At 31.1% G+C, this 137890-nt stretch overlaps 2 protein-coding genes across 14 annotated transcripts in view; one reads left to right on the plus strand and one right to left on the minus strand.

Annotated features, from left to right (window-relative positions):
- Positions 1 to 24421, plus strand: part of LOC107437420 (protein NipSnap) — a 24467-nt gene extending 46 nt beyond the window's left edge. The window contains exons 1-9 of one of the 2 annotated variants that reach the window (XM_043048691.3): positions 1 to 120; positions 3017 to 3156; positions 7000 to 7045; positions 13970 to 14061; positions 15186 to 15397; positions 15482 to 15513; positions 17902 to 17990; positions 20697 to 20780; positions 22772 to 24421. The exon at positions 1 to 120 is cut by the window's left edge and continues 46 nt beyond it. In XM_043048691.3, the coding sequence (XP_042904625.2) occupies positions 59 to 120; positions 3017 to 3156; positions 7000 to 7045; positions 13970 to 14061; positions 15186 to 15397; positions 15482 to 15513; positions 17902 to 17990; positions 20697 to 20780; positions 22772 to 22836 (822 nt within the window). In that variant the 5' untranslated portion in view covers positions 1 to 58 and the 3' untranslated portion in view covers positions 22837 to 24421. Of the gene's footprint in view, positions 157 to 3016; positions 3157 to 6999; positions 7046 to 13969; positions 14062 to 15185; positions 15398 to 15481; positions 15514 to 17901; positions 17991 to 20696; positions 20781 to 22771 lie in introns of both variants that reach the window. The other variant, XM_043048690.3, reaches the window with a different exon arrangement.
- Positions 24422 to 30323: 5902 nt separating this feature from the next.
- LOC107437419 (uncharacterized) lies at positions 30324 to 117447 on the minus strand. Of its 12 annotated transcripts, XM_043048679.3 has the most exons (32): positions 117316 to 117447; positions 108084 to 108134; positions 104474 to 104533; positions 97179 to 97220; positions 95473 to 95550; positions 92887 to 92973; positions 91227 to 91292; positions 90166 to 90225; positions 89559 to 89618; positions 88878 to 88943; positions 87701 to 87760; positions 86995 to 87060; positions 85849 to 85908; positions 84804 to 84869; positions 83347 to 83412; positions 80434 to 80490; positions 77977 to 78000; positions 76929 to 77021; positions 76349 to 76468; positions 70410 to 70691; positions 66679 to 66975; positions 52198 to 52452; positions 50622 to 50636; positions 50508 to 50528; positions 48086 to 48136; positions 44241 to 44291; positions 42832 to 42858; positions 38301 to 38351; positions 36915 to 36965; positions 36780 to 36827; positions 34300 to 34358; positions 30324 to 30504 (listed from the first exon to the last, which is right to left on the minus strand). In XM_043048679.3, the coding sequence occupies exons 1-31, from the start codon at positions 117365 to 117367 to the stop codon at positions 34336 to 34338; spliced, it is 2406 nt and encodes an 801-aa protein (XP_042904613.2). In that variant the 5' UTR covers positions 117368 to 117447; the 3' UTR covers positions 30324 to 30504; positions 34300 to 34335. The 12 variants fall into 12 exon arrangements, with proteins under 12 accessions (XP_042904613.2, XP_071038950.2, XP_071038953.2 ...); XM_071182849.2 differs by lacking the exon at positions 89559 to 89618; XM_071182852.2 differs by lacking the exon at positions 88878 to 88943.
- Between the last annotated feature and the right edge of the window lie 20443 nt (positions 117448 to 137890).

Here is a 137890-nt window from a genome sequence, read left to right on the forward strand (position 1 = left end):
CGTCTGTATATAAACAATCAACTCTCTATATCCGTCTATTTTTAATTTAATAATTAAAATGTCCTCACTTGTTCGTAAAATTCTGTTAATGAAATTGCCTGCTTCACTCACCTTTCAAAGGTTAAGATTTGCTTTATGTTTTGGTTTTGTGTAACGGTAAAAATTTATATCATTATTTTGCAGGAGGTCGAGCTAAAGGTCGAATGACATTAAACTATTATATGTTTATTTAGTTATTATTTTATTACGTTTATTTACTCGTGAAATATTTATTTTATCGAAATATTTAATTCTTTTTATTATTTTCGTCGGAAACTTGATTACTTTTATAATCTCCATCCAGTATAGCTTTCTGTTTATTTCTCATTTGTTTTATTGATTAATTATTTAATTGTTTGTAGTTTTAATTCAATAATATTCATGTTGTACATGTTATAAAAATTGTCGACATTTCTGCATCAGCTGTCTTATCATTTATCAGGGTGCGTAGCGTTTTTAAAAAGTGCTTAAAAGTGTTTATTTTCGTTTTTTAAAAGCTCTTAAAGGTGCTTTTTTTCATTGAGTGTATTTAAAAAGTAGTTAATTTTCCTTTTTCGAAAATGATATTTTTTTCTTTACCATGTCGATTTTCGCCATATTATGCAAAAGCATGCTTTTAACATTGTTTTTTTTTTTTCAACATTTATTCAACCACAAGCTATTTTGGCGTATAGTGGGTCCATAGCGTATGGAAGCGCCAATATGTTTGATGAGATACTTGGGAGTCCACTTGTGCTCAAAAACTCTCTAGCAGCTGAGATTATTGCACTCTCATTTGCAAACTCTGTGGCATTTTGCAAGTAGATATTCACAATTTCAGGCTTCATTTTCCACCCTCTGATATCAAACCGAAAAATCTGGATCATTTTATAATGGCCTACGTAATCAAGAAAAGAGTTTTTTGTCAGAAACTAGTTAATTTATCATGACTACGTGAAGTCTTTGAAAATTATTTTGCATTTTGTTAATGTATATAGTGCTTAAAAACAGGGTTGAGGTTTTGACTTTTGGACGTCCTAAACTGGTTTTGGACAGTATGCGTGGGTTTTACTGTCTTAAACTGGATAAAGCTTTCCAAAACCTTGAACTTTGGTAAAAGGTAAAAATTCTATATGTGTAACAATTGTACACATAATAATTACATGTATCAATAAATATTTCATATTTTTTATACAATTTACAATTTTATGCAATTTATTTTTTTATACAGTTACAAACTCATTAAAAAGGAAAATAATGTTTATTTTACCTTTTAAATATTTAGACAGTTTTGGACAAAGGGGTTTTGGACAGGATAGTTTAAACCAGGGTTTAAGCCGTGGATTAATCCATTCTGTCCTAAACCTTGCCAACCCAGCTTAAAAATATTTTTTGAGTGCTCAAAAAGTACTCTAAAAGTGCTTATTTTTTACTGAAAGATTTGGGTACCACCCAGTTTATTAAACAACATTTTGAAAGCTGCTAATTTAGTAAGTGTCAGACTTTCCGTTTATAAACAAACTCTGATTGTTATCATTTTTCGTTGGTGTATTCATCTCACACTGAAATGTATAACTTAATTAGTACCTATGTGTTGTAATATGTATTTGTATCTTTCAGAGGGTCACCTTTAACTAGGGAGGGAGTATATTTTTTAAGTTGCAAAATTGTTTTGAGAAAGTTTGAAGATGTTTTACAAAATATAAATGAACATGAGGTTTGAATTGTGTTTATAAAAAGAACTGTTTTCAGCTCTTAACTTAAACAGAATTTTAGAGGTGGTGTACCCATCAATTTTTGGAAGACTCTTTTTTACAAAATATATAAGGGTTGCTTTGGGGTGAAAGAATTATGTGTGTTGAATCCTATGTTTATTTTCATTATATTATTAATCTAATATTTATTTTTTTACAATTATTGAAGATGCCTGTCTTATAATTCTAATTAGATAACCTTATTCTCTGTGGCAGAATTTTTTCTGGCTTTCGGCAACATGCAAGATAATTTTAAAATAACAAATATACATCTTGCTAATTTATAGTAAGGGAAGCGTTATCTTCAAAAAATAAAGAAATTAAAAAATTGGATCAGATAAAATAATTTTTTTAATTGAATGTGTAATATTTTTCTTTGTCTAATATTATGGACGATATTCTAACATTTTGTAAGAAAATAGCACACTAATTATTTCCCTTTTCGCGTTTTGTAATTCATCATCACATTAAAAAAATCATGAAATCTGTAGCGGTAACTACCGATAAAAGAGATTAACTGCAAAATCACGCAAATTGGACTCTTCAAAAGGGGTTACTAAATGCGTGTTTTCATTTCGAGATTCAGTTGTTATAATATAGTATTAAAAATATCTGTCATAATACTAGTCATAATATATTATTATAAATATCGGGTTTTGAAAGTTATGTGGAAATTATCAGTAATAACTGCATGAAAAAATAGAATGACAATTTCTGTAGAACGGAAAACCAAATTTTTTTCTTCATTATTCTTTTTTTTTTTCCATTATTCTCAAATGAGAATAGAAAAATCATAAGCATTTTTTAAAAAATCTTTCTGCAAGAATTCGGTAATGTTCTGCGACAATGTCACTGTGTCGCCATGATTCTGCCACGGGGGCCTTATTTTGTATTAGTTTTGAATTTCAAATGAGTAATTCCCTCAAATTTTGAGATCATTGGTATGCTAAATTAAAAAAATTAATTCTTCATAGAATCTGAAAATCTTATGATTTATTGAAATTGTTATGAAATAAATTCATTTTGAAATTGTTATAAATTAATGAAATTCTTATGAAATAACTTAATAATGAAATTCTTATTAATGATTGAACTTCTTATGATATAATTTCATATTTTTGGAATTATAAATTACTATTGAGATTCTTATGAATTATTGAAATTTTTATAAATTATTTAAATTCTTATGAAACATTGAAATTTCTTATAAAATTAATTCAGATTGGTAATAAATGCACTTTCAGATCTTTATGGTTGGGATGCGTTAACAACTCGAATAATGATGGTTGGTTTAGTAAATTGTTGATGGTAAGAAAAATTGATCCTGGCCATGACTCTCATTCAAGACTTTTATCTGCCTCTGAAGTCATCTATGAAATGCAAAGTAAATTAATTTTAGATTGCTTTTTCCTAGTGTTTCTGTAGTTCTCCTTATATTATATTAAATTAAAGGAAAAAAAATAGAATCAATCTGGATAAGCATTATCAAGTAATTAATAATAATTATAATGTTCAGGAAAGAACATGTCAAACGACTATTCAGTAGCCAGGGTGCATAGCATTTTTAAAAAGTGCTTAAAGGTGCTTATTTTTGATTTACATTTTTTAAAAGCCCTTAAAGATGTTTTTTTTATTCAGGGTTTGCAAAAAGTGCTTAATTTTCTATCTTTTTAAAAGAGGTTTTTTCTTTGCCATGTCGATTGCTGTTCTAAATGACAAAAAATGCATGATTTTCACAATTTTCTCTGCAATACATATCTAAAACTAGTTATTTTATAATGATTATATGAAGTTTTTGAAAATATATTTGAATTTTATTGATTTTATGTTTTCAAATTAAGAACTTTAAACAATAGAAAAAAATAATTTTTATTACTGCACAGTTCCTAATTATGATTTTCTTTCGGAAAATTATTAAAAATATTTTTGAGTGCTTAAAACTACTTATAAGGTGCTTATTTTTTGTTGAAAAATCTGGCTACACATCCTGGTAGTTTGAGAAAAAAATCTTCATTGTGTTTGAAATTATCAGAAAAGATTTTTTTTAAAACATATTGTTCTCCTTAATGAAAAAATCAGCATATTTAATGACATTTATCAGTGAATTTAAGAAAATCATCTTCAAAATGTGTAAAAGCAAAAGGGGTTGTTTAAAAATAATTTTTTTCGAAAGTTAAAAGCTTAGCAAAGAACATGTTAAATGACATTCCACTGAATATGAAAAAATTGTTATTAAAATCCTTGTAATCACAATGAAGCTATCTTCCTATACATTTAAAGGCTTAAGAAAGAGCCTGTTAAGTGATATTTTTTTCCAACAACTTTTGGCAACATATTGCCTCATGGTATAAACTTTTTTGTAGACTCCATATCGGTAGATCCATGCCACCTGTAGATGTAAAATATTTTTAAAACTTGGAATAAGTACCCTGAGTAATTACCTGGGTAAATACCCAGAATTCATAAATATCTGGGTATTTATCAATGGTTATGTTTTTCTTTATACAAAATTATATTATTATTACGCAATTTAGTATGTTTATTACACAATTTAGTATTGCTTACAATGTCAATAGTAAGGACATATTCATTATAATGAAAAATTCATTTGATTAAATATATAAATTATTAAAATCATAAATTTTTTAATTTTCTTTATTTGAGAGCAGTTATGGTTTAATCCTCTTTAAATTCATATTTCTAATCATAATTCGAAGTATTTGGGGCTTTAAAAGTAACATCTAAACAAGGAAAGTTAGGTAAAAATATGATTTTGATATGCAAATATTTTTTCTAATTTTTTATAATTTATTTTAAAAAGTTTATCATACAATCCTGCTGAAGAATAGCACATAATATTCCTTATTTGATTCATTGTGATGTGATCTTTCAGAATAATAATAATGTCCTATGTGTTAAATTCTTTGAGTTTTTATTGCATTATTACTTATGACTTAAGAAATATATTATCTTAACATTAGTATGATTTTCAAAGGGGTATAAAATCGATGCCAGATTGAATGTTTCAATATTTTTGTATGCTAAGTTTAAAGGGGATTGGGAAGCTTCATTCCCTATGGTCTGGGGGAAAAAGGAAAACTTTTTTTATAATATATTTAAAATTATATGCTTAACTTATTGAACCACTCTAAGCAAGAGTTTATATATTTTATTTCTTAAATTAAATATATATATATATATATATATATATATATTTAATTTAAGCCGTTGGCCTCACGGTCGGATTCTCCGACCGTGAGGCCAACTCCTTGATTACCATATTCTTTGATTTTTTTTTGAGATTAAGGAAATCTTTTTTACTGAATTGTGAAAGTATGTTTCCTCCATCCCCTCACAAATTACCTTATTCACTGACTTTGCAGAATAGTATTTCTGAAGGCTATAGTATTGCATATTTTTACAAAACAAAATAACCGTATCACTCCAAACGATTGTTTCCCCCTTTGCGTTAATTTTGTCTTTTTAAAGTGAAGTTTTGCAAAATATTACAAGCTATTAAATATATAGAGATTTTTGTCAAAAATAACTAGGGTAAACTAACCAGGGAAGAAACACTTAAGCTTCGCTTGCCTTTTAAAAAATCATATTAGTTTCAAAATTCGAAATTTTAGTTAAATGACAGTGTCAACATATTTGTTACTAATTGCAAATTATGTAAAAATATTGTACAGAACTTACATAATATTATTTTAAAGTTTTGAAGGTTCAAATAACAAGTAGTAAGAAGACCAAGTAGAGGAACAGCTCTTAACAGTGAATAAACAGACAGTAAAGGAACACTTAGTTTTGGTTATTTTATAATGCTCTATATGAATTTATAAGCCATACAAATATTTAAAGACAAGCCTATTCTTGAAATTATAACATATAAATACTTGGAAAATGTTAACTTTTTTTTGTAATCATGAATTGAAAGATAAAGTGTCAATATATTAACACATACTGTTCATTCACTGGGAAATTTATGCCCAGTAAAGGAACATGCCTGTTCCCTCACTGGTTAGAAGTTGTTTTTCGTACTTTTAACATACTTTTGATGTGGAACATCACTAAAGGTACAAGAAAATTAAAGTTTATCTTTTATTTTCATTAACTTAGAAAAAAACCCAGCTAAGGAAAACTTGTTCCTTCACTGGTTTTTCATCGTTTGGGGATCCAGTGAATAAACACCCCCTTATCTCAGTACTTTATTATGCTATGATGCTTAAAAAAAAAAAAAAAAAAAAAAAACTTAACTTCAATAACTGTATTTTAAATTCTTTTTTACACAGTGAGAAAAATAAAACCATTATGTGCAATAAATTCCACTTCAAACATATAAATGCAAACACTCACCTTATAATTTTTTCAAAGAAACAAGGTGTTGCAGAGATAATAACAAATTAAATTTTTTTTTAGAGAAGTCTATTTGACCAGGTAATCCAAAACATTGCTAGATGACTTCCTATTGTTTGGCAGTAAGCTATTAAGTTACCAATCAATCTAAAGAAAAATGTTCAAATTCTTATTTTTAATCAATATATATGAAATGTTCCTTCACTGGGTAGTGTTCCTTCACTAGTTGGTTTACCCTACAGAACATTCTTATTTTAATAAAAATCAAAATTATATTTTAATTGTGTATTTTCTTACATGCTAAATCTGTTTCTGTTGCTGACTACTGTTGTTTTGTATTAATTATATCATGAAACACCTCACCCTGTGTGTAATTTTTTTTCTTTAGACTTAGTTTACTTTCTTTAGATTAGTAATCACTAATGAAAGCAGTGATTACTTGAAACTATGTTTTGCTTTATACACAGTGGGCCAAAAATGTTTGTTAGAAAACATAAATTTGGACATTTGAATTGGGAAATTTTTTTAAAAGTTGAATATTTCAAAAAGGTTTTAAATCAATTGTTAAATGTCATCAAGTGCCACCGCCAAAAAATCTGTTTCCAAAAAATATGGGGTCAAACTGTTAATTTTTAAAAATTTTTTTTAGGGCAGTGGCACTTGCTAACATTTGATTTTAAACCTTTTTGAAGCATTCAAGTTTCAATAAAATTTCCAATTCATGTTTTTTAGCACTTATAAATGTTCGGAAACAGTTTTGACCCACTGTAAACACTACTTTCAGTTCAGATAAAGTTCCATTCATAGTATTATGATTAAGAAAAAAATTTTTTAATTATGCTAGCTAATAATTTTTAATTGTCATTTTCAGCTCATGATGTCAAACCAGATAGTATAGAGCCATATTTAGATAATTAGTAAGTATTTTCTTTTTTTTTTTTTACATAAACTTTATGTTAATTAAAGAGGAAATTTAAATGTCCTGCATATAATAATAAATTTTTTTTAATTGTATTATTAATTATAGGCTGCCAAGTAATGCATAAAAACTTTCTGCTTCATAAGGTTCAAAATAACATTTATATAAAGTAAATATTTGAACTCATGCTAATAGTTTTTAGTAAAGTTTTTTGATAAAGGTTCTTAGTTTCATTAAATTCATTAGATTTTGTAACAAAAGATCTCAGTTGTTCAAATCCGATTAGAGTTTTAACTTTTGGATGATTTTCAGTTCATCTTGATTTTAGTTCATTTTAAAATGCTATAACAGTTAATGATTTGTGCTAATATTATAAAGGTTAAAATGAAAATTATATAATATCTGAATTAGTATATTTATCAGAACTCGTTCTTGTTTTTACTATACATTTTCTCCTTGTTTATTGTATGTACAGTGGTACCTACAGGTACTGACCACTTTCTGTACCACAGTAAAATGGTCATTCTTAAGGGTTGACTTCAAAATGTTATTGAAAATGCATGATTTATTGCAAGCTATTTTAATACTTCTCTGTGTCGGTGTGAAAATGCCACTTGTTTCGGCAACGTGAATCGATGAATAAAATTTAGGTGCAATAAAAATCCCTGCGGCAGAATTGTTGCGATGAGGTGACATTGTCATAGAACGTTACAGAAATCTCGCAGAAAGATTTTTCCTTTGAAAAGTAAAGTAAAATTACTTTTTTGTACAGAAATTTACACGTAATATTTGTATCATGCATCTAGATAATCACTTTTGGAGGCGCTCATTTTAACCCGATAGTATCTTAAATCGATGTAATGTTTCGATTATATTTTCGGCAGTTATTGATATTAATTTTCATGTGGATTTTAAATATCATGATGCATATCAAACAGCATGGAAAATTCGAATCGTGCATTTGAGTATTTGCTTTTTAACGCAGTAATTCTATCAATTATATTTTCGGCAGTTATTGATATTGATTTTTCCATGGATTTTAAATATTATGATACATTTCAAACAGTGTGGAAAATTCGAATTATGCATTTGAGTAGAGTATTTACTTTTTAACGCAGAAATTCTATCGAATTTTTGGTAGTTGATTGATTTCGCCATGGTTTTTTAATTTGAAATATTTATACGCTATTAAATAGAATAATTTAATCTCGAAACGAAACGCGCATTTGAGAAGTCCGATTCGCGTGATTCCGTCGTTAAATTTTTTTTAGCAATCACTACTACGGATTTTATGATTTTTTAATTATTTTTTTTATTGTGATGATTATTTACAAAATGCGAAGAAGGAAATAATTGTGCGTCCCCCCTCCCCAAACAAATGTGAGAACATCACAAATAATATTATAATAAAAGAATTATCACATGTTCAATTGAAAAAAATTGTACAGTTTTTTTTAGTAAACACAGCACTTTTACTGTTTTAAATTACTAACATATATATTTTATTAATAAAAGTATCTTGCAGAAAGATATTAGTGTTAGTGAGTTTTGTCGCTGTGTCGTTTGCATTTAATTTTACATTTTAAAAATTTGTTTACCCTAAAAAATTTGAAGTTTGTTTGAGATGTTTTTTCGGCAGTATCTTTTTTTTATAGTTCAACTTATAACTCTAAACTAAATCATTGATCTTTCATGCACTCTAACTGTAATATGCGGTTTACCAGTCTCTTTCAGAGATCCTCAAAAAGAGCTCTTAAAATAAGAGCCATTCACAAATACATTTAAATCTATTTATTTGTTTTGATATTTTTTCGTGGTTCCTTATTTGACCTTTTCGTCATTTTGTGCGGAGGATTGCCCGGTGGCTGGGAGAGGTTTTGATAGTTTCTCTTAAATGTTTCTTTCAACACAAAGTATGTGGAAAAAATTCCATACCTCTTCAAGTGGTCGTAAATGGAGGAGGTCGCAACACAGAGGTTGTCTTTCTAGGAGATTTCACTGTATATGTACACTGTGACGTAGTTTTAATGTATGCTCAATGGGGTTATTGGTTACCTCCTTCTAATATATGCATATATGATATATATTTGTATGTATGTGTGTATGTATATATATATATATAGTGTAACATCCCATATCCGGTCATCCCTTTCCCGGAAGGGTCGATTTCCCGGACACTTTTTAACAATCAAAATAAACAAACATCTCTCCATCTTCCCCTTTCCTAAAAATTTTTTTTGAAAAAAAAAGGTCTTTTGACACATTTTCTCTTTTTCTAGCTTGCACCGTACCTCTGATTTATGCCTCGAACCCATAAATCACCAGAAAAGGGTAGTGAAGATCTACCAAGACCATTGAGTGACCGTTAGTGGTGCTCCTCCCTTGGAATGTAGGAAAAAGAGGGAGATGTGTTTTCAAATACCGCAACTGAGTCCCCCCCCTCTGTTCCCTTGCAGGTGGTTACTAAAAGAGGCATTTCCTGGAACCTTTTTATTGAAAGAAGAAATACTGTGGAAGAGGGTAAACGGGACAAACGTTAAGGTGGAGGGGGAGTCAAAATGGAAAATTTGAATAAGTCTAAAAGGATACACGTCCTTGAGAAACAAAACATTCGTTCTTCCCCATACCATGTAATATTTAGGAGGCGGGGGGAAGGGGGTAATATTCTTTCTTAAGCAGATTCTTTCAGTCGTAGAAGAAAAAATGAAGAGAACCCGATCAGCATGCCCTGCCTTTATGCTTGATTGATAGCCAATGATTGGAGAGAAAATAATAATTTGTTACTTCCCCACCCTCAACTTAAATAACCTCCTCTTTACACTTATTTTCTTTCACAAATAAGGAGGAAATGAATTTTTTCCTCCACCTACCCACCTTAATGAATGACGGGAATTTCCCTTTCTTGCTTGAATCATTCTAGTTAAAAATGGCGGATTATTATTTTCATATGTCAATTTTTTTTCGTTTTCTGTATTTTAAGCAATAATATTTTTTTTCTAATATTTCATATTTTATTTATTAGATATTCTAACACTAAAACATTATTCCCCTTAATAATGTTTATTTATTTTTTGCTTCTTAGATTTAGATCATTTTAAGCTTTGTTCTAGAATGACATGAATTTCCCCTTCTTGCTTGAATCGTTCTAGTTCAAAATGGCGGATTAATATTTTCATAACTGTTAAATTTTTTTCGTTTTCCATATTTTCAGCAATAATATTTTTTTCTAATATTTCATATTTGATTGATTAGATATTCTAATGCTAAAACGTTATTCCCCTTAAAAATAACGTTTATTTATTTTTTGCTTCTTAGATTCAGATCGTTTATTAAATCATTTTAAGCTTTGTTTACCTTGGGGGTCAACACGGAAAAATCTATTATACGAACTTCTGAAAGTTCCACCGATTCCGGATACACGGCTTTAAACTGTATATATATATATGTGCGTGTATGTATATATATATGTATATGGGTGATTCTCACGAAGCATGAAATTCACTGTCCCTTGCTCCAAAATCTAATACTAAAATACCTTTTTTTTTAAAAAAAAATTAATAAATAGCATTGCTGTTAGTATTTTAAAATGACTTTGCTCTAGCGTTGACTGTTTTGTATACTTAAAAAATTTAATTGAATATCAAAATGTCATTTTCCTGGCATGTCCCAAACAATATTTCCAATAATAACTAGCTTCAAAACTTCCCATACATTTTTCAAAATCTAATTTTTTTATCTTATCCTATGTAAGCATTTCTGGAGTATACGCAGAGGGTATTGTTTACTAAAACTTCATTTAAAATAATTTTTCTGTCAGTAATTTGTTTGTCCCATGAAAATCTGTCATTTTCCTGGCTACTTTTATTTAGTGATTTATAACCAAAATAGTTAGCGTCAGGAATCAATATCTTATGTTAGTAGATTGATTAGATACCCTCCTATCTGAACATGTCTTGTTGCTTGTTGCATGAATAAAGAACCAATTTTCAGGCTCAAAATCTTTTTCAAAAATTTTTTCAAGGAGAGTAGGTTTTTATGCTGTCATTTTCCTGGCTTCTTGAAATCATTAATAACAAAAACCACATAGATTTATCTGAGTTATTTCAAGAAATACTGTTGTTTTCTGCTGAATATAAACGTCTTCGGCCAAAATATTAAATTAAAGTAACGTTATATGCTATAAAATAGCGAATTTGTCATTATCCTGGCTGTCATTTTCCTGGCTTATGAATGCCTGGACATTGAAGTGTTACCAGAAATTCTTTTTAACTGCTAATACTGTAAAGAAAGAAAGCAAATATTAACCTAATACCAAGTTTATGTATCATTGTAATATGCTTGGATGTAATCAAAGTTATTTATTTATTTAATGATAGATTATTATACACAATTTTATTCTGTATATATCAGCAACAAAATTTTTTTTGTTTCTTTCTACAGTGGATAAAAAGAATTAAATTAAGCAATTTATGTTCGATCTAATGTAAAGGCTTAAGTTGAGTTACTTACTATTAACTTAAAATGACTGTTTTTTAAACTTCTAAGGTATTATGTCATTTTCCTGGTATTCAAGATTTGATGAATTTCTATTTTATTTTTTTTCTCGAGCAAATGTCAATAAACTACACTGCTGTCTATAAGATATTAATAAGTGTAGCTAAAGAAGTATACAAAAAAAATTTTAGATTATTTTGAAGACTTCAAATTTGAAGAAATTTTTTGGTCCGAATTGACATGTTTCGTGAGAATCACCCATATATATGTGTGTATATATATATATATATATATATATATATATATATATATATATATATATATATATATATATATATATATATATATATATATATATATATTATAGATATACATACATATACATACATATATATATATGTGTGTGTGTGTGTATTCTGATATATATACTATACGTTTAAATTACAAAAAATAAATAATAAAAACTTTTATATATATGTACATTCTACGTACTATACAATAGTTCATTATTCAAGTAATGTTTAATTTCGGAGGGAATTTTGTCTCCCTAACCACCCCCAAAACTATGCCACTCTATGTACACACACACGGGGTGCAGTGAAATAGCTCAGACAAAGTTATTACATCATAGTATAAAACTAACTTGGATATTCATTTATTTTTCTCTATTACTTTATAAAAAGATATTTTAAAGTGCATCTTTTAGTTTATGTATTGTTTTTTGTCTCTTTTTACAACATCAAGCAAAATATCTGCTATTTTAAAGTTGTTTAAGCTAGAAAAATGACAGTGTGAAATTGTTTGTTTTCTTGGTACATAATTATTGTACACATACGCTTGGAATCCCTAAAATAATTGATTTGGCCGGAATGGGATAGATTTAAAGTAGAAAACTTGTGTCCCAGTGATGAAAATTTCAATAAGTATTTGCACCTTTGAATCGCTGCAAAACATGTCCCACTTTGAAACCAATTAAAATTATTTATTATATTATGTTAATTTATTCATTTTTAGGGCCAGCACTTAGCCTTTGTCACCTTGCCAAATGCAATTCTTCCAGAATGCTGATGCTTGTATATCTTGTTTTTAAATGTGTTCTAAAATGTATTAAAATAATACTTCCTGAGAAAATTGAATTTCAGAATTACAACTTTTTTAAAATTATGATTTCTCCAGAACCATTCGACCGATTTCTCTTAACTTTTGTATTTTGCCATGTTAAATTATATACTTTAAAATGAAGTAAAAAAATGGTGTACCTTAAAGTTTAAAATTTTTCCGACTATTATTAAATAAAATGCTAAAAATAATAAATATATACTAAAACATTATTTCGTGCTTGAAATTATCTTTGGATTAACAAATTTTTTAACTATGAGCAAATGTTCTTGCGATTTGGTGGAATATTCAAAAAGTAAAATTACCATTATGGAATTCAAACTTTGGAGCACTCTCTTGACCAAACTATTGGGACTATATTTCCTAGATTGGGGTTACCCCCAACATTTTGGGAATCAGAAATCTGAACCAGTCAAAATTAAATAATCTTTGTTTAATGAAAGTATGTTTTTACGTTTGATTTCGTCATTTAAAAATATCGTCTGCATTACATTTTACATTATAATTTGAATTTTTAATGTTTCTACAACTGTGGCAGAATTGAGGTGACATTGTCGCAGAACGTTACAGAGTTCTTAATCCGTTTTGATTTGCATTTTCGGCAGTTACTGACATTGATTTTCAAGTGGCTTTTAGATATCCCGATATATTTCAAGCGATATGGGAAATTCGAATTGTGCATTCGATGATTTACTTTTTGAGGCAATGATTATATCATTTTTAGGCAGTATTTGCTTTGGATTTGCAACCCAATATTTTTTATATGATATTATTTATTACAACAATAAAATCTGGAAACAAAACATGCATTTGAGTAACTCTTTAAAAAGAGTCCAATTAGCGTGATTTCGTCATCGATCTGTTTATCAACAACTACTGCTACAATTTCATGTAATTTAATTATTTTTTTAATTGAATGATGATTTTGAAGATGCGACAATAGAAATAATTAGTGCGTCCCCCCCAACCAAATTCATGAATATCACCCATAATATTCGAATCAAGAAATACTACATATTCAATGAAAAAAATTACACTGTTTTTTTGTTTTTGTTACCTTAAATTAGTAACATACATATTTGTTGTTATTGAAAGTATCCCGCAGAAAGATATTAGTGCTAGATAGTTTTGTTGCAGAAAGCCAGAAAAAATTCTGCCTCTTGGGTTTCTACAAATTGTTTTCAAAAATTCTATTACATTTTTTAAACTTATCTTTTAGTTAAAATATGAACTTGTTTACTTTTAATAAATTTTAAAAATAGTTGTTGTTGATAATAAATTGGTAAAGTATGTTTTTGTTATGTTTTAGTGAAAGATATGCCAAAATTGCAGCTAATAAATCTGATGGAGCAGAATTAGTTGGAAGCTGGAGTGTAGAAATAGGTTCTCAAGATCAATTCAGTATGTTTTGCATTGAAAGGTTTCATTACAATTCACAATAATAATTTTTGTTTGGAGAATTTGTTTAGACCTACACAAATTATTCTCTAGATGTGTTGGATTTTACAATGTATGTACAGTGACTTTAATGTTTTCTTTTTTGAACCACTTTTATTATTATAATAATTTTTTTTGAACTAACCTCTATATTCTTCTGTTAAATAAGCTTTTATATCCAAAGGTTTAATCAACCTTGAATATAAATGATGAAACTTTATACAAGTATCTTTGGGGTGATTTGATCCAAGTATTTAATGGGAAGATATTATGAATGGGGTTAAAACTGTAAATTTTGTTGAATTTCTTTTTGACAGGACAAAATTGATTTATTGTTCAAAAGTGTCTTAAACATGGTGCATAGTGTTTTTAAAAAGTGCTTAAAGGTGCTTTTTTCATGGGGTGTTTTTAAAAAGTGCTTCATTTTCCCTTTTCGAAACTGAAAGTTTTTTCTTTACCATGTTGATTTTCACCACACATAATGCAAAAGCATGATTTTCACATTGTTCTACCTGACATTTTAACTATTCATTCGACCACAATCTATTTTGGCGTACCATTGGTCCATAGCGTTTAAAAGCTGTAATCATTTTACATGATTAATTAAATACTTGATGAGTCCCAATGTGCATCTACTGAGCAAAGTTCAGTGAGATTATTGCACTCTCATGTGCAACTCTGCTACATTTTGCAAGTAGATATTCTCTTTCAGGCTTCATTTTCCACCCTCTGATATCAAACCGAAAAATTTCTTAACCATTATAATGACTGATATAATCAAGAAAAGAGTTCTTTGTCAGAAACTAGTTATTTTATTGTGATCATGTAAAATCTTTGAAAATTATTTTGCATTTTTGTTAATTTCTATAGAGAGTGTTTAAAAGTATTTTTGAGTGCTTAAAAAGTTCTTAAAAGGTGCTTATTTTTTGTTGAAAGATTTAGTTATGCACACTGAGGACGGTAAAAAAATTTTTTGTGCTGTATTTTATCATTGTGTCCAAAACCAGGCCGTCTTTTATTTTGATTTATTTGAAACAAAACATTTTTTCCCTTTTTTAATTGCTTAATGTTGGTTATTTTTTTTCCAGTTCACGTGTGGCGCTATAAACACGGTTATAACCATGCCCATGAATTTTTGGAGTTACGTCACACGGATAATGATTTAAAGAGTCTGATAAAGGATCGTATACCCTTTATAAGGCACAGAGAGAATCAATTCATGTTATCTTTTAGTTTCTGGGGACACCCTCAGCCTAAAGAAGGTTCTAATATGTATGAAATGAGATCTTATGTTCTTAAGGTATTTTTTTTCCTTTGTTATTTAGATTTTTTTTATCGCAAGGCATTTTACTGATGCTAATTGTTATTTATTTTTATTTTAAAGCCTGGCACCATGATAGAATGGGGAAATAATTGGTATGTTCTTACACAAACAAATTTTTCCTTATGCTTATTCAATGTTATTTTTTCCCATGCTCTAATAATCTTTTTTTTATCACATTATTTTCATTATCGTCATTCACATTTTTTGCACGAGCATGAATTAATAATACTTATGATATGAACTGGATTCTTCTAAGAATCAGTGATTTAATAAATGTATTAAAGGAGATACAGTGAGTGTTCTTAGTTTTTTTTTTTGCCAGAACTTCAGAACAACGCTCAATTTATGTCGATAGAATTGGTAATGGATGTAATGTTTCAATTGCATTTTTGGCAGTTATTGATTTTCACTTGGATTTTAAACATCCCGATATATATTTTCAACAATATGGAAAATTCGAATCGTGCATTTGAGTATTTACTTTATAAGGCTTTTTTTCTATCAAATTTTTGGCAGTTATTGCTATTGATTTCTCCATAGTTTTTAGATCTGATATTTTTATACAATAGTATTTATTACAACAGCCAAATCTTGAAAGGAAACACGCATTTGAGGAGCCTGTTTCGTGTGATTTCGTCTTGTATCTTTTTTCCTAGCAATTACTACTGTGAATTTCATGATTTTTAATTATATTTTTTATTGTGATAATTATTTACAAAATGTGAAGAAGGAAATAATTTGTGTCCGCCCCCCCCCCACAAACATGCGAGAATATCACCCATAATATCAGGACAAAAAATTATTACATGTTTTATTAAAAAATATCTATATATAGTTTTTTCTTTGTAAACATCAGCACTTTTGTTATTTTAAATTTGTAGCATCTATGTTTGTTATTATTAAAAGTATCGTGCCGAAAGATATTAGTGATAGAGAGTTTGTCACAGATAGCTCAAATAAATTCTGCTACAGGGATTTTATATATTTTACATAGAGAGTTCTTTTCTTTTCTTTAAAATCATGTAACGGGTAGAAATCTGCATACTTTCCCAATCGGAGAGCATTCGGCCAAAATTGTTTTGATGTATTTGGGGTAGGAAGAGGAAAGATGTTAGTTACAGTTAAATCTCTAATTTTTAATAATTTCTTTTTACAAAATACTGAGCACATATTCCCAGTCGTTGCTACAGCTGTTTGTAGTGTGTCTACCAATACAAAAATACAATTAAAATTCACTAGTATAATATGAGACATGTTAACTCGATTCTATGTTGGCCCACTTTGATCTGTATGCGGCTTTCTCGATGGATCGTCCGCATTGAACAGTTCACTTGCTACTTTTGACTGCGACTTTGTACTCCTCACAATATCGCTACTTAGTCTCAATTACACAGAACGTATACACCTGACTGCTAAAGGCAGCACAGGAACGACCACGACCGTGAACTTAATACAACTCTCACGATCAGCACTCAAAAGTAGGGTGATCTAAATACAGCTCTCCCGGCTTCTCACAAAACACCAATGACTCAACTAGTGATATCCTTTCATTGAATTCTACCACAGCTATTATTCTAGTGGGGGGAGTACTGTAGTGTATCTACCATTACAAAAATACAATTCACTAGTGTATAATACATGTTAACTTGATTGTGTGTTGGGATACCTTTTCATAGATGAAGGATGACATTGCCGATTTCTACATTTTGCCGCATGTTCATGCTTTAAAACTTTTCACTTCAGCTGCTCAAGAAAAAATTAAATGCTTTAAAATTATTTCTCCCTCCTTTTAAATAGAATTTATGGCTGTAAAATTATTGAAAAGTAATAAACAAAGTGAAGTTCTGCTAAATAACTGTTGCTGATCAGGAAATTCAGGGAGTCATAATTAGGTAGTCTTTTTAGATTTAGGTAGTCTTTTTTAGATCGCCACGTATTATGCAAAAGCGAGCTTTTCACATTGTTCTATTCAACATTTTCTCAATTAATTCAACCACAATCTATTTTGGCGTCCATAGCTATGGAAGCACCAATCATTTTACATGTTTGATGAAATACTCGCAAGTCTACTAAGCTGGATGCAGTGAGATTCATGCACTCTCATCTGCAAAACTCTGCTGCATTTTGCGAGATATTCTCAATTTCAGGCTTCATTTTTCACCGCTTGTACTGAAGAACCTCTTGATCTTTTTATAATGTCTAAAATATAATAAAGAAAATAATTATTTGTCGGAAACGAATTATTTTATCATAATCATGTAAATTTATGTAATCATGTCTTTAAATCTTAAATTATTTTGCATTTCATTAATGATAATGGTACTTAAAAATATTTTTTGAGTGCTTAAAAATACTTAAAGGTGCTTATTTTTCTTTCAAAAATTTGGCTATGCATGTTGTTTGTAATGCTTATGATAACTAAAACATTTTTTTAAATGAATGCTTTAATATTTTTCTTTTAACAATATTTCATGTTACAGGGCTAGAGGAGTAACTTATAGAAAAGAGAGTGCAGTTGCTGGCTTTTTCTCACAGATAGGACAATTGTATATGGTTCATCATATATGGAGTAAGTATATCTGTTTCTCCATCGGAATAAGAAAGAGCACTTTTGAGTTTTGAAAATGCACTCACTTAAAGCCGTAAAAATGTATCGAAATGTGTAATATTATGTAATAGCTGAATTTTATCTTCCAATTTTTTAAATTACCCTCATATACTATTTTACATGTAATGTTTAAAAGTAATTCTTTGTCATTATCAAAGTAAGTGAAAAATTTGTAGTGTGTAAAAATAGTTTTAAAAATAATATCTGTGCATAATTTAAAAAAAATAAATAAATGAATAATCTAAAAAAAAGATTAATTGATAAACAACTTGAAAGCTTCTTTCTATAATTTTAACTGAAAATTATAAGGAAATTGACATTAAAAGGCAAATTTTTTTTTAAAAGAAAGGTTTTTATTTTGAAAAGAATTTTGAAATTTAAAATTACTTATGAAAATTTTCAATATCCTTTGCCGAAAAAAAAAGATACTTGTAAACATTTTCCCGAGATGAGAATAACCCTAACAAAGTAAATGTTTTTTATAGTAATCAAAATTAAACGTATAAACACAGATATTTTTACCTCAGTGTAATTATTATTTTAACAATAAAATTATCTCTTTTAAAATGAAACATAAATAAGAAGGCAGTGTTTTTAAGTGATGACAGCTTGTTTTTTGGAGACACTCTGTCCATTTTTTTGTGCTTACCCTTTTGTCTTTATAAGAGCTACAAAGCACTATAAAAGCTAAAAAATAACAAATTTAATCAGTTAAAAAAAACATAGAATAATTATTTGAGTGGTTTTCATGAAAAATTTATGTCACTCAAAGTGTCTTTTATTTCTGATACTCAAATATATATTTTTCATGTTTCTATTGTGTTTATAAAATATAGTTATCGAACTTGTGAAGAAAATTAATCAAAATGAAGCATTTATCTATCAATTTTGATATGGCAAACTTCACAACATATGTATCAATTGCTTAAATGCTTATTTTTGCTTTAATACGTAGCATGCGGGCAACTTTTCCAAAAAATATGGTATGCGTGATTTCATAAAAGTTGGAGCACACTTGTCACTTTAGCTACAACTTCAATTAAAAAAATAAATTAGGATAAATGATTGCAATACTGATTACATTGAATCATTTATATTTTGGTAATGACGAATGGATAATTTCTTTGAGAAACAAAACGGAAACAAAGTAATTATTCTACCACTTTTTAAATATTTGTATGGATTGCAGACATTTAAAAAACTTATTTTTACGTGACTCACTCACGATTTGTTAAGGAGACAGTTGCATTCAAAATTCCTAAAATCATCTGAACTGACTGTCTTCTGGACTGGATCAAGTGGAATAATAATAAGGAAATAAATGTCATATGAATTCTTAAAATGTACTATTTATAGATTCTAGTAGACTTCTGCACTGAAATTAAAAGTACTTGTTAAACTATGTTATTTTGATCTTAATTGAAAGCTTAATTTATCTATAATACTTTTTTCTTATTGTATAAGTAATAAAGAATCATTTGAATTTTACATTAAAAAACATAAATTCTCTAATAGTATTCATGTCTTTGCTATATTATTTTACACTGTTATAAATTTACTATATATATCATATCTGCTTATCTGATCTAGCATATCTGATCTTGTTGTATATTAAAAAATTTTCAGTCGTGCAATTACATTATTTTAAAATTAATAGAACCTAAGTAAAATTCAATAAAAAATTTTTTTTTTAGTTTTAATGCTTTTTTTCATGTTTTTTTTTATGTTATTGTTCACCATTATTAATTTACTGCCATTATTTATTTCTATTTCTGTTGGATTATTTTATAGACTTGTTTAAACAGTAGATTTTTTTTAATTGACTGGAAGTTATATTTGAATGGTTGGTTACATTTGGTTAGAATGTCCCAAACAGAATTAATGTATTTTTAAAAAAAAAATTTTTTTTTAGAATTAATTGTGATATAGGGTAAAATTAACAGTTGCTAACTGCCACGGTTCGACTAAGTACAACAAGTTTCTATTAAAAAATCGTCTAGCCACCCTACTGCTCCTTTTCTTTGAAGATAATGCACCTAATGTGTATTTTATAAACTTTTTTCAAAAAATGTTAGATTATGTTAGTTGTTAAATGACATTGTGAAAATGATACATTTTGTTTCTTAAAATGTTTCTTCACTTTAGAAATAAACCTTGCAATGTTAGCCATATTTTAGAAAATGATTCTGAATTAATCTATCAATATGAACAGTTTTTTTATCGTGAAAAATTTTCAATTTTTGAAAAGTTTAAAAATAAAAAGTTAAATTTAAGTCTGTTAAAAATGATGCAAATGGACAGTAGAAAAATTCTCTAATTTTGCCCTATACCCTGGTATAGTCAATAAGATATTTTTGTAGGGGACATTTAGTGAAACAGTGCTCTTAAATGTGACGGAGCAATGAGAAAAAGACACGATACCTAACAAATACAAGAAGAGTTTTTGCTCCGATTGGGGTTCCTCGATGTAAAAGAAACAAAGCACTATCGTGCCACTTTGTGTTTCTCGAAATAAAATAAAACTAGCCGCTGCTTGGTCCTCTTTTAGAGAAAGTGTGGTTGCGCTGTTTGGGATTCTTCGACAGTTGTGATTCAAACGGTCAAACATTGTAACTAAGTTTTATATGTGATTAATAAATTTCTGAAAAAAATGTATTGCATATTTAGGTTATAAGAATCTACAAATGCGAAAGGATGTAAGAGATGCTGCATGGAGAAAACCTGGCTGGGATGAATGTGTTGCTCATACTGGTTAGTCTTATCTTGTTTTTTAATATTTTGATTTTCCGACACCATTTTTAATTAATATTTCTCAGCATTAATCAGAGTTACTTCTCTGCTCGAAATGTACAGTTGAAATTTAATTTTCTGAATTACTCAGTAAAATGCTGACCACAGTTGTGTCATTTGACACACATCTAAACCTCCATGATTCCCCTATCCCATAGCAGGTCATGGTGCGTTGCGATTTTTAAAAAATGCTTAAAGGTGCTTATTTTCATTTTTTAAAGCCCTAAAAGGTGCTTTTTTCATGGGGTGTTTTTAAAAAATGCTTAATTTTCCTTTTTGGAAAAAGGGAATGTCAATTTTCACCATGTATTATGTAAAAACGTGCTTTTCACATTTTGCGATTCATTATGCTGTTTTAAAAAGTGCTTAAAGGTACTTATTTTCATTTTTTAAAGCCCTAAAAGGTGCTTATTTCATGGGATGTTTTTAAAAAATGCTTAATTTTCCTTTTTGGAAAAAGAGATTTTTAAAAAGGGAATGTCAATTTTCACCATGTATTACAGGGTGCGTAGCGTTTGTAAAAAGTACTTAAAGGTGCTTTTTTGGGGATTTCGTTTTTAAAAGCTTTTAAAGGTGCATTTTTCAACTGGCGTTTTTAAAAAGTGCTTTTTTTTCCCGAATAAATTTTTTTCTCCCTTCAGTGATATCTGGTGGATCCCATGCATTTCACGAAAAATGGGGTGTTTGCTACGTAATTATTCACGCGGACTTCATGTCGTACCCACGTTATGAGTTGCGCATGCACGCACACTTGAAACTGAAACCCGAGTGCTCCAATTTGGATGAAGAATATCAGATCCTTATGAAATGTTTTTCTTTTTAATTTTATTATTGTTTATTTAATTTTACTTCTAACACTAGGGGGTACGGGTACTTTTGTTCTGAGTTCAGGGTCAAGTTGAATTCACTCGATGATGTGGGAAAGTACTGATTGTTTCGATTTACATCTGTTTCTTTTTGGGTTTTTTTAACGCTAAAACTGTTTATAAAAAGTTTTTGTTTTTCAATGATATCACTGATTGAATATGAATTTTTGAGTGCTTGAAAATTTTTGTGAAGTGCTTGAAAAGTTTTTAAAAAGTGCTTATTTTTGATTCAAAGATTTGGCTACGCAAAGATTGTATTATGTAAAAACGTGCTTTTCACATTTTGCTATTCAATATTCAATTCACGACTCATTCAAACTTAATGCCTTTCGGTGTACCGTCGGTCGTTAGGGTTTGAAAGCACCAATCATTTTACATGTTTGATTAAATACTTCTGAGTCCACATGTGGGTCTGCTGAGCTGGGTTCGGTGAGATTATTGCACTATCGTGTGCAACTCTGTTGCATTTTGCAAGATATTCTCAATTTCAGGCCTCATTTTCCACCCTCTGATATCGAATTTAAAAATCTCTTGATCTTTTTATAATCACTAATATAATCAAGAAAAGAGTTTCTTATCAGAAACGAGTTATTTTATCATGATCAAGTAAAGTTTAAAAATTATTTTAAATTTTGTTAATATATAAATAATATACTTAAAAATATTTTTGAGTGCTTAAAAAACAGTGCTTATTTTTTGTTGAAAGGTTTAGCTAAGCACCCTGTAAGTTTGTGCAAGAATGCTTAACTTTACTTTTATTTAGGATCAAATTAGAACGTTATATTTTAGTGAGGCGGTAATAAAGTTTGATTTTATAGTAAAACCTCTGAAATTGATCATTATTATAGAACACCAAATGTAATTTTGTAAAAGTTTTTTTAAAAAAATGCACTTGTAAAGTTTTGAATTACGTGAAAATTGAAATGAATCAATTTTACAAACATTTCACTGCAGTGAAGAAAATTATGGAAAAATAATAAAGAAAGAAATATATAATAAATAAATAAATAAAAATACTATTTTAAATGTATACACATTATATGCAGGTTTAGAGATCTCTGCATTAAACAACTTATGTTCTTTCAGTTCCTTTGATTCGAAAAATGGAAAGTCGATGGATGAAACCGACGAAATTCTCCCCCATCCAGTAATATTATTTTTATTAATATTGTTTACACATTTCTTCTGTTCCTGAAAATCTTGTAAGAAAAATCCCTGAATAGTAAGATATTTCAAACAGGACATCAAAAGGAAGCACTCAAGTAGTTTTTACAATCTGATGTCAAACTATTCAGGCTCAATATAGTTTAGTTGAAGTAACCTGAGTGGATGGCTTTATATACCCCATCAGTGATTGCTTTCCCTTTTTATCTCTTTCTTTATCTTTTTGAAGGTGTAGTAAATTAAGTTATTATATTTCAGTTATTTGTTTGAATTTAAATAATTCACTTTCCCAGAAAAGAAATTGGACAGCTCTTTATTTACTTCAAATTCCACCAGCTTGTTTAATTAAAAATATTTTAAGACATCTCAAAATAAAAGATAAAAATATTTATCAATGTATCAGATAATTCCCATAAATGAACTAGAAGAAGTAATTCATTTAAATGTCAAAATTATTTTGTTGAAGTTGCAAGTGTTATTATACTATTTTGAAAGAGTTTATATTAGCATAATTGCCTTTTCAGATCTGATTTATATATAATTTTTATTAGAAAAGTTCATTTATTTATTTTTTTGCGTAAACAAATTAGACTTTTTTTCTTCTTTGTTCTGTTAAGTTTTGTAGAAACTTGTATGTTTTGTGTAATATTTTACAAAAATTATTGAAATATATATATGCTCATTTTGTGTGCTCAACACCTTATATTTCTGGCAATTTTTACAATTTAAGCAATCAAATTATATTGTTTAATTTTAGTATTTTAATCACAATCTTCTTTCATTGGTTATTAAGAAAGCTAATTTATTATTTATCTTTAATAAATTAGTTTTTTTTGTTTAGTTAAACTTTGTATAATCCTTTATATTTCTTATAATATTTTAAAAGGCTTATTGAGTAACACATATGCTCATTTTGTGTGCTCAACAACTTTTATTTTTGGAATTTCAAAAATTAAATTATTATGTTTAATCTTATTATTTTAATTTCGGAATATTTGCCTTGTTTGATTAGGTATTAAATTTATCTAATTTTATTAATGCAATAGTTTCGTGAAATCTCAATATTTGTGTTTATTGCTCACCAGACATTTTCTTCTCAATATTTTACTTTTTTTTTAAGTTTAATTTATATGATTTATATGCATATCTCAATGTGTTCATTATTTTAATTCTAAATTGACAAAAAATTGTTTAATACCTTAGATTTATTCTAAGATTATGCTAAACATGAAGGTTTGTGTAGTTTTTCCTTAAACTTAGTATTATTTTTAAGTTTAGTATTTCTTCCAAATATTGTATATTTTTTCTGTTTAGTGTTTGTGTTTTATTTATTATTTAGTCATTTAATTTATAGATTAAAGTAATGCAAAAATATCCTAAATCAGAATTTTTTGTTAAAAATAGCTTGTTGAAAAACACTTTTTATTTAAAGAGGTCTTACAGGAGTAAAACTTAAAAAAAAAAAAACTACCTTTCTATATTTTTTCTTATTTTAAACAACGCATTTGAGGGTGAACAAAATATCCACTTCATTTTTCCCCGGTCGCTATGGCGTAAAAATGTTACCAAAAATCAAAATGTTTTTCTCTTGTTCAAGTATTATCTTTATAATTTTAAAAAAGTTAGAAATTTAACCATTTTTTAAAAATTGTTTAAAGAAAGAATGCTTTGTTCTAACTGTTAATGGTAAAGATTCTTTTCTTAAGCTGTCATCATTTTGTCATTTTTCAATATCTTTTTAGTATACGCAATAACTAAAATTCTGCATATTTATAATTTCTATCAGTTTTGAATATTAGGTGGAAGTTATTGTAACGGTTTTTTAAGAAGAGTTTTAAGGTTGATAAAAATTTGGCTAATATTTAAACGCAATTCCCTAGTCAGCGAATCAACGAGTAAAAATTGCTTGTATATCATGAACAGTTTGTTATAAAAAATTCTGCTCATGTCTTATTTTTCATGTTATTAAGATCCTTTAAGCTTAAGGTTATATTAAACAGCATTTAGTCTACTTAGTGGCATGTTTTATGTGATATTTATTTATCACTTTGCTTTTAAAACTAGTCATTTTTTTCTTTTTAGTGTCTCAATTAGTCTTTTACTCATTTGTTTGAATTTAATTATAAACAAACTTATGTATTAATTAATGTATCTATTCAGGGTTGCCACTCCACAGGGAAAACCTGGAAAACACAGGGAATTTTAAAATCACCCAAAATAACAGGAGAAATGCAGGGAATTTTGATTTTTTTTTCTTTGCAAACTGGGAAAATACAGGGAATTTTGTTTCTTATTTTTGTGATTTAAAAAATTGTGACCACTCAAAGCGTCATCTAGAGGATATTGAACCATGATATTTTAGCTATACTAAACTATTTAATTTACTATAGCATTAAAGTATGTTCAGCTGTTTTACCAGCAATTAAAACTAATAAATATAGTTAGCCCAATATAGCTCACACAAGAGCACAGTAATTGTTGTTTCCTCTTAATATATTGTGTATTATATGTACAGGGATTTTTTTTTCCAGATTTGAGGAGCAACCCTGATATTTTTGTAAAAAAAGCAAGATCTTTTTACTTGTATGCATAATTTGCATACATTTAATTGCATATGCATGTGGGGTGTGTGGGAGCTAATGGTTCAAAGAACCAGCTACTAAAATATTTTACTGGTCTATATACTTTTAGTGGTCCTTTCCTATGCCTGTATTTTATTTGAAAAAAAAAAGTTGACGTCTGGGTACAAAATAATATTAACAAATGCAATATTAAAAGTTTGTAAAGTAATAATAAATTGAATTGAAGTTTTATACAGTCAAAATGGACCTTCGAGGGACTGAAATTTCGGTTCACTATAGATAAGTATCCGTTCTTCACAGTATCCGTTCCGCAAACAATTTTAACTAATAGTTCCAAACTCCCTCTTTTTTATTACACGTTATTTAAATAAATGACCCATAAAAAGAAATACAAAAATTATTGAAAAATAATGCTTGGCAACAAAAATGTGTTAACTTTTATTTTTTATTACTCTTCGTCTTGAGTACAAAAAAAAATCTTTAGCTAATGATCAATCCTCAACATCAGATATGAAAACATTTTCGACTCTCTGATAATTTTTCCTGAATTTATATTATTCCGCTTTTTAAACTTGTCTACCCAGGCATTCAAGCACATAAAAGTAGTCACACGAAATCACTCAGCAAATTCATCTGCTTTGACTTGAAGCATTTGTCTAGATTCCGGTTTTTTCGAATGCTGAACCAATTCAATAATGCTATTCAATAATGAAGCAAATAAGAAAAAATGCTTATTGCTACATTCCATGCTACAAATGGTTTTAAAAATTGGTATATGTATTTTTTATTATTTTTTTAAGTGGACATTTCAAGTTTATTACATAAAAAATGAAGAAAATAAATCAGTCAAAGACAGAAAACGTATGTAATATCCAACTTCCCCTCTTTTTTTAGTTCACTATATCTACAAAGAATTACACGATACATGTGTAGCAAGCCATGGGAGCAAACATTTCGTTCACTATATCTGGGAGTTCAAATCGCGGGGTTTGACTGTATATGTTTTCATAAACACTTTAAATATAATGTAGATAATTTTTTTAATATTAAGTTCATCAAGGGGAAATAACGGGAAAAATTACAGAAAATGTGCAATTATGAACAAGTAATATTTTATTGTCAGCACCGAAACAAATCAGTTGATGTTTCTTTTACTCTCAGTTGACTGTAATCAGTTCAAAAGACCACTGATAATTATTTTATGGGAGACAGATTGTTAATTTCAAGCCCCGTTTGTTTTTTATTGCAAGTTGATAATATTTTGTTGTTATTGACATTGAAAGAAATAGGTTTTAGTAAAATACACAGTTATATATGCACCTATGTATTTATTAAATTTAAGTTCTTTTTTATGATGTACCAGTCTTTCATATAAAGATAGTTGTTTTACTCAAATTGGATTTGATGATTTCTGCATTATGTTCGCTTCTGTGAAATATCGAAACATCGACTTTCACCAGGGAATTTCAACAATCACATAATCGCATAGATGATTATTCCAAATAATTGTTATATCCAATTTTATATTTATGTGTCCATAGATATTTTAATATTTGTCTGATTTTTTTTCATATCGGATTAAGATAGATTGGATAAAACACCCATTTTAAGGAATACCAGGCAATGGCATTTAACTTTGAAGAAGTGGTATAAAAAATGTTTTTTTCCTACTTAGGTCAACAGAAATTCCTATTTTTTTTTTGAAATTTTGTTCAGAAAAATTTTATTTTAGTTACTTTTTGTAAAAAAATTAAAATTTTTTCTCCCATATGAAATTGAAATTAGTGAATTAAATTTAATGAATGAATTAATATTTGGAAAAAAAACTGTTAACATCAAGTGTTATCCTCTAAAGTTGGTCTTTGAATTTGAGTGGTTGAATAAAAAGTATTTTATTAATGATTGAAAATTTGAACAAGATATAGGGAGAATGTGAACTAATAGTAGGAATTGGAAAAAACATCACTGTAGGAAATATCAGACAATGGCACTTAATTTAAGATTAATTAATTTAAAAAAATCAATGTATTGAAAACTGAGCAAAGATTTTTGCTCTCAAAAATACATTAGGGTGGAGAATATTGGTTAATTTCTCTATGTCTGTCCAGTATCCAATAATTTTTCTGATCTTTTCTAGACAGATAAGTAAATATTGAGAATAAATTAATTTGAAATCAGACCTAACATTTATTTTGGAGATATACCGAAGCAACTATGTGATTGTTGACATTTACCGACGAAAGTCGGCAATTTCAGTCTTTCACAGAAACATTTTAAAAGTCTTTGTGAATTTGAAATGCAAATATATTTCCATAAGCAATTATTTTTTGTAATGAAATGCATTGATCATGCATCATTGCATGTCTCGTGATATTCTTGTAATCGGTTAATAATAGAAGTGGACTGTTTCTTGATTCAAACCTATTTTCAGTGTAGAGATACCAACTAGTAACACTGTACAACCACCTCAATTCCAGTTATTTTTAACTTTTTCCTAATAAAAATGTGTTTTTGTCTAAAAATGTGTTTTGTTACTTACTTTAATATTAGTTTGATGTTATATGCAGTTGTTGTAATATTCCTCAACCAGAGCTATAGTATATTCAGTGAAAAGCTACACTAGATGTAAATACGTCACTTGGTGGTATCACACGTTTATCAGTTAATTGATAATGTAAAACTTAGTGCCGGGATTTTACACTTATTAATTTTTTGTATCATAGGAGTATTATTAGCAAGTCAAAATAATATAAAGTTAATCAGTTTGCAAGTAACTGGTCTATAACTGCTTGAATATGTAGTTTCATTGTATTCTGAATAAGTCGTGCATTTAAAATAAACAGAATAACCTCTCTGCTATTCATTTTTACCATAATTGTATAAAAATGTGTAATGAGAGAAAAATCCCCAAAAGTGACAAACCTTAACAACATTATACATGATGCGTAGCATTTTTAAAAAATGTATTAAGGTGCTTATTTTCGTTTTTTAAAAGCCCTTAAATGTGCTTTTTTCATTGGGTGTTTTTTAAAAGGTGCTTAATTTTCCATTTTGGAAAATGAGCTTTTTTTTCTTTAGCCTGTCGATTTTTGCCACATATTATGCAAAAAGCGTGCTTTTCACATTGTTCTGCTCAACGTTTTCACAATTCATTCAACCACAATCCATTTCGGTTTACCGTCGGTCCATAGCAGATGAAAGCTCCAATAATTTTATATGTTTGGTTAAATACTTGCGAGTCTGTATGTGTAACTGTGCTGGGTTTGGCGAGATTATTGCACCCTCCTGTGAAACTCTGCTGCATTTTGCAGAATATTCTCAATTTCAGATTCTGATATTGAACAGAAAAATCTCTTGATCATTTTATAATGGCTAATACAATCAAGAAAAGTGTTCTTAGTCAGAAACTAGTTATTTTATCATGATCATTTAAATTCTTTGAAAAATAGTTTGCATATTATTATTGTATATAGAGTTTCAAATATTTTTTGAGTGCTTAAAAAGTACTTAAAAGGTGCTTATTTTTTGTTCAAAGATTTGACTATGCACTCTGTTATAGCCACCTATTTGTTTACTTTTGGTCTATCTTTTCTGTTAACACACTATAGAGTGTCCCTCCATTTGAACATATAGTTTAAAAAGCCCTGCAGGTCTGTGGTTGGCTGAGAACACAACAGAAACAAAAATTTCCTTCCTGGAGTTAACCTAGACCGTATCTTTATTTGACAGAATCTCAGTATGTATTTTTCTTTTAAAATTAATCTTAATTGTTCTAAGTATGTATTAAGTGCTAAACATCCTTACATTTTGTGAATTTATTGGTTTCAAGAACTCATAGGCAAAAAAACAAATCATCAAAGTAAATTGGATCAATAGAATTGGTTCACTTCGGTTATTCGAATTGGCGAGTGGTTCGATAATGAATTTGATAAAAATGATTGATCTATTATAAAATTGATAGATCTATTAGTTAACAGAAGTAATTAGACTTAAAGATGCTGATCGTTAAATTCTTAATCATTTATCATATCTTCTCTTCAATTGTAATTTGTAACAGTATATTAATGTTATTTGAACAAAAATAATAATTGTAAAACGGTTAATAAGATTAGACCACCTTTCTAAATAACTTTATCTTAATATGTAGCGCAGAATTACATTATAATAATAAAACAAACAAACAATTCTCTTAGTTTTAAACTCTTGAATTAAAAGCAGTACCAGAAAATAACTTTAAATTAGGGATAAAAAAATATTTATAGAATACCTTTATGACTTTTTTAAATTTTATTTTCTGATGACAACCGAAACTATATGAGAATCCTACCACGTGATTTTCCAGCCAATAAAAACTGCACGGACAACAATGGAAAACTGCAACAGCATCATTAGAGATATAGTAAAATACTGGCTTATTAAAATTAAAATGTTTGTCTTTAATATTATGAAAACAGCAGTTTATGCTGACAGTCAATAAATATTTACCAAAGTGATTCATACCGTCATAAGCATATCTGCTATATACGTATATCTTTTTCATATTATATATTTGTTTAGTTTATTCTTGTAATACTTTTTAAATATCTATTCTCATCTTTAATAACGAGCAAAAGTGTTTTATAATATGTTTCACGTACAAAGGAAGTTAAAATTAACTATAAACTTCAGTTACAAAAGTCATGGAAATTTGATAAAAATCAGTCTGGAAAAGTTCTTTTTTGAGTGTTTGTGATCAACCCTGGAAAATATTGTATAACTATTTTCGAACTTTTTGTATAAAATTCCTACAGCTTCCACTATCATTATACCAAATATTTTATTGTTTTGTTTTGTAATGAGGTATTCTTTGGCTAGTAAAAGATTAAGTTACGTAAGAAGTAAAGAGTGTGCAATGATACCAAATAAATTTTAATGCATGGATACGACACTCATTCACAGTACAATACAAGGAATATTTACTTGATACATTAGAGAAAATGGTGATTGCAAGTTTTCTATTTTCTTTGAACGTAAAATCCAGTTACCCTGTATCTTCTAATGGAGGAGTGAACAATGAACTAATGCGAAATTCTCCTGAAATGTTTGAGTCTTTTTTATTCATTATATGCATAGGTTGAATATTGCTAGTACTAATAATTTCCTTTATTTATGTAATAGTATGTATAGTTTTTCTACGGTAAGAACTCCCCCCCCCATACCCCTACTTGAAATAGTTAATCCTCGTTACCATAGTTACCGCCACGGGTTCCGACTAATGAGTAGGGGAGTTCTTACTTAGACAAACTATAACTTTTCGTCTCCCAAACTCGACGCGCAAGGTAACTTTTTTTCATAACTTACTACTAAGAACAGTTACTCATACGATTGAACTAGTTTTCTTGGATGTCCAGGTTTGTTCAATTTTTAAACTTAAATGTACAGAATTTTATGTCTAAATTGTGGAGATCATTCACAGAATGCCATTTATTTTAGGTCAAAGTAATCAATAAATAACCTGTTTTGAAGAATTTATCTTTGAATTGAATCTATATTTCACAAAGGATGTTGTTTGTTTCTAGTTGCCATGGATAGGATTGCAGGACAGCTGCGCAAATTGCTCTAAAACGTCCGCTCTAAATGTTTTTTTAAAACCCAAAAATGCAAAGCTGCTCCAAAACTCTAGTAGTATTCTTTAAGCGAGAAATCCAACTTTGGCCCAATTTGGTTCAAAATTGTTGTCGCATCGTACTAGAAATATCGGAATTGGAAAAAACAAACTATTAAAAAACGTCGCATATAGAGCATGTCAAAAAGTAGTACCTAAAATTCGAAAGTTGCATCGAAATAACATTGTGCGTAAAATATCGGAATTATAAAAAACAATTGAATCTCATTGAAATCAATACACCAGAAAGTGATTTTCGAATAAATGATTACCTTAAACCTATATTCTTGTGTTGTAATAACCAGGAGCGGGCTTTTGCTTTTATTGGCCCTAAGCTAAGCATTGAGTCGTTTTATCATGATTAACACAAGTCATGTTTTGTTCAATAAAGTATATACTAAATATTTCAATTTTAACAATTTTTTTAAATTTAAAACTGAATTTTTTTAAAGATTGTTTTCTTCTTTAACAATAAAAACTCAGTCAAAATGTATAAATAATGCTTTATATTAATAATACTGCAACGAAAATTCATAGTAATTCTAATAATAAAAAGATTAATATTATTTTATTATTGCAAACTAATTAATGAAGCCAGTTATTACTTTTTTTATCAAACTAAACACAATAATGAAATGCAAAGGCCAACTTGCCGATTGAAAAGTGAATTAATTTCAATTAAAAAAACATTTTTAAAAATAAATAATTCTTGGCAGAACGAATCGATACTCTAACTATATTTTTAATAAATTTAAAATTACTGTATGGAAATGAATAATAGAAATTAAAAGTTTATCTACATCTGAGCACTTAAAAAAATTATTTTGTTTTTTAATTTATTATCTTTTTCCTTAATTCTATTATATGAGTAAAACATTTACTAATTACAGTCAATTCGCTATAACTCGAAGTTCGATAACTCGAATATTACTATAACTCGATTTTTTTATGAGGGCCCGACCCTTTTATCTTCAATTTCATGTTAATTATTCTCGATTACTCGAATTTTACTCCCTTTAACTCGATTTTTTTGGATCTTTTAAAGCAAGAAAAAAAACCTAAGAGCTGATATCTTGCCCCTTCCTTTGCAACAAACACACACAATGTCTTTCGCACTCTTCATGGAGAAGCTAAAGCTGTCCCTCTTGAAGTATGTGAACAGTGGTTAAATGAAACGTTACCAAATTTACTTCAAGCATACAGTTAAAATGATGCTTTCAATATTGATGAAATGGGTTTATTTTTTAAATGTCTTTCCAATAAGACTATGATGTTTAAGGATAAAAACTGCTCAGGGGGTAAAATGAGCATGAAACATTTGACTGTCCTAGTTGAAGGAAATGCGTCTCGGACAGAGAAATTGCCCTTAGTTGTTATCGGAAAATACCGAAATCCCCGATGTTTCAAGAATGTAAAAACGTATCCTTTGGATTACAAGTCTAACAAAAAGTTTTGGCTGACATCAGTTTTATTTGAAGACTATGTAAGAAAATTGGATCGGAAATTCTTCGCTAAAAAAAGAAAAGTGATACTCTTTATGGATAAATGCACAACGCATAGTGATCTACCTAATTTATTAACCAGGGTATCATAAAGTGCTTCAAACAGTCTTATCGTAAAGGGCTTGTCAGAAAAATGATCTTAAATATTGTAAGCATTTAGAAGATTTGTAATTAATAAATAAGCATTACTTGAATAATCCGACAATATTTTGAAAGTCCAAAACCGAAACTAACGGTAAGTCGAACTTCCGATATGTCGAAGTGTTTCGTCAGTCCTATCAGATTCGAGTTATCGCGAATTCACTGTATAAAATTTTATATCAATGGTGTATTATTACATCCTTATGTATAATACATTATGTAATGCAGTACTGTATAAGTGGTATTTTTTAGATAAATTTATGATTTAAAAAAAATTGTGCCAACAATGCTTTTTTATTTTACATTCCCCACTGCAGCTCTTAGGGATTGCCCTCCACATACACGCTCATAAATCGGCATTGGTTGAAATTTTTTATTTAATTAATTTCTATCGCATTAAAGTTGACAAAAAATTCCATACTCTTATATTGAATATTACACTCCTGGTATAAAGGCACATCTGGAAACATAAATTATACAAACTCGTATGAATTACCAATCGAAGGAATAATTAGAATTTATCCACGATTGTAAAATGATTGATAAAAGAAAAACTTGTAATATAACTCATAAACATACCTGAATATTTGGTGACCCTAAATTTTTGCGGGCTGCTACCCAATTCGCCCCACGGTGCTGGTAATAACATATTATTAATTCAAAATATCGGAACTAGAAAAACCAAATGGTGGGATCGTCACGAATTGAAGATGTTAAAATGTAATTCAAAATTTGCGTGTCTTAGTAATATTTTATTAAAAATGTCGCGATTTGAAAAAACACGTGGAAATGGCCCCTTCTGAAAAACTGCAAGTAACAGCCGAAAAAAATAATGATCGTCAAACGGCGTGGATTTACGATGCAATGGCCACAAATCGAGTGTTTCGAAGAATGAAATTCTAAAATTCGAAATTAGCTTGTCGTAATGGCATCGTATTTGAAATATCGGAATTTAATACACCATATAGAAACCCCTCCAAAAAAACGATCTATAATTGGAGAAAACTCTAGCGGAAAACAATGTGGATTTACAAGAAAATCGGCTAGAATTGGCAGTTTTTTCTTTCTTTTTTTAAAATATATTATTTAAAATGTATATTTAAATACTATTTAAGACTTTTTTTTTTCTTTAGATTTTATTACGGCAGGAAACCCGTTTGAGTAAATTTTTTCAGTTATATATTTGTTTAGATAATTCTTTGTTCCTCTTAGGTCCTTTCTATTTAATAACACATTTTCATGATATGAAATGCGCAATTACAAGAACGTTTTTGTTCCAAATATGAAAATTATCCCCTCCAATTTTGCACCACATACCATATTTGCTTGCTATGAATTATATTTTTCGGCTCTTGAATGGTTATGCTACTAATGCATTCATGGATTGATTTAAAATTTAGCTTTAGATTCCGATAGAGGGTTTAATGTGTTTTTGGTTTTCGACACTAAATGACTAATACATTTTTTGGCAATGGTTAAAACCCTCTGGGCATTAAACATTAATTTGTGCAGCAGTTTTATTTATTTTGTTTTTTTTACTTACCACACGCTCTAAAAAATGACTTCTGAAAAATTAATTACCTTCGTTTTTGCAGTTGGTGAAGCTATGTTCTTGTCTTATCGGAAAGCAAAGTACCCCACTAAAATAAGAAAAGAATTATATTTTAGTAGAAAGATGATTTACAATGGGTTAGACTATGATTGAGGGTGCCTCTTGATTCTCCCCAAGTTGTGATCGCTTTGCGATGTTTTATTTCTGGGAACGTCTATAGTTTTTTTTTTTTTTTTTTTTGGAAACCCAATCGTGATTCTGATTGATTTAGATTTTAGCGTTATTTTTCAATGTTTAACGGTATAGCCGATCGCAACGCTCGAATACACCATCTGGGGAGAAGACCGGTTCCAGACCCTTCTCCCTTTCCTCTCCTCTTTTCAGTTGTATAGCGATGTATTACGATATTTTTCGTTTTCAATTAATAAAAATATTTTTGTCAAAGTTTTCCACGATGCTTTCTTTTAGAACTATGTTTAATGTAGTTTTCAGTTCCGTATAGTTTCCCTACTTCAAAGATTTTAATCCATATGACAATCAAGACAGAAACTAACGTACTTCCTTCTTCTATGAGTCTCCACACGCTAATGGTGAAAGCATGTGAAATGTTGCCATAGGTAGAGAGTTCTGCTCTACGCCACCTGTACCCTATTTCGATCAGCTAATATGTTATTTCAGAGGTCAGTTAGTTCTACGTTGGATGTCGGCTGGTAACGTTAATTTTGCTTCTGGTCTTGAAAATGACTTCGGTAAGTAAGATAAATCTTAAGTTTCTGTACCAGGCCCGTAGCCACCCCGAAATTCTGGGATTCAAACTTTTTAGTCTTCTTTTGAGCCTCTCAGTAAAAAGAAAGACAAAAACTGTCGAATCAAACTTTTGCCCAGTGCATCAACTTCACTTGACCTTGTGGCTCATCTTTCCTTCGGTTAGACTCCTCCCCCGAAATCAATTGTTTCTCAGCATATTAATTTATGCAATATCTGAATCTACGCAGATTTCATTGACATCGAAAACCTCATGGGAGAAATGGAAGTATGGGCATCAATGTGGAACCTGCGTGAACCCCTTAGTAGACCAGATACGGCACTTTCAGCAATGGAAGAATGTGACAGTATCTTTTTCCCAAACATTTATTGCTTGTTATCAATATTGGCTACGTTGCCAATCGCCACAGCAACTGCAGAAAGAACTTTTTCTACTCTTAAAAGCGTAAAATTGCAACTAGAAATGCTACTAAAGAAGAAAGGCTAACAGGGCTAACTTTATTAAGCATATTTCGGGATATTCCGATTTGTCCTAAAAAAGTAACAGAAAAATTTTCTTCAATTCCCCGTCTCATATCTTTGTAAACTTTGTTTACAAATTGATTATAATTATTATGCAATATTAATTGAAAAATAATTATTATGTAATATTTTTTAATTAATAGTTTTGCTTTAACTTTTGCAAACAACAGAATAAACAATATTTTTTACAATGTTTTCCCCCTACTTTGCATGTCTGAAACTGTCCTTGCTTCTTAGCATATCCTCCTCCCCCCCCCCCCGAAAAAATATCCTGGCTACAGCCTTGTTCTGTACGATTTGAATAGCAATGGAAAGAAAGCAGTCACCGCCAGACCGGCACCACATACGCCATTTTCAATTCGTATTTCGCCAAATTTATGTGGCGATGGAGGTACACGAGATTCATGATAAGTACATGATAAATTTAAACTGCTATTAGAGAATTCTGTGTACCTAAAAGTGAGGATATTCAAGCTAAATAAAGTGAGTTCTTTTTTTTTCTGTGCTCACTCCATTAGTTTTTGTCTCGATTCAAAATGCATTTTAGTGGGTTTATTAATTTTGCTTATATTGCAATTTAATTAAGTTTTGGCCGATGTTTTATTTTATAACCGTCGTTGAACAGCCGACCCAATATTGGATTTGCGACAATTATTGTTCAACTCCGTAGCCTTGCAATTTTGAACCAATCCAGTATACAGGGAAACTTCTTGATCAGTAACCCCAGAGGTATTGATTTGTTATGGGAACATGGAGGACTTTAAGACTCGACAGATTTAACTTGCATCAGTCACCATTTACTACACGGGGAGTCTTCGGCCGGCGAGGATCGAACCCACGACCTCTTGGACATGGCCCTGCACCCTACCGACCAGGCTATCCCGGCCCTTGCCGATTTTTAATTGAATTTTTTCCCCAATGTTTTATTGAAATTTTATTATGTTTTGGCAGCCATTCCTGTTTGCACGGTGTTCCGTGTGAACAGGAACGGCGCCCAACAGAAATTGCCAATTTCGCCAAGGGGGCACCCTCAAGTATATTCTTACCGATGTTTTACAATGGTTAATAGGAATTGATTTATATTTAATAAATAGCAATAGTTGAAATAATATTATTTATCAAACGTTTCAGTTATTTCATATCTCAAGTTATTCTGTTCATTTTTGAGTCATGCAGTAAATGGGAAGTCCAAAATTAAAGTTATTTTCATGTAAGTATTTACCTTCGTTATTGCCATCAGTCTTATATTCAGATGCGGGTACGATTATCGCTAAATTAAAAAAAAAGGAATAAGAAAAGAGGCAATTATTAAAAGTTGAGTTTATGAATTTAAATTGAGAAAACGAATTAATCTTACATGTAACTCCTCCATTGCCATCATCTTGATAGATGACGTAATACTCATCAACTGAAATGAAAAAATTGTTCTTTGAAGACAAAAGCGTTAAACGGAAGATTAAATAAGCGCATGATTGTGGCAATAATGATCATAATCCGAAATCGTATTTTCAGAGATTCTTTTATTTATCTAAGAACATAATTTTTAAAAGTGAAAACTAGAAAACGATTTTAAAAAATCCATCATCTTTAAATCGTTTGTTCAATTTATTGAGCAAACGATTTCCTTTATTCAAAGTGCTTTTAATAAAATAAAATGTATGAGAACGGATTTTAGGAGAAAAAAAAATATTTGTGCAATTGTATGTAAGCTACGCAGACTTTTAAATCTAATTTTAACGTACTTATTACAAAAAATAAGTATCTATAGTTACGTTTTTCTGATTAACAATCTTAGGTTGATTCAATAAAAATTGTTTTTGTATCTACCTATTCGCATTAATCGTCATTCCTATCATCTATATTATTCTGAAAAATTTAAAATAATAAAACGGCCTTTCGATTTATTCCAATAAGCGAATTCATTTTAATCTGACCGTCAATAAGTGATTTTAACATTGAATTCTAATATTTCATGAACATTTTTCTTTCTTTTTAATTAATATGAAATTTTTTAAATGTAGGTTACGAGAATTCTAAACATTGATAATGAAGGCAATCCGCAATAATAAATTCCAATGAATCATCGAACTCAATAGATTTGAAGTCATTATTTTTATGATGAGATCAAATCTATTGATGCTTTTTTTTAAAAATTACGGAACAATCAATTTGAATGAAGCTGTTGTTAAGATTCATTTAACTTTGAAACGGATTCAGTTTTGAAAAAAGTTGGATTTTTTTTAAAAATACGTACAGGTGTTCGACACTATTTAAACTATTTGTAACTATAAAATGATAATTTTCACATGATCTGTGCGGTTAATTCATACTAGATTTATTAATTTCACGTTTTTTATCCCTATATGTAATTTTGGTCGAAAAGATCTTCATTGTCTTGAGTTTATTGTTTTTGCATTTCTTATTCTTAATTGAATTGATGTGATAAAAATCATTGAAATTCCATAGATTGTTTATTACTTTTTAATTTATAGTCCTTAAATGAGTTGACGAAATATAATATTCGTAATTATTTCGTACGGTGTTCATTGCTTTTTTATTTCTTGTTACGAAATGAATTGCTGGAACAAAAATCTTGGTGATTAATTTACAGGAAGACTGTCATTTTGCTCTTCTTGCCTATAAATAAATTGATAACCAAAAATCTTTTTTGATTGTTTTATGCGTGGCTCTTACTTTCCTTCCCCCGAAATGAATTGATCTATAAGTTATTAGTTACACTTACCAACACCGTTATTGCCTTCAGCTGCTTCGTATTTTGCTCTAATACCTGCCGCTGTAACAAAAACATTTTTTTTTTTTAAATGTTAAATTTTGATATGAACTTGAAATGATGAATTTTGGCATGTATGAACACAATGAAGTTTTATACATTTATTATTTAAAAATTTAACAGAAGAAGTTGCCAAGTGACATTTCAGGAAATTTCAGAGCTTAAGCTGCTGTATGATGCACAATTTTAAACACTGACTCCCATGAACAAGAAACAGCGTTTATTGTATTGATGATATAATCGATTTTGCCAATTGCAATTAAAAAAAAGTCACAGACGATTGCCTTATACTCGAAACAAAGCTTTAATTTTAAGCTAAACATACACTTTCGTTGAAATGTAATCTTTGGACTGACAAATAGATTGTAGATATTTTTCCACTTAGAGAAAAAAATAAAAATCGACGAATAATTCTTATTTTTGCATATTTAATTAACCAAATGTTATAAGCGCGTTAAAAATCTTATGTGCAGCGGAAACTTCATTAATCATATAAGTGCTGTTAAATTTTTAAGTAAATTGAGTGAGAATTGAAAAAGTTATCTCGTGTCATCTTGCAGGATTGAAAAAAAAAAAGATTTTTTGTTCTCCAACAAAACTTTAAAAAACCAGTTCTTTCTGATGCTTTTCCCTCTTTTTTGTCTATTTCAAACAAGAGGTTAAATAACGTGTTAAGCCCCACATTAAAAATAATTAAACGACACAGAAATTTTTTTAACTATTGATTAATATTTTGTTAAAGAATGTAAATAAAAATATTCACTTTCACTTCATAAATATGTGAACCTGATTAAAACAAGATACAATAACGAATATTTATTACAACTCCACTTAAAAAGAAAATAAACGTTCAACAGCTAACTGCTTTTTTTTAAAATTTATTTTTAAAACTAGTGGGGTGCTCCCCCTGCTCGCTAACGCTCGCCAACCCCAGTAAATTGCTGTTTTATAGGGTCTCCTAAAACTTTTAAAAAAATAGAAATTACTCATTGGCGATTCTTAACATAACAAAATTTTTCTGTTTTTGTTAACGTTAATTGCGTAAATAATTCGTGATTTTTCAAAAAGTTAAATAACAAAATATTCAGTTATTTATCCACTTTAAAGTCAAGATATTTTTTATACTAGTGGGCTGCGCCCATTGCTCGCTAACGCTCGCCAAGCCCCGAAAATTACTACGCAATCTTATATGGTTTGCTTCTCAAACCAATCTCGCTTCACTCGCTACTAACTTAGGTACATTGCAAATGCACAAAATTCTAAGAATTCAAAACAATCATTCAAATCCATAGAAAAACTCTTTTTTTTTTTTAAATTACATCTTTTTAGTAAATACTAAGTCATTAAAATAAATTTGAATTCAAATAAATGACATGTAATTCGTTAAACCTATTAGAAATGTGCTATAGTATAATTCGTGATATAAATCAAAAATCGTCAAATAAATTCGTAATATATAAATTCGAGAAAAAAAGCGCTTTCGACAAAATACTAAAATAGAGATCTATCGACAAAGACTACTCACTTCTGCCTAGCTTAATAGTATGAGATTGCCGCAGCTGATGCTCTCTGGTTATTTAAGTTTCCGTTTTTAAAAGCGCTATATGTTGAGCCACCTCAGCTAGATTTGGCATGTGACTTTTTAGCGGCAATCATTGGTCGATTCGCCGTGTAAGAGAAATAGTAACGTAAACAAAACAAAGCAAACGTTGTCACCGGCGGAAAAGAAATACAGCTAAAATTTGGGAGCCACGTAAGAGAATTATATATATAAGATGTTTTTTTTTTTTTAAGAAATGAATGAGTGTAAAAGTTAGTTCGATTGTTAGTATATAAAGAAACGGTAATTTAGAACTATTTAAATTAATATCTTAATTTAACAATATGCAATTCGTGGCATTAATTATTTAAATAAATTAAGAAATAATATAATAAAAATATAAATAAATTAATTATTCTAAAGTTTATATTTGTTTTTTATTCTTTGATTCAATACAAATTTTAGTATAAATGATCGTGAGATATTCGAGGCAATATACTTTTTCAATTAAAGAAAATATAAAATTCGTAGAATGATAAAAAAAATTGGAATGAATTAAAATTGACTGCATAAATATAAACATATGAAATTGTAAAGGCATGTTTTCGTACTAATAGTTTGAAAAATAAAAAAATAAATGTCTTTTTAAAATTTATTTTAATATGACGGAGCTTTGAATTTAACAATATTCTTATTAACGTATTCTAGTATTAAATAAATAAGAAATAAAATACTTTAGAATAATTTTTAGTGAATTTAAAAATTTTTCTTTAACAGTTTTTTTAAAACCATAATATAATTTGAAAATTACAACAATAATTATAAACATACTACATATACACAATGCAAATTTATCTACATTGGTGACGGAAAATAATTCTAAAATTAAAATGGGAAAAACATTAGTAAATTAGTCTTTCACATGCACACTTTTGACTGTAGTAAAAATAATATATTTAACACATAGTGTATAGCGTTTTCAAAAAGTGCTTATTTTTGATTTTCGTTTTTTAAAAGCCCTTAAATGTGCTTTTTTTTATTGCGTGTTTTTAACACTGGAAAGACTGAAACTTAGTATATACCTACATTGCCCAAAAGCAGTCAAAATGTGAAAGAATAATTAATGTGTAAAGAAATGTGCTTAGTTAATTTTTAATATTTTTTATATTATTTACAGTTATATTAGTAAAAATATTAACAATAAAAAAATTTACTTCACTTATTGGAAGGAAAATATTAATTTATGCATTATTATTTGTACATTTTTTGCAAATAAAAAAACAGTCAAAATGACTTCCTTTAGGCAATCTAGTGTTAAAAAGTGCTTAATTTTTCCTTTTCGAAAATAATATTTTTTTTTCTTTACCATGTCGATTTTCGCCACGTATTTAGTAAATTGTATTTAGTATTTATGTAAAAGTGTGCATTTCAATGTTCTATTCAGCGTTTTCACAATTCATTTCACCACAATCTATTTCGGCATCTGTTAATAGAGTATGAAAGCACCAATCATTTTGCCTTTATTCAGCTGCATTCCTGCACTTTCATGTGCTTTTTTTTAATGAATTTTTAAAAAAAAAATCAAATAATTAGTTTTTTAAAATTTTATTTTAAAGAGTATTGTAAAACTTAATTATATGAAGATCTATTAAAATAACATAATCGAATTTCATAACTAAATTCCCCACTAAATTAACAAATCGCATGCTAAGCATCGATACTTAAAAAAACACATATTGAATTCTCATTTAATAGTATGCTAATTTTTAAATTTTCTAAGTTTGAAACAAACCGACTCTTAAATAATATGATAAATTGATTTTAAAATTCTAATAAACTCCATAAAACTAATAAATAGATTTCATAAAATAGCCGGAGACAGGAATAGCATGAAACGAGAGCGTAATTACTATCCGCTGCATATCGATTGTAAAAAGAATAAAAGTTGTTCTTAGTTCTGAAAAGTAATAAATTTAAAATGAGCGAAAAAATAATAAAGTTTTAAAAGAAGCGAAAAAAAATCCCCCTCTCCAAGAAAGTATAATTTTTAATGATTATTACAATGTTTATCAATGAAATCTGCTTCTGTTTGTTGCCTCCTCTATAAGTAAGATTATATACTTTATTAATGTGTGGACGTGGCAGAATCAGAACCTTACTAAGGCAGTTGCCCCGCGATCCCAAATTGAATAGAAAATTTATTTTACATTTCCTATTTCAATGAACTTTTTTTTAAACAAAATATCAGTACAGAGAGTACAGTCAGAATATATCCGTCAGTTTTTCGTTAGCTTCTTCATTAATCTATCATATAAACACAATCTATATTTCGTAAATCCATGGCTTTCTAGGAAGGAATTCAGCTACATTTTCGCAATGACGATGGACAAATTTAGCCAATGAAATGCCTGTCTTTTTACGTATCTCAAAATGCGTTATGTTTACAAAAATACAAGCTTCTGATTGGCTTAATTGAGCCACTGTAATTGCAAAATGTTAGCTTATTTCCGTCCTAATAGGATATGAATTTTTTGCAGCTAGATGACAAAGTTAACCATCACAAAACTACATGCGGCAAGATGGACATAGAATTGTCAGAAAATCAATAAAATGGACAGAACGATATTTCATCTGATCATTGGAGGAGGTGGGGATATTAAAAGATTGTAAGATTTTAGTCAATTTTCTTGCTATATGTGTATAATGAGGTGAAAAATTTGAATTCCTCCATGAAATTCGGTTTTTCATTAGTAGTGTAGCAAAAGGGAGCCCCCAAGGAAGTTTTTGCCTCGGGGCCCCAATAAGGCTAAGTCGTGCCCTGGGCAGAACATTACATATAAGCAATTCTTAAAAGTTAGGTTTGCTGCTAGAATGGAAACAGTGAGAGCAGAAATATAAAATAAACTTACCCGACAAACTAACAGAACAAGATAAAATACTTACACAGAGCATCAGCAGGAATTGTAACTGCTGTTATTCGTAGGAAGAAAAAAAATGGAGAATGGTTAGAATCAAGGCAATTATTTATGGTTGATGGCTACTTGAAAAATCTGGCTTTTTGAAAACATCGCCTATCAAATTTTAAGAGTTCTCAGTACATTCTATCAGCCTGATATTTTTTGACTTATTACAAGCGGCCTATCCGTCTTAAGCTAATTAGAAAAATATGCGAAAAATTCCTCTCACTGAATTTCCTTAAACTTATTGCAGTAAATGTATGAGCCTTAACTGCTCTGGGCTTAGTTCAAATTGAAATAAATCAAACTGATTAAGTTGTGAATGGCTTATTTTAGAATTAGCCTAATGGTATGTTGGTGATCTCAAATAAGCTTAAAAAGTGCCAGAAGGGTGACTAAAAAATACTTTAATCTTTTTGGTGCTTTTCAAAATGATGAAAGCCATATTTGCAAAGAGCAAGATTTTCCAATAAGCTTACAATATATATATATATATATATATATATATATATATATATATATATATATATATATATATATATATATATATATATATATATATATATATATATATATATATATATATATATATATATATATATATATATATATATATATATATATATATATATATATATATATATATATATATATATATATATATATATATATATATATATGATACACAATGTATCAGTAGTTACTAGGATTACAAATACTAGGATTGTTGCATTATACAGTAATAAAAGGAATACTAGGTTACTAATAGGAACCCAGTATTTCTTTTATAAAATAATTTATTTCTTTTTTGAAATAATTTAAATGACAAAGGTCAAGTTATCTGGAATGTCAATTTATCCGAGGGTACTGTGTTTTTTTAAATGAATCAAATACGACGTTTGCCAGTTCCACAATCAAACTAATGATTTACTGAGGTTTCTGCACAGAAATCTGAAAGGGGTTTTCCATTTAGGTAGATGCTCATAATTGCGTTTAACGCTTCGCCGCTTCTTGTTTAAGTCCAGTACGTAATGTGTTTTTTTTTTTGTAAGTTCATTGCTGAAAAGCTCCTTTTAACCGCTGCATTACTCCCAGACAGAGAAAACATCAATTCTAATAACAAAAATGGAAAATGCGTCACGAACATTAAGGGGAAAATCGCTGTCCGCACGGACGTCGGTTTCGAGATATTCGTTGTCCGCGGGGAATTTTTGACCGCCGAGGATGGGCGGTTTTGCGAGCCCTGATATATATATATATATATATATATATATATATATATATATATATATATATATATATATATATATATATATATATATATATATATATATATATATATATATATATATATATATAATTTATTTTTTTGTTTATTTACAGAATTTGTCTTACTTTTAGTTTCTCCATCTGGCTCATATATGTATTCTATAAAGTAGTATCCATCTAAAGAAATAAAAAGTATTTAAAGTACTTTGAGTCATATTATCTTCTACTAAAAGTTTATCTTTTTGATTTTCATACTGCGTTGTGGCTACGAAAGCAACGTGCCTCCAATTATTGCTATTTACTGCTAGATTAGATTCCTACTACATCTAATGTTTAAAACACTTAATGTTTATACAAAATACCTAATTATAATAAAAAAGTATTAGAAACCTATTAAATCGAAAAATTAGGAAGACTGCTTTTTTTATGCTCATGTCAGTTTAGTAGTAGGCTAATAGACATGAAATTAAATGAGAATTAAGTATGTTTTAATATTGTCTCTCTCATAATAATTTTATTTTGGAATAATTTTTTTAAACTCAATTAATTGATGCCTATCTAAATAATATTTTTTTGGTTAATAGTTTGGATAAATGATTATTAAATGATAGGGGAAAGAATCAACCATGGGTATCTTTTGATTTAATGAATGGATCTTTCGCACATTAAAATGCATTCTTGATTGTTGAAAGGGTTGCATAACGTGTGTTAACCGATTGGTGCAGAAACTGTTTACCATTCATAAAATTGAGAAAGAAGACCTGAAAACATACTTTTCCTGAATAGCAATAATTCTTTTCCTTCATCTTTGGGCTCTTAACTAGCACCTGTATTGATTTGACAACTAAGTTCTTACTGTTTTTATGAAAAGTTTAAAGCCTGGGAGCATTTTATTTACTTTGCCAGTTTTCTTGTCGTTTGACTCGATTTTTCGGGCAAAAGTTTGTTTGATAACTTTACATCGAACTTAACTGGATGACTCAAACAAGGTAATTTTTTTTAAACTTGGCTCATTAGCCAGGAGTGGTTCTTTCAGCTCTAACACCTGGAGGGATCCAGACTGAAGAAGAGCTCGGGCTCACTTTAGGAGGTCTGAGCCCGAGATATACGTTGGATAAAGGCCGAATTTTGCGATCTCGTCACTCGGTCTTTCATGTCCAAACAAGAAAATTAGACAATTTAAAAAAAAAAAATCTACCACCAACCTATGAAAGAAAAAGCGAAGAGAAAAACTGAACCAACTGAAACTCTAAGATGACTAAAACAAAAATTGAAAAAAACAAACAGAAATATTAAGTTAAATAAAAGTCATTAGACAATTAGAGCCAGTCTCACAAAGCAAAAGCACCTAACAAAAGATGCAGACCACTGAAATTTTGATACCTTATACAATTTTTATACTTAATAACGGAGCTAACCGTTTCTTTAAAAGTTACAAAAATTTTGATAAACATTGTGTCATGAATCTGAGTTTGCCTGAAACCTTTTTCAGTAAACGAGATCGTGTCGGGTGCGGATTCGGGCTGGGCCCGACTCTACTCCATACGCAGCACTGATGTATCGAGGCCATAGAACCTAGATTTAATGCAAAAGGGAAGAAGGTATCGACAATACTCGTTTTTCTTCATTTAAATGGCCTGACCATTTACATATATTAAATCGAACTATGAAGCAAAACGGATAGAAATTTACATCGGTAGATTCCAGTCCATCTTTGGAATGATTAAAAACATTAAATGACATGTTGAATATTGAAAAAAAAAATGGCTGGGACTTAGTTGTTTACTAAAATAAGATTTGAAAAAAAAACGATTAAAATTTTTTATTTTTTTGTTTGCTTTTTAAGAATATTTCGACTGCCAATTAAAATATATTTCCTCAACATTTATATTATTACCTTTACATAAAATATATTTTCCTTAACATTTATATTATTACCTTTACATAAAATAGATTTTCTTTAACATTTATAATATTACCTTTACCTAAAAATTTTTTATTTATTCTTTTTAATTTCTAAAGAGTCAAAATATTTTTAAATTGGGCTGTTTAAATGTTAAATCTGAAAACTGTACTTTTAAATATAAGAATGCATTTATTATTTCAAGTTTTTTCATATTAACTTGAGTATGAATAAAATCAAATTTTCATTACAATGTCTTACTAGAAGATTTATTGACATGGCTTACAATACAGCTTGTTTACACAATTACAAGAAATTAAAGTTTACTAGGAGGCTTCGCCCCCTGCTCGCTGGCTCTCGCCAACCCCCGGAACTGCTTGCGCAGCTCCTTTCGGATTGCTTCACAATCCGATGCTCGCTTTGCCCTCTCATTGGATACGTTCTTAACGTCTAGCTTTTGTATACTTTTTTGAACACTGAAGTTCCAAAAACTTTTCGCTGTAGAAAATTCTAAACCTGTGCATTTCAATATAATTTGAGATTGCAAACAGTTCACATATTTTTCTTTATCACACTATTCTAAATTTCAGTTGTTGAGGAAAGTAACTATTGTAAGTTTTGTTTTAAAGTCTTTCCCACTAGAGGGCTAAAACCATCTGTTGTAAAACAGTATGAAATAGTACTGAACGCCGGATGTAAAGCATCGACTTCGATAAAGATAATTTTGTAAGAATTTTTTTGATAATTCGGTGAGAATTCACCCGATTAGCCATATGATGCTCACTACGTGCTGTTGCACTAAGAGCCTCACTTTCAGTGGACAAATTAAACTTTTTCCATCTTGTAAAAAGTGCAACTCCAGCGAGGCTACTCCTCACCATCTACTTGATTGCCTGAGTTTCAACAAGGAAGACGTTCTTGAGAGACCTCTCCTTTTCCTCGATTTTTTGAAGACTCACGGCCTCATTGAGCTGATATAGCTCCGCTATCCCAACTGGGATTTGAAACAACAACAACATGCTCTTGCGCGCCGGAACCTATCAATTAAAACGTATTAGTGTTTTATATAATGTAGATTAGCCATATGATGCTCACTACGTGCTCTTGCTCGCCGAAGCCTATCAATTAAAAATGAAAACTGTTGCCAGCGCGAGAAAAGAAATATCATCGGTTTTATTGATACATACATACGTACGTATTAGCGTTTTATATAATAAGATAGAAGATACTTTGGTGTTAAACTGTGTACTTTTTTAAATGTAAATTCGAAATAAATCTAGTGATAAATACAGGATGCTTAGAGTTTTTAAAAAGTACTTAAAGGTGTTTATTTTTGATTTACGTTTTTTAAAAGTCCTTAAAGGTGCTTTTTTTATTTGGGGTTTGTAAAAAGTTCATTTATCTTTTAAAATTAGATTTTTTCTTAAGGCGTGTCGATTGTTGTTCTAAATTACAAAAAAAAAATCATGATTTTCATAATTTTCTCTGGAATATTTATCAAAAACTAGTAATTTAGTGAAGTCTTTGAAAATGTTTTTGAATTTATTGATTTTATGTTTAGAAATTAAGCACTTTAAACGGTAGAAAAAATAATTTTTATTACTGCACAGATCCTAATTATTATTTTTGTTAGGGAAGAGATTAAAACTATTTTTTGAGTGCTTAAAGAGTACTTAAAAGGTACTTATTTTTTGTTAAAAAATCTGACTACGCACTCTGAAATAGTTCTAATAATTGGTATAGACATGTCTAAACTGACGTCACATCACTTATCTGCCTACTCAAAATTTATGAATGATCAATTAGTTATTAGTAGCAATCAACTGGAATATGTTTAGCTTCAACGTAAATAAACGTAAACGACTGGTTGCCATTACGATAATAATAAGACAATTGATGAAATGATTAAAGTCAAATGATATAGTTTAGCCTCTTGCTTTTGGACATCTCTATAACAAATTCCTATAAAAATAAAATAATTTTTTTTCATTGCCCTTATCATTTCCTTTCCTTTATCATTTACCTTTATCATTTCTTTTATCATTACCTTTATTTTTTTTTTCATTACCTTTAGCATTTCCTTGTTTTCCTCTCTTACCGTCTCTACTTTTTCTAACTTCTGAAAATAATAGACAATAGATATTTTTAACTGAAACAATTAAAAATTCGTGTTCACAATTTGATCTATTTATTTATTTTGAACGGAAATTTTATTATTAGTGAATAGCAATTTTATACTGACATTGAAGAGGCATCATGTGTGTCGGAAAAAACAATTTAATACAAATAAAACTTTTTGTGTAGTACCTAAGGTCATATTTGTCGTCAGGGCAACTGAAACTATTCTTTTAGAAAATCGCTCATACATTTTTCCTTAATAACGCGACGTGTTAAATTTGCAGACTATTTCACATTTTGAATCTTTGAAAGCAATTATATTAAATAACATTTGTTTATTTTTCAGACATCAAATAATAGGGTAAACCAACCAGGGAAGGAACATTTCATATATATTGATTAAAAATAGGAATTTGAAAGTTCTTCTTTAGATTGATTGGTAACAATAGCTTACTGCCAAACAATAGGAAGTCATCTAGCAATGTTTTGGATTACCTGGTCAAATAGACTTCTCTGGAAAATTTTTGATTTTGTTATTATCTCTGCAACAGCTTGTTTCTTTGAAAAAATTTCAAGGTGAGTGATTGTATTTATATGTTTGAAGTGGAATTAATTGTATGTAATAGTTTTATTTTTCTCACTGTCAAAAAGAGAATTCAAAATATAGTTATTGAAGTTACGTTTTATTTTTTTAAGCATCATAGCACAATAAAGTACTGAGATAAGGGGATGTTTATTCACTGTATCACCAAACGATGAAAAACCCGTGAAGGAACAAGTGTTCCTTTACTGGGTTTTTTTCTAAATTAATTAAAATAAGAGATAAACTTTGATTTTCTTGTACCTTTAGTGATGTTCCGCATCAAAAGTATGTTAAAAATACGAAACATAACTTATAACCAGTGAGGGAACAGACATGTTCCTTTACTTATTTTATTTCCCAGTGAATGAACAGTATGTGTTAATATATTGACACTTTAATTTTCAATTTATGATTACAAAAAAAAAGTTAACATTATCCAAATATTTATATGTTATAATTTCAAGAATAGGCTTGTCTTTAAATATTTGTATGGCTTATAAATTCATATAGAGCATTAAGAAATAACCAAAATTAAGTGTTCCTTTACTGGGTGTTCATTCACTGGTAAGAGCTGTTCCTCTACTTGGTCTTCTTACTACTTGCTATTTGAACCTCCAAAACTTTAAAATAATATTATGTAAGTTCTCTACAATTTTTTTTACATAATTTGCAATTAGTAACAAATATGTTGACACTGTCATTTAACTAAAATTACGCATTTTGAAATTAATATGATTTTTTAAATGGCAAGCGAAACTTAAGTGTTCTTTCACTGGTTAGTTTACCCTACATAAGTTTCAAAATAAATGTTTCAATTTATTGTTCCTAAAAGTTTTACTAAAAGTAAAGCATTACTAAAAGTTTTTTTTTAAAGTTGCGTTGCACTTTAAGCAAATTGGAAAATATGTAATGTTGGGCCAAAGAGCGTAAACGGGAATACCTTAAGCGTTATACACAAACGGAAAAAACGAAAGGATTCCGTTCGCAAACGCAGGCATGAATCCCGTCCATCAGAGAAATATCAAAGTGGTTGAGAGAATTGAACGCTACCGAAGAGTGAATGGTGACTCTCCGAACCCCTTTCATGCAAATACGAGAACTGGGTGTTGATCACCAGTTAGGGATAAAAGGATCCATTGTCAACGGTTCAATGACTTGTACGAGACCGTAGACTGTCTTCCACGCACTATAAATGATTCATTCCCTATTCGTGTAAAATTGGAGGGAAAAAAAACCTAGCTTTCAAATCATATTTCATGAATGAACGTGTGAATCCGAAACGGGTGTATGATGCAGCTTACGATCTCCGTCAAACACCATTGTACGCATCCGAAAATGTTAATATTGATCTCGAGTGGCTGTTCAATGTCTATTCAGTCAGCAAAAGAATTTACCCTGAATGTGTCTGAGCTGCATGTCTGCAAAATTGTGTACCGAGCAGTTCAGGATTAACAGTTAAAGATGTCCAAGATGAAAACACAATTTTCTTTTCCAATAAAAAAAAAATTAAAAAAAAAAAACAAATTAGACAACAACCACTTTGCCAATGCTTGCGGCGATCACAATTTTCTTCATTTTGTAGTGAATCGTATATGTTTTTTACCTTTTTTTTTAAATGCTTGTTTTTTAATGCAATTAATTTACAACCATTGCCACCGATAAGAAACAAATTCTAACTATTTCCTAGTCTTACGTCAGCCTTTTTGTATGCATAGATTTTAATTATTATTGCTGTTTGAATTATGTTTAATTAGATGGTAATATTAAAGTAAATCAGAAAAAATCTTACTATTGTTCCTATTGTAGTAACCTGTAAGTCACAAAAAAACACAAAATTAATAAAAAAGTTACACATTTTTTAACATTATAAACAAGAGATCTTAAAGTTAAAACTTTATCTTACCATTTGCACTACGTCCTAAAAAAAAAATTTGTTTTTCCTTTTTATGTATTTGATTTATAATTCAAACATACAGAGTGTCCGAAAAATATTGAAACGATAAAATGATTTTAAAAATACATTACGGATCAAAATTTTGTGGATATTGGTCGAAACAATTTGTAACACATTTCAATTTCTGATTACAGCGCCATCTCTATACCGAAATGCGAACACAAAGTCAAATTAGGTTACTTTTTTTTGTAAAATACAAATATGCTATATATATTTTATTACAGTCATTGAATAGCCGACCTAATTTTGGGTTTACAACTACCAATGTTCAACTTCGTAGCTTTGTAATTTTGAACCCAATCCAGAAGACAAGGGAACTCCTGGATCACAAGTATTAAGAGATATTTACCTTCATGGAGGACTTTCTGAGGGAACGAAGCTACATTTGAGTTACATGGAGAGAGAAACCTCCCACGGTTAGCCTAACTGCAAGGGGACTCTGACTCGTCTACCATTGAAGATATTTTTCATCAGCACTGTGGTCGTTGCGAGCGATACGTATCGATCAATCATTGCTGGGATTCGAACTCGGTTCTCCTCATTGGAAGGCAAACTCCCTATCCTCTGAATCACCTCGGCTCATGCAATGCATATTTTTTTTATAACCGTCGTTGAGCAGTCGACCCCGTTTTGGGTTTACGACCGCCAGTGTTCAACTCCGTAGCTCTGTAATTTTGAACCCAAATCAGAAGACAGGAGAACTTCTGGGAATAACTTTTGTTCAAATCATTCCTGGATCAAGTAATGTCAGAAATTTGTCTTCGTGAAGGACTTTTAGATGGAATTAACCCGCATTTGCGTTACATAAAGAGGAAAACCTCCAACGGTTTGCCAAAAGGCAAGGGGTATCGAACCCATGATCCGTCTACCACCGAGGATATTTCACGACAGTCCTTCGGTCGGTGCTATATTTGTATCGACCAGCCGTCACTGGGATTCGAACCCGGGTCACCTTACTGGAAGGCGAGCGCTGATTCCCCCCCCCCCCAGTCACCACGGACAAGCACTGAACCCGTCTTATTTTTTTGTTCTAAATTGGCAGTACACTTGTCATAAAATGTTTTTCCATATGACCGTTTACAAAAAAGTAAAAAAGACATGCTTTCAATAATTGATTGGACACAGTAAAAACTTAAAATTGCAATGAATTTTCAATTTTAAATAAATAATTTTGACTTTCTTAAAGAGTTATAAAATGTGAAATAGGGTTTTTCAATGTTCTCAGGTCGAAAAAAATAATATCCTAGCACCTTAGAAAGGATAAGAGCTGAAATTGGGCAAAACAAATCAACAAAGTGATTCGAATCAATATAATCAGTTTGGTTGGTTGAACCAAATCATCTTCAAATAAATTCGATCTCGATTCCGTGAGTAATTTGAATGTATTTGATTTAGAATCAGTGAAGAGTTTGAAGTAATAAGTACAATTTTTAATCAGTACAATTTTTTACAACTCTAATAAGTACAATTTTTAATTATCATTGATGTGTTTTTATTTATTTTATTGATGTTCGAATCATCTTACTCATGCCACCTCCCTGTCCTCCTCCACCACCATATTTTCCATAAAAACCACCTGCTGCTCCTCCACCGCCTGCTGCTGCTGCTGCTCCTCCACCGCCTGCTGCTGCTGCTGCTGCTCCTCCACCACCTGCTGCTGCTGCTGCTCCTCCTCCACCTCCTCCTCCTGCTGCTGCTCCACCACCTGCACCTCCATCTCCATTGCCTCCTGATCCACCTCCACTGCCACCCGTCCCTCCATTTCCATTGCCACCTGAACCTTTGAAATAAATAAATAAAATTATGGAAAAGAATTATTAAACTATCGATTTTTTTTTCTGGTGATAAAAAAAGTAATTATTTTATTTAAAGGTTAACTTCGCGTTATATTGACTTCTATGTTAAGGACAGGTAAACTGCATAGTTCTGGCAAAAATATGCTATAATTGTACAATATAATTACAGGGTAACAAAAAAATACAGGGATCATTTTTGAATGTTTTTATTTCCAAAATTTATAGCATAAATTCAGCGATGCTTCTCACTATGTGTACCTCCGGCATAATAGATTTGTCTACAACGCTTCGGCCATGATTTTAAAGCCCGCGAAATGATTTCCTGGGGGATTTTCTTCACCTCTTCTCTAATAGCTCTTTGAAGGCCTCTCAATGTAGAAATTCTTCGCTTATTCAGTTTGTTTTTCAGATGTCCCCATAGGAAATAGTCTCATGGTGCAGCATCAGGACTGTTTGGAATCCACTGTTCTGGTCTCAGGAATTGCACTTGCTTATCTGTTAGGAATTTCTGGGTGACCTTAGATGCATGCGATTGAGCAGAGTCCTGATGGAACACAGAATCACCATTAGGGTACAATCTGCAGTAATCATCCTTAAGAAAGGGCTTTAATATCTTCTGTATGTAATACTCAGAATTTATTTTGACCCCAGGTTTTACAAACCGTGGTTTGGTCACACCATGGGCGGATATGCCCATCCAAAACATTACGCCTTTGGAATGAGGCGCCGTGGTTGATGGTGTCAAGTCTCGCCTGTTCTGCCCACTGCTAAAATATTGAACTTTAGATTTAGCATTGGTATCATATAGATAGATCCAAGCTTCATCAATTGTAATGAACTTTCGCCATCTGTTCTTACGGAGAAGCTTGTAGAGGGGCCATGAACGTTGCCTCCTAATCTGCACCGATCTCTCACTTGAATTATGACATTTAGGTTTTTTATGGCATTTTTTCTTCAACTTTTGTTTTAGTTGATAGCTTGCAACTTGCTGACTCACGTTAAGAGCTTTAGCAATGCTTGCCTGTGTTGGTGGATCCGGTTTCGATGTCATCTTATCAAGCTTCTGCAAATCTGATTTCTTCAATTTGCTTGGTCGTCCACTTCTTTTCAGTTTTGCATTATTTTGCATCAATCCTAGTTCTGAATTCTTGATGCGACTGATATGGCTGAGTGAAATCGCAATACCTTTCTTTTTAAAATGGGTTTGTATAATCCTGTGGCTCCATCGAATTTCTAAAAATGCTTGTACTTGACCAATTAGCTTTTTGTCAAACTTCTTCAAAGGCATTTTTGTGATTTTATGAAATAGTATTGCAACTGAAAGTCTAATAGCAGAGCTTTAGATCAGTATGCTATATATGTAAAAAAGTTTTGAAACTTTAGTGGTAGATAACCTCAAAAGTGATCCCTATAATTTTTTGTTACCCTGTATACAGTAAGTAATGAACTATATTTATAATAGATATATGCCCAAGTTGTACATCAAATATTTATACAACTTGCACACCATTTCTCTATAGAGTTCCTGATATCTAACTCTTAATAAGAGAGTTAAGACAATGACTTCAAAATTGTCCTGGGTTGCGAAAGAGAAAGATTATGGAATGGTTATCACACTTAGTGATGCTTCTTTTTGTTCCGAAGCCGTGGGAACTTTTAGCTTTTACAGTGATTTTTATTGGTATTTTAATTTCTTTTTTTTCTAGTATCATATAATGCTTAAGTCGAAGATATGTTAAAAATGGAGCTAAAATGAAAAGCATTTTAATTAAGAGAGTAAATTATTCAATAATTTACAAAAATTGAATTGGTGACAGTTTTTTTTTAAAATTATTTTTGTTAATATATTTTTATCTTAATTTAAATAACCTTATTATTATTATTTTGCGATGGAATATCGACAGATGATTTCTGTTGATTGAATACATTGGTCATTTCCGACTAGCTAAGGCACTCAAGACAGCACTAAATCTACGTAACCGGTGTCAATGCTAGGTTCAATCATTTTTTAACCACTGCCAACAGAATTTATCTCAATATTACTGCATACCTGCCAACTTTTACGCATTTGGCGTAAAATTTTATTTCTATATTTAAAGTGGTAGTAAAATGTTTGCTTTCTATATATTCCTTGCATTTATAAACTTAATTTATAATCTTATTGACCAACCACTATTTTTAAAAAAAATTAATCATATATATTAATATGTAATACTGCTTTGTTAGTCCACGTAAGCTAATCCAAAATTCAGTGTATGTTACTGCCTAAAATTGCAATTTGAATTCCAATTTACTACCACTGTGAAAAATCATCCTCGAAACAATTAAAAGTTGGCAGGTATGTTACCGTCAAAGAGAATTTTTCGATCAATCGAAATTTTCCGATACTTTAAGACTGGCTGCAGCACTCAAATTTAAACTGAATATTTTTTGCAGTCATTTCACTACCGTTACCAGCAGAATTTATCATAAAATTATTGTCTAAGGAGGATCATCGCCTGTTGAATTTCCGACAACTTTCTGAGTAACTAGAGTGCTCACGTTTTGAGTGCCCCTCCGCGATTGACGATTATGTAAGTTTCAATCCTTTTCAAAACAATCATAATTAATCATCATATCATCAAAGTTAGCTGATTGCTGATAACATTTACGTCCAATTTCGAAGAACTGGAGTGCTAAAATTTGGAGACAAATTAAATGATAATTATTTTCCGGTAATTTTTTTCACAAGCGAAATTTATAGCATTATTATTTGTACAATAAATTTATAGTTAATTGAAATTCAAACTACTGTCCGATTAGCTATAGGTCTTACATTTTAAATGGAGGTCTGTACTGAAAGATTTTTCAAATTTTTATTGTTTCCTGATCACTGCATATTTTAGAATCATATCGCCGAAAGGCATCTGATCTTCGATTACAAGTTAAAGTTTTCTTAATTGAAATAAACACAGTTTAATGGAAAAGGTTGTTTCAATTAGTTCTTGAACTATCTAAGCATAATTCAGATTGTAAAATTTATCAGCAATTTCGAACACTTTAGGACTAGTCTCTTTGTCTGATGACAATCAGCAATAATTTTTTTCAATAGTAATTTATGAACAAACGAAAAATTTACATTCCAATACATTCCGACTTTATTTAAAAGGCACAAAATTCAAAAATGGAAAATAATAAAATAAAGTAAAAGCTTTTTTTTCCTTGTGATTTATGAAAAATAAAATTTTCGCATTTTTTTCATCCTGGAAACGTTTTCTTTTATTTTCTTATATTCCAATTTTAATTTCAAATTGTGACCAATTTTTATAGAAATAAATATTTTTTTGTACTTTTAATTAAGTAATTGTGTCATGTAAGAGAAAATGATTAGTAACAATTTTTTATTTTTTGCTTAACAATAATGAAAAATTAAAAAATAATATCCTTTGCAAGAAATTCTAAAAACATTTAATGAAATGCAAAGTTGTTTAAAGGATCGTCTTTACTTCATGAAATATATACTTACTAAACATAGATATTTATTTTCAATATAAACTCAAAGTAATATAGCCCACTTTTTTAATAAAATATTCAAGAGTAACTTATGAAAAAACGATTATTATTTATTTTTAAACATAGAAACAAATAGGCATTGAAATCAGGTATTGTATATAACCATTAAAAAACAAACTTACATTTCTATAAAAATGTAGAATAACCAGTAAAAATTAATTTTTTAATGATAAGAAAAATTCGTTTTAAAGAACATAATAAGACATTCATGAATAAAAATAATAAAAAACAATAACAAATTGCCATAATTAATTATTATTGTAAAATTAATAAACAGCTGCCATTTCAAAATTCTTGTTATGGTATCCATATTTAGTTATGTTACAATTTGTTTTTATTTTCCCTGTAGAGAGACGAGAAGCTACTCCAAAGTACAGAAAATTGTTGATACACAGTACTCCAAAAAAAAAATTGACCATCTTGTATAACTTTTGATCTAACGATCCGATCTTCACGTTCTGGGACTCGATCATAATGGCTCGAGAGTGTGACCTGAATTATGCTGATTACGAGGCTCTTATTAATCAGCAATCAGACACTAAAACGTACTTTCTCTCTTTTTTCGACGGATTCAGATATTTGACTCCCAAAATATAGCCGCAATCTGGTTCCGATAGTTTGGTGAGGAGAGTGTTCCATAGTTGAGACCACTTAATGTTAATTTTACTTTTTGCGTATATTTCGCTATAACTCCTGAACTTTTTTTAAGGGAATTGAAAAATGTTTGCACACAACTATAAAAGTCGTTTATCCAAAGATAATTCCATGCAAAAAACAACTTTTAGTTAATATTTTTTATTATTTTATTTAATAATAGTTCAAAAATTTTTTAATTGTAAGGCATGTAATTTTTGCATCATTTTTTAAAGATTACAATTTCAAAAGGCAAAGTACAAAGTTTGAACGGAATCATCGATCGAATTGTTCCCGATAAATAAAATTTCACAAAAGTAAAATATTTAAAATTCGATTTCTGAGGAACTATTCGACCGATTATGCTCAAATTTTGTATTTTGCCTTGTAAAACTATATTCTTTATAACGATGCGACAAATTGTATAACTTACAGTACCGCTCAAAAGTATCAGTACACCTAGAAACTTATAAAAAAATGGCAAAATACAAAGTGCCACAACTTCTTTAAAAATGATCAAAAATGCTTCTGCTTTAGCTCATTTTGAAGCTTAAAATCTCTACTTTTATGTACTCTAATTGTTTTTAATTAATATATTTTGCAACTATGCACAATTACACTCTAAACAATCATAGAAAATTGTATTAATTTTTTGTGAAGTTTGACGCGATGTACGGGCACAAAGGGGTTAGATATTGTTAATTTTTATTATACCATTGAAAAATTTGGACTTTTAGCTTTCATTTAAAAAAAAAATTCCAAAAAAACATGTTTTTTGACGAAGTTATTGTCAAATAAAAAAAAAAAGGTTTTTTTCAGAATTTAATGATTTTTCTGCAATTATAATGAATTCCGCACAGGAACTATTTAGGTTCGTCCGCCTACCTTCGGTCTTCGATCCAATCCTCGATCCTTCTACCTCGGATTTTCATGCTATCTCAGCTGTCGCAACCAACAGCCTCTACAATAACAATTTTAACTTTTTTTTTTTGGAAAATATAATAATGAAATAAGAATCAACGTTTACAATTTAATATTTTGAAATTTATTTTTTCGTATTTTTCTCAGAAAAAATTTGAAAACAAAAATGTAATTATGATAAAAATTCTCTTGTTTTAAAACTTTAAACAGTATTTTTCGAGCAATAAATGAGTTGACATTGAATATACAACTGTCTAATTACAATGGCTCCAGGAGGAAAGGAAATACCGTATCGAAAACGATCAGCTATTATAAGTCTAAGAAACGCAGGACATTTATTACATTATGGTGTGCAATATACTTTTCAAAGGTATAAAAAATCAGGAGAAATTAACACCATTTTGCGATCTGGTAGACCTCCAGTGACAACGAAACAAGAAGATAAATTTATTCGTGTTACTAGTAAACTGAACCGATTTAAAACAGCACCAGATATTAGACGGGAAATGAACGCAACAAGAGATTCAGAAGTATCGGTTGCAACAGTGAAACGACGTCTAAATAATGCTAATTTGATAGGACGTATAGCTGCAAAAAAACCTCTTTTAAGGCCAATCAATCGAAAGAAAAGATTTGCTTGGGCAAGAAAACATCAAAAATGGACTCCCTTTCAATGGAAAAAAGTCTTGTTTACCGACGAGTCGAAATTCGAGCTCTTTGGATCAAAACGAAGATTTTACGTTCGACGTTTGCCTGGTGAATGAATGCTTGAACAGTGTTTTCAGCCGACTGTCAAACATGGTGGTGGATCTGTCATGGTATGGGGATGTTTTGGAGGCAGTTCTGTGGGAGATATTGTAAGAATTGAAGGGATATTAAACAAAGAAAGATATCACAGCATCTTTCAACATCATACTATTCCATCAGGCATTCGAATTTGTGGAAAAAAAATTTGTGTTACAGCATGACAATGATCCAAAACACACATCGAAACTGCGCAAAACTTATTTGGAAAATAAACAAAAAGATAATGTGCTTCAGAATATGGTGTGGCCCCCACAAAGCCCAGACTGTAATCCTATTGAACTACTGTGGGATCAATTGGATCGCCAAATTCGAGACGTGCGATTAACCAGCATATATCATACGTGGAAAGTCCTTCAAGAGCAGTGGCGAAAAATAGACAAGATAACATTAAAAAAGCTGATTGATCGGATGCCTCGAGTGTGTTCTGCAGTTATGAAAGCTCGGGGAGGATATTTTGAAGAAAGCAAAATATGATGTAAAATATATTTTCATTATTACATTTTTGTTTTCAAATTTTTTCTGAAAAAAATACGAAAAAATAAATTTCAAAATATTAAATTGTAAAGTTGAGTCTTATTTCATTATTATATTTTCCAAAAAAAAAATTAAAATTGTTATAATAAATTACGAAATAATATTATCGAGAAATATTAAATTTTAATTTATTTTAATTAAAAAATTTTCATATCATATTATAATCACACTAAAATTCATTATAATTGCTGAAAAATCATTAAATTCTGAAAAAGAACCTTTTTTTTATTTGACAATAACTTCGTCAAAAAGCATGTTTTTTTGGAATTTCTTTTTTTAAATGAAAGCTGAAAGTCCAAATTTTTCAAAGGTATAATAAAAATTAACAATATCTAACCCCTTTGTGCCCGTACATCGCGCCAAACTTCACAAAAAATTAATACAATTTTCTATGATTGTTTAGAGTGTAATTGTACATAGTTGCAAAATATATTAATTAAAAACACTTAGAGTACATAAAAGTAGAGATTTTAAGCTTCAAAATAAAGCAGAAGCATTTTTTATCATTTTTAAAGAAGTTATGAAGCTTTGAATTTTGCCATTTTTTCATGAGCATATTTGAGGTCACTCCCCCTAACCATTAAGATTGAGTTCTTGAACGTGATCAGTAGATCAAAAGTTATTCAGAGAGGTCCATTTTTTGTTCAGCACACTGTGCAAATTAAGCTCTTTAAATATAAAAATATCATTTAGTTTGTTAGTAAAATTTTTTCCTTAAAATTATTTCTTATCGAGAACATTTTCTTAAAAAATTCACAATTTATTCCGCACATAAATAACTTGACATAATAAGTGACATAATTTTTAAAATCTAATTTTTTCACAAAATAAATGATTTTTCAACATTCGGAAAATATACTTTAAATAGTTAATTTTAAAAGCAAAGGAAAAGAATATGTATCCAAAATAATTAGAGTTTTTTTCTCGACCGATCAGGGAACGTTACACATGTGTCGTAACTCTCTAACGAAGTTAGATGGAAGTAACTCTATAGTGATTTCAAATCAAAAACCGGTTTTATTTACTTCTTATAAATTTATTATTTTTTGAACCTGTAAAAAACTAAATTTTTGGTTGTTTCAGAAACAAGTTCATTAACCTAATGTCCATGATTCAAAGACACCCATTTAATTAGCGTAAACTATTAATTAAACAGCGAAATAAAGCACACAATCTTTAAAAGACAGATTTGATTTTAGAGTAACAATTGTTAGGCTATAATCTTAATTAGGTGTTCCAAACTTTCTTTATTTATACGAAGCACCTGTAACAATCAGGGATAAAAAGTCCACTTTGTTCCATAACGCCTTCCAAGGACTGCATGAGATAGGTAGGTACTTTAATGGCGTAGCACTAGATCTACACAATTGGCTATTGGCGACAGTCTGGAAAACATCCCCGAGGATGATACAAAGACATGCCATCGCAATTTAGATCCTCTGCAGAGGGGATGGCTCCCCCTTAGGAAAATTTACCATAGAGAAACCTATGGTTACCATAGACCTATGGTAGCCATAGAGATCTGTATGGTATTTATATGGCATGACACCATAGGCCTATGGCAACGGTAGAAATTTGTATGTCAGTATACCATAGGCCTATGGTTACCATAGAGATCTGTATGGCTTTTATATGGCACGACACAATAGGCTTATGGGAACCATAGATATCTGTGTGGTATTTATATGGCAGGACAATCCCTTATGGAAATGTACCATACATATATGGCAGATGTATTGGAACTACAGCTTACTTTTAGGATGATCTTATGGTAAAATGCCTAACAATTATGGGAAAGTAACATATACGCATGGCAAACTTATGGAAACCCACCCTATATACTTATTTATATGGTAAATGTACTATACATGTATGGTAATCCCATTGTAATGTATCATAAATTAGCATATTTTAACTGGTTTACAACAAACATCATTTACAATTTTTTCTTCCTGATAAATCAATTTATAAACCATAAGAGAAAGCTTCACTTTAAATAATTAAATTCAAGTGTAAGAAAAAAATTATATCCCCTGTTTATTTAAAATAATAAAATTTTAAAGAATTCATATAGCACTGTTTTTTTCTTTTTGAACTCTGTAACCTTCTATGTTTTGTTTTTTTACACATTTCAATATCTTCAATGAGGTATCGTTCATAATTTTATATTTTTTACCAACTGATGAGAAAGAGAAATAAACAATGATTTAAAATGCACATCAGCTAAATATAAAAGTGGGAAAGTGTGTTCAAATTTCTGCTTATGCACACGCCTAAATATCGCGGCAATCAGTTTTGAAAGCTGTTTTTATAGCAATAAAAGTACTCTTTCTGCCACAACTCTTCTTGTTATGTTTTGGTCTTGTTCTGTAGCATTTCACGTATGTGATACATATTTTAAAAAATGTCTATGAGTGTTAAGGCTGGTCTTTTTTATTTTTTCGAAGAAGGAAAATATGAGGAAGTAAGTTATTTACTTTAAAATAATGCTTAGCTAAAAATACATAGAATTAAATAAGCCTACTAATGTTTATATATTTTTGTATTTATAGGCTTTGGACACACTGAGTCCTCAAGATATTGGGAAGCAAGAGAACTTTTAAGGCAATGACTTCGTTCTTCTTTCTTTGTTATCTTACGTACATTTGTATTCGTTATTTATTTCATCTTTCTATTTGTACCTTTTGCCTTGCCATTAGAAATAAATTAAAAAAAAAAGTATTTATAGGTTTTGCAGACATGTGCGACAGACAGAAATTGTGTTGAAGTATCAGCAGCCTACAACTGAACTCTATAATAGTTGCATATTTTGATTTAGATATGTTGTAATTCAAATTCTCATTAGGCTTCCAAAATTATTGTAAATATCGTAATTAAAGCGTTTTCCTTTTATAAAATTCCATAGTATTTTTTAACCTTATTGAAATATGGCACGACCCACCCTTTCAAAGATGATCGTCGATATATTTGTAAACTAAATAGGGTCGAGCTTGGAAAGCGAACCAACAAATTGAAGAAGTAAGTAAAAAAGCAATATTCTCTTTTTAAAAAACAATTGTCAATATCATAATATTGAGGTATTTGTTAGTATCTCAATATTGAAATATTTTAAAATTTGCAGAAAACAATTGCTTTATTGTCATACAATTAATGAAAGTATTAGTTTTTCCCTTTGCTTTTATTATGTTTGTTAGTTATTGTCTTCGGGGACACTTATGCATTGTGACCTGTCACGCCAACTACAATCGCCAAGGTGCCAAATAGATTTTGAACTAACTTAGATCTAAAGCAAAAAAAATTTTCTACTGGGAAGGCAATAAACCAGAGAGAGTTTCAGTGACATTTTTATATAAAATTATATATTTATAAAAGAAATATCAACCTGTTTTTATTTTTGTAAATTTTTTTTTTTTAAATAGAATGCAATTTTTAGGTTTGACAAAGCTAATTATTTCGATTTTCGTTAAAAAATGTGAGAATTATTATTACACTATCTAGCCATTAATGACCGGACACTGTGAAGTTCGGATGTGGGGGAATTATGGTGAGGTCCTGTTTCTCATGGTTTGGCCTTGGACCCTTGGTGTTAGTGCGTGGAACCCTGAACGCAGAAGGGTATAGAGACATCCTGGACAATTCGGCGCCTCCCACCCTGTGGCAATAGTTCGGTAATGGCCCGTTTGTGTTTCAACACGATAACGCTGCCATTCATAAAGCACATGCCATCACGGACTGGTTTGATGAAATGGGAGTGCAAGAGCTTGACAGGCCATCCCAAAGTCCCGACATCAATCCAATTGAGCATCTCTGGGATGAGTTGGAGCGCCGGTTGAGGGCCAGACCACAACGCCCCAAAGCCACCACTCAACTCTTCGCCATGTTACAGGAGGAATGGCGGGCAATACCTGCCGCTGTGTACCAACACCTAGTGGATATCCTTCCTAAAAGGGTTAAAGCTGTGATTCGGGCGCGTGGCGGCCCTACGCCACACTGACTTAATGCTAGCACCTCATGTATCCGAAATGAGGGGTGTCCGGTCATTAATGGCCAGATAGTGTATTTTTTTAATGTTTATTACTATTTGGCTCATAACCCATTTATCTCAGGAATTTGCAATTTCTAAGATTGAAAAACCTGCCTCATGTAAAACTTTTATCCTATGCATATTGCCCCCCCCCGAAGACCATTTAAAAATGTTTTTGAAAGCATTTTCGCTAATGAAAATAAAATAGCCACAATTAAAGTAACTTATATCACTTGAGGTAAAATATGTAATTTTAAACTCTGTATCATACCATGTTGTCATGGAAAGTAAATCTAATATATATAATTCTCTTACGTGGCTCCCAAGTTTTGGCTGTATTTCTTTTCCGCCGGTGGCAACGTTTGCTTTGTTTTGTTTACGTTACAATTTCTCTTACACGGCAGTCCGTGGTTTATGGTGGAAGCATGTTGAATTTGAAGAAGAGCCTCGGAGCTCAAACAAATCTTATTAGGCTAAATTAAGCTTTACCAATTGAAACGCAGAGAGCACGCCACACTTTACTATATTCAATACTCTTACACGGTGAATCGACCAATGATTGCCACTAAAAATTTCGCATGCTAAATCTAGCTGAGGTGGCCCAACATATAGCTCTTTTAAAAACGGAAACTGAAATAACCAGAGAGCATCAACTGCGGCAATTCCATACTATTATGCTAGGCAGAAGTGAGTAGTCTTTGTCGATAGATCTCTATTTTAGTATTTTGTCGAAAGCGCTTTTTTTCACGAAAACAAAATCTTTAGATATTGTTGAATAAAAGTTTTATAATGTTTTTATTTTAGCCTAAATTATTATATTTTTTTAGGCTATTTTTATTCTCTAGACAATTAAACAATGCATTTTAGCATTTTACAATTTTTTTTTTCTGGATTGATAACTAGTATTAAGGAAAAGGAAATATTTTGAATTTTATGCCTGGAAATTTCTTCACCGGATAATCAGCAAATAAATTTTGTATAATATATGCTTGGTGAGAAGGATCTGTCTAAGGCCTAAACTACTAACAAAAAATTTATCTGAAGAACGGTATTCAAAAGGAATTCTGCGAGTATTTACTCCTATGAAAATAGGGGAGGTTTAGCAATACCAAAAAAAAAAAAACATATAAAGCTTTGCTTGGCTGAAGTTTTCAAGCAAAGCTGGGATGTTCTACTGTCACATATACACTTAATATAATGTGACAATTTATTTTCTAATTTTGCATAAGCCTTTAATTTTTCTTTAAACGTTATTCCTTTTTTCAATTTGGCAATTTTATTTTTTAACTTTCTTGTTGACCTTTCTCATGGTCGTTGCGGTCATCGCACTTCCTGTGGGGAAAGTCAACCAACCCCTCTATTCACGCCTTTCTTTTTCTTCTTTTAATTTTAGGGGGGCTAACTAACCAATCTCTTTCCTTTAAATTTCAAACTCTCCGCCTCTTTAAATTTTAATTGGTCGTAGTTTTTCTGGTCTACCCCAGTTAAGGAATTTTTAAGTCTTTTTAAATTACATTCTCTTTTTATCGAGCCTTCGGGCAGGTCACCCTTTTTCTCCGCGATGCGGACTTCGGTCCGTATCGAGGGATTTCTTTTTACATTTTTTTTTCTTAACCTTTATTTTAAATTAAATCCGTAACTGTAATAAATTTCTGTAAAATTTAAAATCCACATTTTATACCTTTAATTTTCTTTAACATTAAAAGCCCTCTCAAATTTAAGCCTTCTTCTCATATTTATTTTAACGGTTAAATTACTCGTTCTTTTATATTTAACTTTATGCATGACGCCTTTGGTTTCTTTAAATTCTCTTGTCACCCATTTCCTTTTAAAAGATATATTTTTTCTGTGCCACAAAATGTGTTGCAATCATATTGTTTGTTTGTTACGAAAAGTAGTTTTACAAAAATAAATGTTTAGTTGAACAGAAAGTTTGGTGTAATTGTTTTTTTAGCTTTACCTTTATAGCTATTAGTTATCACCTTTTTTCCTTCTGTATGTGGTGAGTACTTTTTTTTATTGTTATGGGCATGCATAAATGTGAATTTATTAGTTTTTCTTATTGGAAACATCAGCTTACTGTATTAAATCATATATATATTTTGGATATAGCATGACCTTATCCTTATTTATCTTTAATTTTCTTAGTTTTCACCCTTATTCTAAATTTGGTGATACCAATTTATCCAATTTGTTCAAACCTCACACTTTGTGACCCTTTGAACCTATTGGGTTATTGTTATCCCACATTAGCATTGTACTACCACTTTCCTTAACGATCACATCCCCCTTAACTTAATTTAATTATTATATCAATCATTTACCTATTTTTTTATCATGACTATATCCAAATACAAATACCTTACCAATGATTTCAACCCATCTATCAATAACAATACATAAATAACTTTACGTTACTTTTATACGCACCAAAATATATTTTTATTTAACTCTCACATCTACAATCATCATAAGTTTTTATTTTTAATAACCATAGAGCTGCAAAAGATTCGTGTAATTAAATGGTAATTACTTTTCGATGTATAACTCCATAGTAAAATACCAATGGAGAAATGTTGCCATAGCTGTATGGTAAAAGTGTACCATAGCATATGGAAAGTTTTCTTCATAAGCTGCAGCACACCTTAGTTTTTTGGCCAAAATTTGCCATACAACAAAATGCCATAGAATATTCCTATGGGTGTCTGCCTATGGTAAAATTTTGCCATATACGTATGGCAAAATTTTACAGTACGCAAAACTCCATAGGAATATCCTATGGCATTTTGTTGTATGGTAAACCTTTGAGAAATTTTCCTAAGGAACGGAGCTCAACTACCTACTTACGAAGTCGAGTAGTTTACGGTAGGACAGTTTAGCGAGGACCGATACTGCGTACCCTTGGTCCCTACGCAGACTGATCAAAGTGGTCACCACCCTCTTACTGACCGCAGCCAGTGATGTTTGACTTCGGTATTCTACTGGGAACTGTGTCTTAATGATCAGTTCACTGCGGGACCGAGGACTGCTTGAAAACTCGTTCATAAAAAAATCTGTGCTTATAGACTATCAATGTATACTGATTCATAGACTTATCTGAATCAAGCGTCATAAAATGCGAAATATTTTGAATGGAACAAATCAAAGGTAAAATGTGATCCCCGAGATGAGGTGATTATAGAGGACGTGCCAACACAAATCACCGAACCTCTATACTTTTTTGCTGTTGATAGAGTGAACTTATGCCTGTTTTTTTGTGATGAAATTCACTCTGCTAATTGCGTAGATGACATAGTGATAATATTAATGAAAATAATTCTCGTACTTACATTAAAATTAATAATTATAATCTGTTGTGTGAAAGGCATTGCTATTTTTAGATAATATGTTTAAACTCTATCTTTATTAGACTGGATGTAGGATTTCGGTCTTCAGTTTAAATCCTAAATTGTTTAGATATCAGTTTATTGTTGCGTTTCTTATATTACTTTAAAGCATACAGTGTGAGTGGTTCGCTCCGTAAATGTAAAATCAGTAGCCATTCGTAAAAAAGTTGAAAAAGTATACAATCTGGTACAAAATAAAGCGATTAAATTCTAAACTGTAAAAGCTTTATTATCTTTTTAAAATTGCTGCTCAAGAGCTAAAGTACAAAAAAAAACTGTCAAAAATTTAAAGCTGGCTTAATCGCTTTCGGTTATTAACCTACTGGTTGTGGTGGCGCCTGTCGGTGTTTTACCTGTTCCAGGAGTTCCTGTTCCAGTAGTAGCAGTTCCTGTTCCAGTAGTACCAGTGCCTGTTGTAGCAGTTCCAGTAGTACCAGTACCAGTTGTTCCAGTTTCAGTAGTTCCAGTTGTATCAGTACCGGTTGTAGCCGTTCCAGTAGTGCCAGTGCTTGTTGTAGCAGTTCCAGTAGTGCCAGTGCCTGTTGTAGCAGTTCCTGTCCCTGTTGTATCAACTTGTGAGGCTGTGGTGGCCGTAACTCCACTACCAGTTGTTTCTTCTGGGCCAGTTGTCATGGGAATCGGGGTGAAATCTGTTGACATTTGCAAAAGATCAAGCCGCTTCCAAAGTTCTATACATAATAACACCTGAGAACAATTATTATTTTTTCTGTTGCATGCGATTTTTTAGCAGATTTTAGATCTGATTTCAAACTGTAATCAGTTTCTCTCAACAAGCTACAGCTTTTATGCAATTTAATAACGTAGTTCTAACCAGGGTTTTTTTTTGTCTTAAGTGTTATTTTTGAAGATCAGACAAGTTTATATAGGTATGATTATAAACCAGTACGTCTTAAACGGTCTTAAAATTTGGATTGCTGTGTGAGGGATAATTTTAGCCTCCAATCCTAAAAATTGTTCAAAATTTCTAACGAGCCCGTATGGAAGAGATATTCAAAAAATTAATTCTTCTCTCGTTGTTATAATTGCACAAACGATTCTAATTTTCAATTCCTACTATTAGTTTACACTCTCCGTTTATCTTGTTCAAAATTTGAATCGTTCATAAAATACTTTCTATTCACTCAAGTTCAAATGCATTTTTTTAAACTTGATCTTAATACAGTTTTTTCAAATATTAATACATTAATCAGATTTAAGTAATTAATTTTAGTTTAATATGAGAGAAAAAATTATAATCTAATATATATAATTCTCTTACGTGGCTCCCAAATTTTGGCTGTATTTCTTTTCCGCCAGTGGCAACGTTTGCTTTGTTTTGTTTACGTTTTGAAAACACCAAAGCATTCTGCCTTTTAATGATGTGTTTCTGATCTAATATATATAATTCTCTTACGTGGCTCCCAAATTTTGGCTGAAGTACTTTGTACAACTAAATAAGATTCTTTTCACAACACTTAAATGTTTACTTTATTTTCTTCACTTATAGAGAAAACAGTCGGCAAAGAATTCTGTTAGGTTAAAAAACATTTCGCTAAAAAGAGAACGAATTCTAAAAGAAATAAAAATAAACAACTTAAAAAATATAAATGCTGGTGCCAGCCACAGAAATTTTTGAAAGTTAACTTAGCAACACAAATCAAAATGACATAGAAGCGCAACTAGATCAAAATTAAGATACCTGAGCGCTTGACGTAACAAATCCTTCAATTCTATAAATGTTGTATCGCCAAATGCCCAAATTAACAATTGTGTTTTTAAAGAAATTCTCTCTCTACTATTCAGACTACTATTTCATATTGTTTTACAACACATGGCTTTAACACTCTGGTGGGAAAGACTTTAAAACAAAACTTACAACAGTTACTTTTCTCAACAACTGAAATTAAGAATAGTGTGATTAAGAAAAATATGTGAGCTGTTTGCAATTTCAAATTAATATTGAAATGTACAGGTTTAGAATTTTCGACAGTGAAAAGTTTTCGGAATTTCAGAGTTCAAAAAAATATACAAAAGCTAGACGTTAAGAACGTATCTAATGAGCGAGCCGAAATGAACTGCGAAAGCAGTTCCGGGGGTGGTGAGCGCCAGCGAGCAGGGGGCGAAGCCTCCTAGTTATTTAATAAAAAGTAACTAAAATAAAAAATTTCTGACCTTTTTTTTATATTACTTGTTTAATAACTAATTAATTTTATTCGTTATGTCACGTTAAGGCTGAACATGAATGCAACCATTCATATAAAGGCTCTGCTCATTACCTACATTTAACTTGAAACATTTCAAATCGAGTGTAACAAAAGAGTAAGAGAAATCATAATTAGGAATTCAACTCAACTGCATGTTGTGGAAAGCTTTGTTTTTATAGTATATTTGGGATTTATGAGGGAAAAATATTTGTCATTTGTTTTGCACATTCAATGTGCTAAATCACATTAGAATCAAACATGAAGCATCCAATGCGTGGTTGAAATTACAATTTGATCTTGTAAAGAACGTTATTGTGCATTTGAAGTTGTTTAATAAAATGCAACAATTTTTGTTGTTGTATTATCTTGTATTTTTTCATTATTATTTATTTTATTTCTTTTGTCACGTTTATCCATTTTATCATATTGGCAATTCGAATATTCTATTATCACTCTTAGCTTGCGTTTCAGTTTTCAATACTCCTTGCGTTCCAAAAAATATAAAATAAAATCGAATACAAAACCAGCGATTATGTGGTAAGATAAACAACCGTATTGAAGGCGGAAACAGTCACGTCAATTAGCTGTCGCAACGTGTCAGACAAGAGATATACGCTATCCAATTTCGCCGTTTACTTTCAATGTTGAAAATAGCCCCTCCATTACTTGCTGCCTGCCAGCTTTCCATCCTATGGGGAGGTTATTAGCAGTGTATTTATATGGTTATAGTAGAGTGCCTGCATTGAAAAGAGTGATGACAATATCCAAGAGCGCGTGCGCTGCCGTCATATTTTTGTGAAAGGGGGTTGCCAGATGATACACCAAAATTGGCGGCACTCGCTCATTTGGTGTTATTCTGAAGGTTCTGTTATTCTAAGAGTATATACTAAAGTATCAATAATATAAGCTTTAAGATTGGAAAGCACATGATATTACAGATTTTTTAAGAAACATTGTCTAGCATCTGAAATTTTTAAAAATTAACGTCAATGAAAAAAAAAAGACTTATGAAAAGACTTCAGTTTTTAATAAATGCCTTAAATAAAATATAAAAATTAATAATGATTATGCCATTTATTTCAGAAATAATAATTAATAAAACAAATTATATAATTTGCTATTATTTATTACTTTTTCAGGAAAGAAATTATCGCATATTCACCTGAAAAGGTATTGTTTATTTCAACAAATTGTAAACAAAAATTTCCATAATTAGTTGAAATTTAAAACAAACTAGCATTTTATACAGTTGGTAACGAAAAGTAAACAAATGCTACTTTGTAACGCGCATTGTAAAATTGTAACGCGAACATAAAGAAGAAGAGCATAAAAAAGATGCTCAAATCTTAAAATTTATAAGTAATTTAGATAGAAATTATGTGTATTAAAAGTAAATACTTTTATTCTTATCTAACCATTAGTTTATTCATCACCTTGTTCTCTTTACAATGAGATAAACATAACTTTATATGCACGCAAGTAAGTGATAATAAAGATAAATTCGAATAGCTAACAACTATGGAAATTTTCAGCCATAATTTTAACATTTACTGTAACTGTGAAGTTTCTTATTGAAAAAAAGTAAGTAATGAACTTATTACATGCATTTATTAATACAGAACATAAATTTTTTGAGTCAGATAATTTTCACTCCGTGTAATTCCAATGGCGAATTTTCCACTATCGCCGCCGGCGGTAAAGTTTTTCTTTCCACCTATCAGGAATCGTTTCTCCCTTGTCCACACTCTTTTACTCTAGGCACTCTAGGTTATAGCAGTGTAGGGTACGTTTTTATATGTTTTTTTTTCTTCTTAATGTTGCATACAATTTTTTTTATTATCAAAACCTGCATATTTTGAAATTTACAGTTAAATAAATACCTGGTGGAAATGGCGGGAAAGGAAATGGTCCAGGATATGCTCCGGGTGGTATAGGATATGCTCCGGGCGGTCCAGGATATGGTAGTGGCACTGGATATGCTCCGGGTGGTCCAGGATACGGCATTGGCACAGGATATGGTACAGGCACAGGATATGGTTCAGGTCCAGGAGGAGGTCCTGGGTACTGTGGTGGTAAATAATAATAGTTGTAAGTTTCTCCTCCTGCATTTTGATTGCTACTCGGTTGTTGAAAGTTATAAAAAGCTGCTCCGTCTCCGTTACCTAAAAGAAAAATATTAAAATTTTCATGTCTAGGTACATAGTCGAGAAATAATGGTATTTCTCGATATATCATGATATTTCCACGATTAGCCAATTTACATTATTTTTGCATTGGTCAATATATTTGAAACCCAAATGGTATTTATAAACCATATACAGTCCCTGGTCAAATTACACTGGCCTGCGATGAAAAAAATACAAGAGGTCTGACAGCTGAACTTAATGTATTTTTTGGTGCTGAAATGGAAAATAATAATGAAAAATTTCCATCACGTCACGTTTTTTTGAAAAATTCAATTTTACTGGAGGTTTAATGAACATTTACCATAAAAAAGTTTTCGTTTTTGAATTTCTTCCCTTCTTGACTGACCAGCATTCTAATTTGGTCAAATCTATAAAAGTACCCCTCTATCACTACTTCCTGTCACTGTCCCTCTCTCTGTAACAATGTCTTCCTACCAATAGCGCCGTGAGAATCCTTATCTAGGTCCGCTGACCTCTCAGAAACCCTAGCAAGCGTGATAGGGAGTCATTTTAAAGTTAGCTTTTTCTGTGCGTTTCGTGAAACATGGCTTTGAGTTCAAAACATTGTGAAAATTTCCCAGATGACTTTTGTGATACATGCGGCGAATATAATGCTGTTAAAAATCGCATGAGGAGCATTATAGACTATGTAAGACAACTTTATCTCGCATATTTTGGCATGAAACTCGGAGATCAGGACAAATCTTGGGCACCTCATAAAATTTGTGTGCAGTGTCTCAATGATCTACTCTTATTGCATCAAGGAAAGAAGACTGCTTTACGATTTGGAATTCCTATGACGTAGAGGGAGCCCCAAAACCACTTTGATGATTGTTATTTTTGTTCCAGCCATGTTCGTGGGTATAACCGGAAAAATCAAAGACTAATATCTTATTCTGATAGCATTCCATCGGCCATACGCCCCGTTCCTCATGGACCCGATGTGCCTCTGCCTCCAGCTGAATTACCAATCATCTCTCAAGAGTCTTCAGACTCGGAACATCCAGAAGTTCAAGGCTCCGATATCGAATATAAACCATCTCTAGCCGGTTTACCTCAGCCCTCCTCTCAGGTTGATCTTAATGATCTGACTAGAGATCTTGGCCTTTTGAAAGAGGCAGCTGAATTGTTAGGCTCCAGACTGAAAGGAAAAACTTATTGGCCAAAGGAACATCATTTTATTGGTACAGGAATCGTGAAAAGGAATTTATTAAGTACTTTGATGAAGAGGAGAACTAGGTCTATTGTTCTGATGTTCCTGGATCAGCAAATTTAATGTCATCTAAAGATGAGTGGAGGCTGTTTATAGATTCATCTGAAAGAAGCCTCAAAGCTGTTCTTCTTTATCATAGGAGCCAGTATGCATCAGTACCAGTTGGACACTCAGTATATTTAAAAGAATGCTACGAAAACCTGGCTCTCGTCCTGAACAAAATAAAATATATCAACCACAGTTGAACCATTTGCGCTGATTTGAAAATTATCTCCATGCTTCTTGGTCAACAAGGGAGATTTATAAAGTACCCGTGTTTCATTTGTGAGTGGGACAGCCGTGACAAGACTCAACATTGTGTCAAAAAAGAATGGCCGAAAAGACAACGTTTTGACCCAGGTACCAAGAACGTTATTCTAAACAGCTTAGTTGATCCGAGAAAAGTACTGTTACCTCCGCTACATATGAAATTAGGTGTAATGAAGCAGTTTGTCAAGGCTGTTCCAAAAGATAGTAATTGTTTCTAATACCTGTGCAAGAAGTTTCTCGGTTTATCCCAAGCTAAGTTGAAAGAAGGAATATTTGTTGATCCAGAGATATTTGTTGATATCTGCAAACTCATGAAGGATAAAAAATTTGAGACTAACATGACAGAAGCGGAAAAAGAAACTTGGGCTGCTTTCAAAGATGTCGTCAGTAAATTTCTGGGTTATTACAAGGATCATGATTATAAGGAAATTGTAATGAAAATGCTGGACAAATTTAAAACGTTGGGTTGCTCCATGAGTGCAAAAATGCATTTCCTTCACTCACGCGGACTTTTTTCTTGAAAATTTAGGAGTAGTCAGCGAAGAACGAGGGGAAAGGCTCCATCAATATATCAGAGATATGGAGCGTAAATATCAAGGAAGATGGGACAAGAACAAGTTCGCTGTCTACTTTTGGATTATAGCTCGGAATAAACCTGAGATTAAGCATTAAAGAAGATCATCAAAAATAAGTTTCAGAGGACAACGAGTATATACTTAAATAGAGAATTTTCTCTTTTGTTTTTTGCTTGCTTTGTTTGTTTTTTGTTTCAAACTTTCATATACACATACACAATATTTGTTATTCTTGGTCTTGAATAAAAACCCATTACACGTATGTTTAAATATATAAGTATTGCATATAAAACTCGTGCAAAATGTGTCATTAAAAAACTGTAGTGCGTCTAAGAATTTGATCTAATTATTACAATTTACTAATATAATACCTGATATAATAAATATACTAAATTTGTATAATATATCGTCTAATTTCTCCAATCGTCACATTTATATGATATATCGCCTAATTTTATCAATTGACTCCCGAACGTAAACAAGTGCAAACAGGTTTCAGTCGCGTAAAAACAATAAAGCTGTAAAGTATCACCTGAGTAATTAAGATTTTACACAGAATTTTACGGTCTAATAATTTAGCCAGAGACTGTATATGCTAATATTATATTCAATAATTATTGTTATAAATTATACTCCACTTAAAATAATTGTAATAAATTATGCTCCACATTATTTATCGTTGTTGGTAATGATAACGATATCATATTCAGTAATTATCGGTATCCATAATATTTGCCACATTATCGTATTTCATAATGGTTGTTAGAAATAATGCTCATGATATTATCATACTCGATAAGCATCGTTGTTGGTGATAATCATGGTATTATATCGATTTGAAAATTATCAACTGAACACACATCATTATCGTAATCGGTTATTATCATCAGAAAAATACTCACGATATAGTCGTATTTAGTATACATCGTTGTATATGTAGATAATGATTACGATATTATTGCATTCCATAAATAGTCAAATAATACTTGAAGTCAAGTAATAAAATAATATCAAATAACAGTCAAATAATACTCGTGACGCTATCGTGTTCGATGATTATTGTTAGCGATAATACTCGTGATATTTTATTTTTTTATTTCATAACCGTCGTTGAACAGCAGAGACAATCTTACGGGTTTGCGACAACTAATGCTCAATTACAGTTGCCTTGTAATTTTGAACCCAATTCAGAAGACAAGGGAGCTCCTGGATCGAGTATTGGGAGAAATTTGCCATCGTGGAGGACTTTTTGATGGAGCTAACCCGCATTCCTCTAACCCATGATCTGTCTACCACTGAGGATATTTCACGTCAGCAGTGTGGTCGGTGCAAGCCGGATGCGGAATTCGTATCGAGCAGCCATAGTTGGGATTTGAACTCAATTCACCACATTCCAAGGTGAACGTTCTGTCCCTTGAGCCATCGCGGCTGTTTCTCCCTATATTTTAACATCTAAATCATGAGGAAAAAAAGTTTCTCCAGAGAAAGTTGTGGTTGATTCTGTAATTTAGCACTAATTAGTTTGAGGTCACGCCTATGAGCCACCATGATCGATTAGTGGATAAGGAGACAAAAAATTTTCTGGTGGGGCAGTATTGTGGCGTTACAACCATTACGACTATTAAACTTGGTATATAAGACATACTAACTCGACTCAATCTTGGAGTACCGTTTGATAGATGAAGGTTGGCATAGTCTTCCTCACAAAGACTCTAAGAAGTGAATGTGTAAATAGAGTATTTAATGGAGTTCTTATCTCACGACAGGGAAGGATATAATTTTATTACTGCCAACTTTGAACTGAAATATCCAGAACTCTAACTTACAGTGGCTTGTGTGTTGTTTACGCCTGCCCGAACAGATTTTAAATTATTACTAAATCGCATAATTTCTTGAAAATACACCGGTGTGAGAAATTTGCAGCTTTGGTGGATTATCTCCAGAACTACACGATCGATTTTAGTGACATTTGGTATGTGCATATATATTGATACACTACGAAATAAATTTACCATTCAACAATTGTAATACGCATGCATGATCGTGCGCAACACTCGTTGGAGTCGGAAGGCATGAAATGGCCACAGGACAATTCAGGCCGATTTCCACGGGAAACTGTAAACTGCCTTATTTCAGGTAGGAAGTCAAGCGGCAAGGCCTGTATAATCTGTAAGAGGGAACCCTATACCCCCGATAAACCCATTTTTTTTGTTGTTGTTTATTCTGCAACCGCTGTTTCATACCACGATCATGCGTGTATATTACATTTGTTGAATACTTTGTATTGTATCAACGTATGTACACAGTCCAGTAGTTCTAGTAGATAATCTGCATATTTTCTTACACCCGTGTAGTTGAAATTGAAATCAGAATACGCGGGCAACTGCTGAACGGTGAAAAAACTTGATTGATACCTTCAAGGAGCCGAAATTTCAGTTCACCATAATCGGGAGTTCACTATATCCATACTGCAAACAATTATAACTCATTTTTCCGAATTGCTCTCTTTTACGACACATTATTTAAATAAATCACCCATAAAAAGAAGTTAAAAAAATTATTAAAAAAACAATATATAGTAACTCAAAATGTGTTAACTTTTAGATCTTATGACTCTTCGTCTTGCTTAGAAAAAATTTAGAGATGGGAAACTGAGACAGAAGAGGCAAACAAGAAAAAAATGCTTATGCCTACATTCCAGTCAATAATTGGTTTTAAGAATCGGTGTATGTATTTTATGTATAATTCTGGATTTGTATCTGGATTTGTAATGTATGTATTTTATGTGGCTGGGTGGCGCAGTTGGTTTGTCGTTGGCCTTCTGAGCCCAAGTCTGCGGGTTCGATCCCCGGCCCAGACACCGGATTTTCGGGATGCAGAAAATCCTCAGCGGCCATGTCGTATGATTATGCGGCATGTAAAAGAAACCTGGAGTGCTTTATTGGCTCTTGGCATTTCCGGCAAAATTAAATTCCTAATGCACTTTAGCATCCAAATAGAGTCTCGGTGCTGCCATCTAGTGTGGCAGAAACTAGACGTCCAAATTAACATGACCAACGGTATCTCACCCATTGTGGTGGTCCTGAAAGAGTGGATACCACCTCTGGAGAACGCACTAGGTCTGCTCATCGGCAAGACCGATTGTGCGGCTCATTGGAAATAAAAATTTTATGTATAAACTTTAAAATTAAAAAAAAAATAAGGAAAAAAATCAGTCGAAGACAGGAAAAAGTTCATACTATCCTCTCTTCCTTTGGTTCACTCTATGTACACTAAATAACATTATACGTGAATAGTAACGCACGGGAACGAACATTTTGTTCGATATATCCGGGAGTTCACTATAAACCATGTTCACTATAACGGGGCTTGACTGTATAATTGTTTAAAACTAAAAAAGTATAAGGATCGGTGGAGGAGTTGAGGAAATAAAATATTTAAATGCAGTTGTGCTGTACATTCAGCTGAGATACAATTAAAGTTTATATGTTTTACAAGATAATTTTGAAAGATAATCATTAAATATTATATCTTACCATTAACATCAATGTTGAAATTGGCCATAGCTCCATTTCCTTTATAGTCAGGAAGATTAATTGTTTTGTCAACTTTCGTCAGCCCTCCTTTATCCACTTCTAGATGAAACTGGTCTCCACCTTTATTTTTGGTTCGGTTAAAAAAACAAGAATTAACAACGGAAAGTTAATTTTAATTTTAAAATTTTTAAGGAAAAAATATCGATTGCAGACTTGACAAAGCATGAAAAATTGAACGACGTTTGATTAAGTTAAGGATATTCTTCCAACCAATTCCCTTTCAGGATCCTTGTTAAAGTAGCAGGAGATATCGAAAATTCGTGGCTGTCTTATATTTTCATGGCTAGATAAACCTGTACCAATTCTCAACATTCCTGTAATGAGGGCCCATCATTGTCATGCATGGAAAAATCCAACGCAAACTGTTAAACAAACTTAATATAAATTAATAAACTGATTATTATTTGAAAATAGAAAAAATCTCTCTCTGTATATGTATATATATTGAAAAATATGTCTCCAATACCTACAAAAGAAGATTGATCAGTAATTATAAAAATTGTAGAAGACATTCTCTTACCTGTATAGTATCTGTATTGCATATTATTTGGCGGATAATTATTGTAATATCCCTGATAGTTATTGTAGTAATTTACGTTAGCATTAAATTCATCTAAAAGATGAAAAGAAAAAGTATTAGAAGGAAATTTTAGTGAATTGTAGGCAATTAATAACAAATAACCCGAGAATAATGTAATAACCAAGAATATAACCCAATAAATAATAGAACAAATAACCCAAAGATAGCAATTTAACTCTGAGTTTTTGTTTTTTGCGTTTTGTTCTATAGATGGCGCTGCAATTAAGAGAAATTAAAACCTGGTACAAAATTTTTAAATTGGTGATATTTTGAAAAACACATGTAAAAAAGAACGTATACATGAAATTTTGATAATGAAACATCTTTAAACTTGTTCGCACCCATGTCACCACAACAAGAAAACAAATTTGATAGAAAAAAAGACAAGGTTTAAATTTTTCTCTTAGAATTCTTTTAGACCGTAATTTTTTTTATTAGATGGGTTTGCGATTAGCAAACCGTTAAATCAAAGAAAATTCAACGCAAATCACATTTTTTTCAAAATCTTTTAATCAATGAATGATAGCGTTGTTAATCAGTCTTAATGAAATTTTTATACATAAAAACATAATGTATAAAAAAATGATTGAAAGAATTTATAGCGTCAGCCGTAGAAAAATTTTTGAAAAAAAAAAAAAATCTAAAAAAAGACAGGGGTTTAGGAAAGAATTTTTTTTTTCTCTAAGTCCATTATAAAAATTGGCCAACTGTATCTCATTTTAATACTGAATCATAACATTCAAAGTGGACCACGAATTATATTACCAGGTACCAGAGAACTACTTTACTTCAAAGTACTTCATTTTAATCTTAACTGTTTTGATGTTTATAAATTTTAGAAAAACTAATCGTCTAATTCGGGACATTCTGAGTACAACGCAAAGTGATTTATGGAACTGAAGTTAATGGGTTAACTGCATGCGTTAAAAATAACTCAATAGGTTTTTTTTTTTTATAGTGAGAGAAAATAAAGATTTAGTAAACTCACTGTTATTTGGAGGAGAGTTTTCAGCTGTATGAAGAAAAAGAACACATTAGTTAGTTAAAACAATAGACTAAATAATAATTTAGCATTTCAGGACAAAAAAAAAATTCGATGTGTAATTAGAAACAAATGTCAACAAGAAGAGATTAAAGAACTGATTAGAGTGATGTTTTGGGCAAAACTGAACTTGATTGTGTATTTGCCCATTACTCAAATTAAATCTGACGAAACATCTCGATTCTAGTTGTTCCAGGAGGCGCTAAGAACTAGTGAAGAAATCTACCTCCCTTTGCGAGCGATCCCACCATTTCGTCAGAAGTTCTGTAGCATGGGCGTAGCGCTTTCGAATAAAGCTCTAACCATTGATAGTTGTAGTTGAAGTTCATTTATGTCGCACTAGAGCTGCACAATGGGGTATGGCGACGGTATGGGAAACATCTATGAGGATAATCCGAACACATGACATCACAATTTTGATCCTTTGCAAAGGGGTTGGCAATCCCGCTTCGGTAGTCCGACAACCTGCACGCGAACTCGAGCACTTTACTGTAGAACAGTTCAACGAGGACCGATACCGCTCACTCTCGGTCCCTGCGCAGACTGATCCAAGTGGTCACCCACCCGCACACTGACCGTAGCCAGTGATGCTTGACTTCGGTGATCTGCTGGGAACCGTGTCTTAAAGATCAGTCCACTGCGGGACTGTAACCGTTGATGTATCGATAGGATGTTTTCTCTCACTTTTACTAACTGGTTTTCAGCTTGACTAGGGCTTATAAGCCTTATATTCTGAATTGAGCACACGGTACTTAGTTTTATTAAAGTCGCACTACAACTGGGCAATGGATGGCAGTCTAGGAAACATCCCTGAGAATGGTCCAAAGACAACATACATCCGTCACATCCCGATTTACAGGGAGGACACATTCTCACACCACCCGATCATAATTTTGGAATGAATGCTCCCATCCAGTACCCTCAAAGGTATTAAGTTGCTATGGGAGCTTGGAGGACTTCGTGAGTACGGCAGTCACCATTTTGTACACTGAGAGTCTACTGCTGGCGGGGATTGAACTCACAACCTCACGGGTCCGACAAGTCAGGCTGCCCTGGCCCGAAATGTGCTGCGATGTCCCGGCACGCATGACTAGTCGGTCCTGGTTATCAAATTAACCGGTTTGTTTGCATAATTACTAACTCGTAATGATAAAAGTCCCTAACAGTGTGATAAACAAGGAAGATTTTCACTGTTGGATAATAGAAATCACAATTTGTAAAGAAAAATTTATTTTGCTTGACAATGTTCCACATCTTCCAATGTCACTTTGAGAAAGCGTTAGAAAGTGATCTCTTTCGGGAGGTCAGGGATATCAGCGATGTGTTTGTAATGGACAATGTGAGTTTGATATGTAATAATAATATGTAAATGTGATTGATGTAAATGTTCTTCATCGCGACTGTTATAAAATAAAAAAATATATGTAACAACAAGTGAAATAAAACCAGCAAACTATTTATGTCAGTAAGATTTTGGTCTCGCAGTGGACTGATCCCGCAACAGATCACCGAAGTCAAGCATCACTGGCTGCGGTCAGTGTGCGGGTGGGTGACTACTTGGATCAGTCTGCGTAGAGAACAAGGGTGGGTCCTCGTTAAACTGTTCTACCTTAATGTGCTCGACTTCACGTGCAAGTCGTCGGGCTACCGAAGCGGGGATGCCATCCCCTCTGCAGAGGGTCAAAATTGTGATGGTATGTCTTCGGATCATCCTCAGGGTTGTTTCCCCAACCGTTGCCAATAGCCCAGTGTGCAACTCTAGTGCGACGCAAATGAACTACAACAACAGTTAGATTTTGAAATCAAAAAATTTGCTCTTTCAATGAAAGAAAATATATGTCTTGGTATTTTAACTTAATTTGGATGTTGCGGTGTTTCTTTGTGGTGAAAAGATTCTTTTGGCGAAAATTGAGTATTCATTAGCAGCTTTTTGGAACGATGTTGCTTTTATTTTTTGTAAATTTTTTTCTTTAATTGTTTAACATTTAAAATTCAGATTTATTTTTCTTATGCAAGTTTTTTCTCGAATAATTTTTTGAGTATTTAACATACTGAAGCATATTGAACCTTAGCATACTGAAAAACATGTTTTAATTGATAATTTCAAATGACAAAATACAAAATTTATGCGGGATTAGATAAGTAGTTCTTAAGTAATAAAATTTAAAAAACTATTTATTTTTAAAACTCTATTTCTCAAAAATTATTTTATTAATTTTATTCAATTTATATATTTTTTTAATTTAAAATTATCGAACATAAAATGGTGTAAAAATTTGTTAAGTAAAATTGAACTATTTTGCTATTTTTAATATTGCTAATCTATTATTTCCTCGGTAATAATAATTTTTATTATAATTATTACAGTAATTGCTTATTCAAGTAAAAAAAGCAGACATTTACCGTCCTTGTTAATGGTTCCATCAGCATTATAATAATAATAATTTGGAGGATAATATCCTGAAAAAATTTAATCAATTATATAGAGGTTTATTTTACTAAAATAAATTATATTCTAAATGAACAATGTATTTACCGCTTCCCTAATTATCCCGAGTTAACTCGGGTATGTATAGATTGCAAACATTTATTATCCCGAGTAAACTCGGGTGTGTATAGATTGCAAACATTTATTATCCCGAGTAAACTCGGGTGTGTATAGATTGCAAACATTTATTATCCCGAGTAAACTCGGGTGTGTATAGATTGCAAACATTTTTTATCCCGAGTAAACTCGGGTATGTATAGATTGCAAACATTTATTATCCCGAGTAAACTCGGGTATGTATAGATTGCAAACATTTATTATCCCGAGTAAACTCGGGTATGTATAGATTGCAAACATTTATTATCCCGAGTAAACTCGGGTATGTATAGATTGCAAACATTTATTATCCCGAGTAAACTCGGGTGTGTATAGATTGCAAACATTTATTATCCCGAGTAAACTCGGGTGTGTATAGATTGCAAACATTTATTATCCCGAGTAAACTCGGGTATGTATAGATTGCAAACATTTATTATCCCGAGTAAACTCGGGTATGTATAGATTGCAAACATTTATTATCCCGAGTAAACTCGGGTATATATAGATTGCAAACATTTATTATCCCGAGTGAACTCGGGTGTGTATAGATTGCAAACATTTATTATCCCGAGTAAACTCGGGTATGTATAGTGTGACATTGTGACATTGAGTCACTCACTATTTTAAGATCTAAAGTTTATCCCTTGAATTTATTTCGTACTTTTTTATACTTTCCCTTAGAAAAGTGAACTGAAATGTTGCTCCCTTCAGATTCGTAGAATAGCAGGTGCTTCGCCTTTTTTTTTGATCTATCCACGTGAGACCTTTTACTTCTACATTTTGTGTGGTTTCTTAACCGTAACTATCTTAAATATTTAAATACTTTAACTTTTATTTTCCTTTTTGTTGCTTATTTACTTCTATTTTTTCTGGCTGTAACTTGTTTATAGCATTTCTGGTATTTAAGGGCTGACTGCGCTTAACGCATTCGATTTTTGTATTTTCTTCTGTTGTCTCGTGCATGCAAGACAGCATGGAAGGATGGTGCCATTAAATCTCATCAGCTGTCTCATCGGATAAATTTGCAATATCATACCCTCCATTGTGCGATGGAATCTACTTTTCCTGCATAGTTTTCCGTGATTGAGCAATGTGTCCAAGAATGCCCTCTGACTAGATCCCCTGAAATTCTCTTATCCAGACCTTCACCAGTGTGCTTTTTCCTATTGTGTGCCTAACAGATGACTATAAGGACTAAATAAATATTTTGTTTTAGTTCTTCCAAAAAAAAAAAAAAAAAAAAAGACTGGTTATTAGTGATGTAGGTGTCCAACTCTTTCTTTTCAACACTGGACTATGAAAGTATTCCTTTTCTTTAGTTTCCTCTTCAAATGTGTGTGTGTTTTTTTTTTTTTTTTTTTTTTTTTTGTAAAAATTGTACCTATTTTGTGTCCGGGATGTTGCGGAACAATAATACCTTTCAATTTTTTTATCACCCAGCACTATGCGACAATCATAATTTGTGTTGAATTATAATGTCTTGAAAACAAATTTTACATTTTAATACAAAATATTTTTCAACACTGTATATTTCCCAGTAACCAAAATATTTTCAACGCAGACAGGTTTTTTTTTTCTTTCAAGTTTTTCATCAAATTAATTCATACATTCAGAAATTAAGAATTTGATTTTTGCATTTTAAGCAGAACAATTAAACCAGACACAGTAGAATGTTTCTTAAGTTTCTGAAAATCGTGAATTGTATCTTATTATTCTTTCAAGATTTTAACTGTTTTTTTCATTACAGATTGTTTTTCTAACAGAATCAATTAAAATATTTATAGAATAATTATTATTAAATAAAGAATGACGTCTCGCAAAAACTATGAGCAGAATCGTTCGAAAAATCGATTGTCAAGCGTTACTTTACCTTTCAAAAGTTGAAAAAACTTAGAGCTTGCTCCAAAAGCTCCGTGTCGCCGAACTGCCAATTTACAACACTCAGAACTAGATTTATTACCATGATTCCAGTTGAGAACTATTAAGTTCAAAGAAAATGCTATATCAAAACATAATTTGATTATAATTAGCACTGTTAACCGAGAAACAATATAAAACATTTTTTTAAGAAAAACCACTGCAACGTTTTGCAGTCTGAGAACGAAATGAACTGATTCTAATTCAAATATACTTTAATTAGAATGTATTAAAGCGCAACAAAAAACAATGTTGCATAGTTTTTCTGGTTAACAGCGCCATCTGCGTTCCAACTTTATTACTAACTTTGATAATTGAGGAGAATAAATTAAATGGTTTCTAAAAAAAAGAGTAAAGCGTGCATTTTTGTCTCTTTTCTTCTATCGAATTTTCATAATGATTGTTACTTTTAAGATATTCGGTAACTTGATGCATAGGGCGTATCGCAAATACATATATCCTTCAATACATATTTGTAGAATATTTTTACGGGACATTTTCTATTTTAGAAGGTTATCAAATAAGAAGACATAAAGAAGATACTTTATGAAGAAGATACTTATAATAAAAAGAAGGAAAAAACAAATATACTATCAAAACCGATTAACGTTTCTCCGTTTTTTCTCTCCACCATTAAATAAAATTTTATCTTTTGTTCAACTGTCATTTACGGGATTTTAATAGAATTTTTGTTTTTTCTTCTCTGAATTCTTAATTTGCGAACCACAACTGCGTGTCTTGAATATTGGTTAGGATTCATAAAAATATATATTAAGGTTCATTGTGCATATTTATGTTGAAATAATACTTACCATAATAATTATAATTAGCGTAACCACCATTTTGCTGTTCTCCATTAGGTTCTCCATTTACATTGGCTGAAAGTATTTAGAAATGCGTATGTAGAAAAGAAAATCATTACAATGCAATATGGAATTGAGGAGGAAAATTATAAATATTGAAGACCTTAATGCATTAATACGTAGATTCAAATATTGCTTATATCTAACAGTCCAAGTAATAGAATATTATTCTGTATTCAAAAACAAATGTTTTTGGCATTATTATAATCCCTCTTTTGTTGTTCTCCATTAAGACTGCAAAAAGTACTTAGAAATGTGCAGGCACAGGAAAAAGATCTATACAAAGCATCATGGAAGTGATACAAAATTGTGAAGTTTAACGACCGTTAAACATTAAAGCATTTAAAAATTAATTTACTAGAATATGGTAAAATTTATCTTGTTTTCCGATTTTATGGCAACACACACAAAAAAAACGATAATTTTTACCGTAGTACATTGGTAATGAGTTCTGTTAAAGTGAACAAGAATTTTTTTTTATTATGTTGTATGGTTTTGCAAAATAATCCCCTGGCCAAAAAATTTACTACGTCCGGTTTAGAATCGTTGTCTTCAAGGCGTTTTTTCCGTTGCTTTGCTACGGCATATTAGTGAAGGCGATATTTTTCTCATAAGTAACATTAAATAATTTTTTTTTATTACTACCGGTTAAAAATGTGTACTTGTGCACTTGCAAATAAGGTAGGCTAAGCACTGATAAGGTAAGTAAAAGGGGCAGACTCCCATTGTTTTGCATTAGTAAGCTCACGTTTTCTAATGCATAGGAATTCGCCGTCTCTTTCCTACTGCTTGCTTAAGGTTAAAGATGGATCAAATTTATAAGAAAATTAAAATATTCAATTGAATGACGGACAAATAATTTGTTATTAAGGTTGTTTGTGTTTAAACAGTTTTCATCAGAAATATTCCGAGGCACATTCTTTAGATTCATTCTTACAAAATATAAGACGAGAAACACAAAAATAGTTTTCAAAATTATATATTCAAACAGGTAATTGTTACAAATATTCTTATTAAAAATTGTAAACAAAAAGTATATTTAAGCGAGTAGACAACAAAAAAGCCATCGAAATCCATTACCCAATATCCAAAAGCCATTAAATTAAAATTTAGGAGAATACAGAACATTAAACTCTGTAACTTGAAGGTTTTTCTAGTAATCGAGCACCAAGTCCTGCAAGTTTTTCCTGCACTCATACGGAATTTTGTTTTCCCAACAGTGTTTCGCCGTTTTTCAATACCATTTTTGTTTTCTTTCTTTCCGAAATATATATTTATGATCTTAACTAAAATTTTATCAACATTTTTAGTTATGAATTTGAAAGTGCAGACAATTTTTATGGAACATTTTGAATTTTATTTCTGAAAGGATAACACTGAAATTAAATATGAAAGTAATTATTTACCATAAATATTATAATTATTGTAACCGCCATTTTGTTGTCCTGGATTAGCTTCTCCATTTACATAAGCTGGAAAAATTGAGAAATGCATAAGTAGGAAAAAAACAGTGCAATGCAACATGGAATTTATAAGAAAATGGAAAAGCTTAAGGACCTGAAAACATTAATAGGTTAATTTAAAAATTGTTTATCCCGATGATCTAATTACGTCCATTAGAATATTATTCTGTACAAAATATTTTGGCATACTTTTAATCATATTCATATTCTGTTATAATATATTTAATTCTCCATTTGTCTTCGAAAAAACTATTTAGAAATGTTTTTAGGAAAAAAATCAAAGCAATACATTATAGATTTGATAAGAAGTTACTAAAGTTCATATAAAGACCATAAAACATTAATGCAATGCGAAAAAATGTAGAATCAAAACTACTAGAATATGGTCAAATTTATCGAGTTTTCATGCTCTTTGAATTATCCAATTCTACCGTAATTTCTATCGTATTTTGGTAATTAAAATGTGGTTTTATTATCATACTATTTCGACTTAAGTTTGTTAAACTTATAAACTACGCACTTGTCTGACTAGTCAACTTTCGATTGCAACTGTTCTTGCTTTAATTTTCAGTCAGGATTCTAAAACTATATATCTAAACGAGCATTTCGGGGCATTTTTTATTTTACTATTTCAAGAATAATGAAATCAAACAATAAAATTAAATATTTACCATTATAATTATTGTAAACTCCATTTTGCTGACCTCTATTATCTTCTCCATTTACATTAACAGAAAATATTTAGAAATAAATAATTAAGAATACGATAGAGCACATCATGGAATTGACAAGGTAATTGTCAAGTTGAGAGACCGTAAACGTTAATGGGTAGCTTTTAAAAATTAGTTATACTCAATAGACCAAGTTAGTCTGGAAGGGTATTGTTCTATATTCAAAAACTAAATATTTCGACTGCAATATAAATATTGTAATCTCCATTTTGGTTTCTTCTATTAGATTTTCAATTACAAGAAAAGTAAGTATTTACCATTATAATTATTGTAACCTCCGTTTTGCTGACCTCCATTGGCTTCTCCATTTACATTAACTGAAAATATTTAGAAATAAATAATTAAGATTACAATAGAGTACATCATGACAAGGTAATTGTCAAGTTTAGAAACCGTAAACGTTAATGAGTAGTTTGAAAAAATTAGTTAAACTCAATAGACCAAGTGAGTGTATTTGGATATCGTTCAGTATTCAAAACTTAATATAATTATTATGATCTATGTTTTGACTTAAATATAATTATTATGATCCCCATTTTGGTATCTGTCCATTAGTTTTTCAATTACAATAAAAACAAATATTTACTATTGTAGTATTTGACGTTTTATCTCCGTCTTTTTACATTTCAATTGAAATTTTTTTTCTCCTTCAAACGAGAATTTTCTATCGTTTCTTATTCCTGCTACTTTTACAAATTTCGTCACTGATTCACTCATGTTTCGAGCCCTTTAATTTCTCTCACCTATGATAAAGTGAACTTTTCCGATTAACTCTCCCACCAGCGCGTTGAGGTTAAAGGATATCAAAACGTCAATAATCTGAGAAATATTGAATAATCAAAACTACCAGAATACGGTAAACATAACTTGGATTATCGGTTCTCTGAGAACACCAGAAAATAACGTAATTTTTATCATAGCACTCTGACTACCATAGCATACTTTAACCTTTTTTTGACTTTTTACCATAGAATATGACTTTAGTCAAAACTACCTGCGAAATAGGGTGTTATTATCATGCTGATTGATGGTAAATTCGATAAATTTAAAAGTTACACTATTAGGATGAAAATTTACTATCATTACTATGTCTGATTTAGATTTCCTCTTAGATTCGTATATTTTTCGGTTGAGGCACTAGTATTTTATTTTATTTTTTCCTCTATTAAGTTTTACTTTTTTTTTACTCATGAGAAATCACAATTAAGGAAAGCATGAATACTGAACTTGCTTGCCAGTTGAAATATGAATGAGGCTGGAACTGCTCACAATGAAACGGTATGTGATTCGTCAGATTCCAACAATCATTTTCTCTGGAATCGTCATTTTTGGTTAGGATTTTAAAAATATACAATAAGGAATTTTTTGTATACTACTATGAGAGATTAAAAATAGAGATTTACCATTGTAATTATAATTAGCGTTGCCACCATTTTGCTGTCCTCCATTAGTTTCTCCATTTACATAAGCTGGAAGTATTAAGAAATGCATAAGTGGGAACAAATCAATGCAATGCTTCATGGAATTTGTGAAGAAATAGCAAAGTTTAATGCCCTGGAAACATTAATGGAGAGACAAAATTTAATGTGTAAATTTAAAAATTGTTTAACCTGATGATCTCAGTACGTCCATTAGATTATTATTCTTTTCTTAAAAAACTAATATTTGAACATACTTTTAATTATTATAATCCACATTCTGGTATCGTCCATTTGCTTCTCAATTCGGTTTAGAAAAATTTATTTGGAAATGTTTTCTAGGAAAAATATCAGTACAATACATTATGGATTTGATAAAAAATTGCTGAAGATCGTAAAATGTTAATGCAATGAGAAAGAAAGTATAATCAAGAGGGCTAGAATATGGCAAAATTTATCGAGTTTTCGAGCTCTTTGAATAATCCAATTCTACCGTAATTTCTACAGTAATACAGTAATGACTTTTGTGCAATGATTAGTAAAATGTAGTTTTATTATCATGTTAATTGCTAATAAGTTTTTAAAACTTAAAAACTACGCGCGCATATATATCAAAAAGAGCTTTACGGAACATTTTTTTATTTTACTATTTCAAGAATAATGAAATCAAACAATAAAATTAAATATTTACCATTATAATCATTGTAACCTCCGTTTTCCTGACCTCCATTACCTTCTTCATTTACATTAACTGAAAGTATTTAGAAATAAATAATTAAGAATACGATAGAGGGCATCGTGGAATTGGCAAGGTAATTGTCAAGTTTAGAGGCAGTAAACGTTAATGGGTAATTCTAAAAAACTAGTTATAGTCAATAGAGCAATTTAATCAGGTATTGTTCCATATTCAAAAAATAATATTTTGACTCAAATATAATTATTGTAATTCCCATTTTCGGTATCTTCCGTTAGCTTTTCAATTACAAATATAGTAGATATTTACCATTATAATTATTGTAACCTCCATTTACATTAACTGAAAATATTTAGAATCGGATAATTAAGATTATTACGGCTACTTTAAAAAAAAACTTTTTTTTCACCGATTCACTCATGTTTCGTGCCCCTTAATTTTTCCCACCTATGATAAAGTTAACTTTTCCGTTGAACATTCCTACCAGCATGTATTGGTTAAAGAATAACAAAGTGTCAATACCCTGAGAAATAATGAATAATCCAGAATACGGTCAGCCACCAAAATACGGTCAACATAACTTTGCCTATCGGATCTCTTAGAACACCAGAAAATAACGTAATTTTTACGATAGCATTTTGACTACCATAGCATACTTTTTACCTTTTTTTGACTTTTTACCATTGCATATCACTTAAATCCAAATTACCTGTAAAATAAGGTTTTATTATCATGCTGGTTTATAGTAAATTTGGTAAATTTTAAAATTAAACTATTAGGTTGAAAATGTAGAAAATTGACCATCATTACTATACTAAGTTAAGATCTAATTTCTCGAATAGAATCGTGTATTTTTCAGTTTCGTCACTGAGATTTTAATTTTTTTTCTTTTCTTTTGAGTTTTTCGTTTTTTTTACTCCTGCGAAATCGCAATTAAGGAAAGCATGACATCAAATTTAGTTTACTTGCGAGTTGAACTATGAGTCTAGAACTATCCTCAATGAAACGGTATTTGATGTTCAGTCAACCGTTATTAGTCAGACTCGAACAGTTATTTTAGTTTCTTTTTCGCTGGAATCTTCATCTTTTTTTAGGACTTTAAAATATATACGTTAAGGGATATTTTTTGGTATGTACTGTATACTACTGAGAGAGAATAAAAATATAGATTTACCATTGTAATTATAATTAGCGTTACCACCATTTTGCTGTCCTCCATTAGCCCCTTCATTTACATAAGCTGGAAGTATTAAGAAATGCATAAGTAGGAACAAATCAATGCAAAGCTTCATGGAATTTGTGAGGACATTTCAAACTTTAATGACCTAGAAACATTAATACATAGACAAAATTTAATGTGCAAATTTAAAAATTGCTTATCCCGATGGTCTAAGTACGTCCATTAGAATATTATTCTGTTCTTAAAAACGAATATTTTTTCATTCTTTTAATTATTATAATCCACATTCTGGAATCATCTATTTGCTTCTCAATTTGCTTTAAAAATCTATTTAGAAGTGGTTTTTAGGAAAAATATCAGTACAATGTATTTGACAGGAAATTACTAAAGTTAAAAGATTGTAGAACGTTAATGCAATGAGAAAGAAAGTCTAATTAAAACTACCAGAATATGGCAAAATTTATTGAGTTTTCAAACTCTTTGAATTATCCAATTCTACCGTAATTTTTATAGTAATACTTTTGTGTTATGATGAATAAAGTGGGGTTATATTATCATGTTAATTGGAATTAAGTTTGGTGAACATAAAAGTTACGTATTTGTCAGACTGGTCAACCCCCTATTACATTTGTTTTTGTTTTAATTTTCAGTCAACGAGATAAAATTAATATTTACCATTATAATTATTGTAACCTCCGTTTTGCTGACCTCCATTGGCTTCTCCATTTACATTAACTGAAAATATTTAGAAACAAATAATTAAGATTACAATAGAGTGTATCACGAAATTGACAAGGTAATTGTCAAGTTTAGAGACAGTAAACGTTAATGGATAGTTCTAAAAAACTAGTTATACTCAATAGACCACTTTAATCAGGTAGGATATTGTTCTATATTCAAAAACTAATATTTTGACTGGAATATAATTATTGTAATTCCCATTTTTGGTATCTTCCATTAGTTTTGCAATTACAAATAAAGTAGATATTTACCATTATGATTATTGTAACCTCCATTTACATTAACTGAAAATGTTTAGAAATGGATAATTAAGATTAAAAAAGAGCGCATCATGGAATTGACAAGGTAATTGTCAAGTTTAGAAATCGTAGACGTTAATGGACTGTTTGAAAAAATTAGTTATACTCAATAGACCAAGTTAGTCTGAAAGGATATTGTTCTATATTCAAAAACTAAATATTCCGACTGCAATATAAATATTGTAATCTCCATTTTGGTATCTCCCATTAGATTTTCAATTATAATAAAAGTAAGTATTTACCATTATAATTATTGTAACCTTCGTTTTGCTGACCTCCATTGCCTTCTCCATGTACATTAACTGAAAGTATTTAGAAATAAATAATTAAGATTACAAGAGAGTGTATCATGGAATTGACAAGGTAATTGTCAAATTTAGAAACCGTAAACGTTAATGAGTAGTTTGAAAAAATTAGTTAAACTCAATACACCAAGTTAGTGTATTTGGATATCGTTCAGTATTCAAAAACTATAGTTTTGACTTAAATATAATTATTATGATCCCCATTTTGGTATCTTTTTATTAGTTTTTTTAACTACAATAAAAACAAATATTTACCATTGTAGTATTTGATGTTTTATCGCCGTCTTTTTACATTTAAATTGAATTTTTTCCCTTCAAACAAGAATTTTCTGAGGAGAATCTGACCCTTCAAACGAGAATCAATAATCTGAGAAATATTGAATAATCAAAACTACCAGAATACGGTGAACATAATTTTGCTTATCGGATCTCTTAGAACACCAGAAAATAACGTAATTTTTACGATAACACTTTATCTTTTACCTTTTTTTGACATTTTACCATAGCATATGACCTTAGTCAAAATTATCTGTAAAATAAGATTTTATTATCATGCTGATTGATAGTAAATTTGGTAAATTTTAAAATTACAGTATTAGGTTGAAAATGTAGAAAATTTACTGTCATTACTATGTTTAGTTTAGATCTATCTCCAATAGATTCGTGTATTTTTCTGTTGCGTCACTAGTATTTTAGTTTTTTTTTCTATTGAGTTTTTCGTTTTTTTTTTCTTTTGCTCTTGAGAACTCACAATTAAAGAAAGCATGAATACTGAACATTAATTTTTGTTTGCATGCCAGTTGAAATATGAATGTTTGCAATGAAACGGTATTTCATGTTCAGTCAATCATGACTCGTCAAATTCCAACAATTATTTTAGTTTCTTTTTCTCTGAAATCTTCATTTTTTTTTTAGGATTCTAAAAATGTAAACATTAAGGGATATTTTTTTTGGTATATACTGTATACTACTATGAGAGAATAAGAATAGAGATTTACCTTTTAAATTATAATTAACGTTACCACCATTTTGCTGTCCTCCATTAGAATCGTCATTTACGTTGGCTGAAAGTATTTAGATATGTATTAGTGGGAAAAAGATCGTCAACAAGCAATATAAATGTTCTTAAAAATTCAATTCCTACTTAGGACAAGAAAGAAAAATTTCAGTTTACTTATTTTATGTTAAATAATTACAATTTTTGCTCCCATATAAAACTTTTGATTACTTTTACTTTGAATTTGATTACTTTTACTTTAACCTTTTGATTACTTTTACTTTGAATTTGATTACTTTTACTTTAACCTTTTGATTACTTTTACCCATTTACTTTTTATTTAAATTCACTTGATATAAGTCACGAATTAAATTTGTTTTAAGAAGATTATTGATTTGCAAAACAATATAATATGGATAGTTGACAATGATTTTCAACTATGTTGAGCCACAGAAATAGGTGGTTCAAAGTCATTTCACTACGATTCATGATTATGATTTTTGACCTCTTGATCACGATTTCAAAAAATTTTAGAATATGGCTGGTAATATAGCATTATACATATTTCAAAAATATATTTAAAAATTAATTATTTCTAATAATGCGATACTGTTACGCTTATATTAATGTATCTATCCTTTTCGCATTATTTTACTTTGATATTACATACTTTTGTTTTATTATACCTTAACATTATGTTAATCTTCAACTTTATATTAAACTTTTAGATTGTTTAACTTTCACATTATTACACTTTCCTATTATATTATACTTTCTTATTATATTATACTTTCTCATTAGGCTTTCTTGTTATTCTACTTCCTTATTGCATTATATTTTTCCAATACTTTACTTTTATTTGTTTACTTCTATTTGTTAATACAAAAATTATGTATTATTAAGCTTATTTCTTCTTATTATATATTATTCTCATGCCCAGTGTTTCCCAAAGTGTGGTACTCGTACCCTCAGGGGTACTGGAACAGTTTAGCTGGTGTACTCATTCTTATGCGAAATATGTTGGAACAAATGAAATTTTCAAAAATATTTTATTGAAAAACAAAGTTGGCCATGAAAATTTACGATTACGTATTTTTCTATTGGCCATTTTTTTGCAGAGTTAACAGTTAATAATGAGTGATGTCAACAGCCAGTTGTGATTTTTAACTTTTAGGCAATTTTTTTTACAGTAAAAAATACATTCATTTTTTTATTAGTGGTACACAGCGTTACGAAAAATTTAGAAAGGGTACATAAAAATCATAAGTTTGGAAAACACTACTTTAGCCAATTATTATGTGTATTTCCTGTTATTTTATGAAACTTTCTCATTATCATACGTTATTATGATTTTTTCCCCGTTCTTGCCTCTATCTGTCACTCTATCACACATTATTATGATTATTTCCCATTATTGTATGTAACATTAACACTATTATTCTAAACATATAGTTTCAACATTATTATTTTTATTTATTTAAAAAAAAAAACTTACTTTATTTTTCTAAACATCTTTTGAAATTTTCCTGATATATTTCATCGATGTTATGCATCATTATTTTCACCCGTTATTAAGTTAATATGTTTAGATTATTTGCAAACGAGTATTTAAATAGAGACAGTGATCAAATATATTTACAGACAGACAGAAATGTAATTACCTCCTTGATAGTAGTAAGTGTTATATCTGACAGGATTATTGTAGCTATACTGGTACTGTTGATTTTGAGAATAACCATTATTGTTGCCTATAAATTTAATAAAATTATAACAAAAAGTGTTTTCATAGTAAAACCAATTGAATATTTAAAAAAAAAATCTTTGTATGCATTATAAAGTCCTCCATTTTTGTGTAATATTCGCCAATTATGGCGAACTTACTGTACGGAGCAAAAAAATTGAGACTTTCGTAACATACTTTATTTAAGTACAGTCTCCAGGTACAAATTATCAGACACACTATTAGATTCTATGTCAAATTTTAATTATCAGGTGACACTATACAGCTTTATTGTTTTTACGTGGTTCGCACTTGTTTACGTTTGTATATAAATGGGTTAACATTGTAATGCAATACGTTAAAAACAAATACTAATAGGAAATGATTGAAAAATCTCCGGAATGAAAACCCATGACATGTATGTTTAAATATAAAAGTATTGCGAATAAAATAGTGCAAAACATGTCATTATTAAAAAAACTACAGTGCGTCCAATTATTATAATATACTAATATAATACCTGATATATTAAACATTCTATATTTATATAATATATCGTCTAATTTATTCAATCATTGAATTTATATTTTTTATTGTCTCATTTAACCAATTGATACACGAATGTAAACAAGTACAAACCGATATCACTCATGTATCAGCTATGAAGCTGTATAGAGTATCAACTGATAATTAAGATTTTACGTAGAATCTTAGAGTGCGTCCAATAATTTAGTCAAGGACTGTAAGTAAAAATGGAAGCAGAAATTAAAGTGCATTTCAAGATATCTTATTTTTTTCTTACAGCATTACACAGATAAATTGGTTGTAAATTCTTTCTTCTTTAGCATTCATAACTATTTGAAATAGTTTTGGCGCAGATTCTATGAGATACCTAATAATGTCGGAATTTTCTTCTCTTATCTTTGCCAAATCTTCTAATTCTTTTACTGTCTTTAATGCTTCTTTAATTTAATTTGGTTTCATAACCGTCGTTGAAAAGCCGACCCAATTTTTGGGTTTACAACTACTCATGTTCAACTCCGTAGCCCTGTTATTTTGAGCCCAATCCAGAGGACAAGGGAACTCCTGGATCAATTATTGGGAGAAATTTGTCTTTGTGAAGGACTTTTTTGATGGAGCTAACCCGCATTTGCGTTACATGGAGAGGAAGACCACGAGAGCCTCACACGGTTAGCCTGGCGGCAGGGGGACTCAAACTCATGACCCGTCTTCCACTGAGGATATTTCACGTCAGCACTGTGGTCGGTGCAAGCCGGATGCGAAAGTCGTATCGTGCTGGGATTCGAACCCGGTTTGTCTGAGCCATCGCGGCTCAGTTTCTTTAATTATAATTATTCTTTTAAACCTGTTTATGTGACTGGGATCACGGGCAGGCTATTTTATTTCATTATCATCCAACCATTTAGTGGTTTGTCTTGTAGTCCGAGGTCTAGAATTGTTTGTTTCCATTGTGGGAAGGTTGCTAACCGATCAGTTGTTTCGTGTTACGCTTATCGTTTGCTGAAAGGCCCTCTCTGGTCTTTTTTAAACCCTTCCGTTATTTTTGAACCTTTTTTGTACCTCTGTTCTTTTCAATCATTTCTATCCGTTTTCGTATGTCATGAATACCTACTCTTATTAAAGTTTCTTTCCAAATCTTTCTTTGCCTGGTCATAATTATTCACTAAAATCAAAATTTTGTAAATTAAATATATTTTTAAACAAAAATTAGTTTTGACATCGTTTGAAAACAAAATAAAATGGTGACAAAAAATCACCAAAAATTCACAATTTTAAAAGTCTCAAATTTTTTTGCCCCATACTGTAGTATCGTATCATTTGTTTTGAATGTTTAGAATATGTTTAGAAGTTTAGAATATAATTAAATAGTAGAAACATCTATAAAACAGTAATAATTTATTCTTCTTCAACGAAAATTAAATATTCCCTAATAATAATAATAAAATTTTTTGAAGTTATTAAATTTTATTTTGTTTTATTACCGGCGTGGAACAGGCGAGTCATTTTAGGGTTTATGGCTATCAATATTTAACTTCGTAACCTTATGATTTGGAGCTAAACCCAGAAGATAAGAGAAAGCATTGGGACAAACTAGTCTTGGTGGAGGACTTTTTGGAAGAACCTACCGGTATCTGCGTTTCACTTAGAAGAAAACCATGAAAAATGTCAAGGTTAGCTTCGTGGCAATGGTATACTTTGACCCATGATCAATGAGGATATTCTACGCCAGTTCTGTGGTAGGTTTCGAGGGGGCAGCCGAATTCGCTTCTATAAACTATCGCCGAAATTCGACCCTGGGTTAGCTCAATAGGAAGCGATCGCACTATTCCCTCAGAGAATTGAGAAGTGCCATCATTAGTGTGGTAACTTAGGATGAGAAGGATGATAATTTTTCTCGTAGTATCAAATCTTGTAGAACTGGAATTCAGGCATGCTTTAAAATGAAGTGCAACTGACAATTAAGTGCAGTCAAATTTTGGTGTAGGAAAACTATTATTAGTCTCACCATAATTGTATTCATTATAATTGTATCCATTATAGTTGTATCCATTATTGTAGCCTTGATATCCATTGTTATTATTACCTTAAAAAGAAGAAACGTGGAATGTAATTTAAATTAGTTTATTCATACCTAACAAGCATAAAACAAACATCAGCTTGATCTATTTTTTTTAATAAAAACTAAATTTCATTAATTTCAAGTTTTATATGTAACACTTGGAATATCATAATTCCAAGTCACATTTTCCTAATTGTTCAGTAAAGAAATTTAAGTGAGACACATTATGATTGTGAAAATTCGGAACTTCTTAAGCACAAATTTAGAAGTATTGCTAAAAACAATCTGATGTTAAAATACCACTCTAAATTGGCCTAAGTTCTTCATATCTGTTCCTTGAGCGATTCCAATACGTTAATATAAATTAAATCTTTTTGAATTTTGTTTGTCTCGCTGAATCATTTAAAAGATATAATTTTTTTATAAACTTCTAAGAAATAATATTTAAAAAATTATCAAAATTAAAATAATATTAAAATAATATTTTCATTTTGATATGAATAAAAATTTCAGGCTTTAAAATAAGCAATACTTAATTTAGTTTGAATAAGTAGTTTTATCTTTAAAGTCCTAAGAGAAAGTAAAAAAAATTCTACAAATTATAACTGAAGATGGCTTTTTTTGTTATCTTTAAAAATCTTTATTTAACAAAATTATCTTATGGTAAGATGAATTAAAGGAAAGGGTCCGCCCTATAAGCGGGTGAGACGTATGGGTGTGGCTAAAGTAGAATTTTTGACCATAGATGGCGCCACTGGAAAAATCGTACCCCTTGCCTTAGAGGCTCACGACAACAACAACAACATCTTATGGTTATACACTTTGGTTATTACTATAAAACAAAAATAAGGTAATTTAATCTAAAATAAAAACAAAGAGTCCGAAAAATCAGAAAATGGTAGTGAAAAAACACTGTATTTGAAATGGAAAAATATTTCGAAAATTTAGCATCCCATCAAAAATTTAAAACAAAAGGAGTAAAATAATTTCAAAAGATGCATCCATTCATATCAAATTTAACCACCCCTCGAGTTTGGAGTGGGAACAACCTTTCTCTATTTTTTTTTTTTTTTTTTTTTGTTACAGATTTTCCATACATAAACCCCAATTTGAATTACAGGCTTTTCTGTTTGGTAACAGATGGCGCTGCAAAAGGAAAAAGCGAAAAAATTGTTTAACATGGAAATATATATCAAAAAATGCATTTCAGGTTCATAAAATAAAAATACAGTCGAAGTTCTATTTAACGAACTTCCATTTTGCGAATTTCTCGATTTTGCGATTTTTTTTTCCTCGTGGAATCAAGAACATTTTGGAAATTCCTTCGTGAAATAACTTCCATATAGTGAAGTTGATTTTCTATTTAACGAACTTTCTTTAATATCCACTTTCCCTATTTCCCAAAATATTTCAAAACATTTCAAACTTGTTAGCGCATGTTATTGGGGGGGGGGGCGGTTGATTTTCGAAGCCACTTAACTTTTTTGAGAAAGCAGTATTCCATTCTTGTTTGCATTTCAAATGAAACACTTACACAAAATTAACAGATTTTGTCAGTAGCAATTAGTTGCAAAGTTTGGAATGCACAGAGTCATCTAAATCATTATGAATAATTTTCTATTAAAATAACAATTATCACCGAATACCAGTACCTCCTGCTTGACCTGCTACTGCTTCTCCCGTCCCTCCTCCTCCTATAAATAAATAAAATAGAATTTAATAAATAAATAAATAAAATTTACTAAGTAAATTAAACTAATAAATTCAACAAACAAAAGGAAATCAATTTTAGAAATTGAGTGCAACAAAATATACACTAATCTTAATATCGTGATATTTCGTCAGGAAATAGCGATAGTTAAAATTAATATTGTCATTAATTTTTAATTTAAAAAAGTTCATTTTTATATTTAGTTAGCGGTTTTCATTAACTTGCCTAAAGAAACATTTTTAACCATTTTTAATGGCTAATGTAGTGTGTCTACCACTACAAAAATAGAAATTCCAATTCACTAGTATATATAACAAATGTTAACTTGATTTTATGGTGGAGTACCTTTTTATGGATGAAGGTTATTGACATGGTCGCTATGAATCTCCCCACGTGGGTGACCTTCGGACGTGATGTGAACATACCTATCTTGAGAGTGACGCCCACTTCGATCTGAACTTCGATGGATGAGCCACATTGACCAGTTGACTTGCTACTTGTGACTTCGTCATTACCCATCTCCTCGCGCTGTTGCTACTCAGTCTCGATCGCACACAACGTATACACTCAACTTCTAAAGGCAACACAGGAGGGACCGCGAACTTAATACTGCTCTCACGATTTGCATTCAAAAGTAGGGTGATCTAAATACAGCTCTCTCGGCTTCTCACAAAACAGCATTGAATCCACTAGTGGTATCAGTTCATAACAGATATAATTCTGGTGGGGGAGAACTGTAGTGTGTCTACCACTACAAAATTCCGATTCACTAGTATATAAGACTCGATTCTATGATGAGGTACCTTTTCATAGATGGTCGTTGTTGTTGTTGTTAATTTACGTCGCACTAGAGCTGCACAATGGGCTATTGGCGACGGTCTGGGAAACATCTTCTGAGGATGATCCGAAGACATGCCATCACAATTTTGATCCTCTGCGGAGGGGATGGCACCCCCGCTTCGGTAGCCCGACGACCTGCGCGCGAAGTCGAGCACTTTACGGTAGCACAGTTTAACGAGGACCAATACCGCACACCCTCGGTCCCTACGCAGACTAATCCAAGTGGTCACCCACCCGCACACTGACCGCAGCCAGTGATGCTTGACTTCGGTGATCTGCTGGGAACCGTGTCTTAACGATCAGTCCACTGCGGGACTTTCATAGATGGAGTTTGACATGCTTGATAACTACAATTACCACAGCTATCATCCGCAACACTTGGCTGTACAAGTGTTATTATTTAAGCACTGCAGTGTGTATTAATAAAATCAATTTTTACATTCAATTTTTTTAAAATCTAAGTATTTCTTTAATGGAAATAAAGAAAAGTTGTTGACCAGCAGCAAATTTCTTATTGACAAAACAAAACACAAATATATCGCTGTTACAATAAAATACATAAACAAATAATAACTCTAATCTAGGCAGGGACTAATATAGCCTTTATATCTATGAAACTAGGGGAGTGCACAACCTTTTTGAGTGAAGGGCCACTTGCACAGCAGGTTGGCTAATGAAGGGCTGCACATGTATTTAGACATGCTAATGCTTATTTAAACATTAGCGCTCCATTTTTTTTATCAATAAACTTTGTAATATCAATAACTTAGTAGTGTTCCATTATTAGAATTCATTCAAAAATTAAAAAACTTATACTTTTTTTTACAACAAAAAAATTGCTATTTTTATCACATGAACAATAGATTTATCAAAATAAATAAACATTGAAGAAAAGAAATGATTTTTTTTATCATATGCAATACGAAAATTCATTTTAGAATTCAATTCTAATAAATAAAAAGAACTGCAATGAATTAGGAAAAAGTTTAGTTATAATTAAGTAATATATTAAATATTTTAATTGAAGAAAATTTATAGATTTTAAACAAAAGCCTAAAATAAAAGCAAAACTGTGATAGTTCAAAATAAAATCCAATGCTTATTTTGTAATGTACTTTATTATTTCATTTTATTAATTACACAGGCCTGCGATGAAAAAAATACAAGGGGTCTGATAGCTGAACTTGATGTATTGTTTGCTACTGAAATGAAAAATAATAATGAAAAATTTCTATCACGTCACGTTTTCTTGAAAAATTCAATTTTACTGGACTTTTTATGAATATTTACGTTTAAAGAAATGTGTTTTTGAATTTCTTGCCTGACCAGCATTCGACTTTGGTTAAATCTACAAAAATACTCCTCTATGACATCGTTTGATTACAATCCCTCTCTCTGTCACAATCTCTCTCTATCAATAGCTTCGCGAGAATTCTTATCTAGGTTTGCTGACTTCTCAGGAACACTATCAAGTGTAATAGGGAGTTCGAGTTTGAGACATTGTGAAAATTTCCCAGAAGACTTTTGTCATATATGCGGCGAATATAGTGTTGTTAAAAATCGCATGAGGAACATTACAAATTATGTAAGACAACTTTATCTTGCATATTTTGGCATGAAACTAGGAGACTAGGACAAATCACTGGCTCCTCATAAAGTTTGTGTGCAGTGTCTCAATAATCTACGCTTATGGTACCAAGGAAAGATGACTGTTTCACGATTTGGAATTCCTATGACGTGGTGGGAGCCCCCAAACCACTTTGATGATTGTTATTTTGGTTCCTGCCATGTTCTTGGGTATAACCGAAAAATCAAAGACTAATATCTTATCATGATAACATTCCATCTGCCATAAGCCCCGTTCCTCATGGACCTGATGTGTCTGTGCCTTTGCTTCCAACTAAATTGCCAATCATCTCTTCAGAGTCTTCAGACTCAGAACATCCAGAAGTTTAAGGCTCCGATATCGAATATAAGCCATCTGTAGCCGGTTCACCTCAGCCCTTCTCTCAGGTTGTACTGTATGATCTGACTAGAGATCTGGCCTTTCGAAAGAGGCAGCTGAATTGTTAGGCTCCATATTGAAAGAAAAACACTTATTGGTCAAAGGAACATCTTTTTATTGGTACAGGAATCCAGAAAAGGAATTTATTAAGTACTTTGAAGAAGAGGAGAACTTGGTCTATTGACGTTCCTGGATTGGTGAGCAAATTTAATGTCATCTACGATAAAGATGAGTGCAGACTGTTTATTGATTCATCCAAAAGAAGCCTAAAAGCTGCCTTTCTTCATCATTGGAGCCAGTATGCATCTGTACCAGTTGGACACTCGGTATATTTAAAAGAATGCTATGAAAACCTGGCTCTCATCCTGGACAAAATAAAATATATCGACCACAGTTGGACCATTTGCGGTGATTTGAAAGTTATATTCATGCTTCTTGGTCAACAAGGTGGATACAAAGTTCCCATGTTTTATTTGTGAGTGGGACAGCCGTGACAAGACAGAACATTGGGTTAAAAAATAATGGTCGAAAAGATAAAATCTTGACCCAGGCACCAAGAACGGTATTCGAAACAGCTTAGTTGATCTAAAAAAGTATTGTTACCTCCGCCACACATAAAATTAGGTGTAATGAAGCAGTTTGTCAAGGCTATTCCAAAAGATGGTGATTGTTTCAAATACCTGCTTAAAAAGTTTCCAGGTTTATTCCAAGCCAAGTTGAAAATGGAATCTTTGTTGGTCCAGATATCCACAAACTCATGAAAGAGAAAGATTTTGAGACTAACATGACAGGAAAAAGAGAACACGGAAAAAGAAGCTTGGGTTGATTTCAAAGATGTCATCAGCAAATTTCAGGGTAACTATAAGGATACTGATTATAAAGATATTGTCATGAAAATGCTTGAGAAATTTAAAACTTTGGGTTGCTCCATGAGTGTGAAAATGCATTTCCTTCACTCACATGTGGACTTTTACCCCGAAAATTTAGGAGCAGTCTTCGAAGAATAAGGAGAAAGGTTCCATCAAGTTATCAGAGATATGGAGCGTAAATATCAATTAAGATGGGATAAGAACATGCTTGCCGACTACTGTTGGATAATAGCTCGAGATACACCTGAGATTTAGCATAAAAAGAGATAATCAAAAATAAGTTTCAGAGGAAAACGAGTATGTACTTAAATATAAACTTTTTTCTCTTGTTTGTTTTGTTTTTTGTTTCAAACTTTCATGTACACCTACACAATATTTGCTATTGTTGGTCAATCGTCAATTTTACGTAAGTTATCTTAAAAAAAATGATTAAAATGGTATATTGGTGATTTTCTTCTGGAAACTGCTTTAAAAAGTTTAAACACATAGAACTAATTGTTTTTCTCTCGACCAGACGTGACTTGTGCGATCTGGCAACAGTATTTTTTATTCATTTTGACCAATAAAAATTGCCGATCACTCAAAAATCAATTTACATTCACAAGATTAAATTTTACATAGATCAAAATGAATGAAGACGACGATTACCAGATAGTACATGCAATATTGTTTGAGAGAATTCCTTTCCAAGTAGGATTTTAGTAAAAACATTTATATCGATTTTACAAAAAATACTGATGTGATTGGGGAAAATGAAGGTCATTTTCGTAATCAGCGCATCAAATAACATATAAATCAGCAAAAACTTCTCTTGTATTTTTCAAAAACTTCAATTTCGCAGACTTGTGTTATTAGATTTTTTTTATATCGTAAACATTTTCCTTTTTTTATCGCAAAAGATCACTTAAGCAACAAAAAATTGAAATCTAAACTACAAGCAGTGAGCAGTTTAAAAATTCACGTTTTCCGCCATTATATGAATTTTTCAAGTTGTAATAGCATTGCATTTAAATTAGGAATGTAACGAGTATTTGGCCCTTCTATAAAAAATTCAGTTGGTTGAATGATCAGTCAAATATTCGGCAGAATATTTTTTAGAAATGTATTTTTCTAAGTTTTTTTTATTTTTGAATTTTTATAGATATTACTTTTTTTTAAAAATTATAATCAGACTAGTCAATTTTGTCGTTTTTTCGTTTTTTGCTGTTTTTATTATAACCCAGCACTTTAACAGAACGTCTCATACTATTAATTTATTATCACTCTTTCCCTGTACTGTAATATAAATAACCAGTAACATAGAAAAGTGTGATTTCAGTGTTAGTGTTTTGTTTCAGGAACTAAGAAAAATTTGTTTTTTTCTGTTTTTCTTTTTTTAGGCATTTTTATTATGACTCTGCATTATTTTTAAAAATAAAGTTACTAGTAAAATTTATTTTATAGCAATTTTTTTTCTTCTAAAATTATGACAATGAGAAAAATATAAATTGAGATTTTCGGCATAGGATTTTTATTGAAAAAATTAAGAACGTTTCTTCTATCTTTTTATTTCCTTTAAATAAAAAAAAAACTTTTTTTACATGTTTTCATTGTAACGCAGTAATTTTTAATAGCATTTTTGTTGACTTAATTCTTTTTTCTTGGCTTTTTCTGGTAATTGAAAAACTGAGATGTTCAGCTTTAAAAAAAAAATTTCAAAAATTAAGATTGATTTTTATGTTCTCTGTTTCGCTTTTCGACATTTTCAAAAACGTTTGTGATTGGCCTTATTTTTTAGTGTTAATTTATAAATACGTTTTTCCAGGAAATATTATTCTGAGCATTGAAATTTTAGTTTCAGTGTTGCTATGCCACTAAAAGATTTTGCTATTTGGCCCCAAGTGTACGGCGTTCAGTAGATTTCTTCTTCTTCTTTTTTTTTTTTTTTTTTTTGCCGAATATTTGGTTTTTGATAAAATCACAATTCATTACCACATTCGACCAAATGATATTCGTTGCGGAAATAAAAACGAAGGAAAAATAACTAGGATTTACGATAAAACTGTACCGATATACCGTATCAAAAAGTGATTATTTAATTGCGCGATTAACAATCACGTGTCGTTATAACATCATAGTTAAATCGCCAAAATCTTGGTTTTCTTCCTCTTGGAGTCCAAGCTCCCAATTACTGAACTTATATAAAAGGCACTTGATGGCACTTGTCAATTCATTTACTACGTTTTTGTGTTACGATTTTCCACAGCGTACACTAATTAAATACAGATACTTAACTGTGATGCAGATTAAACATATTTCTATGTTTTAGCTGTATTATAGTTAATTATTTTTCAGTTTTTTGCTGTATCGAGATGGTACTGTATTTATAAAAATATGGTTTAAATCTTTACATTTCATCATTAAATTCAATTCAACCACAGTGCGTGCTAAATCATTTTTCTAAACTAGTTATAAGAATAAATATGTATTTTAATAAGTACAAGTAAATTATTTTTTTTTTGTTTGTTGAAATCTCACTTAATTTTAGATTGTGATAGTTTTTATTTGAGACTATGCATTGTTTTTGAAATTGCAATGCGTATATATTTAATTTTGCTAAATTTATAAATAGTAATAATAATTTATGCGCAATAGTAGTGTATAGTGTGCAAAATAAAAAAAGAAATGCATTGAAAGAAATGCAGAAGTCATTTTTCTGAACTAATTATAAGCATAAATATGTATTTTAATAAATAAGAGTTACATTACTAAACCATTTTCTGTTGAAATCTCACTCAATTTCAGATTTTGATAGTTTTTCTTTGAGACGTTGTTTTTGAAATTGCAATGCATATACAATTTTTAAATTCTAAGCGAAATTTACAACTCGTAATAATAATTAATGCGTAATAGTAATGTATAGTGCACAAAATATAAAAAAAGAAATGCATTGATAGCTTCTGATCTTGTAATTTGATTTTTATGAACTAAAATACGAATTTAATCAATCTTTTACTTAAAGCATACAAATTTACTCGCGCAAAGAATATGTTAAGTTAGTGGACATGAACATGTAATTTCTCTGAAGAAACATCACTTTCTTTTTCGATAGATTTAATTCTCGACCTTCAAAATATTAGGGGGGGGGGTGTCCTAAAACTTTAGTCAGGAAAAGCTGTCGAAATTTTGGATCTTTAAATATCATTTTCCATTTTTACATATTCCACATTCATACCATTTAAAATTATCAAAACGCTTTTGCTCATAATTATAAATATCATTTTTCCATTATGGACTGTACAAAAATGTATTGATAAGTTGACTTCGGATATGAATGGATTAATTTTCGATTTCTAACGCATTAATTTTCTATCTAATAAAAAGATGGCAGCACAATCTTCATAATGTTGAATGATGTCATTTGAAACTTATTGCTGCTCTTTTGTGTAGCACAAATTGTAAAAAAAGTGTTATCGTTGTTACGTTTCGGTTGCATTCAGTGTTGTTTCAACCGTAGATTGTGGAGAATATATGCAGACTTACCACCAATACCGACATGCACTTCGGTGTGGACAGCTCCTCCAGGACTTTCGTAATGATAAGCTGAAAAATGATAATAAAACTATATAAATATTTTTGCTTTCCATCTAATAAGTAATATACACATCCCTGTTCAAATTATTAGACACACTTTAAGATTCTATGTAAAATCTTAATTATCAGGTGATACTCTATACAGCTGTATTATTTTTACGCGGCTGAAACCGGTTTGCACTTGTTTATGTTAGTCTATCAATTGGTTAAATGAGACAATATATAATATAAATTCGACGATAGGATAAATTAGACGATATATAATATAAATTCGACGATGGGATAAATTAGACGATATATAATATAAATTCGACGATAGGATAAATTTGACGATATATAATATAAATTCGATGATAGGATAAATTAGACGATATATAATATAAATTCGACGATAGGATAAATTTGACGATATATAATATAAATTCGATGATAGGATAAATTTGACGATATATAATATAAATTCGATGATAGGATAAATTAGACGATATATAATATAAATTCGACGATAGGATAAATTTGACGATATATAATATAAATTCGACGATAGGATAAATGAGACGATATATAATATAAATTCGACGATAGGATAAATGAGACGATATATAATATAAATTCGACGATAGGATAAATGAGACGATATATAATATAAATTCGACGATAGGATAAATTTGACGATATATAATATAAATTCGACGATAGGATAAATGAGACGATATATAATATAAATTCGACGATAGGATAAATTTGACGATATATAATATAAATTCGACGATAGGATAAATGAGACGATATATAATATAAATTCGACGATAGGATAAATTTGACGATATATAATATAAATTCGACGATAGGATAAATGAGACGATATATAATATAAATTCGACGATAGGATAAATTTGACGATATATAATATAAATTCGACGATAGGATAAATGAGACGATATATAATATAAATTCGACGATAGGATAAATTTGACGATATATAATATAAATTCGACGATAGGATAAATGAGACGATATATAATATAAATTCGACGATAGGATAAATGAGACGATATATAATATAAATTCGACGATAGGATAAATGAGACGATATATAATATAAATTCGACGATAGGATAAATGAGACGATATATAATATAAATTCGACGATATATAATATAAATACAGGATATTTATTACATCAGGTATTATTTTCGTATATTATAATAATTAGATCAAATGATGAGACGCGCTATAGTTTTTTAATAGTGACATGTTCTGCACGTGTTTATGTCCTTGGTTCGACATCAAGAGTAGTTGCCCCCCTTTTTTCTGTTGAGACACATTAAAATTTTCTATAGAGTCTATTTTATTTTATAGCATTCGTTGAACAGCCGACCCAATTTTTTCGGTTCATGTTTAAATCTATATTCTTGCAATTTTGAACACGAGCCAAGAAGACAAGGGAACTTCTGGATCAAGTATTGGGAGAAATTTAGCCTTTGTGGAGGACTCTTTGATGGAACTAACCCGTATTTTCGATATATGGAGAGGAAAAACTACGAAAACCTCTCATGGTTAGCCTGACGGCAAGGGGACTCTAAAACATGATTCGTCTACCACTGAGGATATTTCACGTCAGCATTGTGGTCGGGGCGAGTCAGATACGGAATTTGAATCTGTTAACCTCATTGGAAGGCGAATAATATCCCCTGAGCCACCATGACCCTAGTGTCTTTTTTATTGATGATCCCCTAGAGATCCCTACCACCTCTTAGCAATTCAAAATTTTGCTTGAGCTCTTTTAATAGTTTTCACCTCCCACTGGTGCTCGTTCACTATGCCACTGATAATTGTATTTTGTACAAAACTTAAATGTTGAAAGGTTATGTATAATTCGTTCACCAGGAGTTGGCACTTGGTTCCACCTCATCGGAAGCAGAGTTCATTTTAGTGCAGGAGGAGAAACATCTCGGCTCTTGAAAGTGAGGCAACCCTCAATGCACGCCGAACGCAAATAGTGAATTTCTTTTCAGTCACTTACATCGCTTTATCATCTGCTATTATACCTTACGTTACTCTAACAAAATTAAATATGTTTTGAATTTTAAAACTGATGTTTTCCCAGAAAAATTTCTCAAAAACTATTTACTCAAAAGAGAGAAATATCATAAAATTTATGAAATATTTATTGTTAAAAAAATGCACATAAAGATATCGAAATAAATATTTTTGTGATACGATCGCCAAATAGCAACCTTGTTCAGGATTGTTCACCTTCCAAAAATAGCGAAAGAGTATCGTCGGATACCACGTGATGAAGGCGGAGCCAAGTGCCAACTCCTGGTGGACGAACTTATAATAGAAACCAAATATACTAAAATAGGTATAAATCCATTACACTGATAATAAGCAGTTTTAATACCAATACTGTGGAAAAAAGTGTCTTGAAAGGGGTATTCAATGAAGAAAATTACTCGATAGTGGAAAATTTTGACATCATCATGACAAGTGAAGCTATATCTGTATTCTGATGGGATGAACGACGAGTTTAAAGAGATTAGTAGAAGAACCAGGCAAGTGCCATTTTCAGAGATACTATAATCAAGGTAAGAAAAAAAACCGGTATCCGTGTCATTTTGTTACTGATTTCCTAAACGGAGGAGAGCAAATAATAATAAATAAAATGAACTATTTTCGTGTTATTAATTAAAGAGATCAATGAAAGAACCTGGCAAGTGATATTTTCAGAGAGGCTATAATCAGGGTAAGGAAAGAAAGCGGTATCTGTACATTTCCTTCACTGATTTGCTGGTGGAACTAATAATGTATCGCTTATTTTCATTTACAACTGCCTCATTTGAAATTTAAAAAAAATCACGTAATTGTACTCAAATCTAATGTAATGTTAAGATTAATGTGAAAACAAAAACAATTCTGTTGCATTAAAAAAACAGCCCATATTGATGCAACAGCTTTATTTCTTTGATCCCGTACGGAAAAAGGGTAATTACCTAGTGTGTAAATAATTTCAACGTACCTTACTAGAATAAGAAGATAAAAACGCAGAAGAGATCAGATGTCATTAGATCCTTATATTTTGAAATATAAAAAACTTATAAGAAATCTTTTCACATTTGAATAGTTATAAGCAGGCAATCCTTGAATAAAAGCAATTCTTTGTAACGCATTTTATATTAAAAAATTTTTTTTAAGTGAGTTGATTATTTTTCAAATACAGGTAAGCGTTATTATTTAGTCACAATTAGCATAAGTGTTCTTACAACTCAGTCCCCGTAATTACTATAAATGCATATTTTATGAACAAAATTATTATTGTAATAGATACATATTTTATGAACAAAATTATTATTGTAATAGATACATATTTTATGAACAAAATTATTATTATAATAAATACATATTTTATGAACAAAATGATCTTTGGTTTCACCGAAAAAATAGTCTTTTAGGAAAAGAAATAAAGCAATCACGTTCGGTAAATAAAGCTTAATTAAGCTTAAATATTTATAAAATATAAGGAAAGATAATAAAATGAGGAAAAGTAGGTTCTTACTTCTTGGTGCACCGTTGCCCCCGTAGTGAATTGTTTCATGGACTTGAAACCCTGAAATAGGTTAGAAATATAACTTTGAGTAACAAATTTAATAATTCTATTTGTGTCTTTTTAGAATAGTTTCCGAATTCCTTTCGCCGAAGAAAAGCCACTTATGTATCTTACACTAGAAATAATGCTATCACTTCAAACTATATAATACTTTGAATTGAAGATCCAGTCAATATAAGAGAACGGAGCAGCCATAGCTCAGATGATAGAGCGTTTGCTTTTCAACCGGGTTCGAATCTCCAGCGATGGCTGGTCGAAACGAATCCACATCCGGCTTGGAACCGACCAAAGTGCTGGCGTGAAATATCCTCTGTGGTCATGGGTTAGAGTACCTTTGATCTCAGGCTAACCACGGGTGGTTCTCGTGTTCTTCCTCTCCATGTAACGCAAATGCGGGTTAATGTTATCAAAAATTCATCCTCGAAGGCAAATTTCTTCCAATACTTGATCCAGGAGTTTCCTTGTCTTCTGGATTGGTTCAAAATGACAAGGCTACGGAGTTGAAAATTAGTAAGCGTATATTTTTATATTATAAGCGTATTTTAATTTTATATTATATTATAAGCGTCGTAGAACAGTTGACCCAATTTTATGGTTACTACTGCTACTGTTCAACTCCGTGGCCTCGTTAATCCAGTAGACGAATCCAGTAGAGCCGAATCCAGTAGACAAGGAAACTCCTGGATCGAGAATTGGGAGAAATTTGCCTTCGTGGAGGACTTTTTGATGAAACTAACCCGCATTTGCGGTACATGGAGAGGAAAACCACGAGAACCTCCCACGGTTAACCTGATGGCAAGGGGATTCTAACCCACGATCCGTCTACCACTGAGGATATTTCACGACAGTACTGTGGGCGGTGAAAACCGGTTGCGGAGTTCGTATCGACCAGTCATCGCCGGGATCGAACCCGGTTCACCTCATTGGAAGGCGAACGCTCTATTCCTTGAGCGATCGCGGCTCGATTTTTTTAACATTATTTGAAAACCAATAATAAAGTGTGAAAAAATGACTGAAATTTGAAAAACAAAATTCGTCTTACAGGGGTTTATTGCTTCAGAGAATGTCGCAATATTGAGCGGTGGGTAACATTAATTCATATGCAACCACAAAGCATTATTGTAATAGAGGAAATTATTGTTGTATTGGACATCGTAGTAGCGAGAGTTCGCTGTATATACATGTATATATATATATATATATATATATATATATATATATATATATATATATATACACACTGGTGTGCAAAACTTAAGCAACAAGTGGTTTCTCGGCCACAGCTCCCCAACAAAGTCGAAGATAGCCATGAAATTGCAGTATAATATGCACGTAATTCAGTAGAAATATTATTTGTATGCAAATTTCAGAAATAAAACGTCGTAGGTGATGTAAGTGTACGTAAACCTTGTGGGTCGGCGCGCAGGTCAAAGCTGTGATGAAAGGATGAAGAGCACCGTAGTTAAAGACATTCTCTGCAAGTGCAAGTGATTTGTTTTGTGAAACATGTCTTCAAGAAATCATTTAGACGACTTTACTCTAGGAAGAATGATTGGGAAGCTAGAGGAGGGGCGTAGTGTGACCAGTGTCGCCGAAGAGTTCGGGATCAACAAAAGTGTTGTTTCTCGTGCTTGGAATGCCTTTAAAACTACTGTTCGGTACAGCCGTTCGGAAGGTTGGTGTTGGCCGTCCAAGGAAAACAACACCAAGAGATGACCGTTACATTGTCCTCCAGGCGAATAGAAACCGTTTTCAGTCAGCGAGCGTCATATCTCAGCAACTGTGCACAGTCACAGGACGACAAGTATCACGATTTACAGTGACCAGACGCCTCCACAAAGGTGGCTTATTTGCTAAACGTCCTGAATGCTGCATACCTTTAAAAGTTAGCCATCGGCGGCACCGTTTAGAGTGGTGCAGAGAACACGAAACCTGGACACTTCATCAATGGAGTCGCGTCCTCTTCGCAGATGAGATTCGTTTTAGTGCTACAAGCGATTCTCAACGTCAGTTGATCAGGAGAGAGGCTGGAGCTCGATTTTATCCCAATAACATCGCGGAAAGAGATCGTTACGGTGGTCCTGGAGTTGTCGTCTGAGGTGGAATTATGTTGAACGGGCGGGCTGAGCTTCAGATCTTCGACCGAGATTCTGTAATTGGAGACCGCTACTGCAATGAGGTAATCCTACCCCATGTGCGTCTGTTCCGAGGGGCCATTGAACCAGACTTCATTTTTATGGATGACAATGCCCAGCCACACCATACAGCTAATGTTCAAGAGCTACTGGAAAGTGAAGATATCACAAGAATGGATTGGCCAGCTTACTCTCCAGATCTAAATCCCATAGAGCATGTGTGGGATGCATTAGGGAAACGTCTTGCGATACGACAGTATCCTCCTGGTAAAACCCATCAGCTGAAAGATGCGTTAAAGGAGGAATGGAGACGTTTACCACCAAGAACTCCTGGATAATTTGGTGCTTAGCATGGAGAGACGATGCCAAGCAACAATTACAGTAAGGGGAGGGCATATCCCATACTAGGGAACATCTGTTAGTTGTACTTACGCTTCTTCAGGCAATCATGTGTAACGCCACTATATGTCAAATAAAGCCTTTTTTTTTTGTTCCATACCCTACTTTAAGCTTTATATTCATTTCTGCGCCATTATTCTTCTACCATCGTTTAAGTACAAAATAATGTACATCATAGTCAAATTTCATGTCAATCGGATGATTTCTTGTAGAGTTATGACAAAAAACGCACTTGTTGCTTAAGTGTTGCACACCAGTGTATATAAGAGGACGATATTTATTCAAATATCAGAGATCTTTTCTCCGTATGTAACTAAAAGTAGACATTCAGATTCTTCGATCACTTTAAACCATAAGTTCCGAACATATTTCAGCTTACAGCACACTTTTTAAGACAAAAATATTTCATATAATTTTTTCTTAAAATTAAAAAAACTTTCTTAATAATTTATTTTTTAAATTTTTGATATGATTCAATGAATATTGTTTCGAACATTTTTTTTTAAATTCTAAAGCTTCATTAATTATTCGGTTAAATCTGTTTCTAATTAGAACATTTTTTTTTACATAATTTTTTTTGTAGAAAATGCCTCAAACTATCTGAAAAAGTTGTTTCCCAATAATTGGCACTTCAGGAAGAAGAAGACCATGTGTACCCACACATGTGACCTATGAGGTCAGCACCGGCTGTTAGCTTATAAGCAAAAGGGCGTGTTAAAGTTGAGCTAAGTTTCTTAACACAAGATGGAATGTTAATTGGCGTGAAGTTAATTAGATGCAGTGTTGTATCACAGTCTCTCTCATCTACATTTTTTACTTAACTAAGATTTATTATTTGTTTATGTATTTTATTGCAACCATGATATATTTTTGTTTTGTGTACTTTGATGCATAATTAGTTTATGTTCTTCATGGCTTCATGTCCATCTTTGTGTTAAGTGAGAAATATATTGCGATAGAATTTAAATTTTAGTGCATGAATATAGAATGTATCATTTAAGAGAATTGATGCTTGATGGGCTTGGCTTACCCGAAGTAGAATGGAAAGTACAGTTGTTAACATAAAAAAATGTCGCGTTTCAACAACCAATAAGGATCGACAAACCCACACTACATTTGCCGATACTTAGTAACTTAAATGCCTTTAATAACCATTGCCTCATAACTGATATGCTATATACAAAAGCCTTATAATTGAAATGCCCTTATAACTTAATTGCTCTTAATAACTTAAATGCCCTGAACAAAATCAAACTTCTTTCATACTGTGTATATTTGAAAGCCTTTGTTAATTATTTTGTATACAGCATATAATCATTAATAGCAACCAAGCAGAACGCGAAGTACAAATGCAGCTTCACCCTCTTCTCCAATCCTTGCGAGGAAGTACTATGATTTCAATTTTAACTATTTTTGAGAGATATCCTCGATACTCTATCCTCTAGGTATTGAATCTTAGTACTTACTTAAAGTATGTCAATCAACCCACAGGAGAAATAAATTATGAGACATTTCCGCAGTATTAAAATTGTTTCCCTCTCTGTCAAGATAGAAAACTCATCCTACTATTTCCACATTCACTTCCTGCATGATTTGAGCGTCATATGGTGTGTATATATATATATATATATATATATATATATATATATATATATATATATATATATATATATATATATATATATATATATATATATATATATATATATATATATATATATATATATATATAGGCAAAAAAATGTTTCGATCTTGGTCAGGTGTATAAGTTTAGTGCCAAGATAGTGTTTGATTATAATAAACTGCACCTCATATGTCAATGAGAAGAAAGGTTGTTCTATCCATTATATGGGCGATTGTCACGAAATACGACAAGTTACTGCCTCTCTCTCCAAAATCTAATTCTACAAAAAGAACTTTTTTTTTTTAATTAATAAATGGCATTGCTGTTAACATTTTAAAATGTCTTTGCATTAGCATTGACTGTGTTGTATATCTAAAAAATTTAGTTGAATTTCAAAATATCATTTCCCTGACATGTCACAAACAATATTTCCAATAGCAACTAGCTTCAAAACTTCCCATAAATTATTCAATGTCTCAACCAATGTCTTTTTATCTCAACCGGTGTAAACATTCCTAGAATATATGCAGAGGGTATTATTTCCAAAAACTTTGTTGAAAATAATTTTTTCTGTCAATAATTTGTTTGTCACATGAAAATCTGTCATTTTCCTGGCCACTTTCTTTTAATAATTTATAACCAAAATAGATAGCGTCAGCAATCTATATCTTAAATTAAGAGAGTGGTTAGAATACCATCCTATCAGAACATGTCTTATTAAAGGAATAAAGAGCCAACTTACTGGTTCACAATCTACACTGGTTATCATAAATTAAGGAAAAATCACAAAAATAGCGATAACTCTTTCAAAAGTAAGCCAAACCGTGCAAAATTTGCATATGTTGTCCACTAAGAGTAGCTGAGTAAAATTGCAATATGCAAATTAGTGGCGCTGCACTCGGCTTACGTCATCTGCCTGGAGCATAAAAGTCCAAGTTTGAGAGAAAGCACACAAATTTTACTGTGATTGCGACATTGAAAATCTGAGATAGCCAATTCGTAATAATGACCTCTAGGCATCATTTGCCTGAAGAACTACGATGGAGAGCCATCGGGAGACTAGAGGCAGGGCAGAGTCAATCAGAAGTGGCCAGATGGCTAAATGTGAGTCCATCTGTGGTTCATAGACTTTGGAGGCAATTTCAAACCACAGATTCGGCATCTAGGAGGTTCAGTCAAGGACGGCCAACTGTTACGACCAGTGCCGATGACCGATATTTGACATTAAGTGCACGCAGGAATAGAACCGCTACTCCGACACATCTTAGATCCTCTCTTGCTGCAGCCACCGGAAGGTTGGTGTCAACGTCAACTGTGCGCAGAAGGCTCCACGAAGGTGGTCTGTATGCGAGACGACCAGCCATTTGCGTGCCGCTCACATCACGCCATAGGAGAGACCGTTTGCAGTGGGCCCGACAACATGTCCACTGGACGTCAGATCAATGGAGGCCTGTTCTCTTTACGGATGAGTCCAGGTTTAGTCTAGAAAGTGACAGTAGACGTTATTTGATATGGAGAGAACCTGGGACCCGTTATCATCCATCAAACATCCGTGAAAGAGATGCATACGGAAGAGGCAGTGTCTGTGTTTGGGGAGGCATATCCTTAGGAGGGCGCACATACCTCCATGTCTTTCCAAGGGGAACCGTGAATGCTCAGGTTTATCGAGACAACATCCTTGATGCTTATGTGCGCCCATATGCCGGGGCAATTGGTGATTGCTTCCTGTTACAGGACGATAATGCAAGACCACACAGAGCTCGCATTGTTGATGATTATCTTCAACAGGAAACAATTACTCGCATGGAGTGGCCAGCTCGATCCCCGGACTTGAATCCTATCGAGCACGTTTGGGATGCTCTAGGGAGGCGTGTATCTGCCATCAATCCGCCCCCTCAGACCCTTGCCACGCTTGCAACTGCTTTACAAGAGCAATGGCTCTCACTTCCTATTGAACTGATAGACCGCATAATTGAAAGCATCACACATCGCTGTTTGTGCTGTATTGCTTCTAGAGGCAATCATATTCCATATTAAAGGTACTTTTTCTATTGCAAACCGATACTTCCAATTTGTTTATTTTATACATGTGCTAATTTCTATACTACTATTAATGTCTGATAATTTCTTTTTATGTTGTTTAATACCTTACTATGTGTTGTATATTGTGGGTAAGTTTCATAAAATTCCATGTGTAATTTCTTGAGTTATCGCGATTTTTGTGAATTTTCCTTAATTTATGATAACCAGTGTATTTCAAAAAATTTTACAAGGTGTGTAGGTTTTTATGTTGTCATTTTCCTACTGTCTTCTTGAAATCACCAATAAGATAAACTACATAGATTTACCTCAGTTATTTCATGAAATCCTGTTGTTTTCTGAGAAAAGCAAACGTCTTAGGCCGAAATGTTAAATTAAAGTAAAGTTAAGTACTGTAAAATGACAAATTGTCATTATCCTGGCTTATGAATGTCAATCACCAGAAAATTTTTTTAACAGTAAAGACGAAAAGCAAATATCAACCTAATACCCAGTTTATGTAAGATTGTTATATGCTTGTATGTAATCAAAGTTATTTATTTGTTTAATGAATTTGTTTTATGATTATAATACACAATTTTATTCTGTACAAATCAATAACAAAATCCATTTTGATTCTTTCTATAGCGAATAAAAGAATTAATCTAAACAATTCATGGTCTGTCTAACGCAAACACTTTAGGTTTTTTTTTTCAACAGATAGTTAAAATATAAAGGATAAGCTAAGAACATCACTGTACAATTTAATTCTGTCAAAGTCTTTATACTCTGCTTGGGTCTGTAAATTAAAGAACGTAATAAAGTTGCAAAATAAAATGATTTGAAATGTTTTAAATTCAAATAATAAAATAACAAAAATTTCCGATGTAAATTATTATAAAATTAATTTTACTAGGTTATAGTAAAACATGGGGCCTAAAAACAATCAAGGAAAAATAAACTGAGAAAAAAAACGAGATGCCGAGAAGAAACGGTAATTTCAAATTGTTCACAATAACTAATTTTGGAATTTATGTACATAAAAAATAAAAATTAACTTTCCAACTTTTTACCAAATTTTGACGAGCGTGAGTTGGTCAAATAAGTATTATGCTAAATGATACAAAGATTAGTTAATCTATATTTTGAACTTCTGAAAACGTATTTTGCTTATTCTAATAACGTTAGGACAAAGGGAAGGAAAACAAATTACAATATATAGAAAAAAAGTCGATTTCATCTGTCAGCTTTGTGAATGATTGCGTTGATAAATACCTATTTTGTGATAATTTACTTTTCCTTTTATCCCCAACGAAAAACGGGTATTCAGTTAATTTAACAATTTTTAAGGTTCAAAACACGTAGAATAACATTAAAATAAATACACATGTTATTATTTGTTATGAGATTTACAGTTTCACTTAAAACAAGTACAGTGCACTCCCGATTATCCGGGTTAATCACAGGGACAGGTCGCACAGACAATCGAAAAACACGGATAATCCGAAAACTCATTTTATTAAAGAAAAAATCAATATCAATACAAAAATATAAAAATTACTGACATTTGCTTGCTGTATAACATCAAACTAGGAATTTTCCTTTTAAAAAAATGTATAATGCGCCATATATTGTCGCATATTTTACGAACCACATTAATGTCACCGTAATCAAATACTCCCATATAAACTAATAAAGTTTCCACAAAGCAGCAGAATGAGAAATTGTATTTCCCTCATTTACTACATCTTCTGCATCAGCTACTATCATCATTATTTGATTTAACAACATAACGATGTCTTCATCTGTCAAATACTGGAAGCCAGGTTCACATGCATCACTTTGAAACCAATCTTCTAAATTTTCTTCATCAAATTTTTCGAAACCTTCGATTTCTTTTGCCTGTTCAAGAATGCTATTATCATATTCTTCTTGGAGATCTGAAGAAGATAGTTTAACAAGAGGTATCATCTTTCTCCATGATCGCGATGACGTAGACGATTTTACCTTTAACCATGCTTCTGATATTCCATATACTGTAATCCAATAACGAAAATTTTTCCAAAAATTGGGTAGTGTTATAACTTCATAAATTAAATTTTTTTAATCTTGAAAATGTTTCTCTTTAAATTTTTTGATGACTCCGGAAGGAGCACGGATAATCGAGAGTGTACTGTAATATAAAAAATTAAAGCCAAATCCTACTCAGGTCAAGGAAGAAAATTTTTATTTTCGTTACTTTGAATCAGATAATTTATTTCCTTCTCCCATATAAAACTAAAATTAATTAAATAAATTTAATGAATGAATTAATATTTGAAAAATCTGTATTAACATCAAGTGTCACATGTTGAAAAAATATGTATTTGAATTTGAGTGGATGAATAAAAAGTATTTAATGAACGATTGAAGATTTGAACAAGATATTTAAATATACGAGAGTGTGAACTAATTGTAGGAATTGAAAAAAAAATGGCGCCTGGTATCAGACAACAATAGTAGAAGTATACATTTGATGACGTGGCCCACACGTGCTGCCACGTCATGTTCTTCATTGAATTTATCTGACACAGCGAATATAAAATAATTAAATATTTAAATGTGAGCAATAAACGATTTTTTTGTTCCCAGAGAGCTATAAGTTAGAAATGATCACTGATGTTATTTTTAAAATATGTGAAGAACTGAATCGTTTGTAGTAAAATCTAATACAATGAGCTTAACCCATCAGAAAATTCCATTTCGTTTTTCGCTTATCCCTATTTACTGAATAAATTAATATTTAAAAAAATCTGTATTAACATCAAGTGTCGCCCACTATAACTTTAAAAAAAATGTATTTGAACTTGAATGAAATAATAAAAAGCATTTTATTAACGATTGAAAATTTGAAAAAGATATAGGCAGAGTGTGAACTAATTAGTTGGAATTGAAAAACAAGTTTTTTCCTTTCTTTTTTAAAATTCCCAGTAATGTCGTTGTTTTAATAAATGAAATAAATTACCTGTAACTGTATAGCTGACTAATCCCAGCACAATTGCGAGTTCCTTCCACATTTTAACTGTGAGTGCTGGATATACAAAGAAGAATTACTTGACTTTTATTAACTGATTAACATCAAAGAATAAATAGCTTCGCGCATTTGCCCATACATTGTATTGATCTGTGGAAGCTGATTGTGTGGCCCATAAAATATGCTTATAAAAATTTTTTCTACATTTACAAAAAACCAGTGTATGTTTTGATTACAGTTAATCTTCAGCAATGTAATTTTTAACCATTTATTTTCTTATTTATATTTTTCAGCAAGGAACGTAGGAATTACAGTTATGTTTAAATTAGATAATTTTAGCTACCACTTTGGTTTATACAAAGCACGTTTAGAAATTTTTTTATCTGCCACTACAAAAAATTGAGATTTTTTTTTCTTTTTCATAACGTTACATGTCATAAATATTTTTTCGATTCACAAAAAAACTGTTTAAACGCTTATCTATTAAAAAGTTTTTTTCGGTAGGTAGGTACTGCACTAGAGTTGCAAAATGGGCTATTGGCGACGGTCTGAGAAACATCCCTAAGGATGATTCGAAGACATGCCATTGCAATTTTGATCCTCTGCAAAAGGGATAGCTCCTCTGCTTTGGTTGCCCTACGACTTGCGCACGAAGTCTAGCACTTCACGATAGAACAGTTTAATGAGGACTGATATCGTGCACCCTCGGTCCTTACGCAGGCTGATCAAAGTGATCACCCCCCCCCGCTTACCCGTGTCTTCACAATCAGTCCACTGCGGAACCAATTTATGTATATAAAAAATCATGTTGTGTCCATTTTTAGACGTGTCTGAAAAAAATAATTACTGATTTGTTAATAGCTTTTGCTAAATTGAATTACGCTGCTTAAGAACTACATTCGACTTTGACATAATATAACACAAAATTGAATTAAAAGTTGAATAAAAAAATCATATCATCTTTCTTGGAACTCTGCATGCATACGCAATTTTAACATTTTTTTAGTTGTGAGGAAATAATTTATAAAAAAGGTTTCAAATTCCTTAAAGCAATTATGTGAATCAACACGTGGAGTCGCGTAAATAGAAGAGGGAATAGAAAAAGGATTACATTTAATGTAGAATCAATTCAGAACTTTACTATTTTTTATGCTGCGTATGTAAACTGGCGTCGAATGTTTTTGCTGAATCAGAAAGGTAATTCAAAATGTCATAAAATGCTGATTTTTATCGATTTATAGCTCTTTGTAACAATAAAAACTTTAAGCTTTCGGATTTTTTATTATTATTTTTGTTCGGTTTTTTTTTATTCCGTTGACCTTCTTTCATATTATTAAATACTAAATCATGTAATCATTAATGTCATAGGGATAAATAAACTGTAATCCTATATTACTTGTACAGCTTGAAAGGATAATTTAATTGTGCACACTAACATCCATTTAAGGGGGGGGGGGGAGGCAGGAAAACACGTGCTATTGAAAACTTTTTTCTTTACATTTCCCAAGAATTGCGATAGGATAGAGCTCTCGTCTCCCAATAAAGTGCCCCAGGTTCGAATCCCAATGTTGACTGGTTGATACGAATTTTGCTCCCAGCTCGCACCGATCACAGTGCGGACGTAAAATATCCTTAACAGTAGATGATAATGGGTTAGAATCCCCTTTCGGGCAAACTGTGGAAGATTTCTGTGGCTTTCCTATCCATGTAATGTTTAGTTTCATCAAGAAGACCGCCTCAGTGCTTGATCCAGGAGTTCCCTTGTCTTCTGGATTGGGTATAAAGTTACAAGGCTACTGAGTTGAACGTTGATAGTCGTAAACTCAGAATTGGGTCGGCTAAAACCACTAAAGGTACTCAGAGGCTCGGTGTCACATTCCAGTGATGACTGGTCAATACGAAATCTGCACCTGGCTCACCCCGACCATAGTGCTAAAGTAAAATATGATTTGTTAGGTTAGGATTTCCTTGACATTGGTTGACCATGGGAGGTTTTCGATATTACCTTCCCAGTGTAAAGCATTCAATTTTCTTCTCTATATAATTTCCATTAAAAAGTATTCCACGATGGAGGCTGTTTTGATCCCAGAGTGCCCTTGTCTTTTGTGTTGGGTTCGAAATTACAAAGCTAGTTAGTTAACCATTGATAGTGTTCAACTCAAAAATGTGTCGTCTGTTCAGCTCCGTCTATAAAACAAAATAGAATAAAATACTTTCATTTAGGTCATTTTAGACTTGTTGCTGTTTTTTTTTTATTAAACAAAAGGGTAATTAATCAATATTTACATTGTCAACATGGTTTGTCGTTCTATTAACGCATTAACAAAATGTATTGAATTGTGGATGTTTAAGAAAAAATGGATGAATGAGAGCCACAAAATGTTAACAAAAAGTGTTGTTTCGTTGATTTAAAAGGCAATATTTCACTATAATAAATAATAAAAGGGGAAAAGTTTTCAAAGTCTCCGTTTTTATATAGTGAAACGCAATATTCTACTGTCACGCATAAAAAGAAGAGAAAAAAAAATAAACGAATAAAACATTTTATAGTTCTGATACTCTTTTGTGTACTTTTTTTTCACGCAATATTTAATTGCTTTGTTAAGATTAAATTTTATTTGTTTGTTGTACCAGCAAATTTTGATAGGGTTTTTAATATGTTAACGAAAACGAATGAAAATCAATTGAATTTCTAAGAGACTAATAACTTATTAAGACTATACATTTTTAATAGGTGTGATTATTAGGTCAAAAAGTGTACTGGTCTAGTTTATTTACTTATTTTTACTACTGTGTAAAGTAAACATCTGTGGAGTTTATTGTGTGAGAGTAATTATATTTCAGATAAAAATATTTCGATTTATTTATAGGTTTCTCACAAAGAAAACAATTTAGATGTTTAAATTGTAATGATAGATTGAAAACAAAATTTCTACTTAACCCACGTATTTAACCTGTACTGTGCTGACTGTTATGTAATAAACTGTGAAATAATAGCTGTTATTATATTTGTTACATTAAGAGCCGTATAAATCATTCGATAAGGCTGCAGCAGTTTTTTTGAAATTAGGAAAACAAGTTGAGAGAAAAACACCTAAAGTGCAAAAATAAACGAAATTTGAAAAATTAAATATTTTAACAAAGTTGCATTCTATCCATTTTCAATATGATAGCTATTATTGAAGTAAAGTAAAGCTATTCCAGAATAGGTAAATATTTATTCGAAAATAATATTTTTTACGTAATATTAGTATTATAACAATTATTTTTTAAATAGTAAAATTCAACCAAATGTTGTTCAGAGAAGAAAGACAGAAAATGCATTTCTAAAATGTAATTAGGAATGTGAAAAATAGTATAATTTTATTCAAGTCAATAATTAATTCAATCCAAATTACTTGTATGAGAGAATAATAAACATTTTATGTAATGAAGTGTTTTAAAAATTACGAGTCAAGAGAGTTCTCACCAGATCTTTTTAACTTTTCAGTTGAATCTGTTCACGGCACATCCGCTCCATTTGTTGTAAACTATTGCGAGTTTAAACATTTTGTTTTACTCTTTCGGAAATGTAGATATTAAATAAATTTTAGTCCGATCTTTGACGGTACTAAATCTCTCATTAGTTTCTGGGTAATTTGTAGCCATTTTGTTTGCTTTTCAATGTATGCTGTCTAAACACTCGATCAAGTTGGATAACTCTTATGTTATAGCACGTTCAACAGGAGTTGGCTCCGTCTTCAGCAGTATATTATCCGACGATACGATTTCCCTATTTTTGGGAGAAGGATGTGAACAATCCTGAACAAGGTTGCTACTTGGAGATCGTATGACAAAAATATTTATTTCGATTTTTAAGAACTTAATATTTCTTAAATGCCGATATATTTTAAGTTATTATTAGAAGTATCTCTAGTTATATTTAGTATCTTACAGCAACATCATTAATATAATACACCATAATTATTTTATTTTAATGTGATCGTAAATTAAAATTCGCCTAAAACTACTAAATTTTAAGAAAATCGCACACAAAAACTAAAACAATTAAAAAATCGTATGTAAAGATATGTTTGACAGCATTAGATTTGACAACTTAGAAATGCTTAACAAAAATAAAAATATAAATCATCATAAACATGACGTACTACTTACAAAAATTATTATTAAGATTTTTTTCAGTAAAATAAATAGGATATGTAAAAAAAAAAGAAGTATTTTTCCTAATAATGAAGAAATCTGGTTTAAATTTCATTAATAAAAAATATTATTTAATAAAAAAAATTTTTTTCAATGCATCGATTATAGAAAATTAAATATCAATTAGAAACTTATCTGAATTGTTTGATTATGTTATAGCTTATTTATATTTTTTTAAAAATTTGAACTAAAATACTTAGCATTTACTTTGCTTTTAAAAATGAACCCTGTTATTACATATTTTCCTGGTGTAGGAAAGCCTACACCAGGTTCAAAAACCCTGTAGTCAAATAAACGTAGCAAGAATATATGACTTATCTACGAGGTAAAAGATTAAATTAAATTTCATCTTCAAAACTATCGCTTTCAGTGTCAGAATCAGAATGAATGGAAAAAGAAATATTTTCCGCCGGCCAGGTGGCCGAGCGGTTAGCGTGCCTGACTGCGAAGCCATAGGCTGCGGGTTCGAATCCCGCTCTGGGCATGGATGTTTCTCTCTCTCTCTTTGTGCTGTCCTCTGTTGTGTGTGTGTATGATGTGTGAATGTGGCCCACCCTATAAACGGGTTTGTGGGCACCGTGACTTTGGTTCACAGGTGCCCACTGGGTAACGCGAAATGAGCAACAATTCTGGCATAGTATAGGCAAAAGATTCAAAATCAGTGCCTGCCATTGGGGAAAAAAATAATTAAAAAAAAATTTTCTGCAACTACTTCGACAATTCCGTCGGTTTTCCAATAAGTTTTTTTTCCTCTATGTTTTTAATATATGTGCAAAACCGAGATAGCCTGGTCGGTAGGGCGTTGGGCCCATGTCCGAGAGTTCGCGGGTTCGAACCTCGCCGGCCGAAGGCTCCCCATGTAGTAAATGGTGACTGATGCATGTCAAATCTATCGAGTCGCAAAGTCCTCCATGTTCCCATAACAAATCAATACCTCTGGGGGTACAGGATTGGAGATCGATCGTTCTCTGATTCAGTCCAAAATTACAATCTGTGGATGAATGAATGGATGTATGAATGGGTCCTCCCTATAAACGGGGGCGACGAATGGGTGTGGCTGAAGTCGAATTCTTGCCCATAGATGGCGCCATCGGAAAACAAGAACAATCGCACCCCTCTGCCTACAACAGGCATACGCAACAACAAAAACAATATATGAGCAATACTTTTTCCATGTCTCATTTCCAATATCTTGTATGGCTTCTGAAGCAAGATTTTGAAGACAGTGTAAGCTTATATCAGCACAGCCACATTTCTTTCTCTAACCGAACGTTTAATATCTGCCCAAATTAATTCTATGGGATTTAAGTAACAATGATAAGGGGGGGGGGGAATCTCAAAAAATCATGTCCCTGTTCTTCCAAGAGTTCATCAATTCAATATTTTTTTTCTGTAAGTGCACTTGGTGTAATTAAATCAAATAATTCAACTTTTCGCATTTTTTTTATTGTGTATAATCCGCTTTTCTCTCTAACCAGACACACATTTTATCTTTTGTTGGACTTTTTGTTAGTACGGGATTCAACACTTTTGTATGGTAAGCTGCATCAGCCATAACGATGACCGAATTCGGAGGAATATTTGGTAACATCTTCTAAATTATCCATTTTTCCATGTTCATTTGTCCATGGTAATCTCCAGAAGCAGATCCTGCTTTCAATATGAAGCCGGGCATTCGGCATGAAACCAAAATTATATAAAACTCATTAACTATGTTTCGAAGAACACAGATTTGTCTTTCTATAATCAGGAAGCTTGCGACGTTTTCCCGGGGAAGATAACAGTCCATTTAAGATATCTTCTTTTTTAATTCGCTTAATTGTTGCAAGCGAAACGCCAGTAGCTGCAGCATCACGTTTCTGAGCTTGTGAAATTGGAATTAAAAATGTTCTCTCTTTCTGGTTTCATCTCCGCAAAATTTGGTTACATTATTTATGACATTTCTCTCTTTTGAATGAATAGTTTGTCCTTTCAGAGACATTTTGCTCGGAAAACAACAGTTTTTAAATTTTTTAATTTTATTTTTTATATTATAAGCGTCGTTGAACAGTTGACCCAATTTTATGGTTACTACTGCTACTGTTCAACTCCGTAGCCTTGTCATTTTGAGCCGAATCCAGAAGACAAGGAAACTCCTGGATCGAGAATTGTGAGAAATTTGTCTTCTTGGAGGATTTTTTGATGGAACTAACCCGCATTTGCGGTACATTGAGAGGAAGACCACGAGAACCTCCCTCGGTTAGCCTCACGGCAAGGGGATTCTAACCCATGATCCAACTACCACTGAGGATATTTCACGTCAGCACTGGGGTCGGTTCAAGCCGGATGCGGAATTCGTATCGACTGGGATTCGAACCCGGTTTGCCTCATTGGAAGTCGAACGCTCTATCCCCTGAGCCATCGCTGCTCCAATTTTTAAATTTAAAATATATTTCATTAGCTACAGTAAGAAAAGGGTAAAATTAGCGATGCAAGTGACTTAAAAAGAATTTACTGTTTGTGCTTGGCGCGTATTAGGGGTTGTCTTAATTTCAAGAGCGGACACGTTTCTCCCCCCGCGCTGAAATGAACTCTGAGTCCGTGAAGGTGGAGCCATGTGCCAACTCCTGGTGAACGAGCTATATGTGAGTAGCGAATAGTGTTCACTTGGAAGGCAGCACAAAGACCGGCAGTTCGACTCAAGCCTTTGCAGATTGCGGTTGTGTTTTAACTAGCTCTGTGTGGAAAGGTTCACTTCGGTAACATCTGCGAACCACGGCATGTCTTCTCCTATGGTATTCTTCAAAATCCTCAGGAATATTTCCCAGACTCGACTCACTTTTTTTGGAGAACGAGAACAGTGGGATTTCAGAACAGTTTCATCCCGGAAAGGTTACTTTGGCCTATCAAGATTAGTGGAATTTCTAGAAGAACTCTGCGTTAATATGGACGCGCTGAAACGCATAAGAGACAAGTCTAACAAATACACGAGAGACCCCAATTGGAGTGAGAAATATTACTTTGATATGCTACACAAGGCCGTATCTAAAGCTACAGCGGACAGTAGAGAATCAACTCATTGAACAAGAGCCACCCTCTTTCAACATCACTGTGGATCAGGCACCTGAAATAGAGCCAGCTCATGAGTATAGTGCCCAAGTTCCAGACTTTCTGAAACATCACATCACAAACACAACTCAAAAGAGGAAAAAGCTTGCTACTGAAGCTAAGTTTGTTGTTGTTAATTTACGTCGCACTGGAGCTGCACAATTGGCTGTTGGCGACTGTCTGGGAAACATCCCGGATTATGATCCGAAGACATGCCATCACAATTTTGATCATCTGTGCCCCCCCCCCCGCTTCGGTAGCCCGATGACCTGCGTGCGAAGTCGAGCACTTTACGGTAGAACAGTTTAACGAGGACCCATACCGCACACCCTCGGTCCCTACGCAGACTGATCCAAGTGGTCACCCACCCGCACACTGACCGTAGCCAGTGAGCGGAAGCGAAGGAGAACACTGATAGTACTACCTCCACGAAATCAAGCAGCTACTCTCCTTCAGATTCCATAGCAATCCTTCCACTACATCAGAGTCCCGCAGTGGACTGATTGTTAAGACACGGTTCCCAGCAGATCACCGAAGTCAAGCATCACTGGCTGCGGTCAGTGTGAGGGTGGGTGACCACTGGATCAGTCTGCGTAGGGACCGAGGGAGTACCGTATAACTGTTCAACCGTAAAGTTCTCGACTTAGCGTGCTGGTCGTCGGGCTACCAAAGCGGGGGTGCCATCCTTTATGGAATGTCTTCAAAATCCTCAGAAATATTTTCCACACTGTCGCCAATAGCCCATTGTGCAGATCTAGTGCGACGTAAATGAACTAAAACTACAGCTCCTCTACATCTGAAACAACGGAGGAGATTCACAGTAAAGCCAAAACGACTACCACAAAAACAGAATTAGTCCTGCCATTCAAGAATATCAAAATTCTTACCTGTGGTCTCCTAGAGGACAGATGAAATTTCCCTTGAATTCGGGAAATTGGATATAGAAATATCCAAAGTGGTCCAGTTTAAGAAGAGAGTGGGAGGAACGTATGGTCATCTCCTCCTCTAACTCGTCGTCACACCTCTCCCAGCCAATCAGATAAAGATCTACGACATGACAAGCATTAATCAGATCCCGATCACCGTCGAGAGATATCGTAGCGGCCGATTCAGTGTTTCAGGTGCCAAGGCTTCAGACACTCTCAACGAAATTGCTCTGCAAGTCCGAGATGTGTGAAGTGTAACGAAGGGTGCTACTCATTTCAGTGCAAAAAAAACCCCGAGACTCCCCAGCCTATTGTTTCAACTGTCTAAAAGATCATACTTCAAAATTCTCTGGGTTCGAGTCCCACCCCAGTCGAAAGAGCCCACGAGCAAAAGATCATCATCAGCTGCATCAGCACACCTACTTGTTTCCCTCATGAGGGAACATCAGGAACTACTTAAAAAGGAAAAAGCAATAGCTCACTTACGTCGCACTAGAGCTGCACACTGGGCTATTGGCGACGGTCTGGGAAGCATCCCTGAGGATGATCCGAAGACATGCCATCACAATTTTGATCCTCTACAGAGGGGATGGCACCCCTGCTTCAGTAGCCCGACGAGCTGCACGCGAAGTCTAGCATTTTACGGTAGAACAGTTTAACGAGGACTAATAACGCACACCCTCGGCCCCTACGCAGACTGATCCAAGTGGTCACCCACCCGCACACTGACAGCTAGTAGTGATGCTTGACTTCGGTGATCTGCTGGGAACCGTGTCTTAATGATCAGTCCACTGCGGGACAAAAGGAAAAAGTGACCTTACTTCAATTTAAGCTCTACTTCAATAAGGACTTGACTTCTAATGACACCATTACAGAACTTTTGAACTTTTTTGAAATGACGCTTTCCAATTTTATGCCTTTACAGATTCGACGAATTTGTCAGTGGCGCAAAAACCGAGGTTTCTCCAGTTCTTCCCCAGTTCACTTGGAAATTCAAGATCGTCTGTAAAAATCAAAGCTTGAATCGAGGTAAGTTTAAAATGGGAAAACCACATTTATTACTTTCGATAATGTTTAATATTATATATATACAGTGGCAGTCAAAAGTATTCGTACACTTAAATTACTAACTTCAAAAGTGAATAAAAATTGAAATTGCGTAAAAATTAATTAAAATTTTCAAAAAATCTTAATGTTTTTCAAGTTGTTGCATGAATGATTTGAATTTTTAAGAGGAAATTTTTAAATTTGGTCATAAAGAGCTCCTCGCTAGAGTGAGAATTTGAATCTCACCACTAAACCTCGTGCTTCAAAAGTATTCGTACATCCACATTTCAAGTTGTAAAATAATAAAATTAAGACAATTTGTGCGCCAAATATCGTTTGTGGGAATATATTTGGCGAGATTTTATATTATTCTTACTTTTACCGCTTTATCTGTTTCATTCTTATGTTTACTAGCTTTGAAACTCGCATTTTTTGTTGTCAATCATACAGCTTTAAATTGAGATGTCTCGGAAGGGAACTTCTCTCGCTGAAAGAAAACTGATAATGAAACTACATAATAACTCTTTAAGAAAGATGTCACTTGCTATTGGAAGACCCCGATCTACAGTGCAGAGATCGACATTGCCAACGCAATACTGTTGAAAATATTCCACGAAGTGGACGCCCAAAAATTCTCAGCATTAAGCACAGACGCTTACTCGTAAGATTGATTAAGAAAAATTCAAAATTGAGTGCCCCGGCAGTAAAAGCAGAACTCCTCAAACAGGGAATTTTGATCTCGGTAAGTACTATACGCCGCACTTTTAACGAATCAGGATTCCATGGTCGAGTATCTCGAAAAAAGTTTTTTGTGTCGGAAGTTAATAGAAAGAAACGAATGTCTTTCGCCAAACAGCATGTTAATAAAAATCCTGATTTCTGGAACAGGGTTATATTCTCGGATGAGAGCAAGTTTAACGTGTTTGGATCTGATGGCAGACAAATTGTGTGGCTTAAAAAGAATACAGAGCTACAACCAAAAAATTTGAGTGCGACAGTAAAGCATGGCGGTGGTAACATTCTAGTTTGGGGATGTATGAGCGCACATGGAGTGGGTAAATTGCACATCATTGATGGGATTATGGATCACAAAAAGTACATTGACATTCTAAAAAGTAATTTAAATTCTAGCGCTTCACAAATGGGTCTTCAAACTAACTATATATTTCAACAAGACAACGACCCTAAGCATACAGCTTATAATGCTAAGCTCTGGGTATTATATAACACTCCCGAAAGACTCAACACACCTCCACAATCACCAGACATGAATCCTATTGAGCATTTGTGGAGTATTTTAGACGACAAAATCAAAAATCGAGGAGTAAAAAATAAAAATCAGCTGAAAACCGCCATATTGGAAGAATGGGCATCAATTACACCAGATATTCCAAAGAAGTTGGTAGATTCAATGCCAAGTCGAATGAAAGCAATAATTAAGGCGAAAGAGTATCCTTTTAAGTATTAAACTGTGATATACTATATAATTTTAGGGAAATTTCTTAAGTGTACGAATACTTTTGACACAAACGTTTTGATAATTAATTTCTATTTTTTATATTTTTTTTCTGTAATTGTTTTACAGGAAAACTTCTTTTGATTAAATTGCTCAAAAATAAAGGATACAAGGCCTGGTATCTGTGTTTAATGACGTAGTGTAATTAATAAAATACTATGAAGCGATGAGCACTTAAAAATTCATTGTACGAATACTTTTGACTGCCACTGTATATATTGTATTTACTTGATTGATGATTTTTAAATATTTTTCCGAGAAGAAATATTTTTAAAAATTATTGCAAATTACTCAAAATATTTAATCTTGATGTGAAATGATCGAATTGAACGTTATATAATCTTTACAAATTAATATTGTAAATTGTTTAAAAAGTTAAACTGTTATTTAAGGAAACTAACTTAAATTAGAACCACAAGAAATTGAGATTTCCAAACATATGCATTTCTGTATCAGTAAAAAATCTAAACAATACTGATTTGAATCTATAGTAAACCATGCATGTATTATATGTTCTGATATAGTATAAAATGCATATAATACATATTCTAGCATAATATGTATGCATTACATATTTTGGTATTTTATTATAATATATAAATTTTGGTATCAAATTATAATATGCATTTATTACATTTTTCCGGTATTATATTAAAATAGGACTATATTACTTATTCTGTTATTATAATGTTTTAGGCATACATTGCGCATTCTAGAACTGTAGTATATACATCGATAACATATTCTGGTATTAAAGCATAATATCCATATTCACGTATAGTATACGCACATAATAAATTTCTGGTTTAATAAGGTTGTTCTAATTAGACTTTGTTTTAAGGTGAACCATTTTATAAATCTTAATATTTTAAATTCCGTTCTTAAGGAAATCTCTAAAATTTCGTTCTCATCAGTTTAAAATCCTAATTCTGTTTACAGCTGTTCTGAAAAAAGTATTAAATATTTGTAAATAAAACTCTGGTAAGATAATCTGATGTTATTTTCAGATAACTTTAAACTATCACTTGAATTCTCCATTTTAAATTATTTCTTTTCAAATATGCCATTTCAAATGTGTTGTGTAAATTTTTTACAAATAATTACAAGCTGTTTTTTCTTTCTTTTACGGTGCCTGGCCAAATTGTTAGACGCACTGTAAGATTCTACGTAAAATCTTAATTATCAGATGATACTCTATACAGCTTTATGGTTTTTATAGGACTGAAACCTGTTTGCATTTGTTTCCGTTCGTGAAACATTTGGTTAAACTAGAAGATATTTAATAGATATTTGACGATAGAATAAATTGGACGTTATATTATATAAATATAGTATATTTATTATATCAAGTATTATATTAGTGTATCATAATAATTAGACCAAATTTTTAGATGCATTGAAGTGTATAATAATTACCTGGTTTGCACGAGTTTCCGATAATTACGAAGCAATCCGAAATGAACTGTGAAAGCAGTTCCGGGGGTTGGTGAGCACCAGCGAGCAGGGGGCGAAGCCTCCTAGTACTTTTATATTTAAACATGCACGTAATGGGTTTTTATCCAGGAGATTTTTTATATGCTTCCTATTTGTATATTTAGAAACTTTTCTGATAGCTTTCTTGCAAAAAGGTAGCACGTGTTTGGTCAGATAGTGCAATAACCAGTCGCTTACATTATATCAAAGCAAGCTCTTTTTATGCTGAGTTTTCTTAAAAATGAAACGACAAGGCTCTACCTCTATAACCTTTACAGGAATTCTAAATTCGAACATTATTCTAAACATTATCTTAAATGCTATTGTAAATTTATTCAAACAGACCTTAATTTTTTATGAAACATTTTTTTTTTCTTTGCGAAACTTTTTTCTGCATGACCTAGGTGAAAATGCTCTCTTAAATTAAAATAACTTTTAGTGCTAGTACTGTTAAATGCATGGCTTTATTAAATTCAAGTTGAAACCCAACTATCGACAATGATTTTTTATCGATTTTTCAATTTGGATACAATTTTGAGCCCAAACTTTTAAAATAGCAAAATTATTTTTGAATATATGGGGAAAAATATAAAGAAATTTACCAGTTATTAATGATTTTTCTTTGTGGAGACAGCTTTTGAAAATATTTTCTTACCTTACCATATTTTCGTTTATTTTTTATAATTTTTAATTTTGACAAATTATGTCTAAATTTTCAGAAAGTAGGTACTTCTCAAAAACACCCTAGACACACCTCAAACATTTAAACTGTGTGGAATTAAAAATTTAAACAAATCAGTTGACTAGTTTTTGAGAAATGAATTATTCAGAAACTATTCAGCCTATTTTGTTCGAATCTTTTATTTTGTCATTTAAAATGAAGCAAGTACTCGCATGTTTAACTATTCAAAGGATTTTGGACCGTTAGTAAATAAAATAGTTTTAAAAGTAACAAATAATTATTAATGTAACAAATAATCATGTATGCAGTAATATAACATATAAACAATATAACATTAAATATATAACTAAATAAAAAACAGTTTTGTAATAATAGCAAATCATGCAATTAACGATAATAAATTCTGAAGTTGGCAGCAAAATTTTTTTTATTCTCTTCCTTACTTCCAGAAGTTACGCGAATTATGCAAAATGTAAAGTCTTAAAATTTTCGATAACTTTTCTGTCTGTTTTTTTTTTTTTTTTTTTTTTTGTTTCCTTTTAGTTTAAGAATCCATCACCAAAAAAGACTCATATTTAATCAAAGAAACCATTTTATTATGTCCGGTTTCGCAACTTTAAATATCGTCTACAGTAATTAATTACCATATTTAAGATCTGCTGGCATTTATCTGTTTTTATATTTTTATTTCATATATTTGTTGCTGCGCAATTTACGTAATTTTTTTTTCTTCTCATCCAAATCAGTTTACATAACTTTACCGTTTCCCTTTTTTGAGAAAAATCTATGGAATATCTAAAAATAATCAAACACTCCTTCTTCAATTCTTTTTAAGTGATCTCTTTATTTTCAATCTATTTAGAAAGGTGCAGTGATGTGAACAAACATTCTACAATAGATGGTTTGTTAAATTGCATAAGAAAATAAATAGAAAAGCAAAGAAGACAAAAACTTGAATGAAAAATTCTACCTATAACAGCAGGAAACAATAATATTTTCTGCTGTATGAGATTTCTAAACAGATCTTCGATACTTTTGCGTCTCTAGTTTCACATCGGTATCCTTGTCTCAGCTCCAGTTTTATAATGACATCTTCTTCGTCAGTGCTACAGCCTATTGCAGGCCTCAACAGCTGACAAATGCCTCCTATCCATCGCAACTCTTTCCAATTTCTAATCTTTAGGGTTTTCAGGTCATTTTAATCGGGCTAAGCAATCGAGTTCAGACACAATAAAAAAAAATGAAATATTGCTCTGTCGAGAGGTTTATTTATCAATAGTTAATAGAAAAATGTCTCGACGTTTCTAGGCAATATTGCCTTTTTTTGAGCTGAGATCTAACCAAGATTTTTTTCCCCTCTTTTTAATCTCCCTTGAAAAGAAAATTTGAATCGATTTAAAATTATTTATGATTCTCCGAGTTTTTGGAATTTGAACTCGTGAACTTTTTATCTGACATTATTTGCGTTTTTTACGTTGTATTTACTTCATTTATATCAGGATTTCTTGCCAAAATCAAATTTATTTAATTTATTATAAATATGGAGAGGATAATTTATAGTAATGTAGGGGTAATTCTAATGCACTTTCACAAGGTTTGATATAATTTACCATATTTCTTATTTCTTTTTTCTATTCTATTTTTTCTATTTTATAACTGAAGAAATTTATAAAAGTTAGGTAGCTTTTTAAAAACATTGAAATATGTTGTGTTTAAGAATAAGATATTGAAATAATATGTTGCATATTGTATTATTCATTGTTTAAAAAATCGCGTCATTCTGCCAAATATTTAGGTTACATGCTTTTCTTTGTTTAAAGATGATTTGCAAATAGCATCCTCATGTTTCGATATTTTGCGAAACTTATTTTCGCAAATTCACCATAAAATTTCTCTCAATATGTTCTTCAATTACGATCAGCTACATTTATCACCCAATACCGCTGCTATGATTTCATTGTTTTTAATTTGCAAATTTATTTTATGATTCTCACCATCGCTACTTATATCTGATACGATACTCTTCTTTTAAACAGGTATCGTAAGGTCCTTAAGATACTGAAATGGTGGCAACAAAGCTTGGAAGATAAGATGTCCAATTTCATTCACTCCAAATATCTTGTTTCATAATTTTAAAGTTAAAGATAACTTCAAGGTTACAGAATTGATTCTTTGGTTCTCTTACATTTTTACTGTTACAATGTTAAAATACAGATTTTAATTTTACGAGCATAAAATTCTTATAAAAGTAATGTGCAAAACCACCCAAACATAAAACAGTATAATTGATAACAAAAACTCTATTGGCTTCAAAAAAAATATATGAAGATGAAAATAAAAGTGTGCCTGTTTCGGGCGATCAAAAATAAGAACCTAGCACCAGTAATCAAAGTTAAATAGTTACAAGAACAATTATCTTAAACAAATTAACGTTTCCGTCCTTCTCGAAATTGTTGAAATTTTTTTATTATTCATTGATTCCAGAATATATCCTAGATATATTTTAGGGTATACTTTTGGCGTATTTCGATAGAGTTTATTTGCTTAAATTTTTTAAATAATTTTCTTAGGATAAATTATTCAAGCAATATATGATTTAACGCCTTTATAGTATATCCACTAGGCTTCCATCACATATCCTTATCCTTGATACCGCTATCAACAAATTAATGGAATAAGCTTAAATAAATAATAATTAAATTGTTTCTAATTTTAGCGTTCGACCAATAATATGTTTCGTTTCAACAGATTTCAATTTTGGAAGTAACGAAAATATTGAGAAGGTTTCTTGGAGCAATATCCTTTTATGAAGAAATATAGGAAAAATTTGTATTCATAGTTTCTGTAAAAAGTATGTTAACTCCTCTTGTTGCGTATTTTTCGCTTATTTCCCCCATCAAAATAAGTTTAAAAATTGCGCCTTTTTTATTTCATATTTCAAATCAGATGATTCTAAAAGTAGCACGGATTTGGAATCGTTTCACAAATTTCAAATTTTAGTATTTGCTGCTTAACAAAATAGAGCGTTTTCTTGATAACAAACAAAATTATACTATAATATATAAGTTGAAAAATAATTTTCACAAATATTAATTTTTTCAACATCTTTTTTTCATTCAAAAAAGAGCAGCTTCCCTAAAGTTATTAACGTGTAATATATAAGTTTAAGCGTCAAAATTAAAATTCAGTTCGAATTTGTTATTCAAAAATCGAAGCAAACGGTTGTGGTTTTTTGAGTGGCACTAAATTGTATTTTCTTTTCACAAATCAAACAAATAAGAAACAATGAAGTAAATAATTTGTTTGTTTGTTCTGAAAGAAAAGGGGTACACTTATGTAATGCTATCAGCCAGACGCTTTGCACCGAGTAATTTTAATATAGCAAACTGTTTTTAAATTCTTATCTGCTAATCGGCCATAGTTTTAAGACTTGAAAAAAGCCTCTTGACAATTATTTAAAACTAGTATTAATTTAAAGAACAACTTTATGTACTAATATAAAAATTAAACAAAATGAATTAGCATATACTCTGGAAAAAAAACTTCGTGATAGCACAAAGAAAGAGAAAAAAAAAATATAATGAAATAATTGATGGACTAGTTCTGTAAATCACACGTTGACCAGATAATTAAAAATTTTATTTTAAAATTAAGATGTTAGATACTGAATTATTTTCAGAAATTTAAATATTTTGGCTACGTATTCGACAGCTTTTTATGTTCGGCATCTTTAAACTATTTGTAGTGACATTTAAAACATGATCGATATTACAGATAATCGTCATTGATGTCACGAGAGTTTGGTTCAAGAAGATATAAAGATACCTTTTACTTAACTAGTATCTTCGTTCTTATTTTTGTTTAGTTATTAAAATACATACATTGAATAATTGATAAATATATTATTCTTAATAAATGCATACTTTTGCACATTACAGCACATTAACCTTGGGTAATTAAATAATAAAAAATTATTAAAAATTATTCATTTTTGCATGCGATTCCCCCTTGTTCTGATGGTCAAAAATCCAAAAAGTAAAAAGAAAAAAAAAAATGCTATTATTCAGAAAAAGTGCGTTTTTGTTTCTGATTTCGTAACTTTGCTAATAGTTAGCACTAATTAATTAGCATATTTAAAGTCCCCCTCAAGAACCATTAAGATTGATACTTAGTAGGTGAAAATCCGATCATTAGAATGAAAGATATTTAGAGTGATATCTTTTTTATTTTGTGCACTCTGCACGCGTGAATGTACTCGCGTTATTTCAGAAAAAGAACATATTTTTGATGTACTTAATTTGTAGTAAATAAAAGAGCATTAAACACATAATAAAAATGCAAGAATTTGATATTTCCAAGTATTTCTTAATTTAAATGTTTGCCGTCGAGAAAATCTTAAAAAGTTGAAGGTTAATTCAACAAATTTTAAAAAAAAAAATTTCTAGACTAACAAACTGGCTCAACTACAGTATTCCCCCACCAGAATTATATCTGTGATAGAATTCGATGTACGAAATACCACTAGTTGATTCATTCATGTTTTGTGAGAAGCTGGGAGAGCTGTATTAAGATCACCATACTTTTTGAGTGCCGAACCTGAGAGCTGTATTAAGTTTACGGTCCTGGTCGCTCCTGTGTTGCCTTTAGCAGTGGAAAGTATGCGTTGTACGTCGTGTGTGATCGAGACTGAGAAGCAACAGCTCGAGGAGAAAGATAATGTCTTAGTCAACTGTTCAATGTGGAACATCCATCGAAGTTGGCGTGTTCAAATCGTAGTGGGTGTTTCTGCCAAGGTAGGCGTGTTCACATCTCGTCCGAAGATCACCCATGTGGGGATAGAAATCAATCACCAATCTGGAGATAGTATCGACAATGTCAACCATCATCTATGAAAAGGTAACCCTACCTACTAGTGAAAAGGAATTGTATATTTGTTGTGGTAGACACACTACATAAACATGAATAGATATTTCTTGATAATTCATGTTTAATATAGGGCAATTTTTTATTCAAAACCATTTTGAACATAGGTGTAAATTAATTTCTCCAGAAAAATTAATCTCCATGAAGTAGTTAAGTAGTAACTACATTTTCAAAGTAGTATGTAGTCTCTAGATTTAATGAAAAGTAGTTGTAGTTGACTATAATATGTAACAAAGTAGCTTTAGTTGTAGTTAAATGAAAAGATAATGTAGTTTTTCCAATGAAACTTTTGTATGAAAGATGTTTATTTCTCTTTAAACCTTTCTGTTTAATTAGGTAAATCAAGGAATTAAAATTGTCAGATTATGGTGAAATCTAGAATAAAAAAGAAATCAACTTTTTTCTTCAAATTAAAAATGTGTGGCTTGAAAGTGGTGAAATATATTCAAAAACAAAATAGCTATTCATAAATCTATTTAAATATTAATAACATAGTTTTAAATGAAACATATTTAAATTTATCGATAACTTTTATTTATAATTAAAATTTATAGATGTCGCCACCAAGAAACTTTTGTTTAATAATTTTTTCTTTCCCTCTGATCCCTCTGAAATATCTCTGAATCCTTATTTTTCTCGACAGTAAGCACATTTGAAAACATTTTATTAAAATAATAAGTTGAGATTCAACTATCTGTATTAAAACGCTTACATGGTTATAAAATCAGTGGAACTTCTTTCTTATGCATAAAGCAAAGCAGTTAAATGCTATTTCATTATTCTAAATTTTAAGTTCAATTTTGTTTTGATTTAAGTTAAATTATGCTTTGCAGAAATTTAAACTTTATTTTCTTTAAGTTAAATTTTGCAAGAGTTTAAATAAGGCTATAATAAACATGTTATAGATATCTGCCATGGTGCTTACCTTTTTTGATGTAGTCTAATTGTTACGCTGATTTTAAATTTGAAAATCATTTTGCCGCTCTCACCTCGGGTTTTTTTTTATAGATTAACAAAGAATGACTTTAAAATTAAAAGAAATATATAATTTCATTCAAAAAAACATTTATTTACTTTTAATTCGGTCTTAATTTGAATAACATCCCAAATTAAATTGGACATAAATTCATATAATTGTTAAAGCAATATTTTTTTTTTCTGGTAATGTTTTTTTCCGTTTACCATTTGCTAGAGTGCGGATGCTTAAAATGCAAAGATGTATCCAACTGTGAATAGATTAACCAGTGTCGGACGCGGGGCCCTATGCCATTCAAATTTTTGGGGCCCTTAGATTAAATTTTTTTTTCGTATATTTTTTATTTATTCAAATATAAAAGTATTTATATATCTTTTCATTCAAGAAAGCATATTTAAAATAAAAATAAATAATAATAAATTGAATTTTACTTTATTTTGTTAACCCCTTCCTTCTCGCTCCCGTGAAAATGACAGGTTGAAATTTCGTTCGTTATTTCTCGCTCCCGTGATATTGACGGGCTGGAAACTAATTAATTTTTTTTTTTTTTGCCTGGAAAACATTTTACTACTTATTTTACACACCAGATAGCGGTACCAGGATATTTTTAAAACACATATTTTTGAAATTTTCCTTGCTTGCTGGAAAACCAACATTTAACACTGAATGTTAGCTTTTTCTAAATATAAATTTTTTTAAAATTTCAAGTTAAAAACAAATCAAAAATTAAAAATGAAGATATATATTGTTCATACACATATTTTTATATAATTTTCAGGGATAAAAAAAGAACACTTTTATGACTGTTTTCTTGAAAAGTAACCAATCATTAAGGGGTTAAATTTAGAACTAAAAAATAATCATAACATTTTATAATTATATCATATATATTTGAAATTTAATTTTTTTAATAATCATTGTTTTTCCTAATTTTTTTTAATTTATTAAAAAAAATGCATTTTAAGGGGGCCCCTAATCATTGGGGGGGCCCCAGGCCATGACCTAGTCTGGTGTAATGGGTCATCCGTCACTGAGATTAATGATGCATTTTTAGTGTGAATTAATTTCACGTGTGCTTTCTTTTGAACTAGATATTCTATCAAAGTGAGGTGATTTACTGTTTTCTTATCTAATGATATGCTCATCAGTACTAGTGAAATATAAATGGTCAAGAATAGGACTGGGCGATATTAGAAATTATATATCGTGATATATCGTCAGTTTTGCATCGCGATATAGCGATGTATCGCGATATAGTATTTTTGAATTTCATTTACTTTAAGGCACAGAAAGTCAGATTTCTATCAAGACTTCATACGCATATTGATTTAAATCAATTTATAAATTTGAAAATATATATGTTTTGCTAAAGAAAGATATTAAATAAATTGACTAAGATGTACAAATCTTACTTAAAATATTTATTGAAAAAATGTGTGTAGATACAGAATGAAATATTTGCACTTCTTTATCGTTTATAAGGTATAAGCAGTCTTAATTTAAGTTAACCCCTAAAATACCCTTAATGAAAAAAAATATTGTTATTAAACAAAAGCTGATTTTAAAATTTCAAAATATATTTTAATTAAAATAAAAGTTAGATTGACTAAAAGACGAAGTTTAAAATTAAAAATGTTCGAATTTTAAACTAAAAAGTAAACATAAGAATTGTAATAATTTCTTAAAATTTTCGTTCTCTGAAAGATTTCTCAGTTTAAAAATAAAAAGGGTATTTT

This window comes from Parasteatoda tepidariorum, chromosome 4, assembly GCF_982258835.1.
Source record: "Parasteatoda tepidariorum strain Cologne lab strain chromosome 4, Ptep-v5.0, whole genome shotgun sequence".
NCBI classification, from domain to species: Eukaryota; Metazoa; Arthropoda; class Arachnida; order Araneae; family Theridiidae; genus Parasteatoda; species Parasteatoda tepidariorum.

Excerpts from the sequence above, each read along its gene's own strand:
- LOC107437419 (XM_043048679.3), bottom strand. The coding sequence starts at position 117,367 with ATGTGGAAGGAACTCGCAATTGTGCTGGGATTAGTCAGCTATACAGTT. Across the intron at positions 77,022-77,976 it reads AAACTCTCCTCCAAATAACA|ATGAATTTAATGCTAACGTA; the intron begins GTGAGTTTACTA and ends TTCATCTTTTAG. Across the intron at positions 70,692-76,348 it reads TTTCAACATTGATGTTAATG|GTAACGGAGACGGAGCAGCT; the intron begins GTAAGATATAAT and ends TTTTTCTTTTAG.